Below are 144,179 nucleotides of genomic sequence, written 5' to 3'. Positions count from 1 at the left end.
TAAACCCTGTCTAACTCGATTATTTTGAGACGATATAAATAATCGTTAGGTGAATGAAGCTATAAAGTGCTATTTACTAATTTAATCCTAATGTCAATCCTTAAACAATCTTAAAGCTTAATCTATAGATGAATAATAGTTTTGGAGACACTTTAGAAGATTTTCTTTAAAATATAGTAAAAATGTATGTTATAAGTACACTGAGTTATCAATAAAATTGTTGTAGATGTTTTAAGAGGTATAGTAGGTAGAGTGTGGAGGCATCAACAAAAAAGTTGTAATGCGACAAATAGACGGAGGGGCGATAAAAATTAAGTTAAACTTTAAGTTTAAACTTATTCAATGTATTATGCTTTTCTGATGATAGTCAGGCACTTAATCGTAGTAAGTCATCGGCTGGCTACCAGGAGGCAGCACCCGCCACAAATAATGGTTTGGGCCGCTGTCACCTCAGATAGGCGCTCTCCCATTGTTTTCAACGCGCCTGACGTCAAAGCAAATGCGACATATTATCGGGAAAATGTTCTGGATGCTGCTTTGAAGCCGTGGGCAAACAAACAATTCAGTCGCAAACCATGGACGTTTCAACAAGGCTCAGCACTATCTCACAAACCGCGAGTGAACCAAGAATGGCTGAAAAACAAGGTTTCGAACTTCATTACGACCACACAATGGCTCTCAAATTCACCAGATGCGAATCCAATGGATTATTCTCTCTGGGCTATTTTGGAGAGCAAGGTCCGAAGTAAAAAATACACCAGTCTCGAGAAGCTAAAGAAAACGTATGGTTGTTTTAAGTGTTAAGTGCTGGACCATGTAGAATGAAATACAATAAGCTGTTGAAAGACTTTTATTTAAAAAATTTAAAAGGGGCACTAAGACACAATTAAAAATTTCTTCTTTATTTCAAATAAGCTCTAACTGAGCATTCTGTGAGGCAAAACAAAAGCAACGCTGTAAAACCAATAACCTCAAATGGCACAAAGCGCAAATAAAATCAAAATCCAATCAAAACATAAAAATATTTTGTCACTGATTCGTGGGGGTAAGGGAAAATTTATGACCCCACGCGGACACCACGATAAAAAGCACGCATAAGCAAAGCGCAAATACACAGACATACAAAACATACGCTACAAGTTATGTTGCGAAGGAAGCGGGCGTTATAAAAGAAGTCATTATAGCAACAATCGAATGATTATGCAATTCACACACACATACATATATATATTTATGTTTGTATATGAACATATCAAAGCGTACATAGAAACAAGTTGGGGCATTGGGGAAATGGCTGATAATGTAAACATGCTGCTTGGCGATAACGTGTCGGTAATGGCGTCAAAACAGCTTTGCTCGTTATAACTTTTTGTTGTGTTTCAATGTGGATAATAAAAATATATGACAACAACACAATCTAGTAGCTCAATAGAAGAATTTAATTGAAATTATGCATTCGCTGACATCAACAATAAATACGCATTTGGATATAAATTTAAGGATTACCATGAAGGGAGTGATAAGCAACTCTTCACAGCAGCGGTTAAGGCTCCAAAAAACCTTTAAAAAAACCTTTTTTAGCATTTGACTGCAAATATGGTTTCAGATTATTCTGCTGAAAACGCGAATGTGTTTCAATACCATAATATTGTGTTTACTGCCCCCTTCAATATAAATATTTATTTAGACCATTAGAAGTAGTTGTTAGTAATACGACATTTTCACCCCAGAGGCGTCTATGTAACGAAATACAAATAGCCTAATTAATAAAACCACACATCTACAATGAAATTACGCGCAACCGAATTTATGTTGCTCATATTGTCGCCTGCTAGTGAGCGCAAATTAATAAAAACCGCATTTGCCACAAGTGCAGCATATAATGCGAATAAATGCATGAAAGGTTATGTTGTAGTGTAAGAAAACACTCTGTGAGAAATACTTAGCAAATATTACTAAGTTATTTTCTTTATGCCAGACAAGCTCAGATTCTCTGGTACAGACTATCAATTTCTATATAACAATTAGCGTCAAGATTGCAATTGAGCTATGGTGTTTACTGGCGAAACACTCACGAAAATCGAGGCTAAGTCGAGGTTTCCAAAAAATTTAATTCAAAATAAAGCTTTAGTACAGGTCCCTTGACATAAGCCACAAATAGGATAGAAACTTAGTCCTTACAGCGTTAAGATGTTGATTTTACGTTTGAACGCATCATCTATACAATACATGTTTTAAATCAAAAGATGTTATGAGGATCTCCGAAGAAGAACACGCCGAAACTCCATTCTTGAAAACTTAGATCAATGCGTTGCTACTCGTGGCGGCTTTTTCTCTGCTTATATACTGACGAGGATATGCGGATAGGGAGGAGTCGCTGGAGAAGAGGTGCAGTGAGATTTTTCGCCGATGGGTAGAAGTTAGGATGGAGGATGGTAGGAGTTTTTTACATACTGATACATTCCGAGGTTCCCTAACGTTTATTATCATTCAAACGAATATACCTTGGCATTTATTTTTTGAGGATTATCTCTTTCAAATGTCAGCCATAGCTATGTCTGAGATGGTCCATCCATTGAGTCCATTTTTCGATGACTCGTTCGAGCATTTCGATTGGTAACTAGTGTGCTGATTTGTTTCAAGGCCTGAATCGAAGTGGATTTGTTCGGATAGACTTTAGACTTTACATATTCCCACCGGTTAAAGTCTAATGGTGTCACATGATCTTGGTGGTCAATCGACCGGCCTAAAACGTGAAATTATCTGCTCATCTAAGTGTTATGTCAATAAATCCATTAATTGCTGCAATGTGTGGGAAGTGACCCCTAATGTCGTCGTTTCAATTTCAGGAATCAAATAGTCGGTTTTCATGCCGTGATAACGGTCGCCATTGACAGTTGCGATCTCAGCGGCATCAGTTTGAAAGAAATGTCTCCTGTACACTCTTAGCTACGGCTGCTATATTTTCTTCACTGCGTGCTGGACGTGGTCTCTTCCATCGAATATTATCCAATCTCAGCATTCATCGTCTCAAGATGGATGATGATTTTGCGAATATTTCGCTCAGTAGGCCATAGTAGTAATAGAAATTTCCATAATAAAGTTTAACGATTTGTTAACGCTGTTTCGACGTAGGTCTTTGCATGATAAAATGCCATACACCCGTTATAAGGAGCTCTTCATCCGTCTTAGCTTTAAACTACCTGATCAAAGTAGTGTCTTTCAGGTTAAAGGTGGCGATAGACGTACTGCTAGGAGTATAACCTCTTTCAGAGAGGTGAACATTAACTCTAACATCAGAGCGGTGATGTAAAACTAGCGCTGAGTTCGCTAACTATGCGCTCAAAGCTAGTTAAGGAGTATTTGTCCTCTTTAGAAATACCATCAAGCTATTTAATCATCAGACTCGAAGCCAAACTAGAAGACATAACTCAAACTGGCATTAGACGTCTCAACAAATTTATCGATTTGTAAAGCCCTTATGATCTATTATATAGGACTTTTAGTTAACAGAACAAACCAGTAGCTTATGCTGTCCATCTGAGTGCCCTGTTTGAATCAACCTATTAATCTAACCAAACTTACGATACCTTTGTCTTCTTTTGGAAGAGTACACAAAGCCCTTTATTCAAGTATATTAACTAATCTGTACCACCCGAAAACAGAAATAAGCCAATGACTTACCAAGTGAAGTCGTTTCGGGCATACAAAATTGGGTGATAATACCGGTTTCTCTATGGAGGGTGCTTAGGTGGAGTAATATAGAAGTTTTTCAGAAATCCATCTCTGAGCACGATTTACCTTTGATTCTTCTTTTTTTAGGAAAGGATTTTTCTGTACTAGGTATATTTACTATTCATACTGTGATTCAAAAAATATTAAATAAGAAAAGTAGAGCACTTGCAATCCACGAAAATTTCCTCCATGACCTCCACCAACAACAGCAACTGTATTGCAATACGAAAAGCAAATGAAAGAGCAAAGCAGCTGGCAAAATATGCACAATAACATTTGAATACGTATGTATGTATGTATATCCAGTTCGTCCTTGGTTGTGGTCGTAACTACTCGTATTATTAAATTTCATATTTCACTGCTTACTACTTCATCGACGAGACTCAATTTGGTGCTTTTGTGCTTTGGCGCACTTCATATTTGACTCAATATTTGCGAATGTCAAAAACCAATAAGCATAATTTTGTGCAAATACTCATTTGGGCGCATGCATTGAGTCAGTGTGGGGCGTTTCGAATTTCCATATATGCATATGTATGCGTGCCAATACTTGTATGTAAATGTAATAAACAAAGTTGGTCGATTTGGTGCACGTGCCAGAGCATGCATTTTTATTTGTGGCTTTCATTGTGTTTTTTGGGATGATGTGTGTGAGGGAGTTCGTGGAAATTATGAGGTCTGACTAAAATGATGGTTTATAAAGAATTTCGTTGGTATTTAAGACATTTTTATTTTACGTATCGTCACTTAAAATATAAAATAACGTAACATCACTTTTCATTAGTTTACAGGTGAAGGAAAAACGATATAATAAAAACCTCTCATTTTGAAACAAAATTTGAGTTTTGGTTATAAAATGGTTATATATTGCTTGTGTATTGGTTATATATTGCTTGTGTATTGGTTATATATTGGTTATATCTGCCAGCGGAAGCTGAAAATATTATGCTACATACATATTTATGTGCAATACTTTGATAACAAAATATTTCATATGCAAGTCGCTGTATAAGCACGTGTTTCTAAGTTGCCACACTTATGAAAGAGCATGATTTATGTACATACATATATAACAATACGTTCTCTAGCCAATATTTTCATACATACATATGTATATGTGTTAGAATATTTGTATAATTTTTCTTTCGTTTTTCTCTTGCATTTGTTTTATTTTACGAGCAAAGTTGGCAAATAACCAAAATGAATGAGATATTTGAGACACACATACTCACGAATAAATAAGTAGATCAGAATTGTGTGCCCCATAGAACCTGCAATCCAGTTAGGATTATTGGATTTCCTTTGGTTTTCTTCTCTGCCTCTTACTTGCAGGAAATCGGTTGATGATTTAACAAACTTTGCACTTTTCGGAATTCACAACTTTTCGCACACAATCAAATACGCTCGGCCTTGAATTGGGAGCAGACACGGTAATAACTTTCACACTTATGATTTCAAGTAGATATTTATGTATGTACCATAAAACAGACATATGAGTATGTACGGAAACCTCTTTTCATATGCACCTTAGTTCAAAAATTGAGGAAAATTTATTATTACGAGGAATACAAAAGACAGACAGTGTTTTAAAAAAGTCTTGAAAGCGATTTTTATTATTATTGTCTCAGGTAATAATAATTGAAAGCGATTTTTATTATTATTGTCTCAGGTAATAGTTTAAGTAGTTGTTCACAGGGTAAATTGGTAATTTCTTAGCATTCTGAAAATATCTCTAATAAAGCTCAAAATACCGAAAATATTATATCAAACTCAAATTCGACCGATCATGTGCCAATACAATCTTTGTGTTGCTAGCAACATTCATTCATTCCTTTTAATGTTGCTAGCTACTCGCAACAAATAATTTCCCGCTTACTAATAAAAATCTTTGCATATTTTCAGGAGACTGTAAATTTGTACTCAACATTGAATCAGACATAAGCTGCGCCTTTATTGCAAGTGAATTCAGTGCATCGGGTTAATCGCAGCGAAAACAATGTGTGACGACGTGCTTGGCTTTTGTGTCGGTTCAAAAGAAAAGTGATCATAATTAATGAGTTTTAATGTTTTGATGTGATGAAAATACATAGTTCGAAATCGCGCAGAAAACGAAAGTGTGTGTTAATTAGTAAAATTAATTATGCTCTTGTGTGCAAAATGTGTTCTGTGCAAAATTTAAAGCGCCGCTGATGTTGCTTTGCACAATAAGTGAGTTATTAATATAAGAAAGTGTTGCAGTGCTTCATTGAAATTCGCGAAATAGTTCATTATTGTTGTTTTTGCAATTTAAATGTTTTTTGATATAAAAATTAAATATATGTATGTATGTATGTACATATGTTGAAAAATCGAAGTGATCATTCATGTTTTTGCATGCTTCGATTCGTTCGTTCACTTCAGCTCGTTTCGTTCGTTTCGTTGTCGATCGCCTTGTTACGTGTGTTTACATTTGCATGCGCCTGCATGTACGCGTTTGCACTAGTGCGGGTAGTGTTCTGTTCTTCGTGGTCGGTTTTGATCAAAGTGTGCTTGAAAATGAAAAAAATAGTAAAATAAATGAAGAGAAATAAAATATAAAGCAGAGTATTAAAAAATAAAAATAAATAATGTGCGTAGTAAATTATAAATAAAAGTGATGTGGAAAATGTGTGTAGAAAATTAAAATAATTATAAAAAATATAAATTCGTTCGTTCGCTTTAGCTCGTTTCGTTCGGTTCGTTGTCGATTGCCTTATTACATGTGTTCATATTTGCATGCATACGTGCATATAAGTACACGTTTGCACTAGTGCGGTTGGTGTTCTGTTCTTCGTGGTCGGTTTCGACTAAAGTGTGTTTGGGTATGAAAAAAATCAGTAAAATAAATGAAGTGAAGTGTAAATAAATAAAATATAAAGCAGAGTAATAAAAATAAATAATGTAAAAACTTTGTGTAGTAAATTCTAAATATAAAATTGATATGAAAAATATGTGTTAAAAATGAAGCAATTATATAAGATGACAATTTAGAACGATGTACCGAATTTAATGGGTAAGTCACAGCAAAACTTCTCCAATGTAGTACTTATATTAACAATTATTTAAATATATATGCATATATATACTTACTTATTTACTTATGTGTTTATTATCACCTTACTTCGGGAAGGATCTCTCTTCTCGGTTTGACACCATGTCACTTTTGGCTGTCATAACTTCAAAGTCGTAGATAATTTCGTATATCCCTAATAACACCATCAGTAATGCCAGCCTTAAAATCCAACGCAGAATCACCCTTGACAACAGGTGCTACTATGGACTATAGATAGGTGGGTAAATGTCATCATGGGCTCAAAAAATTCTAGATATATCGTTTTGTTGAATTATCGTAGGTCCTTACAAATAAAGTAAATTTCTGCACTTATACCATTTGGTGCACTCAAGAAAACTAGTTACATATCGTCACCTGAAATGCAAAATGACGTATCATCAAAAAATTCGAAATTGAGTGCCTTATTGATTATGATTCACTACTTCAAATTACAAACATAATATTACATATGTTCAACATTTTCATATATATAAACCAGCGCATATATAAACCAGTTTTTACCAATATTAAAATTTTTTTTCTCTTATGGTCCATTTTATGTCGTGTTTAATTCATGCCACTGTAAATTTCCGAAAATGTTGTTACGTTATTTTGCATTTCAGGTGACGATATATTCATTATGCTCCTTTTAGACGGTTGTTCTGGATTTGGTTCCTGATTCGTTCCATGTATTTTGTGTCGAGTTTGTAATAGAGCTGGGCCTTGACAGTGAAAGTGGTAAACAGTTTTCGCATTCAATTCAAGTTAGTAGCGAGAAAATTACGATTGAAATCTCACCTTGGGAAGATATATTCTGATTATATTGGGATTAGTTGGTTCAGCATTGCGCGATGTCCACAATTTTTCCAGTCTCAACCTGCTCATTCCTTCATTTTGATAGCGGAACTTGCTGCTACTTGCCGAGAATACACGTCTGTGAGAAGTTCACGCAGGAACATATTCAATGCATTATTGAGACATGACTTAAGCCCCGGTAAAACCCACACAGGCTAGAATACACCCATTCCACTTTGGTCGGAGTAAGCAATGGAAAAGTAAAGTGCTCTTAATGAAGAAAGATCAAGCTCTTAAAGCACTCCTGTCCTGCAATATTGTGCGAAGTTATAGACAATTACAATATCTGATGAGTTGGTGTTAGGAGTTTACGAGAGAAAAATTTTCGACGTGCTATAAGGTCATTTGTAAATTAGCTTAAATTAGGACGAATAGCTAGTCGATGGAACCATGAGTTGTATCAGATATCCGGCGATATTGGCATAGTTCAGCGAATCAATGGACAGTGGCTACGCTGGCTTTGTCATGATGTCCGGATGGATGAGCACCCTCCAGCTTTAAAAGTCTTCGCTGCAGTACCTACGGTGGAAGAAAAAAGGAGACCACCCCGTTGGTGAGAAGATCGGAAAGGCTCTGGCTGCACTTGGTATCTCCAATTGACACCAAATATTCTTCTTCTTTATTGACGTAGATACCGCTCACGCGGTTATACCCGAGTTTCTGCTTACAAGCTCTTCGTCCTCATGCATTTCGGCCCTCTTTCTGTTTTTGTCTGCAAATAAGTCTCCTTTTCCTCTTGAACACCACAATAGCGAAATAAAAACACAACTGCCCTTTTGATGTTTATATAGTCGCAAAAGTTGTATATACATACGTCAGTACAGTTATGAACACCTTTATTGATTCTTGCCGAAAAGGTGTATTTTATACTCCCTAAAATAAGGAACAAAATCCCAACTTTAAAATCCCTCAGAATCAATGTCAAGAGGATCAATATATAAGTACTTCGATAGCTAGGCGGCAATTAACGCAATAATCCCAGGGCTACGAAGGAATTCCGGGAAATGAAATTGTCAAAAGTGCCATCCGTCTGACTACCAAATAAGTACAGGAAGTACTAAAAACGATATATGAATGCAGTTTCCGAATAGGCTGACATGGGCGAGGTAGTATGACTTAAGGACATGCAGGCTCGCTATCATTATCTGCAAGAGTTTCGGGAATATTTATTAAAGCTGTATTGAAAGGACTTTAGGAGGGTTGTTTGCTTAATGACAAGAGGTCACAACCTATTGGCTCAACATGCACGTCTGATGGGCATAAGTAACGACGATTCAAACAGACATGAACTCTTCTTAAATATCTAGGAGCTTCGCAGTGAAAGGGTATGTATGACGACACTTCAGTTAGAAACTCCATTTGACATTACTAAGTACCAGAAGGTATACATATATATGGCGTGAAAGTGGGCCTAACCTAACCTTTATTCACTCTTAAACAATTGGCTTCAATGAAAACTTTTTATGAGTTGATAAGAATGTAAAGAAATTATTTCGGATATATCATTTCTTGGAAATTAGGTTAGTTCTTGTAATTTTTTGAAAACTTTGACCCACTAACTATACCATTTTCAAATCTACTTTCTAATATTCAAATTAATAAAACCACAAAGCACTGCATACTTCCGCAATTGATGCAAACATGCAGTCTAGTAATACATGCCACACGTTCCAACAACACTTTGTTCAACAAAATTCTACCAAAAATATGCCTTCCTTGACAGCGGCAATAGCAAACTTGCCAAACTTGCCACTCAACAGAGTAATAAAAGCCAAAACAACTGACAACACAACAAACAAAAAATCTTGCAGACATAATAATAATAACAATGACAACAAACACATGACCGAAATGTGGAACCACCTCGAGCACAAAAGGCAATACGAAATTGCCCTGCCAGCCAGCCAGCCAGCTGAAGCGCATATGCTTTTTGCTGCCCAAATGTGTGATGCAACGCCGGCAGCGAGGCGGGCAAATATTGCCTATTTGGTAGACATTCAAATTGTACATTCCACCAGCTAAGGGACGGATGACACATACTTACACCCATACATATACCATATATGTATGTATGCGAAGCAATGTAAGCTAGTTACATGCTAGACGAATGGGTGGGGACGACAAAGAGGGAGAAGGCCAAAAGCAGACAGGACATAAGCATATGCTGCCCGGCGCTTGACACTCTGAAACAACAAAAGCAAAACAAAAAATTTGGTGAATGAGCAATCAGTGAATGATGCTCTGTAAAGGCGAAGAGCAACGACAACAATAATAACAACGATGATGCGAAAATATTGTCACAAATAAAATAGCTGTAGCGCCACACGGAGCAAAAACTACAAGTAGACGACTAGCTGACGAGGCTACTAAAAGTTTGAAAGTAAAAAGTTAGCTCGAGAGGCTGCTCTCATTGACAATGCTTGCAAACAAATAAATACACAGCCGCATATATCTATAAACGCTTACACACACACATACAAACATACATACCTCCATGTGTGGCTTCATTTAAGGCAACTGTGTTTGCTTCCCTTTCGTCGAAATTTCGTAAGAATATAAACAATTCTTTTTGCTCGTTTTTGTTTTTGTTGACTGCACTCTGCTGCTCTCGCAATATTGCATGTAAATTTTCGAAAGCAGGCAGCCAGCATATTGACGTGGGTAAGTGTGTGCTCATGCCTTTCGAATCGCGCGGGTGCATATGCTGCATTACTTTGGTTAATATACATATGTATATATTTCATATTATTTCATATATACTTATACTAGGGTGTTACTTTGGTATAAAAGTGAACCTTATGGAAGAATAAATTGGAAGGATTGTGCCAAGAAGTTTATCACCTTTCACGATATTTTATGTAATATAATGTTCATCGGGTGTTTTTGTAATAAGTGAATGTATTTTTTAATCCGGTCAATGTCAAAAATCTCTATTAAGAGTTTACAAACAATTATTCCAAAAAAAAAATATAAATGGTATATATTCTGTCCCAATTTCTACTCTGCTGCTCATCTTAAAACAAAAAAGGGTACGCTTTCAACAAATACAAAAATCATTGTTACTGGAAGCTTACATACTGAAGAAATTTCGGCCACTTACAAAACTTAAAGATTTTCCAGTAATTACATTCCCTATTTTCCTTATAAAAAAACTTCATTTCGAATTTGAAATTAATCGAATGAGTATATTCTTTTGAAAGAAAAATGCGCTAAAATTTCAGCAGACTTTTGTAAGGTTCATTCCGACCAAATTAGCTGAGTTATCTGCTTCTTCCTGGGCACCATAAACGTTGGTGTGTCTGGACCGAAAGCACAAAACTTCGCCAGTTATCTCTATCCTTTGCAATGTAGCCAGGCTCAAGTGCAGAAAGGTGGCTATGCATTTGGTTCTTGCATTAGATATGTGGGCGTCCTTGCCTTGGTTGTCTACCAATGAGCCTCCAATGAAAGGAAATTTTCACTGGAGGACCATTTTTCATGCGAACGAGCGCTTAAAACTATACTCAAACTATTGCTCACAGAGTTCGTGGTTCCATCTTCTTCGATTTCTTTGCGAATTTACTGTGGTCGTCAACTTAGAAAGGCTATTATCCGAGGCTTTCGTTTTCTTTACATAGGGATTATATTTTTACTGGGCGAGTCCCAAACCCAGCGCACAACCCCTGTTGGAGAGAAAGTTTCATTGAACTTGTTTATACAGCGAGCCGCTTGCTACAAGACAGACGCGCCTGCTTGCAGCCACACCTCTTGGTAAGCAGATGCTGCAACCTTGTTGAGCTCTTAAACCGATTACCTCATCATTACCTTACTTTTTGTTCCACACAGGTCTGTTACCTCATTTCACTCAAAGTTGTTCACGATGACTGAGGTGTTCGATGCAGGAGTAGGGTCTCTTAACTATGGTTGGATACTCAGAGTAACTAGGATATAACATAAAAAGCCGAAAATCTCCAACAGTATTAATGATGTCGATTTTGACCTTGGACTTTTTTGTAGCAAATAAAATTTCCTACAAGTCTGTAATTTAAGTTTTTTCTATAGCTATATACGTGATATATAACAAAAAGCGAATTTCGTAGAAAAATCGGGTTTAGAGCACCCTACTACCTCGCCGGTGTTCGACTTTGTTGCAATGACCACTTTTATAGAGTGTTCAATTCTGAGGAATATGTGTTTAAAATCAAAGCGATGCCATAAAATGCCTCTAAGCTATAGAAATTTAAAGATAAAAAATCATTATTGTCGTGAATTTTCAATGGAAAAATTTTTACATACCTTGATCCAGTCCTTAATGTTAATATTAAGGGCTCAAATTTTCAGGAATTTTTTTTTAGGGTATCTCCAAGGAAATTTCATAAGGGGATTGAAAAAAATGAATTGGTGAAAAAAACACCCTAATGTACATATTTAAAAGCGTTCTAAGATTCTTAGAAAACTCAAAAAACAAAAAAAAAAACAGAGTGTCCTAGGGGCTCGGTAACCACCACTTTCAATCCTCATCGAATTACGGAATTTTCTATTTACATTGTCTGGATTTATCACAAAAAGAACGCCCTAATGATCCTTCCGCTGATTTGTAGATATGCACCGACAGTGTGTTGGCTAGCGGCTGCCATTGCGCTTCCCCAGCCAGGCACGTTTGCCAATATATTTATGCACGTCCTGTTCGCGCTGCAAAGTCAGCCAGCAGCATCAATTTTAATATTAAAAACATTTTGTCGAAAAAATTTCTTGCTAGTTGACAATTCAATTGAAATGTGATGGAAATTCATTTCTAGGCGAAAACGTGCCAAGTCGAGAGTTAGTAGTTAAGGCAGTGTGTACACACATCTTGCATGATCAAGAAATGTGCATATATAAGTTTTATAAAATATTACATATTTGTATTATGATTCCTGACAATTCTCGGCAATAACCAAAGGTAATATGGTTTCAAATTCGTATTAAGTAAGGTATTTTTATGATCCTTATAAATTCCTCAAGGTAGTCTCCACACTCTAAAAGCTCCTTTCATGAAGGTTCCAACCGAAAATCCTAATAAAAGTAGGTGTATTTTTTTTTTGTTAGGCACTAAATCCACTGTGTAAAGCCAGCTTATGGAATTATAACTATTAGGCAACCTTCTTAGCAACTTTTTTAGCATCTCTCCAACCAAATGGATTTCTAAGTGTATAGTAAGAACTGTAGCACGTTTTATTTCAGTTATTTGTGCATTTAAGTGAGCAATTACATAATAAATTTTTTCTCTCACTTACCCCAATCTCTTGATCCCGTTTTACTTTTCATAAGCAAACAAACTAATATCGCTTTAAATGCATCTATTCATGCATGTTTGTTTGCCAGTCTGCCTGCGTTTTAAAGTTAAGTGAACTTCTCAAGGGACATAAGAGCGCTTCGCCACTACAGTTACTACTTCAGTGGTGCCACCAACAAGATACGCATGTGTCTGTGCATTCTCTAGACGAGCATAAACCAGCACTTAAGCACTCAATTTGTGTCCAAAGTGTGGTGTATTTATGTGGTTTAGTTTTAATACTTAAATTGCTACTTATTTACTTAAATAACAGCTTTGAAGTGCATTCTAGGAAAACAAAAGCTTGAGGTTTTATTACTCCCTTAAGATGATGTTACTATACAAAAAAATTATACAAAATTAAATGGCTGCATCGAAACTATAATACTCAACACAGGTGTATTTTTTATAGCATGAAAGGGAAATGCAAGATATTTAGCCTGATCTGACTGGTGACTTGCAGTACTTGCAGTACTTGCAGTACTATATAATTCTAGTTCGATCTGAACAATATATTTGCAGATCAAAGCGTTACCTTGGATAATAATCTATGCCAATTATCGCGAAAATTTCTTCTGAAATACAAAGTTTTTCATACACAGACTTAATTTTGATCGTTCAGTTTGTATCACAGCTAATTGCTATAGTGATCCGATATCGATGGTTTTGAGAAATAGGATCTCCCGACATTTCCTTCTGGATATTATGAACATTGTGGAAAACTTAATATGTCCTGTTTAGTATATAAACATTAATAATACTGGAAATACTTTGAAATCTCAAATTTCCATATAATTAAAAAGTGTTGCCTACATTTTGGCGTAATTTCTAGCTAAGACGCATACCTTAAGCGACAATAAATTAAACAGGAATATACTATTTCTCTGCAGTAACACTTTTTAAAGCCTAGAGAGAATTTTCGCCATTATAGATGAAAAACTTGAGATTCAATTTTATTAAATAATAACAAGAAATAGAATAAAATATGATAATCAAAAGGAAGACTGGCATAAATAAATATTTTTATATTAGTGCGTAATAGAGTAAAAAAATATAAATGCAGAGTCACTTTGCTACCATTATTTGCTACCCCAAGAAAATGAAAATACATCTTATTTCTCATTAAAAAGCGTAGTCGTTATATTCAGGCCTACGTTCACCTGGTATGTCCACTAATAAATCTTATTTCTCTTTTCAAGCTCATATTTTGCAACTGTATTAAATTCCAGGCAATCTGGCTGAAAAATAAACAGACGAATGAAATGTGGAAAAGGCTTGGCGAAAAGTATGAAAAAGGAGCGTGCGAAAATTATAGGCCCAAAGACGTTGGCAGGCCAAAACGTAATGCGCAATTGCAATTGCAACAGCGCACGGCAAAAGCACACTGATTAATAAAAATAAAAATAAAATAAAAAATAAAAATGTAAAAGCGAATAAATCTACACTTTATGCCTTTTCCTCACTTCCACTTTCTTCTGCTCATACTTAAATGTTGATAAATTGAAACGAAACTGCTTTACAGAAATTAAATGCAACGCAATGAAATGAAATTAAAAGTGTTGCCAACCAGCTCAACGCTTCGCTCATTTCGCCTCCAGCAGCAGAGCAGAGCGATTAAATGCAAGTAAAGCAGGGCGCTTTAAAAGGAATTTCAATTAAATTGTTATAAAAAAGATAAAAATTGAAGATACGTTGGATTTTCGAGTTGAGCACGGTTTAAGTGGTTACTTATGTGCGGATAAATGCTGAATACCATCATGCATTTAAGCGAAGGCCATCAATTGGAAACGAAAAATTACGCGTTGGCCAATGGTGACAGTGCGATGAAGGGGAAATTAAATATGAGTGCAATGCACTGTGAGTATTTGCGATTGCAGACGTTTCTTTAATTGAAATAAGTACGGCAATGTTGAGTGATTATTATGGTATCATATATTTTCATGCATAATTTGTTTATATACCAAAATTTTGATGTGTGAAGGCATAATGTGCTTGTTTATGAGCGCTTGGGTAATTGCGATATTTTTTTACAGCAGACTTATTTTTAAATTGTTCTCAGATTATTTGCTCGATTACTTTTCAGATATATGAGTAAATATTTTAATTTCTTTTTATTTAATGCTATATTTTTCTAAAAAAGAAAAAAAAATTTGTATATACAAAGAACTTGCTTCAATTTTTTTAATCTATTTTTTTTATTTTGTTTTATTAATTGTATCTTGTTGAACATAATTTTAATACTTTTATTTTATTTTGTTTATATTTTTGATTAAATTTATATGTTCTGGTTTTTCATTTTTGTTATGTAATATTATTGTTTTTTTACTAAAATTATTATTTTATTATTCTATTTATTAAAAATATTTGAAACCATATTTTTTTAATTTTTAAATAAACAAGAATAACTTGTTTAATTCTCTTAATCACTTTTCGTATATATAATTTACTTAAATTTTTTTATTGTTAAATTTCTTTCTAAAATTAAAATAAAATGTTATATGTGTTTTCTCCTTGCAAAGGAGTTGCCTAATTTTATAATTTTATTTCATATTTGTAATTTACTTAATTTTATTTTGTTATAAAATTGAATAAAATACTTTTTTACTTATGAAATACAATTTATTTTACTATATTTTTTTATTTGGTTTTGTTTTATTTTATTTTATTTTATTGTATTAATGCTATTTTCCAAATAAATTTTTTTTCTATTTACTTAATTTATTTATTTTTTTCAAATTATGTAAGCAAATATTATTAATTTTGTATTAATATATATTAATAAAATATTATTTTAATTATTGAATTTAGTTTAAAGCAATTTAAGTTACTTTAGTTTATTAAAGCGTTTTTCTTATATATTTTAGTTTATCTTTACATTTTATATAATTTTTATTAACTTAATATTTAATTTATTTTCGTTTAATTTTTTTTTGTTTTGTTTTATTTCATTTTACTTACTTCTTTAATTTTATTTCATTTTTTTATTTATTTAATTAATTTTTTTTTTCAAATTATATAATTTAACTAATTCAATTTTTTATTTATTTTCATTTCGTTTAACTTTTTTGTTTTCATGTTTTTTACATAAATAATTTATTCAATTATTTTACTCCAATTATATTAATTTGTTTGGATATATATTTTTTTATCTAAGTGGTTTCTATTATATTTTATTTAATTTCATTATATTTTGTTGTTGTTTTATATATTTTATTTTATATGAATTATATCAATTTAGTAGTAGTTACTATCTATTTGTTTGTTGGTTAATTTTTTTTTTTGTTAATTTAATTTTTTTTTAATAATTTTTTTCATTTATTTTATTGTTATTTTGTTTTATTCTTCATTCTACTTGCTGCTGGGTAAGGGATTTCGTACTATTAAATGTCGCTGCAGAAATTTAATATTTGCTTTTGAATACCACATTTTTTTTATTTTATTATTTCTTTTTTGTAACTGCCAACCAAACTTTAACGGAAAACAAACAGCAATATGCAAATAACTCGCCTTAAATGCAATAAATGTTACAAATGTTACGTATACGCCAAGGTAACTGTGACATTAATTCACAAGCCGAAGGGGCGTAAGCAGAGAAATCACTTGCGGAATGTAAACAGTTTTGCTTGCAGCAACGACTCGCTTTAAGCAAAAATATGTGTGTGCATATGTGTTTGTGCACTCACCAATATTCATATAAAATGCATGTGGTAGCTGGTGCATATGCACACATATGTATGTATGTGGCGGCAGGTATGCTTGTGTGCAGTTTGTTCAGCATGCACGTGATGTATGTCACAGCACTTGCTTTGGTTAACAAGTTCACACCCCTTTGGACTAATTAAATTTTAATTACTTTTCATTACACATACACTCGTACAATGTCAACGATATGCTGTGTGGGCGATATGGTTTATATTGCATGTGTGTTTTTTTAATTTATTTTGGCTTTTGGGTTGTGTAATGAAAGTAGTAAGTTTGAAAATTAATACATGCACTTTAAATTACTTTCGATACGGTTGAATGTTCATGCGGGTGTTGTCACTTTTGGCATCGTAATTATAATAATATTGTGCAACCGTTTAACTTTGTGGTTTTCATTTGTGGTTTATATGTGCGGGTAGTGTTATTGTTACTGGATGCTCGTTTCCAATGCAAGCAAATGCATGTAACGATGTTAGTAGGCGCTTATATTTCGAAAGATATGGAAATATTGTGTAAAACATAAAAAAAAATAAAATAAAATAACAAATTATAATAAAACACAACATAAAGTAGGTTTACTTAACATAACACAATACAACATACGCAACATAAGCAACAGAACATGACATACTATAACAAAATATTATTTGGTTTAACTTAACTTAACATAACTTAAGCAACATAACTTAACGTAACATATCATAATAAACATTGACAACAAATTATGATATACGATAACATAATATTACTTTGTTTAACTTAACTTACCATAACGTTACGTAACATAACATAACAAGACGCAATGTAATGCGTTATAACATAACACAATGAAGCATAGACAACAATGTGTGATACACCATAATATAAGATTACTTGGTTTAACTTAACTTAACATAAAGTTCGGTAACATAACTTAATTCAACATAACGTAATGCAACATGTACAACAAAGTATGAAATACGATAACAAAATATTACTTGGTTTGAATTAACTTAACATAACGTAACGCATCATAACTTAACGTAACATAACAAAACATATAATATTTTATATATTATATATCATAACATGAACAAAATAAAACAAAAATGCATACGGAAGTAATTGAAGAGAATAACATAATATTACTTAGCGTACCTTAACCAAACATAACGTAACGTAACAAAACATAACGTATATAGCATAATTTACTTTAAGTAAGTTAACTTAAAATTGCGTAAAATAAAGGAATATAACGTAACATACCATAACTTAACGTTATTTAAACTAAAATGCTTACGGAAGTAAGTAATATCAGCCTAATAGCCTTAAATTGATCTTCCTCTGTACCTTCACATGACATAATTTCAGCTAAACTGTATTAAAACGCACCACTGCCTTCAATCCCCTCGACTACTCGATACTTATTATAACAATTAAGTTGGTTGTTTTATTATTATTCTAGCAAATCCAATCAGACTCAAGGTTTCTCGCAAGAAACCGTCAAAAATATATATTTCGTTCACTTTGCGCACACACAATTAACTTAATTCTCACGCACACAAGTGCATTAAGAAAATAACCACAAAATGCAATATTTGTGGGTAGTCACTTAACGCTTGAAGAACGCGTGCGGCAGTTGCCGTCCAGGAGTGCAGGGTGCAGGCATTATTTGACACTTGAAATTGTACAAAAGTGTTGCCATTTTTATGGCTTCAACTTGACAATATTGCAAAGCGTTGCATAACAACGCGTCGTTCGAAAATATATAGTATAGCTGCAGCGCATTGAATTGAAAGTTTTCGCTGATTTCTTTTATAGCTCAGCAAATTTCCTTAAGGATACTTTGGTCATTTTTCACTAACGGTAGGGCCATAAAATGAGTGAAAAGTATGTGACACTAACAATTTGCATGTAATGAGCAAGGAAATTATACGGTAATGGCTTTGCGAATTTTCGCCTGCAAGTGTTTGACACTTTTAATGACATTGTAAGCTTCTTAGAGTGTGTAATTTAGTTGAGTGAGCTTAACAAGTAAAGACTTTGACGTAAAATATTTGATAAATATCTTTTAAATGCTTTCAAGAATATAAACCTGTGATATTTTTCTTGGGAAAGTCAAGCCGTAAGTCATTAAAGATTGAGCTTTTTATGAATAGTTTGCTTTCAGAGTGATCTTCTTTTCATTAACTTTAAAATAATATAGTTTTATTAGGCATCATAAGTGTTAACTCACATTTTTCCTAGAGTCGTCCAACAATAGTAAGAGAAAGCGCAATGCGAGCAGTAAAACAGAGGAAAAAATCAATATGAAAAGTGGTATCAATTTATATCTATAAATAGACGCAACATGCTGTTAGATCTAATTTGGCCCAGACTGCAACAAATACATTTTAATACAAATCTTTGTTATCGCTTATAAAACCAACACTCGTATTTCAACGTTTAATTCAGTCTTCCATACACTTCTTATAAGCTTCAGCTGGAATTCAATTTGGCGCTGGCGGTGCTATCCAGTACCTCTTCTGTGACCTCTACTCAACGTTACTTTTCTAAAATATTCAGGTCTTTCGGTAGAGTTTAGTATTGGCTAGCTTTATACCCAATACATTAACCGAAATGTCTTGAGCCGGTCTATAAGAGATGTTTAGATTTTCTGATATCTTTCTTATGAGAACACAATGTTTTTCATGTTTTTCAAGAACTCTTTCTTTAGCTTCTTCATTGTTATCGTCATTAATAGACGATTGCTGAAGCAAGTTTTCAATGAAATCACGATCTTCGCTGAATTTAAAACACAAAATTCCAATCAAACTCGTATCTTAAGTGAAGAAAGAAGTATTGTGTCATAAATACAAGAAGGATAGGGCTACTACAGTTTTTGTTATACAATGGGTTTCGTACAAGATTCCTATATGTATTCCTACAGCAATAACAACACCCAGAAAGTCACGGTTACTGAAACTCCTAAATAGATAAAAAGAATTAGCGTGGAAACTAACATATACAAGCCATGTAACTCATAAGGTATTTGAATAAGAAAGGATGGACGATCACTCGTATACAAAAGTTTCGGTTCGAATCGTAAAAAGGCCCCTAAGAAATCCGTAGAAACATTTAACAGAAATCTTTGGTAGGGCTGTTGCTTAGTTAACCGCTAACTTAACCGCTAGGAATCTGTAGAATAAGGTAAGTTTCGGTTAGAATTGTCAAGAAGCCTTTAAAAAACTCGTAGAAACTTTAAAAGAAATTTTTGGTAGGGCTGATGGGTAGTTAACCGATAGCTTAACCGATATGAGTCTGTAGAGTAAGGAAAAAAGGAGATCTGGTAGAGAAAGCATTGCATTTGATGCATTTCATTTCCACTCTTCACATTCACCACTGGGTTAATAACCAACTACAATCATTGCACACACTAATGTTGCAATGGCAAAGTTCATATTATTGCGTTGCGTGTTGTTGCTTTGCTTTATTGCTTGCACTCGTGTCCACAGGAAGTAAGCAAGTAAGTGTAGTAAGTGCAGAAACAACGGGATTAGTGTCTGTGTGCATTGTAATGATAGTGAGTGCTTGCCGTAAGTGTTGTTAGGGCTCTTACTGCTATTGATGGTGTGCTTTGTTGTCTTCTTGTATTCTGTATGTGCTTCAATGTGTTCATTTTTATTGCTGTTTGTGCTGCTGTTTCTATTGTTCAACATCAATTGCAAGCTGCTGCAAATGCAAATGACGAACTCACACCCACACATGCTCATGCACATGTGATGCCACAGAGTTGTATTGATGCGGTTAATATTTCCATATAAATGTGGTTATGTAGTGGCAGCAAAATGTTGCACCGAACACTATGCAATGTGGCAAGTGTATACGGTATTTGAGGCCTTCACGGTAACACAAATTAATATGTGCAAGTATTTTATGTGCTTCTTTGACTGGATATAAATTTTCATGTTATATTGGCTGAATTCAATTTCTTAATGCTCTAAAAAATATACCGTAAAGGCTAATTTAAGTCAGTGGTTTCGTTTCGAAATTAAGTTTTATTAAAGCTTACTATTTTCGAAAATTAATTCAAGATCTTTGAAGCTGGGATCACAGCATAAAGCTGCCATGTAAACTGATCAATCAAAATCTAGTCTTTGTGTGGAAAACCCATCTATCTGGCAATATATCCCTACGAAATTTAGCACAGGTTACTATTTCAAGTATAGCTACTACCTCTCAATATATTGTTAGGATCGGACCTCTATAGCATATAGCTGTCATACAAACTGATCGTTCAAATTCAAGTTCTTATATGGAAAGCTGTTTTATTTGACAAGTAATCCTGCCGAAAATTGGCACATGTTATTCCCTCTAATATCGCTATAATCTTCGAAAATATGGTTCAGATCGGCCTACTATAACATATAGCTGCCAAGCAAACTCTCCGATTGAAATCAAAATTAATATTTCTTATACCCTTTTATGCTGTAAAAAATGCACCTTCGATAGGTAAATTTGACATCGTTTTTGTTCGTTTTTTTATTCCTTTAAATTACTTCAAAATTGCTTAACCCCTCTCTGTACATTGTGAAATTAGGAAAACCGCAGTCAGGATAACTACAAATATTGCCAAAGGCCATTTTGCCGGCACATTAACGAGGTGTAAACGAGCATATTTATTACTACTAACAAGAAAGCGATTAGCACAGGCAAATAGGTACACCAATTGCTTAAGGCGTTATAGCAACTGTAAGCTAGTAGTTGTTGCAAATTGGCAATTTCGTAAGGATAACGCTAGCATGTTCATTACGCTTCAAGTTTATTAAAATCATCAGAAAATGGCATGCTTTTTTTTCAACGAAAAATAAAGTCGAAAAAAATTTGCTAGAAAAATCAAAATTCCATTAAATTATTATTTAAGCAGTATATTTTACAGAATTTCAACCAAAAAGTAATTCAAAACTAGAAAAATTTATTCTTAATAACTCGTTTACATTCACTGTCTAACAGTTTCATTCAAAATAATTGCGAACGTGTGAATGAAATTCTCCAAAGCGTAATTTCTTATGCAGATATTTTAATACCTTTGCTAGTGCTGTGTTGTATACGATATTTTTATATACATACATATGTGTACATATATCTACATGTTTATACATACTTATGTACCACCACTGCAAAGCTGCAAATAATAGTGCTGCTTAAAACAGCTGATGCTGTGCAGAACTGAAATAAAAAAGTAAACAAAAAAATCTGTTAAGTAACATATACAAATTACTCTCTGTTGTGTTATATATTTAACATTAAAAAATTAAACCAAAATTTCGAAATAGTTTAATAAAAAGATGTGTTATTAAAAAATTGAATCAATGCTTGCGAAAAATTATTATTTTTTTCCTTAAAAAGCTGCTGATTTCGGACCACTGTCAAATATAAATAGCTGCCAAAAATCAAGTTCTTGAATGGAAAACTTTTTTATTTAACTAATTGCACCATAAACTCATTATAAATAATTAAGATCAGAGCAGTATGGCATCGAAATAAAGATCTTTGCATATACATTTATGCTACACAAAAAATCACCTCTGAAGTGTTTGAATTTGTTACAGCGAAGTAAACGTTTTTTTTTTTATTTTTGTACTAAATTTACACTGAAAAGTAAAATATAGTCCGTCATACTTAGCATTTTTTTATAATAATATAAATTTTCCAACATTTACTCAAAATTTGCTTACAAAGCACTATTATATCTACTAAATATGTAATCATCAGTTCACTGCTTAACATAACATTAACACCGCACTGTTATAATAGATTCTGAATATCACATTTCGGCAATGGTCACTCATACGCACTATACCGATTACAACAGACAGCTGTCTGCTATGAAAAGTAAAAGTGTTCCAACAGTCTGTTCACTGCTCAACATTACAGCGCACTGTTATAATCACTGCTGAATATCACATTTCGGCAGTGGTCACTCATACGCACGGTATCACTTTTAACAGACAGTACGATGCTATGAAAAGTAAAAGTGTTCCAACAGTCTGTTAACCACAGTAGCTTGTGCGCAGCTGCCAATGAATGCTGCAAAAACAAAAACAAAACATACTTGCATACAAAGCCATTAGCACAGCTGATATGTTGCGTACAAACAACCCCCCAGAAATACTAAACACACACGCAAGCTCCTATTAGTATGAGCGTATGTATGTCTGTGTATATATTTCAGTGGGCTGCATGTATTTCGGTTCACGTTCATATTGTTAATGGGCTGTCTGTGCAACGCGGTCTGTTAGTCTCACGTGTGCGGCCAAAGCGTCAACAACTCGAAACGGAAACAGTGAAAGCGCTCGCAGAGAAATTAGTAAATTAGTAAAAAATCATAAGCGAACACCCACGCGTGAATAATTATTGTTGAGTTATTGTGTATGTAATATTGCTTGATTGAAAAGTTGAAAAGTGAAAAAAATTTTAGAAAAATTAACAAAATAGATACCAATACATACATGCATATTGTAACGGCGCATAATTCGAAATCGCAATAGACGCCTAGCTCAGCTCTCCAAGCGGTAATTTTCTCCTACTTATTATTATTTATTTATATATTCCTTTGTTATGTTATGTAGTCGTTCATGCAGACGACCTGTTGTGTTGACAAGTCTCCCATTTTTGTGGCACGTACACCCGAAATAAACAAGCAAATACACGCTGGTGTTAAATAAATATGAGCAAGCGCGCAAATTAAGTGTGGAAACATAAAAATAAAAGAAGATAAGTCGAACAACAACAATCAACTGTAGCACAAATGAAGCTATAAAAATCGGTGAGTGTGTGTGCGTGCATGTGACAAAATGAGTGGCGTATAATTTTTGCTGCCAGCAAGCGAGGGGCCAGCGGTGTGCGCTGTGCGTGACATTTCGTGTCTCTTCTGGCAAATTATCCACGTGAAGCCCCAACGCCGCAATGCCGCACATCATCTAGAAATAGATAAGCAGCAAAAAAGCAAAATGCATGTGTATATATGTGTATGTGAGCAAACATGTTGACAATACATACGCAAGCAGATACAGTTTCACCTACTGGTACTGCGTCAAAAACAAAAACGCCATTAAATAACAAAACGTGTAAGAAATAAAACTGTGTGCGCCGGAAATGTAACATAAATGAGACAGTTACCAAAGACAAAGCGTGGCGTAAAAGTACAAAAAAAAAACAACAACTCAAAAGAATGTAAATAAAATGTATAAAAACAAAATACACACAAAGTGTCCTCAATATGTGAAAAAAAGAAATAAATTAAATGCGCAGCTCCTGCTGTTCAGGCGTCGACTTCCTGCCAGCACGTGCATGTCGTCTCCAGTGACATGTATACCTATGTCTACTATATATATACACAAACACACATGTATACATGATTAGAATGTTTTAAGCAGCTTCGCAAATAGTTAGCGCACATTTTTGGGCAAACTGCTAATTAAGTTGGGATAATTTGGTTTTGGAAATAATATACTTTCAGGGGCATTTTATGAAGAAGGAGGAAAGTAATTGGATAATTCAAGGAAAAACTTAATTAAGTTTAGTTTAAAAAAAAAATATTAAAATGCTAAAAAATATGAAGAAAACCTTAAGAATAAATTAAACAGGGAATAAAGTAAAGTAGAATAATATTGAAAAAAACAGAAGCAACTCCTTATATCCTTCATAGTGTACATTTCTTATAGCACAAGAGGATGAAAATGATCTTTAACATGATTTGATCAGTCAGTTTGTATGGCAGCTATATGGTATAGTAGTCCCATCTGAACAATCTGAAGATTGTAGCGTTGCTCCATCTAGTTAAGATATCTTGTCAAATGAAAAAGTTTTCTTTACAAGAACTTGATTTTGATTACTCCTTTACATGGTAGTCCGATCTGAAAATTTTTTTCAAATATTTTCTAAAGAACAACTTGCTTCCAATCATTCAGTTTGCATGGTTATTGTCTGAAATGTGATGTGATGTGAGCATTTTTTTTTCGGAATTTGCATCATTGCCTCGGGCAAAAACCCATGTCAAATTTGCTGAAGACCTTTCGTTTTCCTTACTAGATTCCGATCGTTCAGTTTGTATGACAGCTATATGCTGTAGTGGTCCGGTATCGGCGGTCTCAATAAATGAGCAGCTTCTTAGTGAGAGAAAGACCGTAACAAAACTTGAGATCGATATTTCAAAAACAAGTTCGAATATACATACATATACAGGCAGACAAAAGCACTCGGCTACATCGGCGTTGATCATATAAGTAAAAATACCTTAAACGGTATTCGATATTTCCTTTTGAGTATTCAAAACTATGTGGTATGCTCTCTGTTTAGGATATAAAAAATATAAATGGCGCTGATCTTCATTAAAAAACTTAATTCAGACATTTCAATAATTCATTTTCTTTGAGTAAAATCCTTGTTCTCGTGAGCAAATCCGTATTATGTAAAAATTATATACCACACAAATTGTTCAACTAGAATTACAAAAAAGGTGTCTGTCTTCGATAATTTAGTCTAATTGTAGGCAAGACTTTTGTTTGACCCCACTGTGTTGTTATTTCAATTATCTCAATAAACTTTTGTAAATTATACATTATAATTTTTTATATTGGACATAATTTATTGAAATAAGAATATTATATTTTTATCTATCTTCACTAAAATTACAAAAAAAGGTGTGTGTCTTCGATAAAATCAGCCAAAATGTGGGCATCATATGAGTTTGGTCTCTCATTTTCCCTATGTTGTTAATTGAATTATCGCAAGAAACTTAAGCAATTTATACAATATACTTTTTTATATTGGACATAATATATTGAAATAAGAATCTTATATTTTTTATCTAGATTCTTGACTAAAATTACAAAAAAGGTGTGTGCCTTCGATAAAATCAGCCTAAATGTAGGCAACATATGAGTTTGATCTCTCAATGTCCCTATACTGTTATTTGAATTATCTCAGTTTGGTCCTTCTATATTATTATTTTAAATATATGAATACAATTTCGCAAAAATTTCACTCTTTTCGTGATATTAAAAAAAGTTAATTACAAAATTAATAACAACACAAACTTTATGTATAGATAATATTATAAGAATAGGAGAAATTTAAAAATATGTAGTACTTTAAGCCAAAATACTTTTTTTCGAATATTCTTAATTTTTCTGTTACTTTTTATATTAAACCAACACTAAACGTATATTTCTGGTAAATATTCATTTTTATTACTAAATCGAGTCAATTATTGTGTTTTCTCTCATAGCGCCAAGCCCCAACTACCCACTAGCTACTGCATTCTACATAAAAATAAACTGATTTTGTTATTTTCCAGTTGCTTTATTTGCTCTGTGACCATGAGCAATTATTTTGTTTTTCAATTTCGTTTTATATTCCGTTTGCCAGCACCCTGTCCATGCATTTGTTTGCTCTGTTTGTTGCCAATTTGTTAGCTTGCATTGTCACAAGCGTTAATTTGTACAAGATTTTAATTTGCTTTTTTGTCCGTTTTCCCCACTTCTAAGCATATATGTATGTGGCATGTGCACGTATGTACTTAATATAGACATACAGATTATTTCATTTTGCCTTCACGCTTGCCTGCACAGCTATTAAGCGGTCAGCTCCTTCAGCTACCTTACCCACTCGCTCAGCCGTTGTCTAATGTTTGCTTAGCTCGCACCTCGTCGGCTATTTGCCATATTCTTAATGTGTCGTGGGTACCACCGTCAAGCTGCCAAGTAACTGAGATGCCCGTCACTGATAGTCTCTAGTGGGTCTTTCACTTTGGGGGCACGCTGTCGCCTGCGCCCATTACGCTGTGGTGACCGGCAGTGTCCTGCTATGTCAAGCTATGGCCTGCTTGGTTTATTGTTGTCATTTATTGTGCTGTAACTAAAACTAATTGAATCATTTCTTTGTTTGCTCGGCTGCATTATCTGTGTGCTTTGCTCAGTTTAACTGCTAGTTTGCTGTTGCCATTGCTGCTATTGTTGTTGTGTGTTATTTTCGTTCTGCTTTATTGCCATTTTGTAGCCATTCTATTGCTACCTAATTGCACCAGCAACAATTCCGGCTGTCGTGCAAATGCGCGAGAAATTCAGACAACATTGCGTCGCAGGTTTTTATCGTTTTGCGCTGGTGTTGCATAAACAAAGGCGCTGCCATCGCGCCCACCACCGCCGCAAACATAGTAAATTGCTTTACGCATGCCTGGCTTCATATTTTAATCTTTATTTAATACCAAAATGCGTCTTAAGAGGCAAGGACAAATAAGAAAGTGTTGTCATGTGCGCCTTTGTTTGCACCCAACTCACTTGGGCGGGAAGGATATCAAGTAAAATGGCTGTAAATACGTAGCAGCGCTTATGCACAAACTAAAGCTGAGCAATTTTTAGCTCAACTTCCATGGACACAGGCACAATGTACGCTACTAAAGTTCAGTTCAAAAGGAAGGCAAATATTGAAGGAAAGTTTCTGAATTAATATTTTGAATGGAAAAAAGTTAAGTGTCATTAATACACGGCCATGAATAGAGCACTCGAACTGTTTGATTGTATTTTATATGATTTTAATAAGGACTTATTATAAGAAGAAGAAATTGTATAAGCAGAAACCCAATGAGAAGTCAGTTTGTGTTTAGAATTATATATTTGATTCGAAAATTGAGAAAACTGCCAGAAACAGCATTGTCACACCGAATGTGCTGGGTTAAGGTATGAACCTATTAACTTCTAACAAGCTTAAAAACGGCCATGTTTAGCTCTCTTATAAGTTTATTATATCCAAAGAGTTTTTTGGTTAAACAAAACATGAGATCGTTGCAATCTTACCCATAATCATAGCATTATGTTTCGTTTTTTAAAGCAGCAATAGAACGTGAGGAATGGGAGGTAATAGTTTATTAAATAGAATCATCGATAAAGATCTTCTGGTTGAAAAGCTGGATACTGAAGCGTGAGGTGCTCGGAAACGTGTTGAATACATTATAAATGTATCATTATCTAATAAGACGTATATACATACAAGGAACGTTCCAAAGTAAACAGGACTTACAAAAAAAAAAAAAACAGAACTAAATCAATTTATTTTATTCAAAATAGTCTCGTTTTTGTCCTTCGAATTTTGGATTCTGAGCAATTTTTGATCGTCAGTCAATTTGTGCGGAACAAACCGTGCACACACCTTTCGTAAGCCCAAGTGTGCGGTCAAAATGCGATAAGTCTACGTTTTGGAATGTTCAATTCCATTTCCATGAACTTCAATGATAATTTCGGCTGATTTTTGATGAATTCACCCAGAGTTTCGATGGAATTTACTGTGATCACGGATTTTGATTGGCCCACATGTTGATCGTCATTTATGTCCTCACGACGACTTTGAAAACCACTCGTGCACTCTGCTACGGGATAGACAATCATCGCCATAAACTTTTTTCATCAATTGAAACGTTTCGGTAAAAGTTTTACCAATTTTAAAACAAAATTTAATGTTGGCTCTTTGTTCGATGCTCATTTTCGCACCGTTAACACAAACATATTGACACTTAAAAGGCAACAACTTCACTTCCAATTTATGAAATGTTATGAAATTCTCACTGGACAATTGATAAAGATAGCAGATTCTTACGCACCAGTCGACGTATACATAGATGGCGCCACCAGGGCGCTAGATTAAAAAAGTCTTGTTTACTTTGGAAGACACCTTGTATTATATAATATATCCTTTGTTCAACTCATTGCCCAAACGCGGGTGAAGTAAGCATTTACTTATAGCGTTTTCTTTTCTCACAAAAATGTTTCATTTATGCTGCCCTATGATTGGGCTGTCAAAATTGCGTGCTCTTTTCTCAACATGTTTTCAAGTTCAATTGTTCTCTTCACAAAGTCTTTTCTCTAAACAAGCCAAAGTGCAATATTTTCTACCCGCTCAAAACGTAAGAGTCTCAGTTAACCCCTTGAATTATTTTTATTAATGGTGTCTGAAAGTTTCAAAGTATTTTAATAACGTTTTTGCCTAAAGTAAAATGAATTTAATAAAAATCATTATTGTAAATTACATATGAATTGGTCGATTCATCCTCAGCATCATTAGAGACCGAAATGAGGATCCAAGTTGTTGAAAGATATTCCCTACCTAGGATGTAAGATTCATAGAAGACGTTGTGAATGCTCAACCCAGTCTCAGATGTAAAAGGAAATGTGTTAAATGAGAAGTGTATTTTCATTAGTTTGTTGCCATTTTTTGTTCTTTTATCATTTAATAAATATAATATTTTCTCGTCTCGTGCAAATTGGTCTGCTTGATGACAGGAGAAAATAATCTCTTACTCCTAATTTCGAAAATGATGACAAAGTTGATACCAGAAAATATAGTTCAGTCTCTAGAGCATAGACATTTCTTTCTCAGTTGAAGGTATCAGTCTGTAAAGCTGATGGAGGCGATTAAACAGATTATATTCGTGAGGAGAATCAAGTCCGTTGCGATTGTAGTTTTTCAGTTTCATTAGGTTAAGTAGTAAATAAATATGCCTTATAAAAATCTGAACAAATGTATTAAATCATCAAAAAAAGAAATTATTCCATGATTTGACAATTGGATGACTCTATATTTGTACCTTGATTAATAAGTGTAGAAGTGAAGTCTCTTACCTCTGGCAACACTTTACACTGCTGCGCTGCTTCCTAAGACACTGCTGGCCAATATGCGATACAAGGACGATGCCTTGATGGGTGCCCAGTTGTCTACGTAGATATTGGCTCTGGAATTGTTATGTACTGCGTAGGTAGCCTCTGAACCCTTTCCATTGGCTTTCGTTAGGAAAAACTGATAAAAAGGAGACATTTAAAAAAAGTTGTATTTTACCCACCAAATTTTGGTTGTTTTTTGACCTACTAAAATTACATCTTTGATCGGATGAAAAACCGATTAGTATGTAAAATTATCCGAGGCTGGTTATACTTATTCACTGGGGGTGTTTTTTTTTACGTGGCGGGTCCCAAACCCAGCGCACAACCCTATGCAGGGGATGTTTCGCCTTCTCACTTTAGCTCGCCTTCAAACGCTACCCAGAGGATACTTAGTCAAAGACCGGAAGTAGTGAGCTGCTTGAGCCATGTGTAAAAGAATCGTTTCTGGCCACTCCCAAGTGAATGGCGATCAGAGACTTTCGCACTTGCGTGAACTTCTACACATGACTCCATCCTCCAATCCTAAAATTATAGACAGAACAAACAGAATCAGATTTCATTATGAATTATATTATTTATCTTGGAGTTATCACTGCAGCAAATTTGAAAAATGATTGAACTAAGCGGCTACACTTTAAATGGCTGTAACTAAAAATGTAATTGAGATATTAGTTTGAGTTTTTAGAACATTATTTTTAAAGGTATAGGCTATCGAAATATGAAAACACAATTCAATTTATTTTTTTTAAATATTTTATACTATGTGTGCCCCTTTAAACTGTAATTAAATTTTTTCTCTTGTCCAAAATACCTTTAGATTTAAATAATGTGGTAAACAATAAAGATAAAATGTTGTTTTAGGAATTTCTTTATTATTTGCTCTTTCAATTGCCCCCTTTAACTTGTATGCTCTTCTAAATTAACATGTTGCACACAAGTTTCTCCGAACTGCACTCAAATCGATTTAGTTTTTCACCGACCACAATTAATTCTTGATAATTCTGTATAATAAATATTAACAAATAGTCTGTCTCTTTAAATTAAATGTATATCTCTTTAATATCACATCAAAGTTTTTGTTATTGTATTTCGATATGACTTCTGCAGCATAAATCCACGTGGTGTTAAGATGTCACAAAATGACTTTTGAGCTTGAAAATATATATAATTTTATGTAGAAAACAAATTTAAAACGAAGCGAATGAATAATAAATCGTATCAATGCATTTCGAATGACAACATCAAATCTGCATATCTAACTGTACTCTATGTGAACGCATAATGCAATTGCATTGCATGCCACAAATAACAAAACACCCACATGGTTACATAGATGTGTGTATGTGTGCTGATATGCATAATACTTATATGGTTATATTTGTGGGTGTATATGTGTGTTTATTAGTGTGATTATTTGCGTAGGCCATGGATATCAATGATGAGAATAAAGCATATAAATTATTTTTATATGAATTAGAAAATGAAATGCCAGATTTCTGAATTTTTTCATATAAATAAACAATTTAATTAGAAATTGAACAAATTGACAATTCGCTTTATGCTGGCTATCAGTTTACGAAAAAATAATGAATACAAGATATAATGTTTTCCAACTATTTTTCTATTTATGTGTATTATGCATGCACGTTTTTTGAAGAATATTACAGTTCTGTACTGAATACTCAGTAAATAAAAATTAGTATTTAAATAAGTAAGGAGGAGTTTTCTTCGAAAGAAACCAAAAATTAAACACGCACGGAAAATTAAGGTTTGTAGAGAGTGGACAATATCTGAAATGAAAAAAATAGGTTTCAAAACACTTTTCTAATATCAATTGATTAAGTAAAAACCGATTGCACTTACTGTGGTACTAATTTGTTTTGGCCCAACGTCTATGAATCACTTTATATTTATGTACATAAATCCGCTTTCAAGGCTTTCATCCACCTAGTACCACTAAATATTTTTGCCAATCTTCGCTTTGATATCTCGTGTTTATGTATGTAATTTGAAAGTCCGTATAAAAAACCATAATATCCGTATCAACAAAGTAATTATATCCCGCTCAACATGTTGCGTGGTGTATAGCAATGCACACAGCCTACACCGCGTAAAGTCACAATAAAAGTATAAAGCAAAGTGTGAATGAAATGCATTTTTTTCTTTTTATAGCGGGTTTTTATGTCATTTACTGATTGGCAATTTTTTTTAGAGCTCCACAACTCACAACACTAATAATAATTTTGATTGCAACGCGTTTGATGTGCGAAGTGTTGAATGCAGTGTAGATTTATTGGATTTTTGCTGCTTAAAACCTTAAACTAGCGCATATTTTCAGCAAAAATATGATTTCAAATTAAATGCTTCTGCATTTTTATGCATTTTGCAGACAATTGAAGTGATAGCGTAAAATGTGTTTATAAGCTTTGCGGAGATTAATGGTATTTTATAGCTCTTTTTAATTGATACCAAAATATAAACACATTAAAAGATTTATTGTAATAAATTTATTTGGTTGTAGTAACTGATTTTATTTATCACGAAAATATGTGCAAAATTTGGTTTTGTTTGATATTCAATAAGCCCGTTGGTCATGGCGTATACGTAACTTTTAGCTGCTTAATGTAATTACGTTCATGTTGTCACGGTTTCTACCTTTATGCTCATTTCAAAAATAAAATAAATGCCAGATTTCTAATTACTACAATTATCGATTTTTTGTACTAAATTTGGAACATTAAGAAATGTTTTTGAAATATTACAAATTATAAACTTTTTTTTGATTTCTTGCAAAAAATATTTAAGTAATATTTGTGACAAATTGTAGGTAAATCGTCTAATTAGTACTTGAGATATCGTGAGAAAGGAACGGTTAAATTCGGTTGTAACCCAACATTTTATACTCCCGCACCTTGTAAGAAGAAATACTTTGAGGTGTTGGTATTCAATTAGAGAAGTATTTCACTAATTTCTTTTAATTGTAGAAAGAGGTTATTTAAGAATAAGAATAAGTACTTGACCGATAGATGCGGTATAAAATTAACCGAAAGTTCCAAAATATTTGTATTATGTATGTGGAGGCTGAGGAAAATATTGTCTCGATTTTAGCCGTAAAAATATTATCCCCGAAGTTTAATGCTAGAGCTCACATATTGTTCGTTAAAAGTCTGTCGTGTTCACTGGGGTTAACATATTTGGTGCCTCGAAAAGTTATAGTCCGATTTTGACAACTTTTGGGCGTAAGGTTCCTTGAGAAAATTAAAAGTTTGTTACATGGAAAGAAGGCCTGGTTATAATCCACAGTATAAAATGCGAATGTTTAGCTAACCACACACACTATACTTGTTTGAAAGTGATTAAGTAGTACCTTAGGTATAGAATTTCACCTACAGGTGGTTGCTGCCACACCACACGTCCACTTTTTAAACCGGGTTCTATACCTTTTCTTACCATCTTGGTTGTGCAATTTACTGCTTGGGGCGCATTTCTTCACTTAATAATCGCACTCACAATAATTTTTAACTTAAGCGTTATAGGTGAGTGGACATCGTTATCATCTGATTTTATCCATTTGCGTTTTATCAAAAAATTTTGTTGTCCCTTGCTACTGCAATCCCATGTACCAAATTATAGTTTCATATCATAATTTAGTGCTAAATTACGAAACTTTATATTTAATGACGTTATTTCCATTGAATGCTAGCGAACACGCGTACTAAGTCTCATTAGATTAGATTAGATAAGTTAATGAGAATTGCACCGCGACCCACGGCCTATTGTGTCCTCCCCCCAGGCACAACGTCTCAACTAGCACCAGAAAATTGATAAATTCCAATATACTGCTAAGGGGTGTTGAGGAAATGTGATCCTTATTTTGAAACATGGATTCAAGGGCATTTATCCTGCGTCATACTACAAGTCGCAGAACCCGCAATTCGCACAAGAAGCTAGACCCATGTCAAATAAGTGCTTCTTGAACTTACAATGGCCAGTGCATAAGGCGACAAGTATCCTGAGTTTTACCCTTATGAGGTTGATTAGATATTTGAACCTTTTAAGCTTGTAACCACCCATTAGCAACTTGGCTTGGTGCATGCCTAGGAGTTTCTGTCAATGCTTCTCCCTTCCCACTGCTTTATTCTTGCGGAGTAGCTTCTTTATGGTGTAGGGACCAACCACATTAAAAGGTTCATACAGTCGTTCCATACACTCCTGCACCAATAGCGTTTGTTCTCGTATGCAGAAATCGCTTTCAGTGCTGCTTGACTATCGCTTAGTATAGCTACATATATGTTCATTGCGATAGCTGCGTTGGAGGTATAGCTCTACAAACCGACTTATAACAAAGACCTCTGCTTGGAATATGCTCGGATAACTACTCATAGGTATAGAGAGTTTTGTGCATGCTCCCGTGACCTCTACGAAACTATTATTTTCTGTAGTAATATGTTGTAAGAGTAGAAAAATATTTTCAGAAAGATATTTTCGAAAACTTCAACTAACGAAATTTGGAAAAAATCCAGTTTGAAAAAAAAATAATCCTAATTTCTAGACCAGATTTTGAGGGGTATTCTACCTATTTAAGAAAACTAAGATAATTATACTAATGATTTCTGGACAAATATTATTTTTAAAAAGTAACTATATCAATTGAACTGAACTGATTATAAGTGAGCACAATATAGACATTTTTTAACTAGTTTACAAAAGCAAAGGAAGTATCCTCTATAATTTTTCAAAAATATCAGAATATTCATCAGATGACTTTCTTCTGTCTTATCACTTTTTCTTCTTATTCTTATTCTTCTGTTCTTATTAAAAGGAGTGGAGGAATTCAATAAGTTCGTTGAAAACGAAGTAGATAAAGATTAGAGTTCCTACACTATCCTCTATATGTTTAGCATCCTAGATGCTTTAAGGCCTCTGGGATTAAATGAAACAATGTAAAGGAATCAGAGGTCACAATAGACCTATGATTGGTGTGCATATCCTTCCAATTTATCTATCTATCCTACCTTTAAAATCAAAAAATATAGAAGGAGAAGTTCACTGCTCCCTTATTACGAATTGCGTAATCCTCTGAATCTGAATCGCTTTCACAAAAGTACTTGGTAGTCTGAAATTAACTCCAAGATCTTGTCAAACTTAAATGCCGTGAGATATTACCAAGCGTCATTGTGTATTCATAAATAAAGCAACTCTAGCCATACATGTATAAATTTGCTAATATGCTTGACTAAAACTCTTGAAGAGATAGAAGAAGAATACAAAATTTCATTGAAGCTACAATGGACTACATAATCATAAATATCTATCTGCTGCCTCAAAAGCAAATACCTTAAGGTATTTGTAAATAATTTGTTGTAAACATTGAGAGCGCACACCCCCAAAACCTGCTCCATTACAATAACAAATATAATTACATGCTTAAAACTAAAATAATGCATTGTGCTGACCACAAGGAAGCAATGTGTAGCTATCGTATTATTAATATTGTTGCCAAAAATATATACTGTTATGCTGCAAGTAACAATTAGTGTAGTGTTGGTGACATTACCAGCTATCTCATCTTTTTCTCTAACTAAAACACCTGCGTGTGGCTTGCAGCTCCCCTTTGTTTTATGTTAATAATTTAATTTACTAATTAAAAAAGAGAATATTGGTGCAACTTAACCGCAGGGGAACCGGTAACCAGTTACAGAGTCCATTAATGCTCAGCAACTTTGCTCCCGTGCCGAAGCTTAAAATGTTCCATGTCCGTATGTATGTATGTATGACTGTGTGTATATATGTTTATGGTTGTATGTTGTAGTTCAATGCCAGGTGAGGGAATTTGAAATAATGAAATATAAAAGAATTATTAATTCAACCACAAAATGACGCAGTGTGACCTTTTGCGACTGCATTGTTTCGCTGTGCGTATGAAAGGGCGCAAAAGCATTAAAATAATATGGAACGAAATGAAATATAAAAAGCGTTAACAAAAGAATTTCCGTTAAGAGAGTTGCTGAAATTTTAATGAGCACAATGGGAACAAAAAAACAACAACAAAAACGAAGAATGAGTAATATTTATATATGCGAATGCAAATATGGGTGCTTAATTATGATGGCCGCTGGGGAAAACACATATTCCTGTTCACTTCGAAAAAAATCTAACAAAGCAAACAATGAGTGTGTGCCAATTATACAGGGGGAACGAAGGAAAATTGTTACTAAAGGGCGTTCAAAGTCTTCAGTTAAAAAGTAAATTTTTCATACAGAAATTTGGAAGAGACGCTGGAACCTTTGGATAACCAGAAAATTATTTCAAAACGTAGCTTTGGCTTGAGCGAAATTAGTATACCCTTCACAGATGCATTTTTTTAACATAAAATGGTATAAAAATGTATTTATTTTGATATGAATCGTTCAGTTTGTAGGGCAGGTATATTATATAATTGACCAATCTAAACAAGTTCCTCGAGTATTGTAGCGATGTCTTAGTTTATTATCTGTGCGAAATTTCGTAAAGATATCTGGTCAAATAAAGAAGTTTTCCATATAAGGGCTTTAGCCGGATCAGTCAGTTAGTATGGCAGCTATGTACTATAGTGGTCCGATATCTACGGTTTGAGCAAATAGGCAGCCTCATTGGGAAAAATAAACGAATGTGAAAATTCAGAGCGATATATTCAGAACTGAGGGGTATATCGCATAGATATATGCAGTCATACCGACGAAAAATTAACGTGACTGAATCGTTGATCATTTATATATATAATATATATGGTATCGGACGTTTACTTTTTACACACATCGTGAGAAACTTATTATATCGTGTTGAGGATATACATACATATACTTCTTGTTAGACGTTAGCTTGTAAGGCTAACCTAATAAGCGGTTACCTAAGCTCTTTAAGGATCTCATATACTTAGTACTATATATGATTCTTTAAGATTTTTCATTTCATAAATGAAATCTCTATATTTTTTCAAGGTTGGCATTCTATGTTGTTGTTGTAGAGTTGTCAAATTTCTTCAAACAATTTTAAGGAATCCAGCCGAGCTCGCAGTTCTTGGCCGGTTATAAATCCTGGTCCGTTCAGGTTACACAGATTCGACTGTTGTAAAATCTGATATTATAGTATCTTCAAGACTTCTAGGATAGCGTTAAGCATTTTTAAAAACCACAGATCATTCTGCGTGCCTTTCGACATCATTCTTGAAATATGCGTTATCTTCTAAAACTACTTGGAAACTTGAAGAAGATTGTTTGGTCCTTATAGTTTTTAAAGGAAATTTGCTTTCACGGTTGGAGCGTACAGTTCATATCTATTTCACAGCTTACTACCGAATAAATCAAGGAAATTTTGGTGATAATCTTAAAGAGATAAATAATTAAAATTTTATGGCAACTTGCATCAAAAACCAAATAAATTTCCTCAAAATTCTCATCAAATGACAGTAGATGCATATCGAGTAAGAGAGAAGCAGCAAAGAGAGGGGTTAAACCTTTAACTAATTTCATTGATTGAGGTTCGTCTCTAGTCATAGCTGTATGTCGCCTTTTTAAACATTTTCTTATATATTATTATATTAAAAGTTGAGCCTAAAGCCTCTGCCCTCCACTTTCTTTCTCTTCGCTTCATTTACGCTACGTACTGCAAATATTTGGAGTAGTGAATCCTCATTATGCTTCGTTGCGCACGTTCAAATTCAATTATGTTGCGTCAATAAGTGAAATTATTATTATAGGTCTGTGTTCAGTTCAACATTCTAGGGTCACTTACTATACCCTCTCACAAGTAACAAACATATTCATGTAACTAGAATGGGGTCAATACAATATCAGCGGACTGGTGCGGGCCTGTGTGTGTTCTTTTCAACTATTGTATTTATTTGTAACAAAAATGCTGATATGCATACAGATTACAAATAACATTCTTACACAGATTTCTATCATACATATGTACATATAGCACGCATTAAGATTCAACAAAGTCGCACGCAGCCAATTCACCCAAAACGATTTCACTTTATTTTATTCCCCGTTTATTTTATGAGTTTATTGGCAGGGCAAATAATATTTATATATGTATAATTGTATAAATGTATAGAAACATGTATGTATGTATATATAGTTGAATTTATGTATAAAAAATATATATATGTACATACATGTGCAGATAATAAACCTAACTTACATTCGAGTACCCTGTTGCCATAAGTACCGTTTTGTATTAATGCTCAAATTCTTTCATGTACATATGTATTTTACAGTACAATGCTCACAAACCTATTAAATTGGAGTTTTATTGATTACAGGAATTTTTACTATTTGTACGAAAATTTTCATCAGATATCCTATCCAGCTTAAGTATGTTTACCCGTACATTGCTTATTCTCATATAAAAAAGGTGTCACTTTAGCATAATAGTTTTCATAATAAAATGTCTTCTTCTATTCTTCCCCAAAATAAATGCCTTTGTATTCATTACCTCGCGGGAGTCCGCATCGTATTTCAATAATTCTCACCTTCTATCAGTGGTTCTCTCATTTCTTCAACGTCCTTATTGGCTCTCAATGATTCTCACCAGCTGTCAGTGTTTATCTTTTCTACTTTTCTTTATTGACAGCGCGCTAGTCGTTCTTCCTTTTCGGTTTTTGGCGTCAATTGGAGGTTCCAAGTATAGTCAGGTCACTCTCCATCTAGTCTTTCCAACAGAATTGAGGTCTTCCTCTTCCCCTGCTTCCCCGACGGATACTGCGTCGAACACTCTCTGAACAGGAGTGTTTTCATCCATTCGGACTACCTAGCCAGCGTCTCTTAATTTGCCGTTGCCAATGCTCAAAGGACCATAAATCTTCCGCAGAACCTTTCTCTCTAAAATTCGTATCGCCGACTGAACAGATGTTGTCATCGTCCATTCCTCTGCAGTATATATCAGGACGGGAATAATAAGAGACTTGTAGAGTTTGGCTTCTGTTCATCGAAAGAGGAATTTACTTCTCAATCGCCTACTCCGAAGTAACATTTTGTAAGAGTTATTCTGTGTTGGATTTCAAAGCAAACATTGTTGTTGGTACGATATTGGTTCCAAGATAGAAAAAATTATAGATTAAGGCCAATGATACTATATATACATATGTACATATGTCATCGGCGTACGCCAGCAGCTGTACACTCTTATAGATTGTATCTGCTCGATCAAGTTCTGCAGCTCGAATTATTTTCTCCAGCAATAGGGAGTCGCCTTGTCTGAAACATCGTTTGGTGTCAAACAGCTCGGAGAAGCCCTTCCCATTCCTGACGGAGCTAAAAGTCAGTTTAAACATTCGTTTTAGTTTTGCGGGGATACCAAGTTCAAACATGGTGGCAGAAAGGCAGCTCCTTTTCGAGCTATCAAAAGCAGCTTTGAAATCGACGAAGAGGTGGGGTGTGTCGATACTCTTTTGACCTGGATATTTTAAGCTTTTATTGGTTCTCACCATCTATGTATCGCTGTATTTCACTGACTTTCCTGAACTCCTACTAGCTATAGTTTCCACAGTATTTAAGGTTCTTACCGGCTCTCAGTGGATTTCTCGGCCTCTTACCGGCTCTAATGTACTCTCACTCACTCTCATTGGTTCCCACTACTTCTCACATATTTTATCGGCTATTGACGGTTCTCACACGCTTTCAGAGCTTCTCTACAGCTTTGAATGTATCTTCTAAGCTTCCACTGGTTCCTATCAAGCTTGCACTGTTTCCTATCGGGTTTTAGTTGGCTCTCGATAGTTTTGTGATGTTTCCACAAGCTCGTGGGGAGGGTCAACGTCTATTTTTCACTAACTCGAACTCATTCTCACCCAAATTTACTGTTTCTTGCTCATTTTTTAAGACTACTGTCTTTCTGTTGGTATGAGAACATTGTACATTTTTCAAACTCTTAACGCATATACATAGCATCGACAATCTGTAATTTTGAATTTTCTATTTTAGTGGGTGGGAAGTGTGCAATTAAATGAACGTATAACTATTGGCATTGATCCACATCGCTCGCCTTCTCTCTGAACTCTGTTTAAAAGACTCTCGCAAATAAAATAATTAACCGTTAACTTTTATGCTTGCACTCAGCCAACGACGACGTAAAACGAACCGAATAAGAAATATATTTTCTCACAATTTTTGCATCTGCTCAATGCTATCTAATATTTTTTTTTTTATTTCAGTATTTTACTGCTTTATTTCATCACAATTTTTTTGCATGATTTATTGTTGTTCATGTAAGTTCCGGCGTAGTAACTGTGCGTGGGCAGATTAGGTGTACTCGTATTTATAATACATGTGCATATTTATAGCCACACTTATACATATACATATATATGTGTGTACTGTTATGTGTATTAGTTTTTCAACAAATTGGCCATACTTTAGCTTCCGACAGTTTCCTGCTGCGTTTTGGGCTTTGACTTCGGCTTTCGCTAACGAACTGAGAATAGCATTGTCTCCACATGCGAAATGCTTAAATGCATACTTAACGGTATTAGGCAAGATTTATGCATACACCCCAAGCCCGAAGCTGCCGTGTAGCTTAGTTGACTGCTCTAACAAATTTTTTTTTTTTTGGTTTTTCCCTACGAAATTGTTGAGTGTGTGCAAATTCCTTGTAACGCCACACAGTCACAGTTGTAAATCAGCGAATGTGTTGGGGTTTAAGCGCGTTTGCGAGTGTGTGTGTGTGTGCGAATATGCCTGTTCGTGGGTGTTAGAACGGCATTCTCAAGTACTGTGGATGCATGAGCAGCGCTTAAAAGCTGATATCTCTAGAGATATTTGCAGGCATCACCATGACATAAGTACATTCATATGTGTGCAACTAAGCATTCATAGAAATTGTGTGCAAATCCATATAAATACTTGCATATATTATATTTATAGCATATCTGTATTACTTCCGCCTTGCTAAGCGCTCGCTTTGTCTGTCTGCCTCTGTCTCTGCTCTATAGCACTTGCTGCCCACATTTATTTTGCCACTTTCAACAAATACAAGTGAAATAAATTTCTTCGAGTCTCTTGTGGTAATACCCACTTGACACATTGAGTTTACCGAAATTTCTGTATTTGCGGTTTTGCCACACAATATATTTATTTAGTTTCAAAAAAATAGGTATAAATATTTGTGTGTTGCAAAAATAGTACTGTTTCTATCTTTGTTATGTGCACCTATTTGGTATATCTGTATTAAGTTTGCATAGTTAAACTCTCGGTGGTTTTTCACATGAATTTATTCGTTTTTTCGAAACTCATAAATTTCAGATAACCAAAGCCGCTTGATTACCCATAACCAAAGCATAAACCAGGTGCATTTTTATTGTCAAAAAGCAACAGAGTTAGAGGTAAAAAGGTCAAACAATAACTTAAATTTGCATTTGCTTTGGGCAAGTTGAGTCAGGTCATAGATGTGGCTGCCTAATAAATCATTTTCATATTTTTAAAAACAATATTCATGTGTTAACATAAACATAAAGTTTTTCAGAAATATTATTATTATTATTTAGAGAAGGTAATGGAAGAAAAAAAATCACAGGTGGGAAAAAAATATCCCCTTCTGAGTAATATAACTCAAATAAGCCTCTAAAGTGCATATAAAATCTCAGAGCTTACCTCTGACGCACCTATTCTGAACATCATCCAAATAAATATTCATAATTCTTAAGTATTTAAAATTTTAAGTATTCTGAGTACTAGTTTCATTTCTCTAATACCATACATTAAGATATAAAGTATATACATTTACCTGTATATAAGTTCAGCGTGAGTAACTCAGTAGATTTACCTGGCCTTTTCCGTATGTATACACGCGAACTAGTCCTCAGTTTCTGAGATATCAACCTGAAATTTCGCACACGCCCTTTTCTACCATAGAAAATTCTCATTTCTCGAAACCATCGTTATCGGACGACTATAACATATAGCTGTCATACAAACTGAACAATCAGAATCAAGTGCTTGTATGGAAAAAATGTTCATTTGACCAGATATCTTCTCCAAATTCAACAGAGATTATTGTATAAGGCAATAATGCAATCTGAAAAGAAATCGTTTAGATCGCAACACTATAGCATATAGCTGTCTTAGAAACTGACCAATCGTGCGCAAGTCCTTGTATGGAAAACTTTTTTTATTTGACACACTATCTTCACGAAATTCGACACAGATTATTATTTAGTATATCGCTATAACATCCAAAGGAATTGTTCAGATTGAACTACTTTAGCATATAGCTGCAATAAGATAATGTTATTTTTATACTCCTTAGTGCTCTAAATTATGCACCTGTGAAGGGTATTATTACTTCTATGCAGCTTAAATTAGCGTTTTTTTTATAATAAATCCAAATCTAGGTAGATATTTGCCATGCCAATATTTTCAGCGATGTACTTGTAAATCTTATAGCTTATACTTGTATTGAGACCACATCATATATTACAACAATCTTCAAAATAGTAAAAGCTGTAAGATTCCATAATTATTCAGCCACATTCATTCAGTAAAACTATCATAAATTTTCAGTTGCTTTATCAAAGAATATTATAATAATTATTTATTGCCTACTCACCGATTTTTTAAATTATTGCTGAAAGCATAATTTTATCATATCTCCCATAATTTGTTGCCAACTTGAAAACACTACTGCGATCACAATTAAATAATTGGCCAATAACCACCTTAAACGCATTAAAAAATATCTACAATCAACATTACGCACTGAGCAGCTTTCTGTGCATTCAGCAATTGGAATGGCCACCACTGCGTATGAGCAACCTTAATTAAGTATTATCCACTGTAAGCACTATTCATGCCCACAACTGCATTTATGCGCACATAATTGAATTATTTGCATATTTTTACACACACACATAAACACACGCGCATACATGCACACTCGTTAAACGCTCTAACAACTATAGTTTTATTATGAGTTTATAATGGCAATTGCGGTTTGCATTAAAAATAAGAGAACAAAAGCCCGCTCGCCTTTTCTGCATACAATTTATGTTCATGTGGCATGTGCATTTGTGCTGTGCGCTTGTGTTGCTGCATATAATAAGTTAATTTTCATTTAAATGGCTGTTATATGTACATATATGTGTACTGTGTGGTTAGTTTGTGTGTGTGTGTCCTTGAATGTGAGTAGATGCAATTTCTCTTTTATGCACACCTTTGTAATTATGGTAATGAATAGGTGTGCTTTAATTTTATGCTGGATATGCACGTTTTGATTATGACCACCACATACGTGTCCATGTGCGTGTGCGCTTGCCGAGGCATGAAAATATCACATAAATATTTGTATAGAAAGCAACTGGAAATTATGCGTGATATGTTGTAGAGACCACAGGTTTAATTTACTCGTTTGTTATGACGTTACTGCCCAAGTAATGAAGACTTGGATGAAAAGTGAAGGTTTATTTGTAGAAATTATAATTTTTTTATATATCAAATAATAATTTGCTGGTACAGTTGTATATTATATCCTCATTGTAAACTTTACAAAAAAAAATATTTAAAAAAATAATTAAATTTAAGGTTGAGGTCGAAGTTAATCTTAAGTATATCATCAATATCCTTTGCGACAGAACGGGGAAGTTCTCAGTTAGATTTCGGAAAGTAAATAGGTTCAGACGCCCTTTGCTCTAGGTCCGAGTAGAAAATTGCCTTTTGAGGAAACTTGAGAAACGCTGCTACGAAGAGGTTGCCTAAGCAGACAACATTTGGTGAAAAAAAAATTCTGAACACCATTTACGTTCTACCGTAAGGATATCAAGTGTGCAGAGAGAAATGGATTATCCATTTTCATTTCAAAATAATACTGAGCAAGTTTTATTTTTTCGAGGGTACAAAATTCCGGATGTTACATTACTCTTGTTGGGAGGTTCTATTCTTCAATCGGTGAACATGGTGGAAGCAATTGAAAAGAGGTGCGGCCTCTCATCGAATTGGTGTTATGCCTCTATGAAACCGTAGTTAAGCCAATAATATTTTGAAATAGTCGTTATCTGTTAGAATGCATTAAGAACCAATGCACTCAATGCTATAATACACCTTATACCTATAAATATTGCTGGTAAGCTGCTATTAGACTTAGGGAAACTATGAGTGGTTCCGGGCAGCGACATACTGAAATTAATTGTATCGCAAACCTTCTCCTGGCGGTTCCTTCCGTGCTCAAATACCTGCTAGTGATTTGTGCAAAGACGTTGGAGAAGATGTGTACTGAGATTATTTTGGTGCCTTTTATCGGAATCTCTTCATCATTTCTGGTATCAGACAAAATTGATGAGCTGGCTATGGATCCCCCCGAAATAAATGTCTTTGATTATGGTTTTCATTACCTCGCGGTAATCCTCATCGTATTTATTTCAATAATTCTCACCGGTTATCAGTGGTTCTCAGATCTCAGATCAGATGCATCTCTATCAAGTTCTGATTTCATGTCTCTGATTTTCACCGACTATGTATCGATGAACTTCGACTCTCCCAAATTCCCGCTAGCTATAATTTTCACTGCTTTTTTTATATAAAAAAAATCTACGGATATTTAATTTTGTTTATTTTTTTCTTTCTATTTTACCTAATAAATAACCTATAAAATTTTTGTGAGATGGCAACTCTGTTTCGTATACATAGTATGAAAACAACACTATTTGATAGATGACAAGACTATTTCGGTTTAATATAATTTTTCTTTAATTTCTTATCGTTTTTGCCAACATATTTTTGTTTACTTAAAATAACTTGGCAACTCTGTTATATACATATATACTGATGTATATCTTTTACTAAATTTTAACACGTTGATTTATTTGCTTAGTTATGTTATGTGTGTATGTAAAAATATCTTTTTCGGATTTTGACACCAGTGTCGAAACATCTGGCAGCTCTAATTCGAAATAAGGCAGAGTTCAAACGCAATTGACGCAGAAATACTTGGAATTGTTATATTTGTAAAACATAAGTAGTAGCTTACCAAGCATTAATTTTTCTCGGCACTGTATGTGAATGGAATAACTGTAAATACCATATTGATGAAGCTGACTCGCTTAGTTAGGGCAATGGCGAAAACCAGTCGAATCGCGCAATGTGCAAGCATTTCGACAGTCATACCCACACACATACAAATCCACACAAAACCGCATTGGCGAGCGAACTGCAACGTATTTATAAGCACGCATACATTTATAGTATATACTATATACATATATATATGTTGTGATATTTCAATGTACATATGTGTATGTATGTATTTACAGTTGTGCTTAAATACTAGTGCCTTACAGCACATGTAACTGCCAGCATTGCGGTTGACAAGCGACCATTTATCGTTGACTCCTTGACATGCATGTGCTCGCCCCCTGCATACATGTTGCTCAAACGCGTACATATGTTATGTGTATGTGTGTGCATGCGTGCCACATGAAGTGCACTCGTCAGCTGCCGACATTTTGCCGCAAATAATTCAACAAAAACAAGCATTTATTATGTTTAGCTCGAATGCAACCGCTCTTTCATGTTATTTCATTTTATTCCATTTTGTTTTATCTTTTGCAGTGCATTTGCTGCTCGTGCCGGCATCGTGACTACCACCAGCGCATATGTGAGTGCGTGTGTGTGCGTGAAAGTGCAACGTTGCTGCCAGAATATCCGTTATGCTGACAATGCAATTTGCGCAAAGACTGTTTGTGCACAAATAAGCTCTAAAATCTTTGTTGTGATAAATAATAATAATATTATTATTACCCGATGCGAGATTATATGAAATATTTTGAGAGCTGTGTAAATAAAGTGAGAGTGTTGTGAGTTTTATTTACGAGTAAATAAATATAAAACGAGTGCTTTGTGGAATTGTTGTTGGCACACAACAACTGTACAACGTAAGCGGGTAGAAAAGCTCTTAGCAACATGTTGACAACACATCATTTGCCACATTTGCATCATCATCGTGGCAGCACAGCAGTGGAGTTTCATACAGTCACAAATCCGAGTACGGTGAGTACTGAGTGTAATTAATTTTTGTTTTTAATAAATAAAAAATTTATTAGTTTTTATAACATTTTGTTTGACTTTGGGGAGATTTCGCATAGAGAGTAGGTCGGTTGCAGTAGATTTGATATGGAAATACTGGGCCATATATAACTTCAAAGCTTGAAAATCTGAGCTGGACCAAAAAGTTTATATTGACCGAAGCTATTGCCAGCTCGTAGTTGTATTATTGGTAGTTGTATCACTTCGAATTGACAAGAGCTTCGATCAAGATAAAATTTTCGATCCAGTTCAGATTTTCAAGCCTTGAAGTTCGACGCTCAAATTTTCAGATTTTTTAAATCATAACAATTTTGTGTAACAAGACACAAGGAAATTAGTTTTAGTCAATATTTTGCCTGGTGTAGGCCGAAGTTTTCTTATTCAGTACTCAAGATAATTCCGGCCGAATGGCAGGATCATTCCATTAAACACTTTTTTATAACCGACGGACGGCTGTTTTTATTTACGGGAACTAGTCCCCCAATTATTGAGATATCGGTCCGAAATTTTGCACACATCTTTTCTCCCCGAGGGGCTGCTTAGTTGTCGGAACCGTCGAAATTGAACGACTATAGCATATAGCTGTCATACAAACTGAATAATTGGAATCAAGTGCTTGTATGGAAAACTTTTGCATTTAAAAATCTTCACGAAATTTACTACAAATTATGTGTGATCCATTTCGAAGATCCCTTTTTCTTAAAAAAAAAACACATAAACTTCAAATTTTATAAGAAATTTATTTTTTGAAAATTATCTTTTTCAGTTGTTGGCCGTGGTTAAGTCTCAGATGGTAACTAGCGAGTGACATGCGTGATGCTTTGCTCCAAGTCCTAAATCGAAGCGGAATTTTTTGCATTGACTTTAGACTTTACAAATCCCCACAGGAAGTCTAATGGGAAATGGCGTCGTCTTGTTGAAAGCAAATGTCGCCGAGATAACGATCTCAATATTCGGTTACCCTGGCACGATGACGGTCGCCATTGCCTGTTACGTTCTCACCTTTATCATTTCTGAATAAATATGGACCAATGATTCCACCGGCTTACAACTCACACTAAAACGTTGTTTTTTTTTAATCACTTCAGGTTGCTCTTCGTTCCAAATACGGCAACTTTAATTGTTTACATACCCATTGATTGAGGCCTAATCGCTGAACAACATTTGGCTCAAAAATATAGGATTTTCTTGGAACTTTTCAAAAGCTCATAGAGCGAAGCGATGTCACTTGTGACCGTCGAGCGACTTCAGCGTAAATAGTATTTGGGTTTCGGTTCACCCGAAGTTAAGGTTGTTTCTTGTTTGCTCTCTTTTTTACTCCTACTCCTCTTTAATCTACTCAGCAAAGCGTCAAATGTCGATCTTCAACTGATTAGATGAAATTGGCATAACAGCATAAACCACTGACACGAAACAAATATACAAAAAGCGGTTTTCAGAACCTTCGTTCAATAAAGTTGTGGGAGAAAACCTGGGAAGTATCTTTAAACTGCGACTATTCTTCCTATCTGTTTACCCGTCAAGCCGGAAGTATGTCTCACCGCTGAATTTACGTTCTTATTTTTCTTTTTTGGCACTAAATGCGTTGGTTCGGTGTAGGAATTCGCCTTTTGCCTCTCTCCTTTGCAAATTAACGCCTGTTTTACATCCGGCCGGACAGATCCTTATGCACTTGGTCCTTCTATTTGATGCATGGGTTTTCTTGCTTCCGTTGTGTACCCATGCGTCTTGAATTGAAGAAGCTTTTCGCAGGAGCGTCATTTTCCTTGCGAACGACATGGGCCAAACCACCGCATCATAACATCACTTCTTCTTCTTTATTGGCGTAGACACCGCTTACGCGATTATAGCCGAGTTAACAACAGCGCGCCAGTCGTTTCTTCTTTTCGCTACGAGGCGCCAATTGGATATTCCAAGCGTCAAACATCACTTGGGTAAAAAAATTTTGATAATTTTACCTGTGGAATCTCTGCACTTTCGTCAAGTATGCTGAGCATAAATGTCAAACTCCTGGCATTGCTTTGCCAGCAAGTATAATAGACCTGCCTCCAAGAAATTATAATACCCCAAAGATTCGTTGTGATATCGAGATCTTTGTCGCAGCTTCAGTTGTTAATTAGAAAATCAAAAAGTGTAGCAAAACTCAAAACGGCTTACTTCAGAAAAGATGTAGTTGTAGTCCCAAAGTCCCTATTTTAAAGATTTATTTCGAGAAAATGTAAAATAGAGAAAATTTGTAGGAAGGATTCTGCTAATCTCTCTTAATCTTACATATTCTTAGCAAACATGGAAAAGGTTCGTAAAAATTTTATGAAAAAAGAGCGGAAAAAGAAAGAGCCTAGGAAAAGAGCTAAACTAATGTACTTCGGATGGAGCGTTCTTCTGAACAGATCTTCTCACAACGTACTGAGAAGAACTTCAAAGTGATCTTTATCGTTTGAGACAGTTGCAAAAGGACAAAATTTTATTCTATCACCGTGTACTAAAGAGAGCATGCACCACATATGACATGCTGCTTCCTTAACAATCGCAACTTCTGCGTCTGCTTGAGCAACACAAAAATAAACTTTTCGGCCTATAATATCTTCTCCAACACATTCTTGAAAGCACTCTCTGTTTTTTATCATTCGTTCGCAATTCGTTTAATGAAAAAATCCATACCCCAGCATTCGAGTACATTGCAATCATTTTACATTTTTAATGGCGCATAGTAAAAATATTTAAAGGAACAATTTCGCTAAAAGCACCAACCGAAACACACTCACATATACGCCCACAGCACAACCGCAGGATACAAAATATCACAAAGTTATGACATATGCCACAACCATTGCCACATTCCCAGCCGCTTCCGCTGTGACTGCTGCTTCCTTTCACGCTCTCGCAAAACAATTCAAGTCAAGCGAAGTCGCGTTAAATTCGCTACTCAATTCAGATGCCATTACCGCACATGTACTCGTATGTGCTCGTAAGAAATGTTTACGCCGCACATTTGTCGCAATAAAAATTCAAGAATTCGCAAGTCTGCGGCAGTGGCAAGCATCCTAAGTGGAAGATCCACTGGGGCATGCGTTTATCATTGACATTTTAGCTGAGTAAATGGTAATCGATAAAGAGTCTTACAGTTGTCAGGCGTTGTGCTTCCTCAGCTTTGTGTTGATTGACAAGCCTTCAATTGGAATGACAGCTCTGAGTGCTGCTGTTGCTAACAAAAATCGAACAAAGTAAGCAATTCCAAAATGGAGAGAAGTACAAAAACTGCTCCATAAAATGGCGGCGAAACAATCGAATTGTAAATATTTGTATGTGGTAAAAAACCAAAAAAGCAAACATCAAAGTAAAAAGGTAGGTGGTGGAGCCCACCAGAAAAAGCAAAAAGCGAACATGAAAAAATTTAAAATAAAAGTACCGAAATCTGTCGATAAACGCCTACATGCAAATAATGGCGTACAGTATGTCAGTGTTGTCATTAAACTCGGCATTCTTTCTTACAAATCCACATAACATATGTATGTATGTATTTATTAAGGGGATATCATACTTACATACATATGTACATATGTGTATCTAGACATTTTTGCTTTCTACTCAATTTGCACCGCACAGTGGTCTAAATAAAAGAAAATAAGGACATTAATATAAATTATTATTTATTATTATATTATTTCGTTTATTTTCTTATCCTTATCTGTATCCTTATCCTTATTCTTTTATCCTCTTCTATAACCTTAAACTCATACTTATCGTTTTTGTTATCCTTATCCTTGTCTTCATCTTTAGACTTGTCCTTATTCTTATCCTCATTCATATCCTTAACCTTATCCTCATCCTTATTCTTATCCTTATCCTTATTCTTATCTTTATCCTTATCCGTATCCTTATTCTTATCCTTATCCTCATCCTCATCCTTATCCTTATCCTTATCCTTATCCATATTATTAACCTTATCATAATCCTTTTCCGTATCCTTAACCATATCCGTTTCTTTATCCTCATCCTTGTTTTTATTCTTAAACTTATACTTATCTTTTTCCTTTTTATTTATCCTTATCCTTATTATTTTCCTTATCCTTAGCCATATCCATTTTGTTATCCTTATCCATACTCTTATCCTTTATCTTATCTCTAACTATATTCGTATTCTTAATTTTTTCCTCATCCTTTTTCTTGCTTTATCTTACGCGTCATCCTTATTTGGATATCTATCCTTATCCGTTATCCTTGTTTCTATATTTATCTCACTCTATCTTTAACCTTACCTTAAGCCTTATCTTTATCCTTGTTCTTATCTTTATGCATATCCTTATCCGTACCTTATTCGTGTCACTATCTTCATTCTCTCAACCTTTTCTTACTCTTTATCCTCATTCATTGTTTTATCCTTATTAGAAGGATACATACTTTCTCTTATTATCCTTATATCCTTATCCGTATCCATTAACTTATCTTTATCCCTAACCATATGCCTATTATTTTTTCATTCCTGCTTTTATTTTTATCCTTACCTTTATATATATTAACCCTTATCCTTGTTCTTATCCTTATCCATAACCTTATTCCTATCCTTTTCCCACCATCAGCCTTATTCTTTCATTTATTCTTGCCTCATCCATAATTTTATCCCTATCGCTGTCCCCATCTTTATCCAGAACCCTTTTCGTTTTCGTATACTTATACTTTCCTTTTCCTTATCCTTATCCATAACCTTTTTCGTATTCCTAGCCCTATCTTAACTCTCAACTATATCCCTGCCATTGTCCTCATCTTTATCTTCATCTCTTTCTTTTTTTTTTCAAAATTTTCGTATTTTATCCCACTGTTCGGCATATTTGCCAACATTGAAAACTTTTCATCTTTCATTGCTGCAATGTCTTCAATTTACTGCTGCAAACAAGCTACACGTCGTCACAGCATCCTAACGAACGAACGACGGATGAGCGAGCGCGTACGACCAAAGCATTCAAAAGTCATTCAAAGCCCATAAAATAAGGGACCATACGCTAGGCAGCGCAACAAAATGGCAAATTCTGCAGCCAAATGACAGGATGTACGATGAGTGGTTGGCAGCAGACAGCAAGCAGGACGTCGGCATTTGCGAATGTCGATGGCGGTGTGCATGGAGGGAGGCATTTTTGGCATTGATGGCTGCCAGGGCTGATGAAGCGCGTAATGGTGAAGTGTCAATGAAGCAAGGGCGAGGAGTATTCAAAGTGATATAAGGGTCGCTGAATGTGTACCTAACGGATAAGGAGCTGGCGGGTGGGCTCAGTGAAGTGCGTGTGTATTCTCACTCGCCACAATTACAGCCGAATCTTATAAGCGCGCGCTGAGTCTGCTTCGCACTGTCCTGGTTCTGGTGTATGACGTGGCGAGTGTGAGGCTAAAAGTGATGAATTATTTTCGATGCAGTTTTGTGTGTGTAACTATATATATGTATATATGTGCCACCAGTTTTGATTATATTTACGCAGTGTGTCGAAGGGTGCAGCATGGGGGAGGCTTTGTTGCAAAACGGCTTTCCACTTGAAATAAGTTCAAACAAAGGAATTCCTTCCACCAAAAAGTTCCACGGAACTCTGAAGAAAACAAATATACGAAAATCAGAATGCGCAAATCCCGTTACGATGGCGGAAATTGTTGAATTTTCAAACGGAAATCTGTGGAAAACACTCGCCAAAATGAATCGCCAGCTGGTACGAGCGCTGTCGATGCTACCGGACAGCATAAAAATTAATGAGCTCGATAATGCGGCGATTTTCAGCACGCAAAGCGCGAAAACTTTAAAATTCCAACAACACAACTGTGCTCATTCATTAATATGTATTTTTTCTTGTTTTAATTTGTTTCCTTTTTGTATGCTCCTTATGCTATCAAGTGCTCGCGAGCAGCTGCTAATCGCCTCGACGCTCATGAATGCCAACTGCGACGTTGAGCGCTTTCTAAATGATTGCTCATTAATTTGCTGCGATGTCGGACGCCATCGGCGGTACCGTTATGACGCGCGACGCGCATTTGCACTGTTATTATATAAAACAGTTGAAATCCTCTTAAGTTCAAGGTTGCGCGCACTTACGTAAGCGTTTGTTTACGATTTGTAATTTTGTTAATGCTTTCACTTACACGTAATTACAAATTAATTTAACGTTTCCCGCCCATTCAATTGGAGAAACAGATTTACTTAGATTTATTGAATTATTTTGATGTAGGAAAAGTTCTCATTGGGACACTTGATGATTTCGATGATTTGTGGTATGTATCTAGGCTAAAGCATACTAAATTGAGCGATGATGCAAGTTCTTCATTCCCCTAAAGTTTTCTAAAATTTCTTAAAATGATAACATCCTCCTTTGATTCAAATTTCTGTCTGGTCAGAGAATTTTTCCAATTTTGAATAGAAGGACAAGTCACACGGAAACAAATCTTGAGATTACGGTCATAGGGACAGAAATTTGTAACTTAATTGACCATCAACGATGCAATTTGGCATCGACTCGGCCCAATAATTTGCACCATTAGAGTTTTTTGACTGCTGACCGATGCTTGTTGAGCTCGTGCTCATAGATCCAGCCCCCGTAGGAACAGAGATAGGATAATCCCTGTTCGTTCCCCATTTGACCGAATTTAGGTATGGAAGCTCTTTTCTTTACAATTTCTGATGATTACGCTATGGCCAGGCTCCCTGTCAGCGAGCTCAACGCCTGTAGCAATTCTGCTAATGGAGTGGATGCATACCTCCATAAAAGAAGCCGCCCTTCGGAGGAGTTCTTTTGTTGCTACCCTGATGGCTTCCACTTTTGCTTAAAAGAAAGTACAGTGGTCTGGTTGTATAAACAATGAGAGCTACCGACAGAAGACGCTCCCCTCCAACGTTTCCGTTGAGCTTCGATCTACCTGTAAATAGGCTCACATCGCCTCTTCTCCAGTGACCCTGCCCCAACCATCTATCTCCCGGAGATGTTAGATCCGCTGGACAGTTGTCGAATTTATAAGGTATGCAGTCGAAAGGAGATTTGGAATGTCTTTCTCTGGGTTCCTTTATGTGGTATCTGTTTACCGGGGTTCAATAGCAACCTCAGCAGAAATACATCTGCTGTCTGTGTCCACAGGTGCTATATGCGGAATGGTATTAAGTGTCATCGTTGGTGTTGTATTTAGTGTATCATTGATGCATTGATCATTAATAAACCCTAGAACCCTTGACCGTTCCAGCCGATAAGATAGTCTATGCGTTCTTCGGAACAGGGAAGCCCAGTGGATCAATGTTTTGTCAGTGCCCATTGTAAATAATAGTACAAATAATCGGGCTTATATTATAACCAGGGAGTCCGTTAACAGCGCCGGCGATTTTCTTTTGCCAATATTTTAATTATGGATTTTCCTCAACCAATAAAAAGTCTTTCATTCAAGCCCTTGCCCATTACATCTCTAAGATCTATGTAAAATTTCATTAAGACCAGTTTAGTAGTTCGTGAGAAATCTTGACAACCGACGTTGGAAACAAAGTTTCGAGAAAAACGCTTTCAAAGCTTAAAGTTACTTCATAGCTAACCTCGAGCGCGCAACTTTTCAAAGATATATCTTCAAAACTATTCCTCGGATCAACTTGAAAATTGAGGACAATATTTCTAAGAAAATAAAAAACTAACTAAGACAATAAAAAATTATAATTTTTAATGCCGGGAAACTAATGCAACTTTTTAACTAGAATTTCCGAGATGTATTTATGTTGAGTTGCACTCCTGCAGCCAATTAAATTATTCTAACCTATACCAACCTTTTGATTCTCATACAAATTCGGATAAAGTCCATTACCTAATACCACTTATACATTTGCAAGGTAACCCAATACTTAAACACTCCGAATACTTTTGCAAAATACCAATGTGTTTCTTTGGAAGCTTTAAGCTGTGAACGGCGAGCAATTTCGTGTTTGCATATGCTAGTATTTTCGTTAGTGCCACAATTTTGCTAAAAGCACGAAGCCAAATATATATGCCACCCACCAATAAGAGTGCCATACTGAGGTAAATTATATTTATTTGCATTGCAAGCATACACCTAAAGCCATATTTGCAGCAACTAACGCTGGCGGGTGTGGCTGGCAAATAATGGCGTCACATAGCACTTAGTTTGCTTTGACGCGCCAAGCGAAAGCGTTAAAAAGGCGCAACGAAGCCAGCGGATCAAAAATAAACAAGAATTTCTCTTTGTTCTGCACATAAATAAAACATTTACGTTCATGGTATATGTAATGCAATGAAAATGCAACGAATTGTAAATTAGAAAAAATACAAGTAACTGTTTGCTCAAGGAAACTCTGCAGACCCACTTTACGTATTGATAAGCACATAAAGGCTACGCCAGCCAGTGAGCTTTCGCACGCCAAACAATAGAGAATTCAGTTACAAAACAAAGAGTGTGAAAATTTCGCCGCGCTTGAGAGTTTCGCTAAAATGCCGGAAATATTGTATTAAATAAAATAAATCACAGCCAACGCAAACATTAAAAAATAAGCATTTCAATGCAACATTCCGTGGGCTGTGCGCCAAGAGCTTGCAACCGAACAGCTCCAGACATTTCGCAGCGCTTACGGCAACTATGCTTGAACGCCCGCAAAAGCTACAGTGGTGCTCACGAAAATAGTAGCACCTCATTACCAGGTTGTTCAATAAGTTTTGTTCTTTGATAAGAAAAACACAATTTTATGATTCAAAATACACTTTATTATTCAGAATAATCTACCTGAACATTAATACACTTGCTCCAACGATCCTCCAATCTGTGGATCCCATCTCTGAAGTGAGAATCCGGAAGGTCTGCAAAATACGCTTTAGCAGCTTTTACGACTTCTTCATTTGATGAAAAACGCTTGCCACGCATAAATCTTTTGAATTCTGGAAACAAATGAAAGGCGCTGGGGGACAAATCTGATGAATTTAGAGTTAATTATTTTACCAGTCTGCAAGTAATCCAAAAACAAAATTCATCTCGCATTCAAAAAAAGTGATGCCATAACCTTCTTGGCCTATTTCCGGACACGTACTTATTTCGAAGCCGAACAACTTTTTAGCCTCTTGTTTTGATTCAGGATCATGGTCAGGATCATGGTCTCATCCATAGTGATGAATCGACGCACAAAATCCATTTTATTCTTTTTAAAACGCTCCAAATATTGCTGAGATAGTCGTTTTCGAATGTGTTTTTGTTGCATTGTTTGCGAATGTGGCACCCATTGAGCACACAGCTTTCTAAGACCCAAAATTTCACTTAACATATGGCTCATACTGACTAATGAGATGTGAAGAGCCTCTACTAAATCTCTCTCAGTCCATCGACGATCTTCCAAAACCATATTCCGTATTTTGGCTAATCCTTCACGTGGATCGTCTTCAAGGCTTGTACGAACACGTTTAATTTCAGCAACTCATCTTTCTAGTGTTCTAATTGTAGATGAACAATCATTATATGGTATTCATCTCGGTCAAAAATTTTTATTAAATCCCAAATAAGTTCACAACTTTCGACGTGTATTCGATCGTGAGATTGAGACAACTATAGCTTAGTTAGACGAGCATACATCCAAGATTACATCAATCGCTCAAAAAAAGCTTGTGTCGATTGGTCGAGAGAATTGTTTAAAAAAACACGACAGCGATGCGGTGAAATGTGGATTTACGCGTTTGGGCCTGAAAGTAAACAGAAGGCGACTGTATGGATGTTTCCAGATGAGCCGAAATCAATAAAAGCGTTTCGCGCACGAAGCATTCCAAACAAATAGTTGCCTTTTTTTTTTTAAACTGAACATGTCGCAACATTTGTTTGCAATTTGTCAGTAAATCAGATAAAGACAGAACACTCTTCACCACGATAATGCGAACTCTCAAACATCAACTGAAACAATTGCAATTTTGGACACTCTCACCGTCGATTTGATGAGTCATCCACCATATAGTTCTGACTTGGCGCCGAATGACTTCTTTTTATTCCCGTGCGTTAAAGATAAACTTAGAGGTCAACGTTTTTCGGTACCTGAAGAGGCGGCTGAGACGTTCAGAATGCATGTTTTTGATCAATCAGAGTGGCAAAAGTGCTATGACAATTGGTTCAAATGCTAGCAAAATTGTATAAATCTGAATAGTTTGTGGAAAACGATAAAGCGATTTTCAATAATCAATAAATATAAAAGGAATCCTCCTAACTTCCATCTTAAACTTATGTCGAAACGTAGTTATTTTGCTGCACAACACTGTATCTGCTATATATATACAAGTATTTATCTTCCCACAAATAATGCTGAAAAATTGTTGCAGCGCTCGGCAAATATTCAATACACTCGTGTATACATAAATTTGCTGCTTGCATTTTATTATCATTTTTTATTTGTGTCCATTGTTTTGCACCCGTATTCCATTTTTTTAGCAATTTTTTATTTTTCAATATTTTCGTTCTAGTTTTATTTCTATTGTTTAGCAAATATTTCCTTTCGCGCTTTTGCTAACAGTAAACAAGGCCGTTGTAGCAGTGCTGTTTTTTTGTTGTTTTTTATTTTTTGAGTCCGACAATCTTCTTGCCACTCTGAGGCTTTGCCACTGGGCTCTGCGAAAACTTTTGTTTTACATATACCCATATATTTTATTTATAATAATTTTGCTTAGTTCGTGGAAGTCGTAATGCTACTTTTTAACTTGTGCACACTGACTGACCTCTGGCAGATACTTCGCACGCATAATTGAAGCACTTTGCTCTTACGAAATTTTCAACTTTGCGTATCTCTGATTTAGTGTGTAAACTTTGCAATTTTTAAGTTAACTAAATCATTTAAGATTAAGAGAGTGCCGCCTGTATAAAGAGTATATAATTTTGCGCCTTAAAGTTTGCCTTCTATATGGTACAGCGATAAAATAATATTCTTACCGGTATTGAGAGAGTTAAACAAAATAACATCAGAAAAATTCGTTTCCATGAAATGCATTTTTACATTTCGCCTAATAGAGGGTTTGTAGGCTATATTACCAGCCTTGAGCTCTGCTCCATGAGCTACTACATTCTTCATTCTTTTCCATACTATGCGATATTGTTGAGCTTCTTGTTTCTAAGTCTGTAAGCAGTATTTCGCTTTTGTCCAAAAAACAAATTATTTTACTTTATTTTTTTTGTTTTAATTCTTTTACTTGCTTGATTTTCTCTTCAAATAAAATATGTGTCCAATTCTCTAAAACTATACAAAAATATGGCTTTAATGCCGATTCTGACAAACTGACAATCTGTTGCTTTTATGTAGTGAGCAGCAGTACTCAGAAAAGAACAGATATCAAATTTGGGCACACAATTTCGAGTTACTGAGAATTACTGTATTAATATTAATGCAAGAAAAGTCTAAAGCATTCATTATTAATTCCAAGTACCTTCAAAATAACCGCAGAGTCCATGAAATAAGAGCTGCTTAGAATATTTTCGATGAATTCCACTTATCAATTCAGTATAATTTATGATTAAGTTTGCTTCACTACATATTGTTGTTGTTGTGAGTGAAACGCCAATTCTTCCAACAAACGCGCCTACAAAAGCAGATTAAACAATAAATAGTACTAGGAGGGCATAAACAATTTTTACTGGTACCGAAACACTAGATATTCGATGAAATGTTGTCAAGGTATTAAAGTGTATAACACAACTTAGAATCGTGCTTGAGTACCCAAGCCCACAACGTTTGGTATACATACACTGTAATCCACTATCAGACTTCCAAATGATCGTTGTTTTAAAAGTGATTTTGGGCGCTTTTTTGTAAAACAATTTAACAGGTTATTAAGTTTTGTTGCTTTAGGGTTCAAATAAATTTCTGTTTCTGTTATAGGTTTGAAAAATGTTTTGAAAGCTTTTTAGGAAATCTTTACGAGCTTATCAAGTTTTCTTGTTTCGAAGTCGAAATAAGTTACTGTTAATGATAAAGATTGCAAAAACTTTTGAGAGCTTTTTAGGACAAACTTTATAAGCTTAAAATTGCTTGTAGTTTCGTAGTCGAATACAGTTTTTGATTACGTTTTAGGCTTTAGTTATATTTTCAGAGTTTTTTCGAAAGCTTCTTGAGTTCGTTGTTTCATGGTTATAAACAAGTTGATGTTTCTGATATAGGTTTAAAAAATATTTAGAGAGCTTTTTAGACACAGCTTTATAAGCATTTTATTTTTATTTTTCTTTTTTAAGAAAGAAGCTTCCGTTTCTGATCAAAGTTTTAAAAATGTTATGGAAGCTTTCTAGGAAAAATTTTATAGATTTGAATTTTTTTGTCGAGCGTTTTAAGAAAAACTTTATAAGCTTTCCAAGTTTTGTTGTTTCGAAGACGAAATCAGTTCTGTTTCTTATATAGGTTTTAAAAATATTTAGAGAGCTTTTTAGGCTTAGAATTTAAGAGTTTCCAAATTCTGTTGTATTAAGGATAGATTACGTTTCAAAAATATATTTTTTAAAGTGGTTGGAAAGCTTTTTGCCCATAACAATGAGCTTATCATATTTTTTTAGTTTTAAAAAACCAAATAGGTTCTAAGTAAGTATTGCTGATATTGACTTGAAAAGTGAAAAGAGAGGTTTTTAAGAAAAACTTCGAAGTCGAAATGAGTAAGCTTATGTACAATATCGTTCGGAGTAATTGCCTAAGTTTTAATATAGATTTTGAAATGTTGCGAGGACGTTAACAAAATGTATGAATAGAGCTTTTCTTAAATGCTTTTTCGCTTGAAGTGCGATTTTTTAGAAGAACTCTACACTATAAGCCTTTTGTTCTTATATTCCTCTTCTTTATTGGCTCGTAAAAAAACTAAAGGAAAAATTTGCGTATGATGTGCTTAAGGGTATTTGAAGATACCTGATTACGAATTTGAGTTCAAAAAATTTCCATCACATAGAGCTATTTTTGCCATTTTAGTAATTGGTGGTTTGAACGTTGCACCTCTTGACTACAATACAAGAATCCAACATTTTAGGAAATATTTACAAAATTATCAAGAAACAATCAAGCTCTTGATCAGAGCCTTCATTAGAAACACAAGCCTTTGAAGCCAACATGCGCTTAGCATGTTTGAAGACTTACGGATTACTCAACTTTATAGCTTTCTGAAACTATAATTACTCTCCGTTGTAAGCATTTAACTCTAATTATAACTCACTTAAAGTGAACTTGTTCAAAGTTTGTGAGAAAAATATAATTGCACCAAAAGCTAGTGCAAGACAAATAAAAGTTTTGCCAAAACGATTCTGCAAACATTTGCAAGGAAACCATAAATATCTATATATATATACCGTAAAAAAGTACTTATCATTTAGTGCCGAAAAACCGCGTTTAATCCGCTGCGAAAGCCAGTAAGTACCACCACACAACAGCAAGGCTTGTTTCCCCCCCATTTTTTCCACGCATAAATCTCCATTAAAGCGAGCGTTGCCATGTACTTGAGAAATATTTCGCCTTCCGTTTGGGACATAAACAAAAACGTGAAAAAAATTGTAATGAAATAATATACAGCCAACAAATGAGCATATCCGGTTATGCCGACGCACACACGAAGATGGCACGACGGGCAGAGATAAGGCGGACGCACCATCGTGATGATACACGCGCGTGCTTAAATGGACTCGTACTTGGACGAAAGGCACTTAAATGTTTGCTTTTATTTCGTTACTTTGCCATTCTCAGTACATTTGGTTTTTTGGTTATTTCTCTGCGTCACTTAGGACGGACGCGGTGCTTATGTCTACTGCAAACAATTTGTGAACGCTTCATTATGCACATTTCAAAAAAAGGAAAAAACAGCGCAGAAATACATAAAAAGAAATAACAAAAAGGAGAGCGAATTCGTAAATGAGAAAAATGTGAAAATAGAATTGGGCTCAGGCCTTTGGCAGCAATAAATATAAGGCAGACAGTTAATGCGGTATAAATAGCGCAATGCGGCTGCAGCTCTAGGCGTGAGAGCACAACAAACATTAGCAAACAAAAGACAAAAAAAAAAAAAACCAAAGAAAAATAAACAATGAAAAAACGAAAGACAAACGTGAAATAAAATTACAACCAACCAAGCAAAAGTAAAAGCAATTTCTACAAATGGAAACACATTATCTATGAAACAGCAATTTCGTCTGCGGTCAGTAATAATGCCGTTGGCCCCACATTTGTAACACTGCCGCTCAGCTGCTTAGCCTTGCCGCTTGTCAATACTCTTTGATATGCTCGGCGCGTTTATTCTAGCGAAAAGTCTAACGCTTTGTAACTACTTTTGTATGTATGTGTGTATGTATTAGACTCATTGACATTAAGTTTCGAAATACCGCCAGCAATGGCAATGAATTTACCACAATAGTGTTTACAATTTCGTAGCATATCCGCAGGCGCACGCAATGTGTTGGAACAGAAACAAATAAGGATAGACTAAACTCGCTGGAAGTGCGCATCAGTTACTTCCCGGTATATTTTGTATGCTGTCAAAAGAATAAATGAAGGTTGTTATCATTTAGCGAAGCGTCATAAAGCTATTGAGTGACTGAAGATAGTCTTAACTGGGCAAATTACACTCGATCGCTAGTGGGTTCGAACTCGGCACATGGCAAAATCTACAATTTTTAAATACAAAATTATTGGTATCGACCATGGTGTGCTTTAGTTGCTTTAGCCATTTTCGCATCGCTTTATTACACGCTTGACGCATTCGTCGTAGGCAATACCTGAGCTTCTGCATCATGAAAAATCATAAGCTAACGAATTTGACCACTAAACTGTCTGAACAGTGAGATTTGTTAGTACTAACTGGTCACGGAGTTCTTTTTGTATTTGCCTTGTCGTTAGTTTTCCATTATACTCGTAAGTTTTGGTTGGTGTTGTTGATTTTTCACAAAAAGCTTTGACCAAACTTTGATGACGTTGCTTCATTAAAGATACTTAAAGTTTCCAAAAAGACGCCTTTAGTAGATGATTTTTACCACTTTGCTGAAGTTGTCTTTTAATTAAGAGGATTTTGCAGCCTTCTTTTTCATCTCTAACAACCTAATTTTCGAATATGGGCTTAAACGGAATTCAACTAATAGGTAGGTAGTTGGGAGAGTGGATGTCAGACGACGCACCCAGGCCTTTAAAAGGTCCACTGTGAATATACAGGAACTAAAACTTCTTCACTCCATTTTGTCCTCTCAGAGCCAAAAAGGGCTCTTGAAGTTCATTAGCATTATTTGAGCAACCTCCAGGGCATCGTCAGGAAATCATCCCCCAATAATTGTGATTCTTTTCTTGTACATAGCCTTGCATTTGCATGGAAGATATTCAATAGTATCTTTTTCTTGTACTTTCGGATGACTTCAACAAATGTCATAGTGCTGGGTGCCAATTGGACCAATTCGAAGTTAACTATTTTTTCGAAAGTAATTGAAAAGGGCGACATCTAACGGATGAATGTTTCCCACTCTTCGGGTTACCAAAGGAAATGAAATTGTTTTGTTTTCCACAAAGTCAACAAAATAGCTCCGTTAAAATGTCTCTGCGCGTTATGGCTTGAAAGAGGTTTCCTAAGACATAGAATAACAGCTTAGCATTATATAGTTAACTTGAAACCAGACACACACTTCAAGGTTCAAAAAAAAATTATATTGCGGGTTGATGACGATTTCTGCTAATGAGGGAATAGTAAAATGTTCTCAAGTTGTGAAGTCCTTGCCAATTGCTTAGTAATACCTTACAGTCAATTAAGTTTAAAGAAGGATTTTAGGCTGGGAGGCTATTTAGGTTCAATATATAGGTATTGATTTAATTTTAAAAATAGAGAGGTCTACAGGGTTTGTCCGGAAATTGATAAGATTGATTTTTTTCCACCGCAACTATACTTCGGAGCGTGGGCGCAGTCAGTTGTCTCCGAGCACCTCGAGAGTCAGGACAAACATTTTCGGCGACGTGTTTCTGTGAGTGATGCAAGCCGAAAATGCAGCGTTCGTTAGAGCAGAGGTACGTGATTAAATTCTGTGTGAAACTCGATTAATCTGTGACAGAGACGCTTGATATGATCAAGCAGGCTTACTCAGATTTGGCTTCAGCAAGAAGTGTTTCGGTGACACCAGGCCTTTTTGTATGGCCGGGAAGAGGTAGCTGATGAAGGCTGAGCAAATTCAAAGTGAAACGATGCTCATTGTCTTTTTTGACATCAAAGGCATCATCCACTATGAATTTGTTCCTCCTGGACAAACCGTCAGACAAACGAAGGGTCAATCGGGTCCGATAAGACCGTAAGTTGCACCACGACAACGCCCGGCTCACACCGCCTTTCGTATGAACAGCCACCTATTCAAGGCCGGCATCGCAACGCTTCCGCAGCTGCCCTACAGCCCAGATGTGGCCTCCCGGACGTTTTTTTTTCCTTGCCTGAATTCAAGTAGCATCCGTGACGTCTTCAATGCTTGGAAATCGCGCTGGCAGCGCTACATCGAAGCAGAAGGAGCGTATTTTGAAAGTTTTTAAAGAATCGTAACGATTTTTTCAAAAAAATTTTTAAATCGACTCAGTCCTATTACTTTCCGGACAAACCCTGTATGGTGGAGCAAACGCTCACAATTTCAATCAGCTTTTGTATTCAGGACAGATTTAAAAACATATAAGTGGGGCAGTAAAAAAAGTAAATTTTGAGCCCATAATCTAGCTTTTATTCCCATCAAGTGTCCTTAGAACTTCGTAAATTTTAAAATTTCGTGAAGGACTTTAGTCATTAATCATTTCTTGTATAATTCCGAAACGATCGTTCACAATGTTCACCACATCAAATAATTTTTGTGTTCAGTACTTTTCAATTTCCACTAAAGCTCTCAAAAGCAAGCACAAAATACAAGAACAATAACATAGTCTATCAGCAACAGCCAAAATCAATTTCTCTTTATACTCCCCAATAGACTGTGCCTGACCACATGGAAGGCAGACAGACGACGGGTTATCAGCTTATGATTGAGCAACCCAATCTATAAGTTAACCTCATTGAATGACCATCAACTGGCCGGCCTTTCCATGCTTCCATGCTTTCCCGGACAATTTGGACATGATTAGAGGACGGCCTACACAAGCAACATGAGCACAAATAAAATAGCAGCATATACCGTATACTGCTTTGGTTGTATGTATGTGAGTGTGTGCATAGTTGAACTTGAGCAATGGAGGCTTTTGTGTATTCTGCATGACGAAGGATGAGTAGGGTTAATTTAATGTTTGCAAAGATACTTAGGCAGCTAAATGTGTACGTATGAGTGCTTGTATATATGTGCGAGGATGCATTTGTATGTGTTTGTGCGTGTGTAATAGGCTTGAGTATGCCCTGAGGGTATACTTTAGGTTGTAAATGATGCCAAACTTACTTAAAATGTCGGAAGGAAAATGCATGTTTGTTCTTGCATTAAGGCATATGTACGTGTGTGTGTTTGCGCTCACATATGAGTGCTTGTCCCTCAATGCGGGTGATTAATAATATATATGTATGTATATAATCTCCAATTCAAAACATTTTGTGCAGTCGTAGATAGCAATACAAACGGCTCATTGAAAGCCTTAACTACTACATATACGCTTATCAATGCTCATTGTGTATTTACTGTTATTGAAACCGCACTTATCTGCAAATCGAATGCGTAATCCCAACTCGCTGGTCCAAGCTGTGGTAAAATATAATCGTCTACTAAATGAAAATCGCACTTCGGGCCCTAACGGCAATAGCTTAAAGGCGGCTAACAGCGCTAAGCTTTAATAATACGCTATATATATGCCGTAAAGTACTTTTTAAGCTGCTGCAACAACAGTAAATACAACAAATTGTAATAAAATGGGCACAATTGAAACACACAGCGCTCTCCTATTCACCCATCTATCCCATCAACCCGAGGCATTCAGCGCTTGCTTTGTGCGCGCACTTTTGCTGGTCAAACAGGCGAGTGGTCAACGCCGCACGCAAGGATATACACGCTACCCACCCATTCTAACTTTCGGAAAACTAAACTAATGTAATTGTAGATTTGTGCATGCGCCATTGTGCGGCACTCGGCGTATGGCGGCGTTTCACTGCGAGTTTTAGAAAGGATATGAAAATATTGAAAGCGTGAGCCCTTGTGTCGTGTGTAGAATAATATATATTTGGCTTAGCTTGGTCCCCTGCCATTCACGCATTGTTTGCGCTTTCGATGTAATCACAACTTGTTGGAAGTTTTGCAAAATATTTTCAATTTCAATAAAGTTTCGTTCGATTTTGTTTCATTTAAAGTGGTAACAATGGCAATGTGGGTCAGTACTATTGAAATATATGACTTTGCCTACTGTTGCCGTAAATAGTTTTTCTAGGAAGTGTTGATAAGGAGGCTATTAATGACTTTCAGATTTTAAAATCGATATTAAATATGTGGTGATGTGCTATTTACTGGGCTGTACTGTTCTTTATGCCATAAATTTTTATTAGAAAGGCAACTCCACCATATATACAACATAGCATGATATAACCTAACATAACGTAACGTTACATAACTTAACATAGCATATTGAATTGCTAAATATTGTAATATATCTCTAAATAGTTTAACTTATAACAAGTTTGACATACTTAACATAACGAATCATAACGTGGCAGAAAATAACATAACAGTCCAAAATATAAAATAAGTTACCACTGTATAATTAAAATAAAGTCACGAATTTAACATTACATAACATAAAATAACATAACGTAACATATAGTAGTAGTAGTAGCATGTAGTATAACATAAGAGAACATAACTAACGCAACTTATGTAACAACGTCTCGATATGACAAAGAGTTTAATTACTTTAAATTAATGACAAGTTTAACTTAACATAACGCAACATAACAGAACATAAAATAGATAACATTACATAAAATCTCGAGGTTCTAAATACTATAATACTGCCTAATTTAATTAATAAAGTATTTAACATAACGTAGTATAGCATAACCGAACATAACATAACATAGAAATAACATAAAAATTATAAAATAGTTTACTGTAAAAATTATTTAAAATAAAATTACATTTCTAACATAACATAACATAGCTTAACATAACATATAATTTCATGGCAGCTAGTATAGCTTAATTTTACATAAAATAGAAAAACATAACGTAAAAGTAAAAAATTTAACATCATTTAACACTGTATACATTACAAAACACAACAAGACATAGCAGAGCATAGCATATCTTAACACACCATGTCGCTTTAAAAAAGTAAAGAAACAGAACATAACTTAATAAAGTAACGAAGCATAGCACAACATAATAAAGAAAAACGTAAGACAATAACTCAACGTATGTACATACATATATACAATGGTATACCACTGCACAGTTTAATTATTAAAAAGTTGAACATAAGGTAACGTAACACAATACAACGAAACTTAACATAGCAGAAAATAACATTACGAAATATAAAATAGGTTACCACTGCTTAAATTATTTAATATTATAACCTTAATATAACATAATATAACATAACATTACATAACATAGCATAGCATAATGTAACATAACCTAACAAAACATAACACAACGCAGCACATAAGATAACATAGCATGGCATAATGTAACATAACCTAACAAAACGTAACGCAACATAACACCACACAGCACAAATTAACATAACATAACATTACGTAACTTAGTTTTGACGTAACGTAACTTAGCATAAAATAACATAACTTAACACAACGTAACGTAAAAACATAGAATAACGTAACGTAACTTAAAAATTTTACATAAAATAACATAAGATGGGATATCATAACATATCCTGCCACTTTAATAAAATAAGTTAACAGAACTTAACAATTCATAGCTTAGCACAACATAAATAACAGAAAACACATAACAACTGTATTTAATATGTACAGAGATACATATATGTATGTACCTAATTTGCCATATTTTTTACGATTGTTACGGACATCCAATCATTCTAAAATTCCAGCTTTATATTCACCACCTGCACTTGCTGGTATTGCATATTCTATGAAGACATAACCTCGCTGCTCTACAAATGCTCCCGCTGCAATAATCCACCTGCATTTGAATTTAAGCAGTGATGGCGATAATTTATGCACGACAACGCCACTTTTCAGCGGAAAATCTAATTTTCACTATTTCTCTTCGAAAGAGCGATAACAGCTGACAGCTACTCACCACGCTGTGGCACGGATGAAATGGCATGCAGCGCGGAAACATGACAACACGCACATAAATTGCACATACATATAACTTTTTAGCGACTAATGCTAATGCGTCGACGATAATCTGTGGCGCTGATACGGATGGCATTAAAGCAAACTCGAACTAATACACATACACTCATATGAATACTCATACGTACACATATACTTGTTTGTGTATGCAAGCGCTTTCAATGCCACGCGAAGCGTATAAAAAGCAGAGTCACAAAATTTACACCACCGTGTATGTGTGTGTTTGCCTGTGTAGTTGTGCGCATATGTGGCTTTGTGTGTGTGTTGAAAAGCCAGAGATTTGCATTGATGATGATGGCATACAAACAGGCGCGAATGCCAACACACTGTCAACGGCAGCCAAAACCAGCGCCAACTTACTGCGGTGGCATGCAAATATGTTTGCGTGAGTTTGAGTGACGGACTAACGGACACACTGACTGACTGTGATCTAATGTTGCGCGTAGGTGTTGAATTTAGCGCGCTGCTTGCGCTGGCATATGCAAATCGCACATGATGCACATGAGAAAGTGTGTGTGTGTGTGTTTATGAGTGTAGGGCAGCATGTCACACGTACATACCGTACATATGCTCATCTAGCAGCTGAAATGTGCTCGTATGCAACCGTTGCTGCTGCGAGATTACCGATTTTTTGTGCTCGTATGTTATGAATTTTTAATTTTCTTTTGGAAAAAAGCCACGTAACGTCACGTAAGCTGCTTATATTGTAGCGGCAGGAGTACTGAGTGCAAAAACAAAAAAATCCAAAAATAAAGCAAAAAACAAATAAAAACAGCAAAAATAACAAAAAAACATTCAATTTGGTTTCACCGATACTCTAATACCCTTCACAAATACTAAAGATTCCACATAAGAACTTTATTTTAATCTGTCAATTTGTATGGCAGCTATAAGATATAGTGCCCCGATTTGGATAATTTTTTGAGATATTTCAGCTTTGGCTTTGACAATAATCGATGCCAAATTTCATGAAGATATCTTGTGAAATGAAAAACTTTTCCATACAAGCACTTGATTCCGATCGTTCAGTTTGCATGGCAGCTATATGGTATAATGATCTGATCGAAACAATTTCTTCGGAGATTTTGCCATGGTATTAAACAATAACACCTGCCAAATTTTACAAATATATCTTCTCAAATGAAAAGTTTTCCATACAAAAATTTGACGCTGCTCGTTCACTTTTTATGGCAGCTATATGATATAATGAACTGATATGAGCAAATTCTTCGGGTATTATAGGGTTGTCTTGGCTTATAATCCGGCCAAATTTTGTTATGATATCTTGTCAAACGAAAAAGTTTTCCATACATGCCCTTGATTCCAATCGTTCAGTTTGTGTGGCAGCTATTTGATATAGTGGACCTATATCGGCGGTTTTGACAAATCGGCTGCTTCTTGAGGAAAAAATCACATGCGCAAAATTTCAGTTCCATATCTCAAAAACTGAGGGGCTAGTTTGCGTATAAACAGACAGGGGGAGGGAGGGACGAACGTGCAGGATATGACTAAATCGACTCAACTCTTCACTCTTATCATTTATATATATGCTTTATAGCGTCTCTCACATTTCCTCTTGGGTGTTACAAACTACTTGGCAAATGTAATATATCCCGTTCAGGGTATAAACAAAAAAACATGAATTGGAAGTAGAAGAAAGGGTGACAGCGGGAACTTTTGTTTACTAACTTTTGCTGCCGCTGCATTTTTATCCACTCGATTTTTACGAAACTTTACTCTCGACAAAAGACTTTTTTTACTCAGGCGCACGTACGTGCAGCGATATGGCAACACCAACGCCAACTGGCATAAAGTCGTATTTTCCCAAGGTTTAGCCAAGCACTTTCGCATATAAAATTTAAGCAACTCTTGCAGCATTTCGGAAATGAACTTCTTAGAAGTGGAATCCCTTAAAATCCCCAAAGCAAGATGCATTTGCAACGAACTAAAGTATGTACATATATACTACATATGTGCGTATGAGCTTAGCAATTGTTTGCCATATTCTTCACACAGTTCGTTTTTTGCTTTTTTTTTTGTTGTCGAACACGAGAAGAGCACATAAGCACACGACGAAAAGAGTGGTGGATATTGAAACTCGTACTTTCAATTTTCTACTTCAATTCCTTGCAACCGCCACAAAAGCTCTGCGCTTGTCATTGTGCACAGTTGCCTACACAATACACATACATATATACACGCAAGGTAATGTGAGCGTTTTGACAAAGCGTTGCACAAATGAAAAACGTGCCTCACAAGCCGGCGCCCTCATGCCACAATGCAGGCAGGTCGTCTTCATTGTAGTGGCATGCCACCTGCTCGGAAAACAATATAATTATGTACACATACACACACACTAGCACAACGCAGCGCACAGCACAATTGTTGCATGCCACCGGTAGTGTGTTTGCATTTTTATGCTTGTAATCGTAACTCGATTACACTTGCTGCATTTAGTAGTTTACTCTACTCTTCACTTACCCTATTGCCGTCAAGCATCTAGTACTCGCTTGCCACACTGCAGCAGCGCACATCTATTTATCGGGTTTGCGGCGCCACTTCCCCCATTTGCAATCTATTCACATCATTCGTTTTATGCGGGCACCTTGCCACAATCAGCATAGCAGCCTTTGTTGTGGCTCTTCATGTGATCAGGTCTTACGCTTTTCAAGTGGAGCCGAGCATTGTTGATTACATTTGTGTTTGTTTAAAAGTTCTCGATGAAGGGACTTCGGTACAGGTAGTAACGGTGATGAGTTCATTATGACGCTTGGGCCCATACGAGCTTCGGAAAATAGTGACGAGTCGAAGATTGCTACTTTCAGTTCTACTCATTCTTATTAACTCTTGAGAGCGCTCTTTCTCTTCCATGCTTTTTTTTAGAGATACCAAGCTACAAGAAAACAGCAAACTGATTTCGCCAAGAGTAGTTCGAAGGCCTTAGAGCTGAAGTTGAATACTTCACAAAACAATATTATTTGAAATAAAAATAAAGTTTGTTTGTCGTTGTTGTGCAATAAGAAGAAAGCCGTTGTCAGCTGCTTTGAAATTTTTAAAAATAATTTGGTGCACAACTGGTGTCTTTTGTTGGGTTGTAGAAATTTCGCAAATAAATTTAATACATTTTTAGATAATTATAGTTGTGTAGTTTCGTTAGCGCTTTCTTCAAGCCCACCCTGCTACTATCGATAACCAAGAGTACAGCCTCTACTATTTTAATTTTTATAGATCAGGGGTCAGCTTTTAGCATACAAAAGTCTGATTTCTAAAAAGAACAACTCATTCCAGGCCGGAGTTAGTAATATTAACACCGTGGTTGCGCCCCTCACATCAGTTTGCGGTTATTAATTTTAATTTGTATTTAATCATGGAATTAATTGTGAATGTCAGTCTATAATCAGCTGATCGCAGAATATACATACATAAAGATTGCGATTTTTGAAAGGTTGGAATTTACTTTACTTGAGCAAAACCAGATGTCATACAAATATATTACTGACGCACACTTGAGCACAGGTCTCAGAGGGAAGTTCTAGGCTAAGTGGCAGGTAAGAGTGCTGCCACTATGGGCTCAATTAGCTCTGGATATGCCATTTTCATACACTATCGTAGGATCGGTTATCTTGTTGCGCTCTAATCATTTGGTGCTTTCAACGAAACTGCTTAATTCTATCATGCTTTTTGTGAATAGCCATGCAAGGTTTTGGCCTGTTGGGCTCCAAGTAGTTTGCGTCGAGTTTGTGTTAGAGCTGGATATACAGACGAGAAAGTGGAAAACAGTTTCCGTATTCCCTTCAGTCCTTCGTTATAGAAGCTCTATGTCTGAATATACTATTTTTTGAACTGTTTAATAAGTCCATGATTCTATTCCGTCATACTTGGGACATATCTGCTTTGTTAAAATACATATAATTATCACTTTGTGTCGCTCCTAGCATAATAATATATATTCCTGTGGCCGGGAACACAAATTATAGACAAATAAACTTGACCTGCTAGTGAGCTTGAAGCTTTCCTGCAAATGCTTACTATATTGAAATTAATCTGTTGGGTCGACGAGACCAGCAATGCCACCTGACTATCGGTGTATATGGTTGCTATCTGTATCACCTCATATTTATTCAATAGAAATCCACAGGCTTTCTATATACGCAGTGCTTTTGCTTAGAATATGCTGGCTGAGTTTAATACGAGTATACGGATAGAAAGATAGATGTTAAGATCATTGGAGTATGACCCAATCTACTCCGCAGTCCATTTTGGACCCGTCGGTATAGATAGAGATAGTGTCCTCCTCTCCAACTAAACTTCTTCTCCAATTCTCACCCGAAAATAACTATTGAAATCTAACCCTAGGAGATTGATGTCTGATTTACTTAGGTTTAGCTGATTAATGCAAGCGCTCTGTCCATAATCTTTCGGGTTCCAACCTCCCCATTGCTTTATTCTGCAAGCAGCTCGATGTTACTTTCCTGGTAAACACGTCTATGAGCGCCTGATGCAGGAGCATATTAAGCACTCCATCGGACATAACTTAATATTCCCGGTGTTCTCTGCACGGCCAGCTCTTTTTGCTCCATTTAGTTTCATAATCTTTTACTATTTCTGTAACGCTGGTCACCCAACCAGTGCTTCATAATCTGGATTGGCTAATAGGTACTTTAAAAAAATACTGTATTTCGAACGAGGGCTCTCCAGTCGCTCTTTCATCTGGAAAAAGCTACCATATAGTGTAATTTGTGTAACGAATACTTTATACTCCTATGATTTTTGCGACTGAGCGTCAAATGACTAGCAAATTGTTGGTTCTATCAGTTATATAGGTACTAAATGATCCATCTTCGTAGTAATTTTTTTTCAAAATTAATCAAAGTTATTTTTAATGGAAAAGAGCATAGAGTTCTATTACCATTTTTGATCGTTGTAGTATAATAACTTAAAGTTCAAAAATTCTACTGTATAAAATATCGATTAGTTTTCTTGATCATATTTATTAATCAAATAAGTCAACATTTACGCACACCCACGTCGATTTTGCCAACAACGTCCATTTAATAGATAGTCGGCTGAATGCAAAACCAACGCACGAATAGTTACCCTTTTAGCCAGCTCATGAACAGGGGAAAGCAACTCCCTTGTGAGGAGCAGACACGCTTTCTTAGTCTATTTCCGTTTCTGCGCAAGCTGCGAGGGTGTGTTTGTGTGTGTGTGACCAGGACTAAAACCTCAAAAGCACTCCAACAGCCAGCTACTTAATCACTAACCTCACTCTGTTACTTAGTTATGCAAACTACCGACTACAGCGGCACTGCTCAAGTTGCCCGGCGACACGACACGACCTCCACGCCCGGCATTGGCTTAATGAAAAATGTTTGCAATGCTCCAAAGCGAAAGTAATAAATGTTGGAAATGTCAGTGCGTAAATGGCAAATGCTATATCACTACAAATCCACACATATATACCCATCTAGACAGATACTTACATAGATACTTGGGGACACACACATACACAGTGGCCACCACGTGCGCGTGCACAAGTGTCTTCTTCAAAGGCCGCAAACCCTTTGGGAGGCGACGGCGGCAAGCGCTTGAAAAATTAAAATGTTACGCTTATCTAGCTGCTACTCCGAGAAAATGTAATTACAAGCATGCGCACGCGCCGCCCTTTGCCGACAATTAAGTGTTGCTTGGTGCGCCGGCGGTGGGCGGTTGCGTTTCATGTTGCAACGCAATAAAGTCTCGCAATGTCGCGAAGTAATTACACATTCTCGGCTTTATTTTGGCAATCAAATTTTTATATTCATATTTTAGTAGGCAATTATTGTGAACGATTGCAGACGAAATAAATTTGAAATGCAGACACTCTAAGTAGAAATATTAGCGGTACTGGCTTTTCTGAATTAGCTGAGATATATTGCTAATTTGTAGCGATAAAGGACTATAATTTGTAGTGGTGTGTTGATAAGATGGTTCAACTACGAAATAGCAGTGTATATCTTAAAGAATTTTATCTTGATTCCTTAATTCTAGCAATCACAAAATATCCTGAAATTTCTTAGACAGTAAACATAAACAATGGTGGTTAAAATATACTTTTCCCTTAGAAAATTTACTTTAAGCGTTAGTTGGTATGTTGAAAAATGAGGCGCAACAGCACGATCGCACAGGCGAGGGCACATTATACTGCCAGCTGTTGGAACATAGCGAGCCGTGCCAGATAATCCGTCCTAATCGACTAACATCTGGAGAAAAGTAGAAGCTTTTTGGTCAGCCCGCCCTTAACCAAAGTTCTTTTGCGCTACGCTCTCTGTAGCTAGTGTTCCAAGCTTGAGGTTTTCCTCGAAAGATCATTGCTTTAGGCAATCCATTAAGAAGCGGAACAGTCTGGGAGACTTCCAAGCAGGACAACTCTTTTGCATTTCCATTTACTTCTTTTTCTATACAAGTGTATAACCAATTGGTATCGAGTGATCTTCATATGGATTGCTAGAGTAGAAGCTACAGTTTCTGTTGCACCTTTTTTGATCCATAGGTGAATCTAAATTTCGTTATTGGTACCACCAAGAATGAGTATTTAATCTGATATGAAGCTAAGCAAGTCTGTAATGACTTAGAATTTTGAGCCGACTTGCCGTAAGCACTTCACGAAAATCCGGACGAGCCTCTCTCCTCTTTCAGAGGCCCTCGGACTCAAGCTGTAGATCTGGTGGAATACCTAGGTTTATTCTTAAGAGAAAGCTTACATGGCTCAGGTATGCTAGCCATATGATGAGGCACGCCAAAACTCCCTCCTCCTTCAACTGCATTCTGGAAATCTTGTATCACTACAAAGCAGAGGCTACACGTTACGTCTTTTTCTCTGCTCAGCTACCGACGAGGAATATATGAAGGGGAGGAAGTAGATGAAGAAACGCGTTGCGAGCTTTTTCATATATGGATCGAAGCTAGGAGGGGGAGTTTTCTATTAGGAGCTCTCCATCAGATATATAGATCGATAATCATGCGCTCAAAGCTATTCAAGGAGTGTGGGTCTTCACTATAATTAGCATCAAGCTACTTTATTATTAGACTTGATTGGGTGCGTTTTCATAGCGTACTTACTGGCGACTGCACAGCCGACGAATTAGCTGGAGGTGGCGCCGTCACCCAGCTCAAATCGGAATGGGACCTAGTTGGTATCGTGGGTTCTAGTCCTATACCAATGTATCTCGGGTACGCTTAGTAGACTCTTGTCGACGACCAACTTTTTGACCCAGAGTAGAACGAGGTCTTCTGAACCACTTACTCTAGCAAAGTTTATCTTGTTGCAGTAGTATGGGTTCTTACTGGACATTGCGGTAAGGCTAAACTTCTTTACGTACGCAAGATGTCAAAGTTGTATAAAGAGGATGCGGTGGAAATATGCATGCACTCTTCTCCATTGTCCAGTCTTTCGGTGGTCAATTCGGTGAATCAAGAAACATAAACAAAACTGACATTAGTCATCTCAAAAAATTTTTGATCGGTTTTGTCGTTTTGTAAGGGCCCACAATCTATTATATACGCGGTTTAGGTAACAAAACGTACCGATGTTATAAGCTGTCCAAGTGAGATTCCGGTTAGAGTCGATTTCTTAACATTACCTTCCGCAAAATTTTACGTTAGAGTTTTTATACTGGCACGAGTTGTTCTCTGATCCATCTCTTGTTGGTTCGAGGGTGAAAATCTTTGATTCTAAATTACCTGAACTACGGCTATAGAGAGTCAAAAATCTTCTATGCTACTATCATGTTATTACTTATGTAAGAAATAAATATATACATATGTAATAGCAGAGGAGAGCTGAACATTTTTTCACTAAAAACACTAAAAAAATACAAATTTCAAAAGCACTGATGTCTACATTACCTCAAGACCAAATTAATTAGTCAAAAGTAATATTTCCCAAATTAATATTTCAAATTTTAATCAAAATTTGTAACGGTACCAGCTCAAAAGTTTCAATTTACATGCCGGAATATATTCTGCATTAAATTAGCAAATAATTTGCCGACTTAACCCAAATATTGCTTTTTCCTCTCTGTTTCTCTCTCTGCCGCGCCCACAAACGGCCCACTGGGCTATGAGATTGTCATAAAAACTCGCACACAACGCATATATATTTTGCTCTTTGTCTAGGTCGAAATTAAGTTTTTGTCGTTTAAGCGCAAATAATTGCAGGCCGAATGAAGGAATGAATGTAAATATTAAAACCACTCGGTTGGCACAGAAACAACAAGCCCGCCATAAAAGCGCCTAACCTTTGGGTGCTGCCACCCAAACCCTTGCACCGCTTGGCCTTTCTGTTGTGGTGTTGTTGTTGCCGTTGTTGACATTTACCCTTTTTTGTCATTCCGAGAGTCCTGGCCACAGCCAGCATCTCTGGGGCACATTGTGGTCGCACCAATACATTTGCAATTTGTGTGCGCCAGCCGATTGTGTCGAGCTCGTTGTCGTGGTAGTTGCTTTTATTATTGTTGTTGTTATGTTTATTTTAGTTGGTAGTAGTTTCGGTAGCAAAACTACTACTTTGGAATGCTAATTTAGCAGGTAGCAGCGCCCAGGCAATTTCAAAAGCCAATTTAATTAATATTTAAATGACTTTAATGTTGGGCCTAATGCTGGAATTTACGAGTTCAATTTTGTGTTTGTTTAACTATTTATATGCCATGAACTCCTTTATGCCTCTTCATTCGCTTTGGCACCTCTCATTTATATTCTTCTTCTTCTTGTTCTGTGCTCGTGTCAATTTCATTGCAGCTCATTGTGGAAATCAACAGCCAAGTGGCGCTCTTCCGTGATATGCTAATACATGTGGGCCAAGCCAGGGACTGCCCCGAATTGCGGGAGAAAATTCGTAAATTGCGCCGAACCTGCGTGGAGGCGTGCAAGCACACGGGTCAGATAATCATACCGCAGGTGAAAAGGTGAGTGTTGCTCAAAATAAAATAATACTCTGAGGGGATGGGGGAATCTAGTAAATCAACTTGTTTGTGTGAAAAGCGGAAGTGGGAAATTGGCAATGGATTTGGTAGATGGTAGCAATAACTTGAAATGAAATTTCTTGTTTGCTTTTATAAATACATAATGAATTATTCATGGCGCTGATGTTGCCTGTTTATAGTTTACAGTTAATACAACAGCACTGGTAACGTTATCTGTATTCTAATCATTTAAGTCTGTCATTGTGTGCAATCGCGAAATTTTTTTATATATGTAATCCCGAAATTTCGGGATTCTGAAAATTATACTCGATTTTGATGAATTTTCCAACCACGTGTTTATGACAATTTTATCATGTACTACACCGCGATATTCGGTCCCGACATTTTTGATATAGTCCCGAAATCTCGGGATTCGGAAAATTATTCTCGATTATGATAAATTTTGTAAATGGCAGGGATATGATTTAAGTTTTGGAAACAAAATTTATGTGTCTCAAAAAAAATTTTATAATTTTTTTATGTACATATTTAATTGATATTGACATATACATATGTATATATATTTTCCATATACTCGTCATGTACACGCATCAAAGCGAGTGCTATTTCAATAAAAAAGTATTGCAGTTTCAAATTCCTTCCACAAGTAAAACACTAAAAAAGTCTTTCGAATTGGAAATCGTCTAGTGTCACTAAATTAAAATAATAATTTCCAAAATATGCTTTCGGGTTCGAAACATTACTGTATCATTGGGCCTAAGTAATAATTGCGAAAGAAGCCTGTCGAGTCGCAAATATGTAGTTAATCACTACCTCCCGAAAATACTTTAAATTTGGAAATGCTCCAGTACCACTTTTCCAAAGCGATAATCCCGATTGGGCATTTCGAGTTGGAATTACTCAACGATCACCAGTTTAAAATTATAATCCCGAAAATATTATTTCAAATTCGAATTAATATTATGTCTTCAATCAAAAAAAAAAATAGTCCCGAAAAGGAATTTCGAGTTGTAAATATTTAAGTATCACCAGTCCCGAAATTTCGGGATTTAATTTTGGGATTAAAATTATAATGATTAGGAACTTGTAGATATTTCTCAAGTAAGCGGCCAATGTCAATGCTGCAATTTCGGGATAGTATTTTGGGATTAAAATTGTAACGGTTTGGGAACTTTTCACATTTTTTTCTCTTCACTGCATTTTTTTCATCTCTGATTTAATCACTTTAAAATCATCAATATTATCAAAATTACTCTTTCATTTCTGTTCTCGTTATCTAAGTATGCTGGTTGCTGCTTTCGGTCCCCCTTTCCTTTGCAACGGTATTGATTTCTTTGTTGTCCTCCAATTCTATAATAATATGGGTAACGGTTTGTTTCGGTTGCCTGCATCAAAAATATTCATACCTAATTGCCATAATAAAGTTGTGTCCGGATAACCATCAAATAAACAGTACTTGAAATTTAATCCCTTAAAAGGTGTTATACTCCTTGCAACTCAAATAATTCGAAGTATTACACAGCTGCAATACACTTGCGTACACACTCAAATGCTTAAGCATAGCTATTTTTCATTTAATATTTCTGCTTGACATCAAAAGTTTAAACCATCAAGCATTTTTTTCCACTTATTTCCCGTAATCTACATGTAATTACATAACCAAGTTGACCGTTGTAGCAAACATGTAATCAATATGCGAAAGTTTGAGAATTTTTTTTGTGGTTTGGGGTTTGAAATATCAGCAATTAAAAATTTTCCAACACTTTTTAACATAAACTCACGTACACACACGGAGAATGAACAGATTTTTTTTTATAGAAAAGTTGAAGGGGTTTGAGGTTATGTTTTTTGGTTAATTTTATTGTAATTTTTTGTTTTTAAAGCACGTATAAAACATTTTAATTGATTGCCATTTGAAGCAATACATTAAAAGTTGAGTCAAGCGAGTTATGATAATATGCAATCGAACACTGCCACTTCAAGAGATCAAAGTAGTACAGTAGTTTAACGAAATGAATGCTTTTCTGAATACTCACGCGGAGCTGCTTGTGAATATAATTCTGTGTACAAAAAGAACCCATTTTTATTTCCTTTTTTTGATGATGCCTTAAATGTCCAGCCAACTTTTACGCATCCTATTATAGCACGCCTAAGTGTATGCTTTGGCATTCTTCTATAAAAACAACTATATCAACTAACTTACTCTCCACAAAATTGAACAGCCCCAATCATACTAATCAACACATAAAAATTTTTGATTTTAAGCTGAGCGTTAATAAATCGCAGCTCATATGTTTTGCAGTTGCATTAAGCTTTAAATACTCGTATACTTCCTGCTATCAATTCATTAATTTCCCTGCATTACTGCAGTGCAGAATTTTGATTAAACTTTCCGCGTCAATAATATTCCATGCAAGTTGTACGCATGAATAATTGTATTTGTGCATTGAGTTTTCACTTTAAGCGCTGGCAACGCGCCGCCATTATTAAATCACGTTTTAATCAACACCTCCACGCAGCAACGCTCATGAAATACATACTCGTACAGCTGATTGAATTTAATAATTAATATGCATGAGCCCAAAGCGGGAGGAAAGCAGAGCTCGCCCTCCGTACTTATAGTATCTGCTAGAAGTGGCATTAATTCTGCATAAAGCATGGAGAAGACCGCGCGGAAAGCTTGCATGTAAGCGCAGTGCGCACTCGAAACCACAGTCATGCTGAGTGGACATAAAATTATTAAATTGAAATTTAAATAAGCACGCGGTGCGGCGAAGTAATTACTTTCAATGAAATGTGATTAAAAGCGCTTAATGGATTGAAAGAGCTGTGGATCTTTAATAAAATTATGCAGATAATTATCAATTCCAACTTTCCTATAAAATTTATTTGTTCATATAATCTATAGTTTTTTATAACATGTGATGTGAGATCACTTTGTAATGTATTACATGGCACAGTAAACAAATTCATGAAATTGCGTCATTTTGCATGGATTCCAGCATATCTAATATACCACATCACATATCAAATATATCATATGAAAGATCAAATGATATTAAACTCATTGAGTCAATTCATTCCTTATGATAATATTTTCACCGAACCACCATTGCTAGTTGGATATAAAATCAAAAAATTTCAAACGCATGTAACTCTCTCATGTGATATGAGATCAGTAGCGTTTAATAATACTATTTGATTTTACATCACATCATATCTCATGTCTCAACAAATCGTTTCATATAATATCGCATCAAATGATACCAGATCACATCGTACAATACCATATAACCTGAATTCAGCTCACATCACATGTTACATGATAAGTTGTTTTCAGAGCTCTTTGCACAAATTAGATTACTTTATAGTATATCCTATAACCATCTCATATTAAATCACTCACTTCATACAATATCACATGTCATCAGAACACTACATATCAGATCACTTCATATAATATAGTATTGCATGATATCAGATCACTTCATATAATATAATATCGCATGATTTCAGATCACTTCATGTAATATAATAACGCATGATATCAGATCACTTCATTTAATATAATATCGCATGATATCAGATCACTTCATATAATATCATACCGCATCAGATCACTTCATACATTACACGTCATACCATACCATATCACAAAAATTCGCCTCACATCTTATCGTGACATATCGCATAATAGAATATCATGTATCATGATACCAGATCATATGTTATCAGATTACTTCATACAATCTCTCCTGATCTACTAGATCAGATTAGGGAACAATTTTAAAAATTTACATCATATTAAATAACGCCTTACAGTATCACACCATATGATATCGGATGAAATCAAATGATATATAACAAACCCAAAAAATAAATATTTCGATTCAAATTCAGAAGAATTTACGAAGTAACATAAATATTACCAAAAAATCGCAAAAGCGCACCAGAAAGAAATTCTGGATCCACCACAGATATCAAGTAAGATAGTAAAGTAAATCGTATGGAAGCTCTTACCCATCGAACAAGCAGTCAAACTGAAATTATCAAATGCAAATTAATATAATTTCTTTATTTTTTCTCCTGATTTTACCAGCGCTGCTCTCTTCCTTTCACTGTACAGCTTTACCCAATCTACGCATATGCCGAATAAAGTTCATTAATTTCATGAAAAATGAGAGTATGAAAAAATACGAGTATGTAAGTGCGGAAACTTTCGTAAGACATATAGCTTACAATGTCGTTAATGATAATAGCATATGTGAATATACATACATACATACATATGTATGTATGTGTACGCTGACAACTGATAAGCACATTTTTACGCATTGAATTACCAATAATGCTAAAGGCAACAAAAATTTTTTATAAATACTTCTGCAGCCATCTCCTGCCTGACAGTATCCTCAGTAAATACGCTTTCAGCACTTAACTTCCTCTGTCCTCGATTTGACTGCCGATACTTCGAATCGTTTTAATATAAAATCTCAGCCACAGTGACAAGAAAATCCCGAACGCAAGTGCTACAAGCATTACTTACAGCCATATATGAATATATGTGTATAGATGTGTGTGTTTGTGAGTAGCAAGTTTTTCCACTTCATATGCCATCCTTTATTCCGCACCCAGCTGACACACTCAACTTTCAATGTGATTTATCATTTTCCAACAACAATAAATTGCTCATAAATGCATTGTATATGTGAACAAATATGCGAGCGCATACACATACACACACACGCAGGCAAGTTGCCTGTTCATACTTTGGCAGTGTTTGTCAACAGGAAATGAATGATGCTCGAATTGACGAAGTTTATTTATTTATTTTCGTAGTCTCGCTGATTTCAATGCGATTTTTTGTCAACAGCACGGCATACATATACATACACAAGTACACTAGCATACATATATACATTTTAATGCGCCAAATATTGCTGCTACGAGTATCAGGTATGCACAGTTTATATTTACGCCGGATATTCCCAGTATCCCCACTTTTTATGCGCGGCGTATTTGTTTTTGGAGTGCTGCGTGTGTGTGTGTGTGCCTAACTGTCTCTTAACGCACGTTTTATGTATAAATATTGAATTTTGCGCCATCACTGACATGACACTGACACGAAAGAGTTAAAAACGTTGGATTTCTATTCAATTATTTTTAATTTTTTCCAATACACGTACGGCTGATATCTTCTTTTTCTTGTTGGCGCTAACTTGCAATCAATCATTGTTTGTCGGCTGCGCATTTTAGATTCGTTTTTAATTTCTACGATTGGAAATATTTATGAAATATAGGATTGGGGAGTATGATTTTCAAATAAAAAATTCAACAAATTTATAGTTTTTTCTAGACAAATTCTGTTAGTTATTTTAATAATATTTTTCCTGGAAATTATTCTCTGATAAAAAAGGATAAAATTTGGCAATAAATCATATACAGTTTTTCACACCGGCTTTGGTCGCAGTGTTAAAACAAGCGTTTTAGATAAACAAACATAAATGTGTGATTTAAATAAATTAAATATTTCCGCTGAGAGAAAGATACCAATCGATACATAGAGAGGAGGTTCGAAATGTAGATCTACAGAGAGAGAGAGAGAGTCAGAGAGTTAGAGACAAACAAAGAGAAATATTAAGAGAGAAAAAGAGATAAATCTCGTTACAAATTGAAATAGTCACGTTAAGCGCAAGACAGGAATAAATAGATAGGGAGAAAGATAAGAATAGAGATATGTATATACATATACATATGTATATACAGAACTAGAAATACGCAAAGAACGAAAGTTATCGCGGAAGACTAATTAAGAGATAGAAAACGAGACGGCGAGAGAGGAAGAGAGATAGATGTCGTTAGAAAACAAATAAATTATTATTCTCTGATCATAAATGAATAGACAAAGTTATTATAAGAGGGAAAGTGATAGATAGTTATATAGAGATAAACAGAGTGCATGCTTCAAAATAACTCATAAATGCCTCAATGTCACGTCAAATAACCGATGATTTAATATTTTGTGATCAGAAAACAAATTGCAACTAAAAAATGACGCTGCTGCCTCTGCTAAAATTTCAATTCTGAAAATGAATATCTTCATATTCTCGAAAATATATCACACCTTTAAATATAAAAAGTACGTCTCACGTTGTTTGTCCGTGATGGCCTCCTAAACTACTGAACCGATTTTAGTAAAATTGAGCACACTGTGTCCAGTTCGAACCAACTTAGAAGATAGGATAGTTAAACCAATTCATAAATAATGAAAACAGTGAAAGCTCTTTTAAATGGACGACCTATAAAGCGGACATCTCCATTAACCATGCATGCAAGCATTATTAATGTTTATTAAGTACAATCTATTAAGCAGACAACTCTATTAACTGGACAGAAAAGTTGGTAACCAGACATTGTGAAAGCAGCCTTAAATTCGTAATTTTGTCCAACCTCTTGGATTCTTATACCGTCAATCGCCTTGATTTATAAATAAACTTTTCACTGTACTTATTATATGAATTATAGTATAAAATGTATACCACAGCAAGGCGTGGCCGGATCCTCTAGTATTTGGGTAGTCGAAAAAGTCTTTTCGTATTTATAATTAAACTTTAACCTATTTTTGTATATTTATAAGGAACTTTAATGAACCAACTCTGGTCGACCACTTTTTCCGCTAAAAACATTATTCCATCAGTGTAAAACTTTTCTGGTTTCTCGGCGAAAAACTGCGACAAGTAATTTTCACAGGCTTCTCTTGAAGCCAACTTTACTCCATTAAAGGAGTTCTACATTGAACGAAACAAATGGCAGTCCGATGGTACAAGGTCAGGGCTGTAATGGATGCATCAACACCCAGCCAAGTTCTCCCAGTTTTTGCCGAGTCATCAAAGATGTGAATGGTCTAGCGTTGTCTTGATGGAAGACGAAGCCCTTTCTGTTGATCAGTTCTGGCCTTTGTTTCGATTACTTGCTTCAATCTCATCAGTTGTTGATAGTAAAACGTAGAATCAATCGTTCGACCAGGCTGAAACAGCTCATAGTGGATGATTCCTTTCCAATCCCAACAAACACTCAACTTAATCTTTTGAAGCGGCAATCTCGGCTTTGCGACCGTTTGTTGAGCTTCACCACGCTTGGACCATGATGCTTTTCGCACATTATTGTCGTATTTGATCCGCTTTTCGTCTCCTGTTACCATTCGCTTCAGATGTGTTTCAATTTCATTTCGTTTCAGCAAAGAATCGCAGAGGTTAATGCGGTCCATTAAATTTTTGACAATTCATGTGGTACCCAGACATTGAACTTCTTTTTGTAGCCAGCCTTTTTTAAATGTTTCAAAACCGTTTGATGATGAATGTTAAGTTCCTTAGCGATATCATGGGTGCTTATGTGACCATCCTGGTCAACTTTTTCCATAATTTCACCAACTTTTTCAACGATAGTGCATTTTTCTCGTCGAAATTTCCAGAACGGAAGCGAGCGAACCATTGTTGTGCTACCCGAAGTGATAAAAGCATCGTCTCCGTAAACTTCACAAGTTTCATTGGTGGCTTGCGTGGCATTATTCCTCTTTTTATATCTATAACAATCACAAGATGCCATAAATATGCTATGCTGCTACCCCAGTCGGTCATAATTTCCATCTACATGACTTGTCGACTTCAATTAAATTACCCTTTAATGCAGTAATAAATTTTTGGATACAAAAAGTAAATAAAATGAAAATGAATGCAGTTTTTCTCTCAACTTTTCCCGAAAAAAACCGTAATGCATTTAGATTTTATACTTCCTTCTTTTGACTGGTTGCCAAACTGCAGCGTGCTACTCAATCCAGCCGCTCAACCAAATTTATCTACTTAATTACCAACTTAATTTATCAAAGCCAGTTTGGCATGCATTTGGCGCGAAGCTAAAGTTGCTGCCACAAAATAGCACCAATGCGTTGCAATGCGACGCAATACGTTGGCATAGATTCCGCAAAAGTTTGCAGCAACCAATGTGGCACCGCAGCAATGACATTGTCAGAGATTACTCTTTTTGCGCTCGAGAAACCATATAATGTATGTATGTTATGCGGCAGCAAGATTGGCGCTTGCTTGGGGTTGCAAGTGGCAAAATAGTTTGATATAAAAAAAATGCGAAAAGAGACATGAAGGCAAAACGCTAACTAACCGGAAAACTTTCAAGGCGACCGACAAGTTCAATAGCAACAAGAGAAAGTGGTGAAAGTCACCAAGACGATGGTGATTCGTTGCAAGCGCACAGCAACCAGTAGCGAGTGTGGTGAACGCAATGAAGATATGTCGATGTTTAAGTTGCGAACTTTTTAAGACGTCCAAGTAAAGTAAAGGAATTTCTAAATCAAAGCATTTTAGAAATTTAAATTGAACTGCGGCAAATGCAAGTCCATTGAAGTTGATAAAACTTTAAAGTAAATTAGTAGTATACCACTTTTATACTAAGGACTTTTCAATTTATGTGATAAAATAAATAGAAAGGAAGGTTAGGAAAAATTTTAGCTGAGGTTTAAAAAGTGACGGTTTGTATTCAAAATTTCTCTTATAAATAACATGCAAAAAATCTATTTTCATTAAAAAAAAGTTATAAGCTTTAGTTCTCTCTTTTACTATAGGTCTTTAAAAGAATAAATTTTTACTTCTATGAATTAAGTTTCTTATACTTTTCCCAATGCATTTCATGTAAAACTGGCTATCTAACATAGATTACTTGAATAGATTCGGATGGGCTTTGAAATGGTTTCAAGATTTTTAGGCATCACATTGCATTTTTTTTGTAGTTGAAAGAGTAGGACGAGACATCAGACCTCGGTCGTTTGGGCCTCTTATTTGTTATCTGACTTGCAGCCATCTTATTAACTTGTTGCCTCTCTTTTTAGTTTTTATGTGCTTCCTCCACAGTTCCTTCGCTTGCGCGGGTCTTCCTTGCATTTTTAAGCAAAACTTTTTGCCACATGGCCGTCGTTTTCATTTCGTGGTCGCACTGGGCTCCACAGGGCATGTCGCACGCCGTTTCGAGGTTATTGACTCGGGGGTCATAATGCATCTGCTTAGATGTCTCCGCCTTTTCTCATTTTCTGCAGTGAGCCAGTTTCTGCGGTAACTCTTGATGACGTCGCAGAGTTCGTCTAGCTGTGCCGTTCCGTTCTTGACGTCCATGCTGACGTTCTTCTTTTGTTTTGCCATCTCTATTTTCATTTTTTTGCATGACGCCCTTGCATTTTTCTAGGGATTCTTCTTCTGTTCGTCTCATCGACGAGTTCTGAGGTCCTTCTTTAGTGGCAACTGGCGTGCTCTTCCCTTCTCCTTGCTTAGCCGCTGGTACTGGTGTGGTCAAAATTTCCTTTGAGGCTGTCTTCTCTCCAGTTTTGTCTGGTTATTTTGGAGTGGCGGTGAGTATGGGGTATCTAAGTATCCCACTGTTTCTCCGGAAGACCGTCCCGTATTCCTCGTCTTGACCATCCTTGTTTTGTTGTACTTTCTGTTTTTTTTTGTTGTCGCGGTGTATCGGTTTTTTCTAGTGAGACTCCGCTTCAAGCCGCTATCTCTGCACATTGCAGCTCTCTTTATTAGCCCCATGGTTATCTAGGCACGCAGGGAGGGAAAGTTGACGCAAGTTCTTATGGGAGCTTTTGTTAAGAGCCAAATTCGGGCACGAGTCAGGAGGTCGTCTCAAACGAACTTGTAACGAGACGGAGGTGAGAACAGTATTAGCCTGCCAGCCATTTCGGTAAGATATCTCTCTTATCTACTGAGGTGTCAGAATACTGCCCTCACCAGCCCTTTGTCAAACTGATTCGTTTCGGGTTTCCAGTACTCCATAATCAGAATCTTACTAGTCTCAATTCTGATGGGCGTAAGTTCTCCTTCGGCACAACCACGGTGGGGTCGTGGACGTTTATTTAAAGGCGGCATTGGGCGGATGAGGCGTTTTGAGTCAAGCTCTCCTCTCCTGCAGCTCTTGGTCATATTGGCAACTAACCTATTTAGCGTAGGCCTTCCATTATCCCCCAGCTCTGACCCCGGTAGTAGCCTGAGCTCAGCCTCAGCTAGTTCTTTGTTTGCATTAATAAAGCGTATAATATTTTCACCAATTACAAAATGATCCAGCGCATTATTCTACCTTATAAGCCTCCGCCATTATCTCTTATTGGTCCAAATATTTTTCTTAGGATCTTTCTTTCAAAGACTTGCAGTTTGGTTTTGTCCTTTTTTAGCAGAGTCCATGTTTCTGTTCCGTAGGAAAAAACTGGTATAATAATGGTTTTACTATATATAAGGCCAGTTTACATTGCCTATTGATTAGCTTTGATTTGAAGAGTTTCATTAGGGACGCGTTTGATCTTTTTGGCGGCTTGTATGCTATGCTCGATACTCAGGTTTGTTGAATCTTCGCCACACAGTTTGCAACCCAGGTGAAGGATTTCACAGTTTCAAATGCGTGTGGGTCACTTTTTCTCTCTTGGTGCTCTTTGCTTTGGACATCGTCATATTCGTTTTGTCTTCATTGATTTTATCAGCGAAAGATTTTGGACTGGGTATGGCTGCGTATGTGAGTATTTGCGTAGTTCTACTTAACATGTGTTCAGTTCCTCTTTGCCACTTATTTACTCAATGGCACAGCAAAGCTTTATGTTGAATACAGTGAGTGATAGCGCATCTCTTTGTCTTACTCCTGACTTAATTAAGTTTTTGAATATCGGCCTGAAAGTCTTATTCTCCCAAATGAACTGCTCATTTTTCGAAACCGACAAATGTTGCACAGAAAATTTTTTATTTGACAAGTTATCTTCACGAAATTTTATAAAGATTATATTTAAGGAATCATATTATATTTGTACCAATCCACATCTATCTATATAGTATGTATATATAGACATATGTATATCGTTTTACGCCAACAATGAACACGTTGGCTTTGAGAAATCATACATGCGTGCTTAAAAATTTTACTTCCCTTCTTTCGTACTACCCATTGCATTCACTCGTTGTATATAGCAATATATACTCAAAAGTGCGTTAACTGAACACTTTTACCAGGATTATTTAAGCACGCTACTACGCACAAACTTACATCTACAGACATACCACTGCAAAACTAAAAAATAGTCCAAGCAAAAGAAACTTTTCACACTCAATGCTTTCTGCTTCACATAATCACATTGTATGCAAGCGCATATATAGGTAACTAACTATACACATATACATACAAACTTTCTTCTACAAACGTCTTCACAATACGTACTTTTTGGGACAATTCCTGCCAGCTCGTGTGTGCATTTGCCATATTTATTGTTAAATACGCACACTTCAGACTATCGAATAACGGCAACTGCTTGTGTGCGTGTTTGCTGGCCATGCGGCTGCTTGAAAGGTACACGACTTCGATATATTTTCACTTGAGAACGACAAAAAAAAAATAAAAATTTCCGCCATTTGTCGGCTCACTGTGAGCGTTACTCATAAATATGTGATTTTTACCAGACCTTTCTTCGCAGCCAGCACAAACTAGCGAAGCACAAGATGCGAGTGGCAAGTGAGCAAGCGAGCGGGGTGTGGTGTGAAGCTGGCGCATTGCAGTGTTTTATGTTGAATATTAATGCCAAAGGCCCATATGAGACTGAGAAATTTACAACAATGCACACACACACATACGCAATTGCTACCATATCCATATGCAAGCTAGCTGAGACTGTCGAAAGTCGCAACTTATTATCTTTGTTGTTGTCGTGTGTACCTAAAATTCGCTTTGTTTATACTTTTGTGCCATCATAAACACAAACTTCGCTTCAATTATCTCAAGTTCGCTGTCATTTGGTTGTCTGCGTTCTTTTTTCACTAGACTATGGACACACACATGACAACCATACATACATGTACGTTTGTGTTGGTACTCATTTACAGAGCTGTGAGTGCAGCTTAGCTAAGTTGTAATGCTAGCGATTTTAATTTCATTAACATATTGCCATCACAGTACATACATATTTGTGTGTACGTGTGTGTATATCTCATACTAGCAAGCTCATAATAGCATGACACAACAACTATACACTTAACCGTATATTTATGCATCTTTGATATGAGTTATACACGCTCAAGCGCAGCATATTTCATTTTATGCGTTTCACAGGTAAATTAGTTATTTCTTAATTGGAATTGGGCTAGAGCATAGACGCAGTGTATTACCTTAGCTCATTTGCTTTATACTGCCATTTGTCCTTCACATATCCTTAATCCTTCCATATGTGTATGGGTGAGTGTTCTCATCATCGTGACTAGACATGTCGAAGCAACAACAACAATAACAGAGTGGGTCTATGAGCCTAATATTGTACTTGAAAGTAAATTACCTTTGCTTATCTTTGCTTACTTGTGTGTTTTATCGCTTAAATATTAATTTTCGTAATTTATTAAGTAAAAATTTTCTGATTAAATTTTGTACTTCAAAATGTTTGTATGTGAGCTATGGCATGATTCCAGTGCTCTATCAGTGGTGAGGTGAATTAGCCAGTCTGATTATAACTTTCATGGTAGGCAGTTTTATAGCTGATGATAGACTAGATTTGCTTATAGTATTTCGAAATTTGGTTGATTGAGCGATAAATATTATTATATAAAAAATACTCTCTCGCTCCTTTAGTCGACTATACATATTGGTCTATAACTTTGCTTCCCCCGTTTTTTTTGTAAATTTAAGGCTTTATTGTATAAAAACGGTTACAAAAATGTTATTCAAAATATTGGCAGTCGCTAGCTACTTCTTCTGACCACATTTCTGGCAGTCTTTCGAGTCGATCCAAGTATCAATCCAATTTTTGACTTCTTCATAAGAAGTGTAGTGCTCGTTAGCTAGACCGTGTGCCATCGTTGTAGTCAGATGGAGCAACGTCTGGAGAATACGGCGGGTGGGGTAGGATCTCCCATTTCCGCGTCTCCAAATATTTTTGACCACCTTTGCGACGTGAGGCCGAGCATTGTCATGCTGGAGAATGACTTTTTCGTGTACTAATTTCCTCGTACTGTGGCCGTTTTTCTTTTAGTGCTCGGCTCAATCACATCAATTGCACTCAGTATCGATCTCCTGTGATGGTTTCACTTGGCTTTAGCAGCTCATAATATATCACCGCCAGCTGGTCCCACCAAATGCAGAGCATGACCTTGGCGCCGTGATTGTTCGATTTTGCCGTCGCCTTGGAGGCATGTCCAGGCTTTCCCCATGACTTTCTTCTTCGACGCCAGTTATAATGCGATGTAAAAATCCCTTTCGGTTGTGCCTTTGGAGCAGCTGTTCACATGCAAAGAAGCGCCGTTCGATATCCCTTGGTTTCAAGTCGTAAGATACCCAGTTTCCTTGTTTCTGAATCATCCCCATGGCTTTGAGGCATTTTGATACGACTTGCTGTGTCTCTTGTAACGATTCGGCCAATTCCTCTTGGGTTTGAAACGCATCTTGGTCAAATAATGCTTCCAATTCAGCATCTTCGAAAATCTTCTCCCTTCCACCACCATGCCGGTCTTCGACTTCAAAATCACCATTCTTAAAACGTTAAAACCATTCGCAAAATGTTCTTTCACGAGGGACAGCGTCACCGTACGTATCCGAAAGCATTCGATGAGCCTCAGCCGCACTTTTCTTGGAATTAAAGAAGAAAAGCAAAACTTCCCGCAAATGTCGAAAATTCGGCTCAAAAAGTGACATTTTTAGTTGAGAATAAATTTTGGATGCAAACATATCTCTACAAATATTTTGTTGGTTAGTGTTGACACAAATGTCCAAGATCGATATAAAACGATTTAATCGATTTAATCGACCAGTGCTTGACCCTAGAGGCATCTATTTTAAAACGGCGGAAGCAAAGTTGTATTTCTAGCTTATCTTGCGTCTTTAATTTATAGTTCATTCATGTTTGAGATATCGCACCGCAATTACGAAAACGTCCTTTCCTCTCCTAAAAGCTTCTTATTTGCCAAAACTTCTGATATCAGATCAATAGATCATATAGTTGTCATACAAACAGATTCATCAAAATCAAGTCTTTGTGGGGGAAATTTTTTTACTTGGTAAGATATCTTCACGAAATTTGACATGAAATATTATTTAAGGCAACGATATGTTATCTGAACAAATTACTCAGAACGGATCTCTATAGCATATAACGGGTTTTTCAATAAGTGCGCTATAAAACTGTTCGGGATGTCTATGAAATTCTTTATTCCTGTAAAAGTACTCGCATGGCCACCACGCATCGCCGCCACAGGCACGCTTGCAGAAGTCTACACGCTGAACCCAATTTTCGAAGGTTTTTAGGCACAAATCGCCCAAAGTTGTTTTTAAATAAATTGATTGTGATACTCGTTGTGTGGCTTCTGGCGCGGTCCTGTTAGAACCAGATACTGCCCATATCATCCGACCCAAAAATATACGGTATACTGTTATATATCATTGAGCGGTAGATATTCGCATTCACAGTTAAGGATAACGTGACGGTCTTGATCATAACGGAAGAAATACGACCCAATGACACCGCCGGCCGATAAATTGCACCAAAATCATGGAGTACGTGTAGATTATTTCCTGACCAATGGCGCATGTTTTGCTTATTGACAAAGCCATTCAGCCAGAAATGCGTCTCATCGCTGAAGGTGATTTTTCGATGAAAATCCGTATCTTTTTCAAGTTGTTGCTCTGCCCAATTCGCGAACATACGACGATTCTGGCGGTAAAGCGGCTTCTTGCGTCAATTTGGTCCTGTAAGGATGTAGGTCAAGATCTATTCGCAAAATTAGACCACGACGTCACAAAAACTCGCAACACATGAGAACGACGTGTGAGAGACTGATGTGGGTCTTCCTCAATTGATGCAGGAATATTCTTGACACTACGGGCACTTCTTTGTCTCACTGGCACGGGAACTTTTTGTACTGTGCTACTGTGCCAGTGGACAAATTTTTCCACTATGCGCTCAATGGTTGATCTGACAGGCCGATTATGACGACCATAAATTGGACGTAGCGCTCTTAAAATTGAGGCCACTAACTCCGAATTTCGGTATTTTATCCTTTTTTCGCCATTCATATAATTAATAGTCGTTAGTCATTCTTATAATTTTAATACTTCAGATTTACTCAACAATTTCAAAGCATAATATCGCATGCTACAAATGTTAGCTGCAAACATTTTCTGCCAATTATTTTTTTCCTTCTGGCATAGAAGAGTAAAAATATACTTTTCTCTCGCCCTCAGCACTTAAAACCGCATAAATATTCCATTCGGTGTAAATAATTTATAATACACGGTTTAAGGATAATTAAAGTGGAGTATTTCATGAGCTCAATAATTCATGCAAATCACTTGATTAAGTGTGCGAAGCCAAAATATGCGGTTTAACACAGCAATAAACCCAAAAGAATACACACACAAACGCAGACTCATCAAAGTATTAAAAGTCAGGCAACATAACATTTTTTACAAGAGGGAAGTTATAAAAAATTCAAATTTGTGGCATATTTCCATAATTGAATTGAAGGCAGATATGTTGTAAAAAGTATGTATATAAGTATATGTGTGTATGCATATATTTAAGAAGGTATGTGAAAATGTGACAGTTGAAGCATGAAAATGTCAAAGGAAGTCAGGCTATTGAAAACAGAAGGAATGACTGAGCTTTTAAAGGAGAAAATTTAAGTCTCTTTTGTAAAATAAAAAGCTTGTGTGTGGCAGCAGACATGCAACGAACCAATGTGTGATAAGCAGAGTACTGTAGGCGGTACAGCTAATCAAGCTTGTATGATAAAATGTAGTCTTGTATGTATGTATAATCCTATTACCAACGACCATGGAAGCAATTATATCAAGTGCTTTTCATATTTATATACTTTTGGGTATACGCTAACCAACATACCACATACTTTTAGTTAGCGTATACCACATACTTTTGATTAGCGAATACCCAAAAATATGCTGGAGTGAAGAACACTTATTATTATTGTTTTTCTGTCTTTTTCGACTTCTACACCATTGTGTCACGTATGCACTGAGTAATTTGTGTCATTTTATTATTTTATTTCAACAATTTACATATCTTTTCAAAAACCGGAAATTCAATTGCTTGAAATGCTAGAAACATGCTGGAAATTATGCGACAAAAGCAACAACTACAACAACAGAAAATCCAGCAAACAGCTAAAGCATGTCAGTGTAGTGAGCAAAGCCTGCTTCGCAGCCAAAAATTGTCAACTCAAAAGAGCCGCAAAGTATCTAAGCCGGCTCGCCCTCTTGTTTATGCGTGCTACGTGGCGTATGAGCAACACAAATTGCATGGCATTAGCATAATGACACGCTAATATACGCTAACTGCGTGCGAGGGCGCGCGGTTTATTAAACGGCGAAAATGTGTGCGACATATTACACTCAAATTTATTGTTGCAACTTTATATGTTAGCCACTCTTTTTTGGCAAAAGAAAAAATTAAAACAAAAACTGCGGCTGATTTGTTGCTTAAGCCATTAGCATATAATTGTATGTATGTTTCAATTTAATGGGCATCGTAAATTCGCAGAAATGACCTTATTATTTATATTATTTTAAGCTTAAATTATTTTTCTCAATTATTTGGTGAATCAGAGCCCAGCAGCCTTCTCAATGAGTTGTTTTATTTTCTTTAGTGATTTTTTCTACTAAACGCCATTGCAGCATTTAAATAAAGTGTATTTTCTGTTTGTCTTTTTGCTATGATTTTTTGTATGCGCTGCTGTTGCTTCAGTGAGCCAAAATGTCAATGCCAATGTCGAAGCTCAGCCTCGGACTGCAAACCGTTGTCTCGTCCGTAGTCTCTGTGCTGGTGTCCTTATAATATTTCGGCGTCTGAATTATTGCACATCATCATAAGGATAAAAAGGGCCGAAAGCCTTAAACAACGAGTAGACAAAAAGTAATAAAAATTCGTTAAAGTGCTGTAGAATTTTGTCAGATGTACAAGTACTGTTGAAATATGACCATAATAGCTATTGGCAGCAGCTGCAAAAGACTTTTTCTCTGCACAATTTTCTTGACTTGGCGAGTTTTTACTTGCGTTTTTGTTTTACATTTTCTGGCCATTCTGCGTTCTTGTTTATTTTGTATTTATATATGCATGCGAGACCGTTGTTTTTGCCGCTTAAATGACATATTTCTTGTCTCAAATATATTCGACATCTTTTGGCTAGGCGTCTAGCTGACCAGCGGATAGACAAAAGCAAGACAAATGTGCTTCTTGAATGTCCTTGCAAATGTGCAATATTTGTATTTAAGCAGGTCTTTTTTTTTGCAGCAATAAATTTCTGAAAAAGAATTCTAAAAGAAAAGAGATGCAGCTCGTTGCAGGCAAATAATTGCATAGTAATTGGCTCGAGAAAAATTTATTTTGCTAAAGTTACTCTTTTTGACGAACATCTGAAAATGTTGTATTTTTGTTGAATTTATATATTTTGGAACAATTATTTCGTTTTAACTGTATGATATAAAATTGCAAAGAGCTACAAAGATTTGAATATTTCATGTTTATTTTACAAATATGAACGCTAGGATTTTACCTATTTACCCAAATAATGGCAGAAATTTTTTAGTCTCCTGAAATACACAGAAAACATTGCATACCGTATGGCGAAAATTCAGCCAAGTCATATACCTGTTTCTCCTAAATGTAGGCAGTAAATTTTTAGTCCCTAAATATAAATATACAGAAAACATTGCATACCTTAAGGCGAAATTTAGCCACGTCATACACCTGGTTGTCATAAATGTGACGATAATTTCATAGTGCTTTTATAAAATTCAATGAAATCATTGGCCACAATTCTTGACTATATTCACGTTTTTCGATAGTCGCCTTGAGCTCACTAACTTGCGTTCAAGACTGGTTATCAAGTCATTTTGTGATAAGACTAAAATGGGTGCCAGGCCAAAGCAGAATCATAGGCAACTGTAAAGCTAAGCTGGCAAGAGAGGGTGCCCTAGCTCCACTCTCAGTAGCTGGACTACAATCGACTGATGCGCTGTTAAAAGATCTTTCTGGCCCAAGATTGGCCGCAAGAGATATTTTCCCTCAGTAAACTTAGCACCTCTCTAGTTATGGGCGTTCTCTCCGGCCGTAGTCCTATCGACATTCATGCTGTCAGGTTGAGAATCTTAACGGACGCCAGATGCTGCAACTGCGTGGAAGAAGAGAGGCGGAAACAACTCAACACTTCTTTCTTGATTGTTTCGCGTTCAAAGATTAATCGCCAAACACTTGAGTGTAGAAATTAAACGCCTAGACAAATTGGTCACAAAGCGTTTAACTGGTTAAAGTTACTGTTTTTATGGCTTCACAAAGCACTGCGATATCTGGGTCAGCCATCATACCTAACCTAATCTAACCTAACCTAGCCTATTGCCTACAATCAGGCACAAACAAAGCAAAGTCACAAACCATTTAAGGTAATTGAAAATATCTCAATCAAATGACAAGAAATAGCTGGTATTCTCTCAATCTTTATATATCATAAAAAGTGTCTGCGGCGCGGGCTGATCATTTCACTGTATCACAAATCTTTGAAAACAATTGAAAATTGCATTTTTCGTCAAAATTTTGCAACGTTTTCCAGAATCTATTTTCTAAAAATTTTTAAGTTCTTAGAACTTAAGAGAATTATTATTGAAAAGAAATCCGCGAGTTTTGGATATATTTCAAAGCAAATGATCGATTGTACCACTATTCTAACATTTGTTGCACATAGCTAAATCGTATCAGTTCTCCATGCTGATCATTTATTTGTATATTATAAAGGGTCTCAGACATTTCCAGTTACAATTTTTGTGACCACTTTAATTTACTCTGTTCAGGGTACAAATATTAGAGAAATTGCATTCTCTTCATAAATATTAAATCGGAATTCAATTCAATAAATCAAAGAGTCTATTAAATTCTCACCTCGCATAAAGGAATGCAATTTATCGTCGAACACGTGCCATAACATACCGCACATAAGTATTTATAAGTCACAGCAGCACTATAACATTTTCCTTGAAGCTCATAAATTTCCACAGCATTGATCCCATTACAACGAATACTTACTTACTAATTAACTGTATACACTCATACTATAAACCACTTCAACTTTTATGTTTGTGGCTAAACTCCCAGGCGTGGAATGCATAACAGAACCGAACTGCTGACCTTGGGAAAATCGTCCAATTTTACCTGATGCTAAGCAGCGGCAACGCCACTACAGAAATCCCAGTGCTGCGCGGCCGAGTAAATGCACTGATTTAATTTCAGCCAAAGCAGAAGATGAAAAAAAATTTAACGAAAATCGGAAAGGCAAGGAGGACAGAAAGTAGTAAGGCCGCTAAGAAAAAATTGTATAAAACTTTCGCCGTATGCTTGTGTGTGTGTGTGCGCCTGTAGGAAGCCGAGCCGGCAGTGGGTCGCCTCAAGAAGCGCTCGTTGTGGCGGCGAGCAAAAAAGAGATTAATTTGCAATTTGTATGCCTCAATGCGGCAGACGCGGAAGGCATCAGCAAGGACGAGCATGAAATGAAGCAGAAAACAAAAAAAAAATGATGAAAAAATTACACAAAATATATATGAACGGTATATAGTATGTGTTCGGCATATGTGTTGAAGGCAAATCGGTGTGAAAATAAAAAATTAATGTACCGTTTTACAAGTGCAATATGCCGTTATGCCGCATACAAGCATAGCTTGTCTGTGCGCTTGTAGGTTGTTTTTGTGCTTGTTTATATATATTTTATATGTATATTTTATGTATATATGTATGTATATCTTGTTTGTATGTTTGTATGTGGCTTGCGAAAATTTCATTTGTTTACAAATCCACAACTTTTGATTGCTTTACGAGCGATATTATGAATATCTTATTGGGTTCTCGTGGAATTTCTGTGTATGTGCGCGCTTGTGTGCGTGAAATGAGTTTTCGTGGCAGTTGCAAGTTGAAATATGTTTGTGTGTGTGCATAATTGGGGTATTTCGTGTTATATACTTATACTCTAGTATTAATTTCACTTTGGGTTACATTGAGGCTGCTGGTGCAATAGGGTATTATAACGGTATCGAGCAGAAACTGTAAATATTCATAACGTTATTAGGTCAAGCTACGCAAGTTTTTAGCTCTATTTCCCATTTTCCAGGCAAAAGTGTCGGAACCACGCAATTTCAGTTTTCTCTTCTCTTTCTCTCTCTCTCTATATACATATAAATCTAAAAATGTCAAATGTCAAGATGAGTAGTATAGTTTTATGGCTTCTTAGCTTCCAAAAACGTATTCAAATAGATAGAAATTCTCTTTTAAAAATAGATTTACAGATATGATCTTGAATGCATTAGGAGTTAACAAGCTAGACCAATAACAAGAAACAAGAAAAACGATGACGTTCCCATGACAGTCTGGTCTTACTAACCGAAACGGACCTGGACTTTTTTTCCGACCAAAGACTGTCAACTCGGTACCATGCCTCGAAATTACTTCAGGAATGTTTTCTGCCGCTACAACAACAACAACAACAACAACAAAAACGATGATCTTAATCAGAGTCTGAATTCTTTAAACTTTTATGACCGACTCCGCACCGTCAAGTTCGTGTTAACTCTTAAGGATATCAAGTGCTTCTCCTTTCGCTCTTTCTATGCAAGAGAGGCTTCCTCTAACTCTTCTACTACCAGCTGTTACCAAATTATATACTTTTCGAGATAAAGCGTGTTCCACCACGCGGTCGCTCTGGTTTTGGTTTCCCTAAACCCCTTCTTTAGTAGCAACTTATATGTATTTGTTTTTGTATTAAAAAGTTTCATGAACTACATGAACTCAATTCAGCTTTAGTTCAGCGCCTTTATTCGCACAATTTTTTTTTATATTCTCTCTAATTCACAATGATTATTTTCGTTTTAATTCTGTGAGATTTATTTGATTTGATTGTCGAAGGTCGCGCGTAATGCTTTCAAAGCTATTGTTTACAAAATTTGTTTATTTCTTGTTTATATCTATACTACTTGCTAATTGGTTTTTGTACCTTGTCTTCGTTGTTTATTATTTTTTCTCATTTATTATATTGCTTCTTTGTCGTCCATCTTTGCGCTGACGAAGCAATCAATTCCGCTACTCACTCTCTTCGCGCCTTTGACCTTGTAAAGTTCTCCTACACTCTATGTTGAGTTACAACAATTAATTATGTTGGCATAAATACCAAAACACAGTGTATTCGGAAGATGTTGTGAAAGGGTTGTGGTGTTCAGTTTAATATTAAAGGGGTTTAGAGTTTAAAATATCTAACTATGCAGTTCTAGTTTATAGGGTCCTATAAGAATAATATTATATCATGAAAAAATTGTCCAATGTTACCAAATTTGCAAAATAAGTTAAGATACCTGTGATAGAAAAGACATGACTCACGAGTCAGAGCTAAAATATCGTTATCACTGAATTGGCTTAGCGAATGAAGGTAATAAAGGGAGGAAAAATAATGTGTAAGTGATAATATTAAGTAATTTAAAACACACACTAATGACGGAGAGTGACAAATATAAAACTTTCGGTAGAAAATCGCGAAACCATTAACAACAAGCAGAGAAGGGTTAAGTTCGGGTGCAACTGAACATTTTATACTCTTGCAACTTGCAAGGATCAAAGCCAGGGAATTACTTTAAAGAGTAAAACGCCAACCTGAGGATCGAACTCCAAGCATTTTTATATATATGTACATATACTATATATAACTCCTATACTGACATACACATAAAGTTTGTTAGAAAAACAAAAACCATTATATATAGTATATCGAAGTTGTGGTAGTATCGCCCAGTTTTTATCTATTATTCCCAATATCACATACTGTTAAAATGTTACATACTAAAAGACTAAACATCTAGAGTAAAGTCAGCCGTATGTTCCTAAATCCTATTATAATATTAGTTATATGGGGGGTAAGTCAAGTTTACGCTTAAATTTATCTATTTTAGGCAAGTTTACAAGTATATTAGGTAATGGAAGTATTGGTCCGATTTAATTCATTTATGGCATACAGACATATCATTGTGAGAGAACTACTATCCCTGAATTTCAATTATATATCTCAGGCATTGGCAAATATTTTCTAACAAAAGTCAACTATAGGTACAGGGGTCCATATATTCGGTACCTAAGGGCTTAAATAGTTTTAGAGGGATGTGAATAATTTGTAGTCATATGGTGGCATATTTTGAAGGCATTATTAGAGCGAAGTTTAGTTCTGCTATATTTATTGCTTCTTGATTTGTGTATTGGAAGGTAAAAGAATCAAGTGGAATGTAAAAATCTGCTATATGAGAAATAAAGCCTTGTCATACCATACCGGCGATAAATTTTAATTTAATTTAGTTAATGATTCATCGCGCGTTTAGTACTTATATGGGGAGTGAGCAGGGTTGTCCTCCGATTTCATCCGTTTTCACGCTATCGGTAAAAGTTCTCAACTTAAGTGGTTAAGGTGATATCTACATTAAACTTGTTAGAGGGCGGGGCCACGCCCACTTTTTCAAAAATTTCTGCGAACTCGAAATTGTTTTTTACTAAGAAATCTACATACCAAACAAACAGACAGTCAACCGGATTTCAACTTTTCTCGTCATCCTGATCATTTATATATAGTATTTATATATGTATAACTTATTTTTAGGTGATACGTACAACCGTTAGATGAACAAAAATTTAATACTATGTAGCAACTGATTGCAAAAGTGTAATAAAACTTGGCATCGAAAATATATTAATCGTGAGCGAAAATATAAGACTCACGAGAAAAATATAGCGAATAGCGATATAGATAGTTTCGTGAGAAACAATACAACGCGTGAGGAAAGATATAGCACTCCCTAGTAAAAATACGATTTCTTGAAGGTATATTAGATACACATATCGACTTAATACAGACATGAGAACAAATAGTTAAAAAAGAGAAATTTTTATACATGTATCTAATAAGTTTCACGATTTCTACATAAAATATAAATATATATTCAACTATATTTTCAATTTTTAAGTATTATTTTTCCTTTCTCTCCCTCTTCTTTCATATAGCGCTGTCAGCGAAGGCGTGCTCACCGATAATCCACATCTTGTGCTGCTCTTCTATCTGGCGCAACGTTTCCTACACGAACTAATAAAAAGTTATCGCCTCATACAGGTGGTGCCAATGGACATGTCCGGTTATTATGGTAAGTGGTTACGTGAATACAACACCATACACAAACACACATCACACACACACACACACAGTTTTGTAATTGCATACGTCAAGTTGCGCTTATCCACAATTCACACTTCATATGAGGATATGCCTGCGTAGTTGTCTCAAAGCGCATCGAAACTTTGCTTAACACCTACTTTTGAGGTTATACTCTGCTTTCCTTTTTCCAGTTTTATAGCTGTCAGCGGAAATCTCAAACGCTTTCGGTGCTTACTTTTATTACCGCTGACAGCAATTGAAGCTCCACTTTCACACACTCCCTCCACATATACACATACACACGCTCTCAAAGTCAAGCAAACTTTCATCCACACATGCCATCTGGTTGCACATTAGGAGAAATGAAAAATTCTTGTGAAATTTGGTCAGCTCGTTGCATTGAAAACACAAAAACAAAAACAAGAAAAACAGCAAAATTTTTCATTGAAAACGGGCGCTTGAATTACAGCAACACATCGTGCAGCATACGATTATTACGATAGTGTGAATCGGAGATCTCATTTCAACTTGTTATTTGAAGTGTTCTTGCCATTGCAAGCGCTTTTACTTATTTTACACTGGCTAAGCGCAATGTGCAACTGCTTTAGGGTTATTACTTTGCAAACTGGGGTTTCTTCTTCGGAAACAATTACTTCACGTTGCATGAAATAACGAATTTACAGCATTTTCACTGCAAAAAGTGAACAACTTCCATAACATATTTTTTGCGAAATGTCACATGTAACTGGAGGAGAAAGTTCGAACTGAGTAGCCAAAAATATAGCCTGGTCTGAGAATTTGTCGCTACGAGTTTCGAGTTCGACGGTTTGGTTTTTGAGTTTAATTTTTAACTTTGAGAATTTTTTGAAAGTACGAAAATCTGCTCTTTCCTAGCATGCAACATCGCCTCTTTGCTTTGGGTTCGCGAAACCTTGCAGAGAAAATTTAAATCTCTCTACAGAGATTGAAAAGACGTGAGAGAAAAGATAAAACTCACGAAACAAAATACATATCAAGGAGAATATATAGAACTCTCGAGAGAAATAATAAAGCTAACAAAACCAAATACTTATAAGGTCTCAAAACCAGTACTTTCAGAGAGATATTCAAATTAAGATTTTTGAACTTGGATGTAAACTTCTCCTAAGCCTTCTGGCTTGCTACATAAGACACCACAGGCCTTGGCTGGTAGCACCTTAATGGAAGTTTCCAGGTGTCGTACAAAAGCGATAGTTTCGACGAGGTTTTATGGTGATAGGGAGGACAGGAAAGCAAATAAAATTGACTCTAGATTATAAATAATAATGTTTGGAATGTATAAACGATGATTTCCACCACAGGGCAGTCAAGAAAGAATGAGTCAAAGCTTTGGTTCTCAGTCAAACAGTAGGAAAGGGGCAAGGTGAACAGGGACAAAGGGATAAGCATATATACATACGTTTGAATCCAAACTAGAAAAGTGAGTGAGAGGTAGTGTCTTTTCAACAAAATTAGATAACGAATACGTCTTCTTTCTACCTCACTACTGCAGTGTCTTCCAAGTGGAGACCACAACAATTAAGTAAAGTCTTCTTTTTCTACCAAGTAGTGTGCTCACAACAAGGCATATATTTATATATATAGATAACCGAGCGGCTTTGAAATTCCAAAATTCGCTTAGGTCTTCGTCAAAGTTAGTGAAAAAATGTCGTGGATTTCTTGTTTCACTATAAACCTGCAATGGGTTTCAGAACATTCTGATATCCCTGGAGAAGCAGATGAACTAGCGAGAGGAAGTACTACTCTAAAATTAAACTCCGGAGAAGAGGAAATGTATATGCCTCTGGCTACTTCTCCGCGAATGCAAGGCTTTGCAAGGTTTCTCAATGATGCTTCGGAGGCTGCACATTAAACTTTTTTTACTGATGAACTTCATCAGAAGAGTGAGTTGGTTCAGAGAGAAGACAATAAAGTGAGTGAATTTCTCAGCCTCGGTGGTATCACAATAGGCCTCCTTAAGGTCCAGGTATGCCATCAGACAGCCACTCTAACTACCTACCTCAGTCCAAACGGTGATCTATTTATAGCTGATGAAAGGTCATATTTCAGGTACTCAGAAGTCCTTTATAAGGAAATTTCAATACTCAACGTTCACACCTGTTCTCTGGGCACAATGTTTGGGCCAAATTCTTAACTAACGGCATAATGAGGTCGGTAATTACAGTGAGAAAATTAAGAATTGTTTTTAGCGTAATTTGGAAAACACGTGACATGGTTTTGTTAGCATTTTTTCTTTTCAAAAACTGCATTCAATTCAAAAAATCACTGTCACAGCCAACTGACCTCGTACCAAAAACTTTTGTTTACCATTCGAATCGGTGCATGTGTATGCCTAGCTACGAATGTGGCTGTGAGTATCATCCGACTTGCTATTTAGTTGAATTGCTTGTCGCGCTGCAAGCATTATAGTAAACTGCTTCAAGTTCATTGCGCATTACGTCCCCCTCGCCTGCCCTCGCACTCGCTTCTACGCCAAGCAATATAATGCACTCAGCGCCATATTCCCGCGATGCTCATTTTAAGTTAACAGTGCATTGGCGCACACAAACATTCTCAAGCAGTTATTTGCAAGTAACGCTGTGTGTGTGAATGTGTGTGTGCAGTGGCGTTGAAAACTTTGCTTTTCTTGCCATTTAAATGCTTTGCACGCGCACAGATTGCACTCGCGTAAACTTATTCTGCTACATTTAATGCCGAAACTATTTCAGCACAACTACACACACACACACATACGCGCGCACACTCAAATATTCACACACAATCGAGTTACTTGCAATAATTTGGATTTTTGTGCAGCGCTCTTTGCATAGTTGGCAAATGTTGGCTCGTAAAAATTCAATTTTGGTTAGATTTGAGTGGATATCTCTCGAGCAAAGTATTTACAATTATTGGTTGGTGTACGAGCATTCGCTCAGAAAGTGTTGGAATTTCGTACGCTTTTGTGTTAAAGATTATTACGAGTTAAATGCGTTGACATTTGGTAGCGTTAAGTGAAAAGTTTGCATAAAATATTAGTAAACTGTTTGTAAAATTTTGAAGATTATTTTGAAAATTTATATCAGAAATGAAGTTTTCGTTTGAGGCACCGCTTAGTGCAGAGTTTCGTTCACCGCTAGATAATGATTACAATGGAGTCACATGTTAAAAGAACTTATTTTTTTGAAATTATATCTTAGGAGAATATTTGTTATATTTTAAGGGGCTATACCAGTATGACACTTTCAAAAAATCTATTTTTTTTTGCTTTTTAGATAGTTTATATTTTTAAAATATCCTGTGAAATCGGCAAAGTTGTTAAATAGTTTTTGAATGTTCAATATTTTTGTAAAAAACAATCAATTTAAAATATAGCTGCGAATATACCTTCACAATTCACTAAAAACGCCTAATTTTTCATGAATCACACTCGTATAGTCCCTTAAATAGTACATATAGCCTTTGCCTTGATGGGCATTCGATATTTATCTCTATAAATTTGCTACAAATGCCGAAAAGGCAAATATTTATCAAAACTCTATGGCTCAAATAAGGTAGACTTCAGAGTATTCAAATATTAATGACATTATAGGGAAGCTTATACATATGTTCTCTCTTTTTTCCTGTTACATACAATTTGGTCTAGTTTCAATCAGATCTGTCGTTCTGTGATATATTTTTTTGTATTTTTGAGTCTCAAATAATAGAAATGTTATATAGTATTTCCTTTGACTCTGATTGTAGCGTAGCACCAAATTAAAAGCATTAAAGTTTTTCCTATCTTTGGCAAGTTAGGATAGACTATTCCAGTTATTAGGAGAGTGTTTTATACCGGTATCCATCATACGTCACCATTATGTTTTCAGACGCTCGCTATTCCTAGACACTGAGGGTGCCAATAAAGAGCAGCTCATCAGTATTTTTGCGTAGTGTAAGGCCTAGAAAGCCAAATCGTCTAAGTTTAATTGTTAACTCTATAGCTTTGCATGCCACATGCCTTTCTCTGCCTACTCCTTCTTCCTTGCGGAGCAGCTCCTTGCACCCGACATGCAGATACATGCGAGTCGTTGCAGCTTCGATAGTTGGTGTTCGAATTTTGCGAAGCTTTTGTGGTCTGGGCCACCGCCTCGCACGATATAAAAAGACTGCTTTCACGAAGTTTAATGCTGACTGAGATTAATTTAGAGGACCAGGTGACATTTAACTAAGCAAATTTACCACACGCTTTATTTATGCGGTTGACAATGTCTTCAACAGAACCTCCAGTGTTGGTAATTTTGGACTCAAAACAGTAAAATTCTGCTTTCCGCGATATGTCTCTGTCGTGCACAGTGAATGGTACAGATTCGGGGTCATTGTGCCTAGAGATAAATTCGGTTTATTCCATGTAAAATTTTCGGCCAACCGCGCCATCATACTCGCCAAGTTTATTTAGATTTATCCGCATGTCTGATTTTTTTCTACTACGAGAGCAATATCATCCGCGTAACGCAGTTCTTCGAGATGTTTCAGAAATAAGCAAGGCACGCCGACTTTGCCCAATAACGCTTTGTTCAATACATCGTGCAAACAATAAGGAAGAGTACAGGTGGTGTACCAATAAAATAGCCCTGCTTTACATTAGTTTTCGGATAAATTGGGTCTGATAGCTGTTTGTTGTGTAAGACAATGCAGTTAAAGTCAACGTAGTAAGCTTCGATGATGTTCATGAGCTAACTGTATAATATTATGTATATTAGTAACTACTTGACCACTTAGATTTAAATTTGGCGCATAACATTATTTTGATACCTTCATGCACAGTAAAATCAGGTAGTCCGTCCACTTCCATATAATATTATTTTAAATGCCAAATGAGTCTTTCACCATACAATATTTAAATCGAGCATCAGAAACTACAAGATGTGACTCTTCCCATTCAAAAATGCTAGAAATTAGTTAAAAACATTTATCCCCGCCAGGTACGGAGTATTGGTGCCAAAAATTTTTGAAATTTGTACAGTTTGGTTCCTAAGGTGGTACAAATCCGCCCATATGCAACTTCAAACTACTCAGAATACCAGGGAGTATATTTGCAAAGTTTGATCAGAATTTTTAAGTTTTTAGTTTAAATTTCACTTGCCTAGACCGACAGGTAGATAGAACGATGGACAATTGAAGATACAGATAGATATCCCCTAATCTTAAAATGAATCCCTGCCGATAATTATGACAATTTTTTCTTATATTGATACAGTTTTTATTTTCTAGTGAAGTTTGATCGCCATATATTACGAGACTAAAAGAAATTTAAATGAAAAGAATTTTACTAAATTATATTTCTAACGAAATTGTGGCTATAAAGTGATTTAAAATGTTGAACAAATATTTTACGTAGTCTACTTTATCACGTACACAAGTATTTGAGTGGCACAAAGTATTGAGTGAAAGTAGTGAGCTAATCGAGCGTCACCAATCCAAAACTGCTAATTACGATAACATCAAACAAGTTACAAAAACAGTGCTTGAAAATCATTGTGTTGAGATCAGTGAGATAGAATTTCGAAATCTCTTTGGGGTCAACTGAAAGCATTTTGACTAGTATTTCGGGTATGAAGCGTTTCAGTGCTAGACTCGTACTAAAAGATTTGAACCTATTGCAAAAATGCCGTCAAGTAAAGGCTACAAAAGAGGTGCTTAACATCATAGCTGAGGACCCTGTATTCATCAAACGCATTACTTATTGCTGATAAGATGTGGATTTATGAATATGACACCGAAACTGTCCAACAACATACCAGCGAATGGCGCTCCAAAAAGCCAAAACCGAAAAGAACCAATATTCGTTAAAGGCACTGAATCCATCCTAGCCAAGACCTGGAACATGTATAAGGAAAATTTGATTAAAATTTGGTATGCTGCAAATAACTTAGAAACCTATTTTGAAGACGATAACAATAATTTTGTTATATGAAATTATTATCAGTCCGGATCAATTTCGATTGTATTTACTCCACATCTAATTGTGTCCGGATCAAATTTGATAAGACTTTATCTACTCTATATCTATATATAGTGTCACGCTCAGTTTTGTGGGTTGCAACAAACCATTAGAAGCACAAACTCTTCTGCACTATGTTACAAATTTCTTATAAGAATACTTACTGTATATTTTCTTTTAAATAAAACTACTAAATTGACTAAAATAATCGAAAATAATAACAATGGACTGCTAATGATTCGCATTGTAAACATATTTAATATTTACTGCGTACGAACACAAACACAAACGCGCTTGACTTAATACATAACTGCTGTTTAACATTTAATATGCTGTCAAGCGGGTTAAAAAGAAATTGTAAACAAGCAAAACCAACAACGAAAACACATTATTTGCTGCGCAATTAATGCGAAAAGCGCGCTTGTAAACAAGCACGGCGTTGGCAAATAGTGAAACAATGCAAATAAACACAATGAAAATATTACTCATACGACATGGCAACGAAATAATTTAAAATTACACACACAATCACTTCCCTACAATTACATAACGCCATTAATATTCATTTTATTTACCAATTGAAGCGCCTCATACAATATGCCTTTAATAAAATAATATTTTAATTACTACTTGCGTGTGTGTTTGTGTGTCACTCACTCTCTCTCCCTGCCTCTTGCCTTTCACAGAGAACCGTGCTGGGCCCTCGAATCTCGGCAATGTCATCAGTCAAATACTGCTTTGCAAACAAATAACACCCGACTTCAATCAAGAGGAATTATGCAGCATTACGAAGGATTCGCAGGAGATAGCTGTGCTGCTGGCCGAAATGCAGGAGTACATGCCGCAGCACGACACATATCTCGGTGAGTACTCTTACACTTACATGTAATTACATGGCAAACACATTAAAATAACGCAAACAAATTGCATTAATAATGCTTAATAGTGGCATAATAATTATTCTGTGCTACACATCCATACATATGTGTGCCTGTGAATTTGATGTGAAGCGTATTGCCTCCTTTGGTTAGCGTATAAATCATTTGTGCAATATGGTAGAGACAGCATACGCAGTTGTAAGGTTCAGTTACAATTACTTTGTGAAGATATGCTTATATATATAGCGTTCTATAAATACTATATATGAGTATATGTCATATGTGAAAACAACTTTCTCTGTAGAGTTTTCCTGTAATGGCTTGAAAACCATACTTTATGGACAGACATGTTTTGAGAAATATCGCAATAATCACATTTTCGAGTTACACATAAGCAGTTTAGTCACTCCCTCGATGCATTCCAATAATGTGTACCAATTATCGATAATTTAGCTCAAATAAGCAAGAACTTTCTAGGAAATTATTATTTTTTGCCTTAGAATGTCAAAAATTTATAGAACCGCCAGCTATGATTTGGGGTCAAATTGGCCCTAATACTATAAAAAGCAGTATTTTTTGGGTCAGGTTATATGTATTAGGCAGGTATGACTTATGCGCCACGCATAGAACAGTTTAGATCCTTTGCGATATCAATTTAAGTTCCGTTTAGAAGTACATTTCCTACAATTTTATCGATCTGGTAGCCAGATCGGCGCCGGCAAGCAGTATGTGTTCCATTCATGTTGTTACAGTGAGTAGAATTAGGCCGTGACTTTTGCCGTTTTGCACACAGGTAACTCGTTCATTCGCATTTTGATTTTCCTTGCCATGCTCCTATATAGATCGGATCGTCCACTATCTCATTGCCCTTGGTGCCTTTGTGACCTTTGGTAAAATCATTTGTTTCTGGCTATACTCTCCACTGCTGCTGGTGTTCTCTGCTGATGTATTAGTGCCTAGCTCCGCGACTATTGGAGCTGCATTTCTAGTGTCAATTCTACTTTCCTTTATTTTTAGTATTAAACCTTAGCTTGTACATATAAGTATCTCCAAAGTATTGCTGTCGAAAATGTATGAAATTTGTACATTTTGGTTCCTAAGGTGATCCAAATCCACCCAAATGCAGCTCCGAACCCTTGAGATTACCAAGGAGTACATTTTCAGTACTTTTCGAATCAACGTAGGCCTTTTGGTGTGTGTTATTTTTAATAAATAGGTCTGATAATTTGAGCCTTTAGACCATATACACTAATAAAAATATACAAAATTAAAAATCGAATATTCAAGTGAAAAAATCGAAATTTGTATTAAGAATGAAAAATGAAAGTTTTACTTTGAAAGTTCTTCGTTAAATTCTTCCTTAATTTGTTAGTAGTTCAGTTTTATTTTGCAAATTGCAGCCTGTTATTCTCACGGTGGCCCAAACTACCTGCTTTCGTGTGACTTTCCAAAATTGAAAACATGAGTCATCTTCAAGACCCATCAGTATTGATCAATAGCAAATCAGAAGATTTATTCAGTAAATCTCTAGAAAGCTACATTATCAACAATTATTGATTTTATACTATAAATATCAAAATATGTGTATACATACATACAAGTATATCAGATCCATCTCTGACACGTTCTATTATTTTCTACCTTGTAGCAGCCACCGTACTATTCTCAACTGTGGATATAAAAGATTATCAGAAGACAAGTCAATCCAAAATGTCCTCGGACGTCACCTTCTTGGTCATTGTGCTGTAATTCAGCATGCTTTTAATAACTTTACAAGTTTATGCCTTGCAGACTTGCACATATTTTTGTCATTGATGAATGTGCGTAATTGTGAAAATAGCAAGAGTAGCTTTACTAGACAACAGTTATCAGCTAACAGTCATCAGGCAATGCAAGAAGCGTAAAATTTCAAATTACTTAGTATATATGTACATATGTGTGCTGGGCTGGAAATACTCCACATGCATTGTGTGGCGATTAAACTCACAAACGTTTGTTATAAGCCCACATTTGCCTTTGCACAATGGCTGCATTATAATTGCGTTTTAGCTGCATAATTGAATTATTATCTAATAACGTGCATGCAAACGCCAGTGAACATATATAAAAAGTATATATACTACATATATATATAAATGTATATTTATATAATATATATAAAGGTAGATATAGGTATATACCCGTATATAATAATTTATGCGCTTCTCGATATTATTTCTGCATTATATTTATACAATGCAATAGAGATCAATCATACGCCCTGTTGAGCTGCAATTAATATCTGTCATTCATTGGTAGTTACAGTATGGAATTAAGTAACATTAATTCGTTTTAAATTATATTAAATTTTGTAGTTTAATATTTTGTTCATAGTTTTGGTGATTTTTGGTGAATATGATGTATTAGTTGGCTTATTATTAAATTTTATAATCAAAACTTATAAATTAGATGGCGCTGAGGTCAACGTTTTTATTAAGTTGAGTTTATTTATGGGATACATGCAAATTTTTATATGCTTATGGAATATTTTGTTCTAAACTTTCGTTGAAGAGGATTTTGATTTCAGTTTGCTCTAAAATAATGGTTGGACAGCATGTTGGAATTTTACTTGAACTTTGGCAAACAGTTCTTAATACCTGTTTATACGAAAAAGAGTGTGCTTATAAATGATTTTTGAATGTGACACTTTTAAGAGTGAACTTTTTTGAATTTTTTTCTACTCGCAAATCATTCAGAAATTCTTCAGAAATCTGTTTTTATATTCTAAATTCAGAAATCATACCATTCAGATATTCGATTTAAGACAGAAGAGCTCTGGATGTTGTCGGTCACTTAGTTTTCAAGATATCGACCTAAAACTTTGCACACTTCCTTTTCTTCTCAAAAAGTTTCTTATGCGCCGGAACCGCTGATATCGAACCACTATAGCATATAGTTGCCATACAAACTGAACTCTCAAAATGAAGTCCTTGTATAGAAAACTTTTTCGTTTGACAAGATATCTTCACAAAAGATGGCATGAGTTAATATCTAAGGTAACTATGCAATGTCCGAAGAAATTGTTCAGGTCAGATGACTATTGCATATGGCTGTCATACAACCTGATCGATCAAAATCGAATTCTACTATGAACAACTTTTTTGTTTGGAAGGATATCTTCACGAAATATGGCATAGATTATTGTCTAAGACAATGTTTAGTTCATGTATCTATAACATATAGCCACCATAAAAACTATCAAATTTTTTGAGGAATCTTTTGTATTTGTGAAATATAATATAGCTTCGATGCAACCGAAATTAACTTTTCTTCTTGTTACTTGCCTAATTGGCCAAACCTTTAAGCAAAAGCCTGAAAAGTTTGGAAAACAGTTTCTTCAAATCTGTAGTTTTTTGCTTAGTAGGGTTTCGAGAGTCAACGTCAGATATTTGTTCAATTCGGCTTTTCAACTTAACGAGTTTATTTCGAAAGGATCCAAACGTTTTTTAAACTAATTTTTTTTCCTAGTTTAGGAAAAATATCAGAACAAAAGCCCAAATTTCTTGAAAATATCAGCAGGAGGCATAAACCTATTCTAAACTAAATGAGTCACATCATGAAAATCACAAATATTTTCTGAAAAATATGAATATTTGAAATAACAAGAAATTTTCAGCAATAATACGAAACAACATGAAAAAAAATATAATAAAAAAATATATTTTAATAAAAATATTCTCTATTATTTTTCAATAATCTGCAATGCAAACAAATTTAAATTTCTTTGAAAATGAAAAGAATACACAGAAACTACTTCAATTAAGATTATTATTTGTTTTAAAAACAAATAATAAATACGAAGTATATAACTACATGTTTCCATTTTCATCAAAAATTTCACAAGAAATATTCGTGCATTCAAAATGAACACAATTCGAAGAAATAGAAAAATAAATGAAGTTAACTAACGAGAAGTTTGATTTCCAAACATACAGTTACGCAAATTTATGTGTTGTACATGTATGTGTGTGGGTGCGTGCGTGTGCGTGCGTAAAAATATTTTTCAATATAATTTCCATTTCAACATCATCATCAGTCGGCACAACAAACACCAACCAAAACACATTTCGCACTTTTCATCACAGCAATTTAATAAATGGCAAATCTACTTACTTTTCTCTCTCTCTCTCTCTTCTTGCCTGACTGCGAACTTGTTTTCTTGCCTGCCAACGTAGAACGCAGCGCCGCGCTCGACTCGGCGAAGAGCAGTCACAACTTCATTTACAAGAATATGAGTTTGCTCTGTTGTATGTCACGTCCGAAATATCTCTGAGAGGAAACCTAGGGTCTGGTGCGGGGCCAGTGCCCCGTTGTGATAACAACGACACAACCAGCAGTCACAAAAGCAATAACGGCTGAAACAGCTGAAACGGCAAAAGCTACAGTAGCAACAACTACACCTGCTGCAACAATGTCAGCTGCCAACACTGTCGTCGCAATGACAACAACAACAACAACAACAGCGACGTCATCGTCAGCAACAACAAACCCAACATTAAGCAAATGGACGGACACCCTGTGTCAATTGTGTCGAACAAAAAATAATGCAAATAATACTTCATAGTAGGCAATTAAGATGCAGGCGTACATTAAGTAGATAAATAGAAAGTAAATAGCAATTAACAATTATTGTGGTTGGGCATATATACTTATACTATATATTGTATATACATATGTATGTGAATATGAGTTGACTAGTTCGTAAGTGTAGTTGTAAAGACACCAAGCAAGCAAGCACCTAAGCGAGTAAGTAAATCCTTAGCCGTTAGCTAATTATAGGCAAACCAACAAACAAGCAAAGTAAAAGTCAATAAATATAATGATAAATGCGGAAATTACTTTTTTGTTAATAACGCACACTCGCATACATACATACATACATACAACTTTTTGGTTCACACATCTGTATATATGCCTTAACTTCCGCACCTTTGTCCATTCCCAATTGAGTTACTAAATATAATTGCGGTGCACTTAGTTAAATATAGATTCATAAATACACATACACATATGTATTATAAACGCACACTCACCCACACCCACACACGTGCATGTACACCTACATACATTAAAAGCTTTCAGCATTTTCAAAATAACTGTATTTAATAGCGACTAAATAAAGTAATTAATTTATAGGTTAGCATTAAAATGAATTAGTAAAATCAGATATTAGCATGTGGCAAGTCCGTGCTCTTGTCGTTATTGGCTGCATTAATGAAATTAAATTTGATTTTAGTTATGCGGTGGCGTGCAGAATAAACTTAAATACCAAACAATAATAACAGTAACTTTTGAAAGCGAAATTGTAGCAAAAATTTCTAATATTATGTGATAATTTTTTAATTTATTCAATTTGTTCCCATAATTTGATATTGTTTCTTAAATATGCGAATCTGAATTGTGAAAATGAAATTCAACACCTAAATTTGATTAATAGGTTTTTTATGTTTACATTGCTCTGAAGAGAAGAGTTTAATGATATTTAATATTCAAAATAAACATAGAATTTGTCATACAAATATTCATTTCATGAGCACCAGATAGCTAAACTCCAAACTTCATTCTTAGAATAATTGTAATTTATTCATAAACTCAAAATTTTAACGTGAGTTTGTCGAGAGATATTTTTTAAGGTTGCTTTTTCTCAATTTTATAATTTTTGTTTATAAAATCTTTCTTTAAAAAACTTAAAAAATGTCTTATTATTTTTTCAAGCGATTTCTTTCACTTCATTTATGCATAGTAGTAAGGGATTGTTCTTATACTTCAGCATTTTTACCCTATTAAGCCAGCCCGCACCATCAAAAGTCGGCATGAGCGTGCATGGGTCTCCATTTAATTTTGTGAAGAGTGCAAAAAAAGAAGAAGAAGCATACAAAAGTTTCAGCTCTGTCCTGATTAATTTGCTCAAAGGATTGTTTCGGTTAATGAGTGTCCCGATTATATGCCTCTTGGCTACCATGCTGGGAGTCGTTTTTTCCGATCGAGCATGACGTTTGGCTGTATGGTGTCGCAATTATTCCTCGGTCGATATGCCTGCCTTTCTGTATCGCTTCCAGCAGATAGCTACGTTTTGGCTGCAATTTCTAGCTTAATCCAGTTTGCGAAATAAAAATTGCGTCCGCAACTCTTTCGGACAAATGTTATTGTGGAATCTGTAAAAGTAGCTTCTAAAGCACCCATGTCCACTAAGTATTTGGGTCTGTTGGAAATCCAAGTTTTCATGTCATCTATCCACGAGTGGATGTCCGGTATAGGCTGTGGGTACAGTGCCTTTTGGATGAGGAATGCCATCGCTGCTGCGACAGTTTGGTGCTCTTGTTGCTCTCTACTGTCTTTGCCGATACTTTTATATGCGCTGACAGCTGATAAAATCGCTCGAGTTCATCTTTCTGGAGGTGGTATTTGGGCTGTCATTGCTTTGGTAGCAGCACTACTTCCTTCATAGTAGAAGTATAACCGCTGGCGATATAGCAAGTAAACTCGCAATTCACTCATTGACGTTTGGACTGATATCACAGCCAGATTTTTTTCTTTTTGCCCCCCTTATTATGTTTTAGTTTCAGAGAACCTCAACTCCTAGCGTTTTATTCCTACCGCCAGGTACCTAATTAGAAAAGACAAAAATAGGTATATAGTATACACCCTTCTCGAGTGTCGTCTACAAAGAAAATTACCAGGAAAAGGAGGATGATCCACCAAGACCTACTCTAAAAACTAGTCCAAATGCAATTCTTTAAATATTTGGAATTAAGTTCTCCTACTAAATAATTTGTTCAAAATATTGACAATGCTCCTAGAAGTATAACAGTTTTTAAGTTCGGCTTTTTTGAGTCACAATTGTTGCCTACATTTAAGATGTTATTCCAAGATAAGAATATTTCACAACACGTACCTGAATGAACATGTTTTTACAGAAACATTTTAATAAACTGAATTGTTTTCGAAGGAAATGCGGAACAAAAATCATTGCCTCCTTAATTTTTAAATTGTAGACCTCTTCGAACGATGACAATATGGCTTTCAGAGTATCAATGTAACAATTATTATTAATCAAAAATCGCTATATATGTATACATATGAATGAATATTTTAATAAATTTCTAGCACGTAGCTTAACTAGCTCCATTATTAACCTTTATTTGCTCTTATAACTAGACACTCTCTTATCACTACTTACCGTTCACATAAATTACTCCAAGTGCGTTAAGCACGTCGCCCATTTTCCATACTAACTACTTTCCCGTTAATTACTGATGTCAATGCAGAATTAGCTACTGTCAATTACTTTATGCTCTCTTGCTGCTCTTCGAAAGGAAAGTTTATTTAGTTTGAACTGTTTGCACTCAAACAACAACGCTTCGCAGAAAAAAAGTCAGCATTATGACCATTAATGGCAGTGAAAGCGCTTTTCATGTCTCCCCGTTGACACACTTTGTTAGCCAGTTGACTGCCACTGGCACATTTTTACCATTGAGCTACTCGAAACAAATATCAGGCTAATTGAGTAGAGTGATTACTTAGTAAGAGTAATTATGGGGTTTTGTGGATCAGTACACGTGTTTATTTTTAGTTGCCGAAATTGATATCTAGATAAAAAAAAATCAATATTTTTTAATGAAGTAAGGAGAGTTTGCTTTATAAAAAATGTGGGCTATTAAATATAAATTATCTTCCTTTCATTAGTGGTAATAGACGCTTTAGTTAACGCTATCTCGGTGGATGACTCTACTAAATAATATCGCTCCTAAGTGTAGGCAAAGTTTTCCACTTTTAAAGCTAAGATAGATATGATTTTAATAGAAGGAAGCTTTCCTTTTAAAAACAAAGGATTTTTATAAATATTCCTCATGTTCATTTAATTTAATTTAATTTAATAAAAAATAATTAAATTTATTTTATTTATTTATTTTATTTTATTTATTTATTTTATTTTATTTTATTTTATTTTATTTTATTTTATTTTATTTTATTTTTATTTATTTTATTTTTTATTTTATTTTTATTTTATTTTATTTTATTTTATTTTATTTTATTTTTTTATTTTTATTTTATTTTATTTTATTTTATTTTATTTTATTTTATTCTATTTAATTTAATTTAATTCATTTCAATTTACTTCAACTTAAATCAGAGTCAACAGCTTCAATGCAGCCAACTAGTAAAAAAACTGCAGTCAAAACATGTACATTTTTAATAAAAAATTAAAATTTTAGAATCACATAAAAGAATTTGTGCACGTCACTTTTACATACATATGTACATATAACAGCAACCTAGTTCAAAGCAGTCAATTTGAGTGTACAAATAATCTGTATATGTATTTGTATTGTCGAGCATAAAATTTCTAAAATAAATATAAGCTTAGCTATATCAAATTTAAATAAAAAAGTATATATGTCTGTACTTTCAATATAACTGTACATAGTTTCGCTACAAAACTCACACATATAGAGAAAAATATCTATAAAATCAAAACAATGCATTCAAAATCTGCAACAAAGCAAATCTATATTCAATTCAATTATAAATATTACAAAAAAACAAAAACAAATACATGCATTTGCTGGTGCTAACAAAGAAAATCACACATAAATATCCACATACCGCTCATAATTTGCAGCAGTTATACCATGTATCCGTGCATTTGCCAATAATTAATTACATTGTTCGAGTTTTGGCTGAGCGACCATGCCTTTTGTATAAACAAACCGCAAATGCAGAAATATATAAACAATTACAAAATGTGTCCTATAATACTGCTATAATAGCTGTGCTGTGGCCAGCAATGCCAGCATTAGATGCTGCTGGGTGCTACGGGGCCTATGAGTAACATCAAACTAATGCAGCAATTCGTGCCAGCAGTTGCTGCATCTACCTTGACAATTTATAGCTTTTGTTTTGTGTAATCATTAAATTTACAATTATAATGTTTCCCATTGTGTCAATTGAAAATCACAAATACTGAAACTTTCTGGCTGGTCAAATTTATTACTGATACGATCTAAGCTAAGATATATGTATAGTATTAAAATCTATTTGCCTATTAATTTCAGTAGTAAAACTAGTAATTCCGAAAGGGTTTTGGCACAACAAATAAATATTTTGAAATCGGTAACAGTCAAAGAACCTGAGTGCTTTGTGTTTATATATTTTTTTTTGGTTTTTTGTTTCTTATATTGGTAAACGGCTTATGTATATTTCACAAAAGTCGCATTAAATCATGAAATAATAAAACAAAATATTGACTATTTTGGTTTTAGTGCTATCAAGCTTTTTTGCTAATGGGTATGTATCTCCTCTAAAAAGTGTCGCGGTTAAGTATGAACAAATTGAAATTGAATTGCAACATATTTGCAACAAGTGTGAAAGTAAAAAATAAAAAATCGAAAAATTTTCCAATCCTATTATAATACAAGTATAATAATTTTATTATTAAAAAAACTACATGCTCTGCTAAAAATCCTACCAGCGCTTGGCTTATTTAATCGGTAATGTTTCTACACCAATTTAAGCCCATATGTGGAAATTTTAAGCACAATTGCAGTGTTGAGCATTTGTCTTACTAACAAATATTGATCTTTTTTCGTTTGTTTTCGAACATTTTTATGCTAATTATTTAATTGCGTTTATAGCTCTAGTTTATACATATCAATCAAATTATTTACCCTAGGGTTTGAATACCTTATTTTACCTTGATTTTTATGTTAATTTTAGCCTTACTTTTATCTTATTTTTAATTTTAATTTTATAATAATTTTTAATTTTTAAATTTATTTTTAATTTTAGTGTTAATTAAAGTTTATATTTATTTGTATTTTTAATATTAGTTTTGATTTTAATTTTTAAGTTAATTTTAATCACAGTAGTTATACTAATTTTAATTCAATTTTAATTTTATTTTGGTTTTGATTTCAATTTCACAATTAATTTAAATTTTATAATTCATTGCATTGGTCGAATTTATTTTAGTTTTAGTTTTAATTTAAATTTTAATTAATTAAATTTTATTTACATTATTTATTAAATTTTAATTTAAATTTAGTTTTAATTTAATTTTACTTGGAATTTTAAATTTATTTTTTATTTTAATTTTAGTTTTATATTTATTTTTATTTTTATAGTTTTTTTTAGTTTAAATTTCAATGTTAATTTTAATTAAATTTCTTTTCATTTAAATTTTAATCGTAATTTTTATTTTAATATTAGTTAGTTTTCAATTTACTTATTTTTGAAATAAAATTTTAATTTTAATTCAATACTAAAATTCATTTGATTTTAATTTTAAATTTTATTTTGATTTAAATTTTTTTATAGCAGTTATTAATTTTAATTTCCAATTCAGTTTTTATCTTAGTTCAAATTTTATGTTAAATTTTAGACATCATTTAAATTAAATTTGATTTTAACTTCATTTTAATTTAATTTTAATTTTAATTTTAATTATAACAAAGTTTTTACTTTCCTTTTAATTTAAATTTTATTCCTTTTTTATTTTTAGTTTACACTTTAATTTTAATATAAGTCTTAATTTCAATTTGAATTCCAAGTTATAAAAATAAAGGTATTTAAAATCCCTTTTTTTCTGTATGTGCGAAGTTCCAACTTTTTCCTACTAATTTCCAATTATGTCATGTTTAAAATAAATTATGTATAGTTTAATTTGATTAGCGAAATTATATTACCACGTTCGGATAATTAAATTATTTTTTCAATGTTACTCATACGCCATGCCATAGCTCAATTAACGCGACAACTGCGAGCAAAAAGTATCAAATTAAATATTGACCAAATCAAAAGCAAAACAAAAATATGCAAAAACAAAAAATACAAAAAAATGTACTAATGTAACTGAGATCATAATTAAACATAAGCCAATTAAATTGTTTACAAAAAACTAGTAAAATGGTGCAAAAACAAATCTACACAATTTAAAGGTATTAATTACATTAATTGAACAATTAAAGTTTCGAACGCCAAAAAAACACACAATTCAATTATTTATTTACAAATATTTATTATTATACACGTACATACATATGTATATTATGAATAAATTTAAAGTTATGTAGTGCAAGTGAATGATTATGTATACATATGTAATGTTACTGTTAAACTGTTTAAGTGTATGCGTAGTTAAGTAAGTACCAAGTAACTGAGCACATTATTATATGATATTCATATAATTTCTAGGGAATTGTTAAAAAGTTAAGTGGCGAAAGGAGAAGGTGGAGTAACGCAAAAAATTAAACAAACCATAAAAACAGAAATTAATGGTGAAATAAAATGCAAAGGAGCAATGAATAAAACACGATAAAAAATGGGAAAAATTTTCAAATGAAGTTTCTTTATTGCGTTTACGTGCGCGAGCAGGTACAAGTGCGTCTATGTGAGGGTGCAAAGATTAATGAGCTAATGAGGTAATGAGGCTGAAATGGCGAAAATTTCGCGCACACAAGAGAAAGGGTAACGCTTTTACGTTACTTAATAGAGTTAAAAAAGAGTTGGGTGCTGAAAGCAGCAACGCTGAGCATACTAAATCACTTCAAGTGGCTAGTTGCAGTGAAAATAGGTGGTTACGATGTGAATGTATGTGTGTTTATAAAATATTTGCGCAAGCAATAACATAAAATATTAAAATGCCATTCCTAGTTAAATACAAATAATGCCATTTTGAGTGGATTTGTGTGTCTCTATGTGTAAATAAATAACCAGCAAACACGCACACGAAAATAATCTGAAAAATATACGCAAATGGAATGCAAAAGTCAACGGCGAGCTTTCTATGCGGCGGGTGAATGGGCTAATCGCGCCACAAAGCGAGCGAAAGCCTCTGGGAAATGTGTAGGAGAAATAATCGCAAAAAAGCTGAAAAGGTGGGCATATGCGTGCGAGTACCTTTATAATCATATATACACACTTACATATACATACATACAATTAAACACACACACTTGCACTTGTATAGCTGTAAAGGTATGCGCATACTACCTTTGTATTAATAAAAATGCTTTTCATGCCAAAGCATAGCTTAGCACACATTCAAATATCAAAGCAACGGTGCGTGCATACCGCTATTTTAGCTGCCTTTGATTGTGGCATAAAATATATACATATGTTTGCGCTTTTGATTCCTTTTGCTTTTTTATTTATTTCGTTTTGCTGCATATATTTTACTAGTTTTTCGCAATATTTTTCCGCCGCAATGAATTCCGCGTTGCATTCCCAGCTTTGCTTTTGCTACGGCACGGACATTTATTGAAATGTGTTTTTTATGCTTTTTCATTTACACTACATATATATACAAGTATATATATATTTACCATATATGCTCATTTTTTCTGAAAACCACGCTTAATATTTGCTGGCTTCAGCAATTAGCTGCAGCGGCTGTGTCACTGCCTGCCTGTTGCATGCATCACTTAAACTCAATTAACATTTGTGGTGACCTCACTCACACACACGTACACGCGCATAATTATGAGATATTCAGCTTAACCGCAACTGTGCGTGTCACAAATGAATCTATAGCACTTAAGCGCTTTTAAATCATAACATGCAATGCACAGGAAAATATATATATGCCAGAATCGGAATATTATATTAACAAAATTAACAGAACTAAATGCGCATTGAAGCCTTTTGGAGGTCACTTACTTAACACTGAAATGATGGTGTGAGATTTTAATTCGAGTTAAGTATAGGGTCATATGCAGCTAAAGAGTCAGAAGGGCTAGCTGAAGACTTAGAGGCAATCTGTCTGTCCTTTCATTCGTTGTAGCGTAGACCAGCCTGAGATAATTTTTAATTTGGATATTTTTATTCAACTTGGCGCCGATGCTCCTTGGTGTTATAAATTTCGAACACTATAGTATTGGGTAGTCGAAAAAATATTGTCGTATTTTTAATCAAACTTCAACCTTTTTTATATTTGTAATGAATTTTAATGAACCAAGTATGTACCATTTTGGTCGATCACTTTATGCCATATTTCCGCTAGAGACTTATTCCATCAGTGTAAAACTTTTCTGGTTTCTCGGCGAAAAACTGCGATAAGTAATATTCACAGGCTTCTCTTGAAGCCAACTCTACTCCATTTAGAGAGTTCTGCATTGACCGAAACAAATGGTAGTCCGATGGTGCAAGGTCAGGGCTATATGGTGGATGCATCAAAACTTCCCAGCCAAGCTCTCCTAGTTTTTACCGAGTCATCGAAAATGTGTGTGGTCTATCGTTTGCTTGCTTCAATCTCTTCAGTTGTTGCCAGTAAAATGTAGAATCATTCGCTCGACCAAGCTGGAGCAACTCATAGCGGATGATTCCTTTCGCATCATCAATTCATCAGTGCTGTCGTCACAGCAGAGGTATGTACCACTTGCAGGTCACTAAGGCACTGTCGCCTACCCTGGAAATACATTTGCACTACTTCATAATGGAATTCCTTGTTTGTAAGTTAAGATCTTTTATTACTCTGGCTGTCCATCGGTCGCAACTCTCATTCTCCCCTCTTCGTTGCCATGTTGTTATTGTTTCTTTCTTTATTTGTTCTGTTGGGCTCTTGTTATTTTCGGATGTTTTCTTTAGCTCCTACAGCTTCTTCATATGCCAAAAGGTCGATTGGGGCATTACCGCTTATAACTTATAACGCCTAACACTGTTTGGTAGGCTGATGCAACTGTGAGGACTGCGCTGCGGTGTGCTCTGGCCACTACCTTATGCCGGTTCTCCTTTTTAAGCACATCTGCACAGATCTCAGCTCCGTGTATTAGGACGCTAATTGTCGTCGATATTAGGAGCTTTCTCTTTTCTTGGCTGGGGCCTCCTATGTTCGCCATTCGTCTGCTGAGTTGGGAGATGATTTTCGCTGCCTTTCCTGTGGCCTGCTGGATTTGTACCCCAAGGTTAGTCTGCGGTCCAGTCTTACGCGTGGGTAGTTTACTGCTTTTTGTATCCTAAGCATAGCCGTAGTCGTTTACATACTTATTTCGAATGGTATGTGCATATTTGTTAGCAGCAATAGCTCTGTTTTTTCCGTAGCGAGCTGGAGGTTTTGTGTGTCAAACCATGCTTGCGTCCGTTTCATGACCTGATTAAGCTTTCTTCGTAGTTCTTCTGTGTATCTTGCTGTAATTACAGCTGCAATGCCCTCCGCGTATCTAATTCAGTACAATTCGTTTGGCATTTCGAGTTTTAGTATAGCGTCTTAGCTACTATTCCACAAGTCTAGGCCTAGAATGGATTCTTGTGCAGCTCCCGACGTGACCGCTATCTGTAGTGATCGCTCTCAAATTTAGTACAACAGTTTTCTGTTACAAAGGTATCTCCACACCACACTCTCTGAGGTAGTCGGAGATTTTAAAGATTTTTTTGAGAACTTCGATCATATCCACTCATCTAGCGCTGTTGATGGCATTTCGGTATCCAAAGTCGCTAACAACACTATTCTTTTGTATTTATGCCTTCTACGCTGTGCGGCTTCTACACTTTCAATGACGCATTTTACAGCTCCTAGAGTTGATTTGCTGGGTCTAAAGCCGCGCTGCCTAGGGGAGAGTCCTTCAGCTTATTTAATAGCAGCTTCGAGTTTAGGGTTAAGTATCTCAAACGAGTTGATGTTATATTATGTAGATCTTAATGTGATGCGATTATATTTCAAATGATGATCTCAAACAAAACAAGTTTGCAATACATATATGATAATTTTTATTAATTTTTTATTCTTTCTCTTAATTTATCTTCCAAAATTATCAAAACCATAAGTAGACGAAAGCTTTCTAATACTTAACCTACAAAATATAATTCTTTTAAGATAATTCTTTATGAAACTCGTGTGTTTGTTTATTGCTACAAACCAACTCAACTTTTTTAATTAAGTTTGTCTATGGAAAACTTTGAAAAACGTGAACACAAAACAAAAGCTCATCACAATGGTGAAATATGCAAAGTGCAAATCAAATTATAATCATGCACCCTGTAGGAAAATTGATTAAGCGCTGTACTAGTTAGGGTTTTTACTTTGAATGAAAAACAAGAAATAATTTTACTTCGGTTGTAAGATATAAAACACTTTGCAAATACATACGTTAAAAAAGAACATAAGTGATCAGTTTGTATGGCAGCTATATGCTATAGTGGTCCGATCCAAACAATTTCTTCACAGATTATAAGACTGTCTTGAGAAATAATTCATACAAAACTTCGTGGAGATATCTCGGCAAATAAAAAACTTTTCCATACAAGGGAAAGATTTTGATCATTCACTTTGTACTACAGCCATACGCTATAGTTGTCCGATCTAAAAAATTTCTTCGGAGTTTGTATATTAGCTTCAACAGTACTAATATGTGTCAAATTTCAAGAAGATTTCTTAACAAATAAAAAACTTCTCCATACAAAAATATGATTTTCAAGTTTCAGTTTGAATAGCAACTGTATACTATGTGGTCCAATATCGGTAGTCCTGACAATTAAGCGAAAAAAGCTTATTTAAACACATTAGCACTAGGCTCCTTGCAGTTTCGAGAAGACTAAGACTCTTGGTATATAAGCTGCAATAGTCCTCGATTTATTTTATAAAATTTGAATGGCATACTGAAGAATTGAATGTCGTGTTTGAGAAAAAGTGTAAACAAATCTTATGGCTTTCGGAGAATAATACTCAAAGTGTGTTATACCTTTCTATAATTTTCAACAAAATACCATAAGTAGCCAACCTCCGGTTCATATACTCGATATAAGTGTCCAATATTTTCATTTCAGCTTCCCAAAATTTCCTACAGGGCACTTAAACACCTCCAGCACTTAGGTGCACTTTGCCAGAGCGATAACAAAAAACAGAAGTTTCAAAGTAAAAAAAACATAGAAACAGCAAAAACAATTGTCTTCACATTGCGCTCGCCAATTCGTTTACATTTCAATCCACTCGACGCGTATTTGATGCTGTTCTCCGTCACTTATTGTGCATGCCTTCTGTTATTTTCCAGCTGTCTGACAGGATCAGCCAGTAACCTTCTCAACACTGGAACTTAAGCTCTACAAGCCAACAATAGCACTCAACAACTTGCCCTGCCGTGCATAATCTCACTGTCGGCCGGAATGCTCGTCGCTCACGGCGTTGTCTTTGCAAATTGACGTGTTACTGCTTGCTTAGCTTAAATGCCGACGCGCTGAGCGGATAAAGCGATTGGCTATAGCGACTAGAGGCACGATAGAGCATATATTTGCTAATACCACACATTGCAATGTTGTTTGCGCTGCACACAGCTGATGTACAACTGTGGGTGGTCGCGCTTGTTTTTGTTTTTTTTTTGTCTTATTGCTTTCTTTGCGTAATTCTCACACACACATATACAAACACAAGTTCTTGTAAACCTGTACCCTTTTGCCAACTTTCGCTTACGTTTTGAAGCTGAATGCCTGTGAATCGCAGCGGCTGAAACAAGTTGACGCACATGCAACAGCCATACATTTGCACATCCTTATTTTCAAAGTCACACAAACACACAGATGTGTCTTCATGTACCACATATTATTTCAAATTTTTTGTGATTTGCTTTTAACTTTTTTTTTTAATTTTCCTTTGTTACTTTATTTGTCGCGCTCTCCAACTTGAAATGCTAATTTCTCCTCAACAAGCATAATAAGGATGCGCCGTTTTTTTCTTCTTCTTCGCATTTTTTTGCTGACTGGCGGGCTGACTGTCGATTTGTTTACGCTCTGCAGCCGCCACTGTTTCATTTTAATTTTGCATTTTTACAATTTTGGTTTTTGCTTTCGTTTGCGCGGCGAGTTTTTCCTTTGCTGGTTTATGCTTTGACATGAATGAATACATTAAAGTTATATACTTGCCGGAAGTGCGGCAGGCACAACATAAACTTTGTTATCTTCTTCATGTCGCGAATGGATATAGCGTTGAGATAGAGTTGTTAAGAGCTGAGAAAGGCAGCAGAGAATCCAATAACAATTTTTAGTGAATATGTCTGTTGTTTAATTTTGGAAATGAGAGTATATTCTACTGTGGGCAATAAACAGTAAGACTTTTTAATTTAAATATCCTGCGAAAACGCATTTGTCGATTTATATTTTTTTTGGTTGATATGACTATTAGTGAAATCTGTGTCAAATGTCACATCAAAATAATCATTAGTGTTTAGTATACGGTTGTCTATCTGAAGTACCTAAAGTGCATTCGACGATTTTTACGATGAGTGAAATTATTCAGGAAGAGGTTCCATTAAATTTTCTGTGCGGAATAAAATTTCTGGTGCCGAAACGTTCAAAATGTTAGAAAAAGCTTTCGATGATAATTGTTTGTCGCGAGCAATTGTTTTCATGGGTACAAATTATTCAAGGGGTCGTGGGTCGTGAACGCGTTGACGACGAACACCGTTCAAGACGGTCATCGACATCAACTGATGATCAACACGTCAATAAAATAAAAGATTTGGTGCTTGAGAGTCGAAATTATTTTGAAAGCACATTTGAGTTTAAGAAAAATGATAGGTTGTTTCCAAAACCACTAAATTTTTTTCGAAACGACTGTGAAAAAATGCTTTCCTACTACCAGAATGTCATGAAGCGTATTATTACTGGCGATGAGTCTTCGAGCTATGCTTATGACCCAGAAACAGACGATCAATCGACCGATTATCTTGGCAAAGGTGAGCCGAAGCAGAAAAAGAACGTCAGAGCTAGTCAAATATCAATGTTATTTTAACAGTTTTCGCCGATTATCGAATTATGGTGCACTCCGAATTCCTTCTGACCGACCAAACTCTCAACAAGGAATACTATTTGAGTGCTGTGCGTGTTTTGCCGAAAGCTGCTTGTAAAAAGAGCCACAATTACGAGCCGCCAAGTCTTCGTTTTTCCACCACGATAATGCACCGTCGGATACAACATTGATTCTTCGTGAGTTTTTCGCCAAATTTTCAACCACTATCGTGCCGGGGAAACCGTCTTGAGTCAATTGAAGAAATTAAACGGGAATCGCTACGTGCACTGAAGGATATTCCGGAAATTGACTTTAACAACTGCTTCGAGGATTGGAAGAAACGTTGGCACATGACTAGCGCGACTAGATGAGCTGAAATAGCCACGTCTTTCTGATCATCTGTATATACGAGAACTAGAGTCTTAGGTTTTGATATATCGATCTGAAAGTTTTCCTTTTTTCTTATTAAGGTGCTGCTAATTTAACGGAACTACCGATATTGGATCATTATATCGGGGCACAGAGCTACCATACAAACGGATCGATCGAACTCAAGTTCTTGTATGAAAAACTTTTTGTTTTGGCATCACTACCTTCATCGAACATATTGTTCAGATATAGAATATACAAAAAAATATTTTAGAATATTCTTCGCAGGTTTGAAGTTGATATGTACGTCGAATACTAATCGGCTCCCGAAACTTAGAATCCATCTTTCTTAAAACGCTGTTTTCAGAGTCGGTGAGAAAATTTTCTTCGCAACGGCTGGAATGAAATTTTCAGAAGACCTTCTTAGCTATATCTTAGTATAAAATGTAATATCTTACGCTCATTATTATCGGAAGAATATGATATTTTATGTAATTCTCTAAAATTGTTTTGGGAAGCCGCCATATCGTTAAAAGTCAAAAATTTTACTGTTGTTCCGCCATTATCTGTATTTATCTAATGTGGTGATAACTTGTTTTGGTTTATGGATTTTAGATAGTTTTAAGTGGAAACATCTTTATCACCGTCGAAAACCTTCTGAAATGAATCACAGTTTAATAAGGTAGATTAAATCCTGTAAATCCAGAGATATGTATTTATTAAATAAAATGCCTAATACAATGTTTAGAAATTTAGAGGTTATGAAAAAACTTTCAACAACTTGATTAGTTCACATGAGCATTTTTTGCTGGTTCCAGTTAGCAGACTTTAAAACCATAAGTACACACGTCCTTCCTACATACGCCGAGTTTTTTGAGCATCTATCTGTCTAAGAAAAGACTGTGGGAGTCTTAGGCATAAGTCTTGACATTTCGATAACTTTAGACTTGACAGCCTCTTTTAACACTATAGGAACTAACCCAGTAGCACGTCGAGTAAGCGCAAAACTCACCTGCATCGGCTGGGTGACCGGAGATATTGAAGGGTCAATGTAATATAGCCACATAAAGGTTTAGTTATTGCTACGCTTCTGACACAAAAAAGAATTTAACAAAATAAAACGTATACAATTATATGAGCTCGCTAATATTACGCGCCAGTATCAGCACTAACTCTTTAAAAATAAAAATTACGTTTTTCCTTTTGGATTTACAGGCTGTCACAACAGTCTATGCCTCAAAAATATAAGTGCGTTCCTTCTAAACGAAGCCAAATTTACTCTAAATTCACAGCAAATATCAAATCCATTATTAAATTAAATTTTAATTTTTAATTTTCTCTGTATTTGAAGTTGAAAATTCCGCTTTCACAATAAATCAAATCAGAGTAATTAGGCCAAGCGCTTTGCACAAAACAAATATTATACAAGCATGTCAAACATTACTCATACGCCATGGCATACAAAGCAGCACGGCACACAAGCAAAGCGGAAATAAAATTTTCGACTGAAGTCATTTTTGGGCGCTTACCAATTATGAGGTCACACAACTACAATGATACATCGAAATACATGTACAACGGTATTATTTAACTGCTTCCGCAACAAAATAGCCTCTTATGCGTCAATATTCCACTGTTTGCACAATTGATTGACATATCCATTTAGTGTTGCCACAGCAGGCCGCATAGTAGCGCTGCCTAATGAAATGGCAAATATTTACTTAATTTACGTATGCGTGTGTATGTATGCATGTGTACGTTAAGGCGATTTAAAGGCACTTAAAGCTAGAGATAGCCTGCCTCGGCAGCAATTTAATATTTTAGGCAGATTATTTTAAGCTTTAAAAGTGTGCATGCTAAGTTGCTTACTTTTATGTGGCACCTGTCGGTTCGCAAGTAAAAAGTTATTTATATACAGATATATCAGATTATATGCGTATATGTAGAAGTGTGGGGAACTGTACGCTTTTTGTTGTTATTGCGATTTTATTTTATTTTTACCATGAAAGTTACAGGAAATTTTCTTAAACTCATAAATAAACCATTCAACAAACTTCGATGGCTCCCATCTTGTTGTTGCTGTGTTCCTGTTGTTTTTGTTGTTGTTGTTTGTTGCTACTGCCAAGTTGTAAAATTTATTTCGTTATAAAACGCAAAAGATGTTGTTAATAAAATTTCTACATTGCCACTCTTGCCAGCGGTGGCATTTATTGTTGTCTCTGTTGCTGTTGTTGTTGTTTTCTGTCAATGATTCTCAAGTGAAACAGCGCGCTCACTCACCAGCCGCTTTCTTAAAGTTTCAAATCTCTGTTGAGTCGCAGTTGGCCTTAACTTTTGCTCGCCGTGTAGGCTGTTGAGTTATAGGAGGTTGTTTGTGCGCATGTGTGTGTGTGTGTGTGTCTGTAGATGTGCACACAAAGCAATAGAGATGTTGTAGGCTGTGCTTATAGGTCATACTATTAGCCTGGAGTAGAGATGTTAACTTAGTTTACTTATTCAAAGTAGATTTGTTTGAAATTTCGCTTTCAGGGAGCTTTTGTAAACAGTCGTAGAATATGTGTGCTATTTATCGATATATTTAATACCGATACTCGGTTTCAAGATTTTTTAAATTCCAGTTATTGTTTAGACTACAGTGAATGTGAAACATTTATTTTTCGAATCTTATTGGGATGTAAGAAACTTATCGTTCGATTAATCCATTTTTTGTTATCGAGTTCAGAAATTTACTATCATTTATTAAAATTTTTTTAGAAATACCATCTTCGCAGTACTTTTGTGAACAATCTTGGAATATTTGCGAGATTTATCGATAAATTTAAATGCAAAATTATCTAAAATTCCCACACTGAACTTCAGTGAAAGCGTAAAACATACAGAATTTTTTTCTCGAATCTTATTGTTTTGTGAGAAATTTATCGTTCAATTTATCGATTTTGCTGTTATCGAATTCAGAAATTTCTGTGCCTACATTCAAAATTTTATTAAAATTCCGCTTCCAGAGAACATTTGTGTATAATCGTAAAATATTTTCGAGATTTATCGATAGATCGGTAATAAATCTCTCAACTTCATAATTTTATGAAATTCATATATTAAACTACAGTGAAAATTAAAAAATTACTGAATTGTTTTTCGAATCTTGTTGTCATGTGAGAAATTTATCGTACGATTTTTATCGATTTATTTTATTTATCGAGCTCAGACATTTCTTTGCTTATATTGAAAATATTATTGAAATTCCGCTTTCAGAGCACTTTTAAAATAAGTGCGATATCTATCGATTTTTTAACTGTGATATTTATCTTCAAAATTTCCTGAACGCCATATATTGATTATAACAGTAAAAGTTAAAATTTATCAGATCATTTTTTTTAATATTATTGTGGTGTAAAAAATGTATCGACTATTTTTTGTTATCGAATTCAACAAATTTTCTGCGAAGCGAAATATACTCCATACAATACAGTCAGGCATCAAACGTGAGATATCTTATAATGCAGCCTTCTACATATTGATAAATTAATCGATAAATCTTTGTTTGTGTGAGATAATAAAATCCGATTTTGTTGTTGTTGTTAATTTTTTTTGTAATGTGCTTTGCTACGTTTGAATTAGAGTTTAAAAATTCTCTGTTAGTTTTTATTTAATATTTCTAGGCAAACCGATATCGATATATTTGTAACTGGTAATAATATTGTTTAAAAAAACTATGTTATATAATATAACAAATCTTCATTATTATTATTGCATTCTTAAAAAATAATCGATAAATATCATAATCGATAAAATCGATTTTAATCGATAAAATTCATAATCGGTAATATTTCATCAACTGCAATTAAATAGTGTTCCTAACGATATTTCAAATATTCTTTCGTCTTCTACGAAAGATATGTATATGTATTTCGATATTTCTTACGACTTAACTTCGTGCATCCCTAATACTCTTACATACTTTAAATACATAAATATACACAATATTTGTAGTACTTACTATGAAAAATGGCGTGAGCTGTTGCAAATTGCCAAGGATGAATGAATGTGTCGAGACTTTTATGTTGCCGTCTACTAACATCAGAAATGCCTAACAAAGTAGCCATAAAATTGGGAATGTAGATTTGAAATCGGCAACAAAACTGAACGCATATCTATGTTAGAGTGTTTGCCTATATACATATATAAATGTATATAAATTGCACTGTATACCTTCTCTATGACTGTTTTGTAGAAAAATGTAAAATAAATGTTTATGTTTACGATCTGGCCTAGTATGCCTTACGCCTTTGTTTGTTTGTAGATGTCTACTTTTGCTCTTGTCGTAAAGGAAATTGTCGTTTGATGGACCATATATGAGGCCTCGTCTGCATTTCGTTAAGAAACTCGTTATTTTTACAACTTGACATAAATCACACTTTACCTAAACGAAAATAGAGTATACCTAAGCCTACATGTGTAGGTACATATGTATATAACGTGATATCTGCTACACGAATGAATAAGATCTTTATCTGTGCAACCAAATATATTTCCAATAAAAATGCCATTACATGCCTGATTAGTTTAAAATTTTGAAGCGCGCTATTGCTTTAAGAAAATTTTTACTTGCCCTTACTAAGCAGTAGTACTTTTGAAGTGGAAGCATACATATTTACTCGTACATTTGCTTTCCTTTTGACGCGAACCCGAATTCGTAGTCGCTATAAGTTTATATATGTACATTTATGTATGTACTTGCAGTATGTATAATATATGTATGTATATGGCCACTTTCATTTCCGATGCCGCAAGTGTGAACTGTTCTTAATGAAATTGTTTCATGTCTCATGCATCTCCAGCGTTCCTTTCGCTACAACCTACTTCGAAATCAAACACTATTTGCACAGAGCTGACCTTACTCTCGACAACCAATTGCAATTTAATTCCTACATAACCACAAAAGTTTGCCCATATGCTGTTGCAAGTTTGCCCTACAGCCAAATATAAATATCGCAACTTCTATTCAGTATGTCGGCACTGTCTTAGTTCTACGAATAGCAGACGCAGCCTAAATTATACCACAATCACACGCGCTTCAATTGAAGTTAGCTTAGTACGGACTTTAAGCTATCGTTTTTCTTAAAACTTCGTAGCTTTTGCCTTTCTGTTCGCAAGTTCGTGCAGGTAGGTTTAGTTTATGAATAATGGGTTCCATTAACTATATTCAGTGTGCCAATGATTGTACCTTTTAGGCTAATTACAGCACTTTTGCATTCAATACATCCCTAAATGTATGTATTGCCTACCTTTAGGCTTTGTTTAGTGAAGTCGTACTCCAGATACTTTATTTAAAGGTGATGCCTATATGATCTAAGCCAATGAAAATATCTTGAACAGTAAAGCTGCCCATAATTGATTGTATATTTTTTGAAATAACTCTACGCGATAAGCCATTCTATAAACTTTGCCTACATTTAGGCTTGTTTTAGTTAAGTCGCACACCAAGAAAAAAGTTTTTTTTTGAGATATACGTAGATATCTGGAACAGCAGTGCCTTCCATAATTGTTTACATATTTTTGAAACTAGTTGAACTGTACGGCATAAGTCGTTTTGTTTATAGTACCTTGATTTTTTTTTAGTTTTTCGTACTATAAAGCTATTATACCATCATCTTACGTATACGCAACTTTTTCAATGTGTATCACTTTTATAAAAACTGGATCGTAAATAACTAGATTGCCTCCTCCCGGTTGTGTTTTTAAAGCTGAGATAGTAACCAATTTGTCAGAAATTTTCGAAAACGTTGAGCGAGGTCTAACTATACAAAAAAAACCAAAACATATTAAGTAAATATTCGCTATACTTTCTTTGTTTCATTCTCTCATGTATGTATGTATATATGTACGACAGTCAGCGACTAAGCATCCATCCGCTCATTCAAGGTTGAGAAAGTCGATTTCATTCTAATTTTCCCTTACCTCAATGTCGCCTCTTTCAACAGTTTGCAGTTTTCTCTCCATTGAGCACGTTTAAGTCGAATGTCACTCACCGGAAGTCACATCCTTAATATTCTACCTCCTTACAACATACTTTTATGAATTACATTTCCTTCACCTTCTTCTTCCTTTGTGGCGTGTAGGTGAATAGTGTAATGATAGAACACACATTCATCAAAATACGCATCATTTGACGGCATACCTTAGACACACACATACATTTGTCGACACATGGACAAATACTTGAACGAAATCGACACAGTGTTTGCTTAAGGAATGATCAGGAATTTTCTTATTTGGACTTCTTGATTAACTCCAATGGCAATGACACTATATATAGATATATGAGTATATTTGAGTTTGTGTTAGTGTACACGAGCCATATGAATTGAGTGTCTGGAAATTTTCTCAACGGGTGGCACGTCGGACTCCCCGGGTCTACCTACAGATGTGACTTGCTGCGGCCTGTTGTGGCATGAAATGTCACACTGCATATATAAATAGTGGTTGAGCATATTTTGCTGCAGCTCAATGGCGCGTGGCATAATTATTTGTTGTAGGAGTTGTAACGTAAACATATGAGCAAAGAGACTCGTGTGTATTATTATTATTGAAGTATTATGTAATGAGTATATAAATAAATATAGAATAGTCACGTGGTGACAACAGAAGTATAAAAATTAATAATGACTACGTCTGACTGTTATATTTACAGTTATAAGGCATTTTAGGACCTTACTGACTAAAAAGCTCGACCCGAGCTTTCGTAACTTGAAAGCTTATTGTGTTCGTTGATATTTTGTGACTTTTTCGGAATTTTTAATGCAAATTTTTAATTATTTCTGTAATAATTACATTTTGATGGCGTTAAAGGATTTCATTGAACAAAAAAAGATATGTTGAGCTTTTATTCATTGAAAGCTTATACCGCTTTCATTGACAATTTTTGATTTTTTCAAATTTTTTTTAGAGAAGCCCTGGAGTTGTGGAGCATATGAGCTTTTTACAGCACCTTCAAAGCTTTTTTTGCCTAACAGCTTTCGCGCTAAATTCATTTACTAAAATTTATGTTTTACATATTTTATCATTTCAGTGTTAAGCACATTTCTGAGTAACATAATTTATTAGCTGCATATGGCAAAGCCTATCAAGGAACATTAGCTTTTGAACGGTGCAAATTTCAAAAGGATGTATGAAAAAATATACATTTTTTGTCATTTTAAAAAGTTCTAAGCCTTTTTAAAGCTCTTTGTACATGTCAGAGCTTTTAGTTAAAATGTCAAGCTTTGAATATTACCTAAACTTCATCATTACCTCTTTAATGTTACTTCTTTCAAGAATGTCTTGCAAATATTTTTCTCAAAATAGTTTTCTATCAAAAGAAAACAGGTTGCAACTTTTGTTGTTGTATTTTTAGGAATTTATGAAAGCTTTTAAAACTTTTCAACATTTACTTTTTTTAGACTATGTGTGCTCGTGCTACGTATGCTTAAGTTTACTTAAAGCTCTTTGTACTTATCAGAGCTTTTACCTCAAAGCTCTAGCTTTTTTTAAGCATTTATTTCTTCTAAACTAATAAATTTATATTAACATATAAAGTTACTTATTGCTTAGATTGTTTTCCAGCAAATGTTCTGTTTTTGATATTGCATTCTTAGAAATACATAACAGTTGGTCAAAAACTATATATATTTCAAAGGTTTTGGAAATTTTCAAAGCTTTTAGAACTTTTCAGAGCTTTTGCGGAACTTTTCAAAGCTTTTTCGAAGCTTTTCAGAGCTTTTTCGGAACTTTTTAAGGCTTTTAGAACTTTTACGTATAACCTATTTTTAATGTTTGATGAAACTTACCTACAATGAGTTATATTCTCGCTTACGATTGAGCATGCTAAAAAAAATGTCAAAAACCGCGTTGGAATGTATGAATCTGTGAAATTAGCTCTATAAACATTTTAAGCAAATACCTAATAGACATGTGCTTGCACATACCTTCTATGAAAAAAGCGCACATTCCTTTGTACACACAGACATCTGAATATTAAGTAATATAACAACCACACTAGAGCGGGTCAATTAACAGAGAGCCACAAAATCGCGAAGGCGGGAAATGTTCGACGAATCATCCTGAGCAACTTTGCCTAGGAGACTAAGGGTCAGAATCGGTCAAATTGGATAACTGTATCTCTCATACAACCGATTTATCAGATATTAATAACTTGGCATTACAAATCGCTAGCTCTAAACCGATTTTAGGCCCATTGTCTCTTAAGCAATGTTGTTCAGAATGATCCGTGGAACATTTTGTGTATACGCGATTTCATATTAAAATACATCGACCCACTCTAATGTATGTGCTTTTATTAACATGCGACGAGCATGGCGGTTAATTTACTTGTGAGCATTCAAGGCCTCACGCACATTTCCAGGAAAGTTTAACAAGCCAACATTGTACATTCTCCCGTTTATTTGCAAAACGAAAGCAGCACACTAGCTCCGGCAGCAGCGCACTTGACACGCTCAAGTGTGTCTGCCATTAAAGTGCGCGCCCTTTGACCTCAACCCTGAGCTTTCATGGCTGGTCTCAATGGCTACGCTGCCAGCAATGAGCGCACTCACCTCCACAGGCAAATAATTCAACGTGAGTATTTGCTCGATGTACTCGTATTTGTCAAAGCAAAGTAAAGTTGTAAAAAAGCACACACTTATACAACAACAACAGCTACTTGCCATTGCAAATAATGCAATGCATTTTGCAGCGAAAGAAATGTAAATAAATGAAAAGAAAATCGAAAAAGTATGTGCAAGCATTTTACAAAATACAAATACAACATAAATATTTCTTTCAAACTTATTTGTGTTTATTGGTAATCCGCGCACCTTGGGAAGCATTACAGACTACTTTATTACCAAAGAGTCACCAATCAGACCAGTCAGTTATAGATGTCGATACACATTTTTTTTTTTAATTATCCTATATCTTAGTTTGAAGCTATAAAATCGCCGAATTTTGAAGGCGTATCTTCTTTGCACTATATAACATGTTTTCCGTTCCCAAATCTTTCACTAAACTTGCTATGTCGCTAAAGAAGGTTGGGCCTGTCATTAGGGCAATACCGTCCTATAGTCCTTTCGAGACTATGTGAGCAAAAAGCTAGCGAGTTTTTCTTCAGGTCTCTTGTATATGATATTGACAATCCTGCATATCGCTAAGTCAATCCATTTCCTCGTATCCCTCCGTCAGCTGTCTCGAAAACTTCACTGTAGCTCTTTTTACAGGACTTCTGTATTTCCCGTATTTGTTCAGTAGCTAGACGAGAAACCGCCTTGTCTGAAACTTCGTTTGCTATCGAACGGCTCGGAAAAGTCCTTCTCGATCCTGACGGAGCTTTTAGTATTGATCAATTTTAGTTTTCTTTCATATTCAGACATAGCGGCATAAAGACAGCTCCTTTTCGTTCTGTCAAAAGCAAGTCGAAAAATGGTAGTGTGTTGATCCTCTTTTCACGAGTATTTTCCAAAATTTGGCGCATGGTGAATATCTGGTCGGTTGTTGATTTTCCAGGTCTAAAGCCACGTTGATTAGGTCCAATCAGTTTGTTGACGGTGGGCTTTAATCTTTCACACAATACGCTCGATAGAACCTTATATGCGATGTTGAGAAGGCCTTTAGATAGGTAGTTGGCCTAGATTGTTAGGTCTCCCTTTTTGTGGATCGGTCAGAGCACACTTAAATTCCAATCGTTGGGCATCATTTCGTCCGACCATATTTTTCAAAGAAGCTGATGCATGCTTCTTATCAGTTCTTTGCCGACGTATTTGAATAGCTTGAGATGGCTAATTGCTATTCGAGCTTCTTCTTGGACGGGCGATGAAACGTCGTCATCGATTAAAAAATCAGATTCACTATCTACTGATGTTATGCTTCCATTGCCAGTCAGCAAGCTGAAGAAATGTAGCCTCTTAATTTGAGTATGCTTTGGGCCTCAATGACCAAATAACCTCTGGATGCTCTACCACTAATTTCCAAATAGTAATCATGACTTCATTGTAATCTATCAGAACGGGATTCACTTTGAGACTTCCTTTAATATGAGAGCAAGATTCTCACATAAGAAATGTAGTACCCCTTGACCTATGGAGCCAACACTAATAGCGTTAAATGATAAATCAAACGCTCCATTAGAACCAAGACGGGCAAAAATTTTAATAAGATCGATACATATGGCAAATTCTAAACCCTCAAATAATTGAATAACAAACAATTATCTGAAACACTTTCGAATCAAAAAAGCAATCGTCCCTGAAAACCAAATAATTTTCATTGGAGAGCAGAAGAGGCTGGCTTAATATCTGCTTGGCAGTAACCCATATACATAGCAGCACACGAAAACAAGTTAACCTACTTTTCAGCTAGTATTTAGTTTACCCATTTTTGGTGTTTTCTAAACGCAGAACTTTCCCGCCGCTTTTGTGGCTATCAGCCGTTCATTGAACCTATTGCTCTAATGCTGACTCTCAGCAAAATAGCAGGCGTTCAAACGTTACGCGCCGCAAGCTAAGCAATATCACAGCTATAATTCAAATGTCCAATAGACAACATATTTATTTAATGCATTTTTATACTCTCGAAACAATGTTGCTAAGGAGAGTATTATAGTTTTGTTCACATAACGGTTGTTTGTAAGTCCTAAAACTAAAAGAGTCAGATATAGGGTTATATATACCAAAGTGATCAGGGTGACGAGTAGAGTCGAAATCCGGATGTCCGGATGTCTGTCTGTCCGTCCGTCCGTCTGTCCGTCCGTCCGTGCAAGCTGTAACTTGAGTAAAAATTGATATATCATGATGAAACTTGGTACACGTATTCCTTGGCTTCATAAGAAGGTTAAGTTCGAAGATGGGCAAAATCGGCCTACTGCCACGCCCACAAAATGGCGGAAACCGAAAACCTATAAAGTGTCATAACTAAGCCATAAATAAAGATATTAAAGTAAAATTTGGCACAAAGGATCGCATTAGTGAGGGGCATATTTGGACGTAATATTTTTGGAAAAGTGGGCGTGGCCCCGCCCCCTACTAAGTTTTTTGTACATATCTCGGAAACTACTATAGCTATGTCAACCAAACTCTACAGAGTCGTTTTCTCCAGGCATTTCTACATACAGTTCAAAAATGGAAGAAATCGGATAATAACCACGCCCACCTCCCATACAAAGGTTATGTTGAAAATCACTAAAAGTGCGTTAACCGACTAACAAAAAACGTTAGAAACACAAAATTTTACGGAAGAAATTGCAGAAGGAAGCTGCACCCAGGCTTTTTTAAAAAATTGAAAATGGGCGTGGCCTCGCCCACTTATGGACCAAAACCATATATCAGGAACTACTAGACAGATTTCAATGAAATTCGGTATATAATATTTTCTTAACCCCCTGATGACATGTACGAAATATGGGTGAATATTATGAATATAATATATTATGAATTCCATCTGATGCCTTTTCTGTATAATGCGAGTATATACCTTAGGAACCAATGATGATAGCGGAATAAAACTTTACAAAAATACGGTATTTGAAAAATATGTAAATGACGGATAATGAAATCTCGATTATCACTTTATCAAGCGAGAGTGTAAAATGTTCGGTGACACCCGAACTTAGCCCTTCCTTACTTGTTTCTTTACTATTTTTGGATACAACCGACAACATAATATATATGTGGAACTATATGTAACTGTATATAGCATATATCGATGTAAATGCGCACACTTGGCAGCAATAAACATTGATGTCCGGTGATTTGTGCAGCCAAAAACGTTGACATTTACAAATCTAAATAACTTCAAGTCCGTGTATGCTTAATGTTGTTGTTGTTGTGTATCGACAGGAATGTGCTATTAATACACTTTATTTAGATCTGATCAGCCCCTCGGGGTTTGCATGTCGAGCTGACTTATGTTTGTCGCACGCACCAAAATGATATATGCAATTGCCACGTGCTGGTCTTTGTCTGTAATTAAGAAAGGTAATGAAACCTATGGGTGTAACACGAGCGCTTAAAATGGCTGTTACAACACATATTGGGTGGTGTAAATAGTAATGCATGTACTCATTTATCAACACACTTCTAGACGAAGTAATGACTTTGATGTGGATTATGTGATAACGAGCGAATGGCTTAAAGCACAGTGATTACCTTTAAGGTGAAAATGCTTTAATATTAGACGCATTCGAGTACCAAAACATATTACAAGGTTTTAATAGACAAGTCACAATCCACAGTACGAATGACTTTGGGCTGTTTCTTCCGTGATTAATTTATATTGAAAAGAGAAAAGAGAAAATAATACTTTTACGGTTGTTACATCTATTTCCATTGTTTTTGAACATGTAGAAAACACAGCAACAACAGCTATTGATTTAATTGTCCAATCATCATATTATTTCCGTCTATAAGTCTCAGTTTTTTTGAATCTGGGGTTCAAGTATCCCGGCTTCATTTTCTAGAAAAATTTCATAAGAACGCTTTGTTCTGAGTTTTTAAAAGCTTTCAGATAACCGTTTGTTCACTTTACATTTCTTGCAATGATGTTAGGTTAAATAATGTTAATATGGCAGACCAATAAGCCACGCCTAGACCAGTTTTGGTCTTTTGCGATACCAGATGGAGTTCAATTGTTAGGTCAAAGGGGACCTGCGCTTGACGCGAATTTCAACAGACTCTGCGGCCTCACTATCGATACCTCCTCCCGTGCATCATAACGTGAGAACCCAAATGCTTACAGCGAAGTCTTGTCAATGCGAGACAAGTACACAAGAGATACTCTATTATTTCCCTGGTGTCCTGCTCAAGACATTTCCTGTAGTCTTTTCGATCTGTAAGCCCAATCCTGTAGGCGAGTGTCACCAGGCAATGATCAGTTATTATTCAAGTCGTGTTACTAGATTCTTCTATAGAGTGTCAATGGGAATTTTGTGTACTTCCGATCTACCGTTTCGCACATGATATTTGCAGTTATGCACTCAGATTGATCGTTCCATCGGGTTTTGATTTTCTTTACTATGCTTCTGTCGAGATCGTCGTATACACAATGCATGGAATTCCCAATGTTTTCGGATGTTAGCCGCGCGCCATTCTTGGCAATCTCGTCTACTATTTCATTGAACTCGATGCCTTTCTGGCCCGCCAATAAGTAGGAGTAAAGTTGCTTGCTTCTTGAGGTTACTGCCTTGATTGCTGCTTGGCTGTCTACGTAGATGTTGACACTGGAATTGCCTGCAGGTGCATTAGAGGCCAGCTTCACGCCTTTTGCAATAGAAAATACCTCAACTTGAAATATACTGCAGTAGTCCGGCAGCTTAAAAGGTTACCTTATGTCTAACTCTGAACAGTTTGGTCCCGCACCAACTCTATCGTCCATTTACGAACCTATCGTAGAAATGTTTAGAGTGTTACGCGTAGCTAACATACCTTCACGACAGTCATGTTTTTCTATGTTTACTTTGTAGCAGTAGTACCAAAGTAGTTACACATAAAACCTTCGGAGATAGTTACGTGGGTAATGGTTGCTAGGCAAACACGGGCTGCATGATCCTAATCATGTATAACGCATAGCTTGATAGCTGAGACTATTTGTGGCAACTTGTTTTTCCAGCTGTAGCTTATTTACTTATTTTCCGTAATAATAACTATAACAGTTTCTTGCCTAAATGTAGGCAACAATTATTGTTGTAAATTATCGAAGACAAAAACCCCTGTCAGTGCGTTGAAATAGGGTTACAATGCATAATGAGTTTAAGTACGAATATTGGATATATTATATACATACATACAGCGTCTACCAAATGGGATAACGTGATTTTGATAGCTCGTAACATTTACTTGTAAAATTTTGTAAGTGTATTCAGTAAGGTGTGACATTTCATCATGTCATGTTTCACTTTGGTACAACCCTTGGAAATTGTCCAAGTTTAGTTTTTCGGTGGTTACTGTAAAATCATCATATCTCCGAAAAGTCATTCTCTCAGATGAGGCTCATTTCTGCTTCTTTTGCTGAGTCAACAAACAAAATTTCGCTCCTCTGGTGAGTCAAGTTCTTATGTGGTTCAGGAAACGTAATTTCATCCCCACAAATTTACTGTTTGGTGCAGATGAAGTATATCGGCCCTTATTTCTTTCGAGATTAGTCAGAAATTGCCGTTATTATCAAAAGCGAGCGTTATAACACGATGTTGACCAACTTTTTTCCGCGGAATTTGATGAAATCGACGCGAAAAATCACTATTTCCAACAAAAGTATAGTCTCACCACGGACATGGCGCTCTATGCAATGTTTGGGGACTCGCTAATTTCGAGAAATGAACTGACCGAATGGCTGCCAAGATCATAAGATTTGCCGCCTGTAGATTATTTTCTCTGAGGGAATGTTAAGTGAAAGACTTACGCCAATCTTCCAGCAATGCTCGTGGAGCTCGACCACAGCATTCAGCGCTCTATGGCCGTGATTCCCGTCGAAATGTTGCAATATCCGTCGTTCTTGTTGGTAGATCCTTTACTTGTTTATGCAAAACATTTTTTATTTTATTTTTTTTAGTAGGAGCAAGGAAATATGAAACGAACAATAACTTCCATGTGCTCCATTAAGCATAGATCACAATCCAGTCTTTATGTTTTTTTGAATCGTTCAGAGTCGTTCGAATCTTAAACCTTTAAATGGCTCTATTTATATAATCATACATATAATAAATGCATGCATATATGGAATCCTCTTGGTTTTTAGTTGTATATTAATTTCACTTCTGGGGCAGTAACTCATTCACCATCTGGCATATTCCCCATAGTAAAATTTCAAAGTTTTAAAGAAACGTACTAGTTGGCAGCTAGTATTACTACATGGAGGAGGGTAACTATTAATAGTTTCCAACTAGATTCTTCCACTGCGGGGTTATATTTAATAACAAACACACATAAAGTTGTATAAACGTGTGTTGCGACAACATTTAACAAGGGTCCGCTACTAGAAACCGGGATTAATTTCTGTACCTTTGTTATTATTGTTTGCTTGCTGTTGTTTTCATGGCCGTTTAAGCTGTCGCATTTGTTAGCAAGCCAAAACCAACTCCAGTCATGTTACGGCATACCATTTTATTTGCTTATTGTACCACATTAAAATCACTTAACTGTCGTGTTAATTTTCATTACGTGACTACACGTAATCCCACACATCTCTTCCTCGACTAAAGCACTTGTTTTGCCCAAACACATGTACGCGTATGTGGCACCTCGAGCCGCTTGCGTTACAACTCGGCATAACCCGCTTGAATACTCTAAATTAATATTCAGCAACAAACAACTAAATACACGAAACACAAGCGCCAGATTTCCAGCTAGAACTGAGATTAACGACGAAGGGGACAATACCCTCATTTATATACAGGTTTAGTATGTGTGTTCTGCACTTGTGGTTGTATGTGTGTGTTATAAATGATTAACTAAAAACTACAACCCAAAACACAAAGCGCGAAATTAACAACCCAACAGAAAAACGCTTTATTTTTATTGTTGTTGGTTTTATATATCTTAGCCTATTATAAATACGTCAACTTACCATATAATGGTATTTTTCTAAACTAACCAAAACTCGAAAGTAATCTGAAAAATAGGTTCTTAGACACCTCCAAGAAAGTCTCTCCAATTATGAGGTCTTAATTGTAACAGAAAGGTCCTTCGCCAGCCCAACCAACTATTTGAAAAAAATTCTCCTTTCATAGATTTGTAGGAAATTGAAAGCTCTACAAAATAGTCTGTTCCGATTTTTTCGTTTACTTAACCGCTTAACATATAATGGGTTGTCAAAAAAGTCTTGCGGTATTTTTATTGAATTTTTTTTTTGAAATTGAAATGAATTTTTGATGACTCATGCTATGGCTGCTACTATACCGGTCTCTTTCGACCAATTCAGCGCTTTTATCGCAATTTTCGACGACAGGCCTTCCGGAGCGTGGCGCATCTTCGACCACCTCTACACCAGAATGAAAACGTTGAAACCATCGTTGTGCGGAGGAAATGGAAACTGTATCGGGTCCATAAACTGCACAAATTTTATTGGCGGCTTGAGATGCATTTTTGCCTTTATCGTAGTAGTACTGTAAAATATGCCATATTTTCTCTTTATTTTGCTCCATGTTTGCGACGCTATAACTCACGAACGACTTAAAAGAAACGACAATCAATCAAACACGTGTTAGCGCGTGAAATGAGCTTTCCAAAAAGGTATAGCATGACCCGATGCGACGAATAAAACTAGAACTACGCGCTTTCAGCGCCAGCTAGCGAAAATACCGCAAGACTTTTTTGACAACCAATATTAAGAGTTCTATAATTTAAAGTTAACATTTTTAAGTGTTTCAATTTTATAACTCAATGAAAAAAAAATCAGTTTCAATTTAAAACCTCACATTTTTGTAGGAAGTTTACTGAAATTCATATATTTTTTCATAAATGGTAATCGATCATATGATTCCACCGGCCCACAAACCACATCAAACCGTTGCTTTTCTGGATCGAATGAGAGCTCTAAAATCTCTTCAATTTTGATTGCTTACATACTCATTGAGCTAGAACTAGGGCTCATCGCTGAAAAAAGTTTGGCTCGAACTTGGAACTTTTCAAGAGCCTATAGAGCGTAGCGATGTCACTTGGGAAGATCGAGCGGCATCAGTTCTTGCACAAGCTGTATTTTGTACCCTTTCAATTTGAGATCTCGACGTTGGATGCACCAAGCCGTTACATACGTCAGTCCAAGTTGCTACGAACAGCGTCGAATCGACTTTGTGTACACTCTCAGCTACGGCTGCTATATTTTCTTCACTCCACGTTCGACGTGGTCTATTTGGTCGAACATTATCTCAAGATAAGTGATGGTGTTGCGAATAGTACACTCAGCAGGCCGATTATGTTTACCAACACTGTAAACGTTGTTAAGGCGTAAGTCTTTCCATGAAGAAATGGTAAACAATACCGAACAGAAGTAAAAGGACCTCTTGACATGACTCACGCGTGATCTGCCAAAAAAGCTATTGAAAAAAGTACCTTTACTTACATAAATCACCCGTGTTATATGCAAAAAAAAGTCGAAATCGGTTTCATTTAACGAGAAGTTAATTCCTTCCTTCCGATAAACATGTGATATTAAAGTTACTATCTGTAAGGCAAACAAATCGGTGTTTCTTTGTTGTTGGCTTATAACCTCCTCACGAAATTAGTAATTTTAATTCATGTCATTCATTTTATTTTTGCAATATCAGCAGACGTCTAGAAGTACTATAGCTTACAAGTTGCGAGAGTAAAGTCTATTTTATCTCGCCTTTACTTCAGTACTTCTATTGCATTGTAGGTAAAGCTTTTTAAGTGAGCTTGCTTCACAGCTTGGCTAAAAATTTTATATTCATAGAGAAGTGGAGGGATTGCTTCATTACTGCACCGTCAAAGTTGAGACTAGAATCAAATTATTTAGTACTAAATGTAAGCTTTTCCTATAGCCTTAACCAGATGGCAAGCGATATACAATTTTCATGTATTTATACACCATTTCCGAGAAGGCTTTGTTTTAACTAACATACATATAATTTTTATGAAATCGGTTACCCTGTCAACGAAACACCTACAAAAGCTTCCAGGCACTTTGTGCTTGCTAATGCAGTTAAGGAAGCAAAAGTTTTTCCATGAAAAGCGCATTACGTTTGTTCAAAGTTGATGTTAAGTTAAAGTTAAGTTTGTTATGCTTTCAAAGCATATTTAAAAAGCTCCAGAAGCTACGTAGAGTACAAAGGAGAATTTCTGCTATACTTTATTTGACGTAAGATGTCGCGCTTTAAAGCCTTTTAGCATTTGGTTTGCAAACACACTAAGTATAGACTTTGCTTTCGTTTTTTGCAAATTGTGTCCGAGCAAAAGTTTTAAAACTGTGTTTGCAGTTTGAAAGCTCATGTCGTTTATTGGTGAATTTGATAAGGCTTTCAGAAGGATATTTTGAAAATATCTAACTATATATTATATTTATAAAAAGTTTAACGATACGATTTACATCGAAGTAGAGGATATATGAGTGACATAGAATGATTTGCATATAAGGAGGACATTTTTGTATGTTTTTAAGAAAAGCGAAGTAATGTCTATTAACTATTTAGGACGAAACCTTCCACATAGAATATTCGTGAATATTTATTTCCAATGATTGGCTAATATTTGCGAGTGCAGTAAGCGGGAAGAAGACGCTGATTTTCGCAGTTGGTTTTCAATAAAAAATTCTATTGTTGAAGGAAATTTATTTTTTCAAATTCCATTTTATTTTTGTAAAGCATAACCTTCTCTAAAAAAGAGTTTAGTATGTATTTAAGAATTCATGTACCCTTAATTTGTATGGAGGGAAATGTTCATAAAGACGAAGAGCCTCTTGCGCTCATGAAAGCTCGGTCATCGCGGTCACTCATCATTTAAACTTAGAAATGCTTACAACTTAGCAACTGTTTGTGGCAACAACATCATTTCAAATTGCATTTCCGGGTTATACAACAACTACAGCAAATAAAGTGATTCAGTAAAAATGTGTATACCATATATGTATGTAAATATTACTTATGGGCATATGACCTTTCGAGAGTAGAGTTCTGTGTCTGCAGAAATGCAAGCGAGTTGAAACGTACCACATTGCCTTAGAAATATAGAATGTATGCACATGAAATTGTAAATAGTTACAACCATTGCGCTCACAGGCAGTGTCTCCACGGCAACAATCAATGAATGGTATGATGGCTTTGAGCCACTGTCATCATAATTCAAGTGTAATTACCTGTTTATTTGCAACCGCTAGCTCTGCAGGCAATTTGTGGGACCGGAAACATTTATCCAAACTGCACTTTATGGAAATAAAAGTTTATAAAAGAAACTGAGAGAATTTTTGTTTAGAGCCATACATAGCTTTATATAATTGTCTGCTCACAGCACGCATTGCCAATAACCTGTATTCTAACCAAATGTTACTCTTCGAAAAGATATAGACATGACTTAAGATTACAGCACACTTCTATTTCTAAGTTACCGGACCATTAATTTTTATTTGTGACTTTAAAATAACCCAGGGGATTGGGATTCCTTGTTGGAATACATAGAAGCCTTTATTCATGACAGCTCTTTACATTTTCATAGAAAACTTTCCAGGAAATTCACTTAGCATGCTTTAGATCTTCTTCTTTTCATTTGGGGGGTTTTTTAGGTGGCGCGTCCCAATCCCAGCGCACAAATCTGGAGAGGGATATTTCGGTTTCTCACTTTAGTTTGCCTTCAAACGGATATTTTTGGCTAAGCAGAGGATACTTGGTCTAGGACCGGCAGTCATGAGCTGCTTGAGCCATATGTAAATGAATCGTTTCTGCCCACTCCCAAGTGAATAGCGCTCAGAGAACTTTTCTCGCTTGTGTGAACTTCTACACATGGGTCCATGCCTTAGCTCTCTATTTCATATATCAGTAGGGCCACTTAAATGGGTTTTGTTGAATAACCTTCGACAAGATGCCCTGATTTCTAAGGACTTTATGGTTCACCAGCCGTCGACACAGTCCTCCACTGCGTCAGTAGTGACAAATGAGTTCACTCCAGGCCAGCATGGAAAAGGTTTCGAAAGTACAATTCCAAGTATATATTCATCCCAACACACTAGTCAATGTTGTCAGAGCTTTGCTAACTTCAAAAATAGATTATGGGCTCCCCATCTATGGCAATTGCTCCAAAAGCAGTATTAACCTTTTAAATGCACCTTACCATTGCGCAATATGGCGAAGTCTCCGGGTCTTTCCAACCTCGCCAATAAAAACGATAATGGCTGAATCTGGTTTACCAACTATTCAAAATAAAATTATAGATTCTTCGCTTCAAATTCTTGCGAAAACGGCTGAGAACACTAACCCATTACTAAATACAACTATCACGCATGCCACGAAAAAAAGAAAAATTCCAAGAATACAATCGGCTATTTCGAGATGCTTAAGTTTCGCTGTAGAAAATAATATTTTACGTAACGCAACACGCAAATTAACCACTCGACATCCTCCCTGCCTGATCAATGATAAAATACTACAGAATAAGCTAATTTTTTTGTCCAAGCAAAACACACCAAACGAAGTCTTTCAACAAACCTTTGCTGAACTGGAATCTAATTACACAAATAATGGCTGGAAGTTATTGTTTACGGATGGCTCCAAGTCCATCGATTCCACTTCGTTAGCAGTTGTCACTGCCACAGGAGAAATTATTTGCAATTGGCTTCTTCCCTCAACGACCTCTGTATTTACCGCTGAAGGATCTGCTATCCTTCATGCAGTTGATTACGCAAAAAAGACTAAAGGAAAGTTCCTCATCTGTACAGACAGCAAATCGTGTATGTCTGCAATAACGTCTCCTTCCAATCGCAATCCCATAATAGAAGTTATCAGAGACGCGGTCATTGGTGCCCCCCAGAAAATCCAAGTAATGTGGATCCCTGGCCATGCTGGTATTACAGGCAACCACTTTGCAGACCTCGCTGCGAAAAATGTAGCCAGGACTCCTGCCTTAACATACTACGTCTCATCCAAGCAAGACATTCTTAACCTTATTAAGCACAAAAGGCATCAAAAAAACGCAAGCGAATGGAAAACATTTAAACATCACTACGCGGTCATAAACCCAGCCAGAAGTCGTATAATCTACTCGTCAACAGTTCCAACTAGCGCAATGAAGACATATACTCGATTAAAGATTGGACACACTATCATAACACACGCCCACTTACTATCGGGTAAAAGCCCATTCATTTGCCCCCTTTGCGATGACACCGCTACTATCAAACACTTACTCACACTCTGTCCGATGCTTCACCCAACAGCCCACAACTCTGGCAACATTGATCTCATAAAACTACTAAGTGAACCTTCAGAAAAAAAAGTGATGATTGTGTATAGATTCTTAAAAACCAACGATTTGTTAAAACATATTTAAGCAACTTACATCTTTACTAACCCTTAGCAATTAGAATTTTTCACCTAGTTATAATTACAAGACGGCTGAAGGCCTCGTAGCCAGTGCTGTGTTTATGTATTTATATAATAAAACTCTTTTTGTTATATGAATTATTATAAATATATAAATATCTATGGAACATTCTCCATCCAGACTGAAAAAGACGCACCTATAATTAGAGAAGGTGTAATTAACAGAACCTTCCTGCCTGGGATCAAAGGCACAGTTGCGTTAAAAGTAAGTTTGAGAACAGGTATAAATTCGAGTAGTGACTCACCTCCATGATTAAT

General features: G+C 35.4%; 1 protein-coding gene across 1 annotated transcript; it reads left to right on the top strand.

Annotated features, from left to right (window-relative positions):
* Positions 1 to 45,261: 45,261 nt before the first annotated feature.
* LOC120768631 lies at positions 45,262 to 110,340 on the top strand. The gene is made up of 5 exons (XM_040095396.1): positions 45,262 to 45,348; positions 74,421 to 74,587; positions 97,716 to 97,852; positions 104,545 to 104,721; positions 108,951 to 110,340. Exons 1-5 carry the CDS (start codon positions 45,262 to 45,264, stop codon positions 109,046 to 109,048), a joined length of 666 nt encoding a protein of 221 aa, XP_039951330.1. The 3' UTR covers positions 109,049 to 110,340.
* Positions 110,341 to 144,179: the final 33,839 nt, after the last annotated feature.

This window comes from Bactrocera tryoni, chromosome 2, assembly GCF_016617805.1.
Source record: "Bactrocera tryoni isolate S06 chromosome 2, CSIRO_BtryS06_freeze2, whole genome shotgun sequence".
NCBI lineage: Eukaryota > Metazoa > Arthropoda > Insecta > Diptera > Tephritidae > Bactrocera > Bactrocera tryoni.
Note: the sequence above shows the minus strand (reverse complement) of the source record. Positions and strands in the feature narration are given on the sequence as shown.

What these genes read in the sequence shown, in the direction of transcription:
- LOC120768631 (XM_040095396.1), top strand. Translation starts at nt 45,262, where the DNA reads ATGTTGACAACACATCATTTGCCACATTTGCATCATCATCGTGGCAGC. An exon ending in CAGTCACAAATCCGAGTACG is followed by an intron (nt 45,349 to 74,420) that starts GTGAGTACTGAG and finishes ATTTCATTGCAG; the next exon opens with CTCATTGTGGAAATCAACAG. An exon ending in ATCATACCGCAGGTGAAAAG is followed by an intron (nt 74,588 to 97,715) that starts GTGAGTGTTGCT and finishes TCTTTCATATAG; the next exon opens with CGCTGTCAGCGAAGGCGTGC.